At 40.8% G+C, this 144,179-nt stretch overlaps 2 protein-coding genes and 1 pseudogene across 4 annotated transcripts; 2 read left to right on the top strand and 1 right to left on the bottom strand.

Annotated features, from left to right (window-relative positions):
* Positions 1 to 384: 384 nt before the first annotated feature.
* KCNS2 (potassium voltage-gated channel modifier subfamily S member 2) lies at positions 385 to 2,069 on the top strand. Its single transcript, XM_035125977.2, has one exon. It carries the CDS (start codon positions 385 to 387, stop codon positions 1,816 to 1,818), a length of 1,434 nt encoding a protein of 477 aa, XP_034981868.1. The 3' UTR covers positions 1,819 to 2,069.
* Positions 2,070 to 28,105: 26,036 nt separating this feature from the next.
* Positions 28,106 to 143,683, bottom strand: STK3 (serine/threonine kinase 3). 3 transcript variants are annotated; one of them, XM_035126143.2, is made up of 11 exons: positions 143,484 to 143,680; positions 136,704 to 136,784; positions 134,786 to 134,914; positions 131,176 to 131,290; positions 126,577 to 126,741; positions 125,443 to 125,610; positions 97,683 to 97,820; positions 94,377 to 94,502; positions 85,567 to 85,765; positions 74,635 to 74,810; positions 28,106 to 31,123 (listed from the first exon to the last, which is right to left on the bottom strand). In XM_035126143.2, exons 1-11 carry the CDS (start codon positions 143,504 to 143,506, stop codon positions 30,965 to 30,967), a joined length of 1,479 nt encoding a protein of 492 aa, XP_034982034.1. In that variant the 5' UTR covers positions 143,507 to 143,680; the 3' UTR covers positions 28,106 to 30,964. The 3 variants fall into 3 exon arrangements, with proteins under 3 accessions (XP_034982034.1, XP_034982033.2, XP_060133675.1); XM_035126142.2 differs by lacking the exon at positions 28,106 to 31,123 and adding an exon at positions 67,005 to 71,458 and having other exon boundaries at positions 143,484 to 143,683; XM_060277692.1 differs by lacking the exons at positions 28,106 to 31,123; positions 131,176 to 131,290; positions 134,786 to 134,914; positions 136,704 to 136,784; positions 143,484 to 143,680 and adding exons at positions 67,005 to 71,458; positions 129,465 to 129,649.
* On the top strand, positions 54,952 to 55,024 carry LOC118090572 (U2 spliceosomal RNA; annotated as a pseudogene).
* Positions 143,684 to 144,179: the final 496 nt, after the last annotated feature.

The following is a 144,179-nucleotide window of genomic DNA, read 5'->3' as shown; positions in this document are numbered from 1 at the left end:
CTCTTGCTAAAGGAGGGGCTGTGGCAGTCAAGGGCTATGCATGGTATTGTGCCAGTTACAGCATTGCCAGAGGATGTGCACAGAAAGAAAAAGAGGGGAAAGGGCCAAGGAAGCACATTTGTGGATTTAGCACACATTAAGCGATCCCCTCATCGGTAGTGAAGAACAAAAGCTACACTTTAAAGAACGGAGCCTCTTTGTGGTAATCTGTTAATATGTGTGGGGTGCTTTGGGTGTAAGTCTATTATGACCCAAATTAAGCACAAAAGAGTGGGGGTGGGAAGAATTAAGAACCCACTCACTACTGGATAACACTGAATGCCTCCTTTAATTATTCCATAGGTCTTCTCTCCCTGCCCCATATAGATTTGGAAGACACTCACTATGACAGGGCTGAGTCTGAGGGATTTATCAGAGGCTGATTTTGAAGACAGTGAAATCAGCATCAATGTCGGAGGCTTTAAGAAAAAGATGAGATCCAACACATTGTTGAGATTCCCTGAAACAAGGCTGGGTAAACTGCTGAGCTGCAATTCAAAGGAGTCGATTCTAGAGCTTTGTGATGATTACGACGACACTAAGAATGAGTTCTACTTTGACAGGAACCCTGAACTTTTCCCTTATGTGTTGCATTTTTATAACACTGGAAAGCTGCATGTGATGGGTGAGCTCTGCGTGTTTTCCTTCAGTCAGGAAATCGAATATTGGGGAATCAATGAATTCTTTATTGATTCTTGCTGCAGTTACAGCTACCATGGGAGGAAAATGGAACCAGACCAAGAAAAATGGGACGATCACAGTGATCAGGAAAGCACCACATCTTCCTTTGATGAGATCTTGGCCTTCTACAATGATGCTGCTAAGTTTGACAAGCAACCCTTTGGGAAAGTCAGGCGGCAGCTGTGGTTAGCTTTAGACAACCCTGGCTACTCTGTCTTGAGCCGAATATTCAGTGTTCTCTCCATCGTGGTTGTTCTTGGATCCATAGTAACCATGTGCCTCAACAGCCTCTCAGACTTTCAGATTGTTAAGAGCAATGGGAACTCTGAGGAAGACCCTCGATTTGAAATTGTGGAACATTTCGGTATTGCGTGGTTCACTTTTGAGCTGGTGGCAAGGTTTGCCGTGGCCCCAGACTTCTTGAAGTTTTTTAAGCATGCACTCAATCTAATTGACCTAATGTCCATCCTTCCATTTTATATCACTTTAATTGTTAACTTGGTGGTGGAAAGTAGCCCTGCTTTAGCTAATTTGGGTAGAGTAGCCCAAGTCCTGAGACTGATGAGGATATTCCGTATCTTAAAACTTGCACGGCACTCAACAGGCCTTAGATCTCTTGGAGCCACCCTCAAGTATAGTTACAAGGAGGTAGGGCTTCTCCTGCTGTACCTGTCTGTTGGAATCTCTATATTCTCTGTAGTGGCTTACACAATTGAAAAAGAGGAAAACAGGGCCCTGGAGACCATCCCTGCTTGCTGGTGGTGGGCTACAGTTAGCATGACCACAGTTGGTTATGGAGATGTTGTCCCAGTGACCATGGCAGGCAGGCTGACAGCTTCTGCATGCATCCTAGCTGGCATCTTGGTAGTGGTCCTTCCTATCACACTCATCTTCAACAAGTTCTCCCACTTTTACAGGCGCCAAAAGCAGCTAGAAAGTGCCATGAGGAGTTGTGATTTTGGGGATGGGATGACAGTTGTCCCTTCTGTCAACTTAAGGGACTACTATGCCTACAAAGTTAAATCTCTTATGGCCAGTCTCACAAACATGAGCAGGAGCACCCCAAGTGAACTAAGTCTGAATGATTCACTGCATTAGTCTCTGGTTCTAAGACCAGTTTGCATGATGGAAAACCAAGAGCTGTATTTATGTGTGTTGTTTTTCCTCACCCCAGCATCTAATATCATCAATTAAGCACCATGGGCAAGTCTACATAACCATTCTCCCTCCACCACCATCCTTTTTTGGCAGTAATCTTTCAGTAGCAATTCATATGCACTTCAGTCTTGTGAATGGTTCACCATACATTCGGATTTAGAGACAACATGCATTTTGAAGTTTGTTTAGCTTGCAATTGGAAGTGTGTTGAATCCATCAGAAAGCCATGGTGCTCATAAATACCAACACATGCAAAGGGCCTCCTAATGGGAAAAATGGTTGTGGGAATCCACTTACTTTGGCAATTGTGAAGAATATAAAGTTCACTTACAAAACGATATGTCTAGCTACATAGAAACAGCCTCCTGGTTTTTCTATGCAGCTGTATTTGTCTCCATGACATTTAGTGCTGGTGATGTTGAGCTTCTTTGTCATATGCATATTTTGCTTTGGAAGTCCTTGTGAGAGAACCGAAAAGAATATCTCCAGGAAGACTACAGAAACAAATCACCTGCAAAGCTGGAAATGTGGCTATCCCAGTTCCATGCACGCTTGTGATACATCAAAAAGGCCACATAGTTAAATCACTCCTTTGTTTAAGACCACTATAAAGCTGCTATAACACCCAGATTGCATTTCCTAAACCACTTGCCGCCATCATACTTTGCTAGTTAATTGAGAATTCACTTGGGGAATCACTGCCCGTTTATGAGAAGTAAAGCTGTTGTAACCATAATTGTGCAGCTTCAATTGAGTTTGATTATTCTGAAGAAATGGGAAGCAATTGTCAGCAACTCCTACCCTAAATTGTGAGAGAATATTGGGAGAGAGTGACAGAATGTTGGGGATCGATCAATAAATAGACAGAATGATTTCCAAGACCATCCAGTAAGTGCATATTTTTATTTCTTCCGAGTGTCATTGATAAGACTCTCGTTCACAGGAACTGATCTGTGATGACAGATTTCAGAAAGTTATCTCCCATCAGCTCCTGCTCCTGAAACATGCATTAGGCCACCCTCTCAAAAAGAGCCTTAAAAAGAAAGAAAGAAAATACCCACTTTTGTGCTGAAGGAAAGATTTAAGGCCTAATCTTCCTAGACATCAGAAACTGATATCAACTCTTAATCTTTAATGCTCAGAATATACATCTCTCTCTCTCTCTCTCTCTCTCTCTCTCTCTCACACACACACACACACACACACACACACACTGTCTGAGCTAAGGGATCAATGTAGACACATTAGAAGATATTCTTACAGCTGACTAGTAAAGAGAAATACAGAAAATCCAGTGGTAAAGGCAGCAATGTAATATGCAAGCTGACAACTTGACTGGCTTTAAAATAGATTAGACAAATTCATGGAGGATAATGTTATCAGTGGCTACTAGCTATACCCTGCTTCCACAGTGTATTGTGGACACAATTCTCTGCTTTCACAGTGGGGAGTATATACTTCTGAATACCAGTTCCTAGAAACCACAGAAGCAGAGAGTGCTCTTGAACTTAGGTCCTTCTTGTTGGTTTCCCACAGGCGTTTGGTGGTCAACCATTGTGAGAACAGGATGCTGGACTAGATGGGCAATTGGCCTGATTAAGCAGGCTGTTCTTATGCTCTTTGTTTCTGAGGGGGAGCCACAGGTTCCAATGAGAAGGATGGAGAGGACACATTATGTTTTAACATTTGAATGGGAGGCCATTTCCTTTGTTGTTGTTGTTGCTTAGTCGTGTCTGACTCTTTGTGACGCCATGCACAAGGGCACGCCAGGCACTCCTGTCTTCCACTGCCTCCCGTTTGGTCAGACTCATGTTGGCAGCTTCGAGAACACTGTCCAACCATCCTGTCCTCTGTCCTTGTGCCCTACATCTTTCCCAACATCAGGGTCTTTTCCAGGGAGTCTTCTCTTCTCATGAGGTCGCCAAAGTATTGGAGCCTCAGCTTCAGGATCTGTCCTTCCAGGGAGCACTCAGGGCTGATTTCCTTAAGAATGGATAGGTTTTATCTTCTTGAAGTCCATGGGACTCTCAAGAGTCTCCTCCAGCACCATAATTCAAAAGCATCAATTCTTCGGCAATCAGCCTTCTTTATGGTCCAGCTCTCACTTCCATACATCACTACTGGAAAAACCATAGCTTTAACTATACGGACCTTTGTCGGCAAGGTGATGCCTCTGCTTTTTAAGATGCTGTCTAGGTTTGTCATTGCTTTTCTCCCAAGAAGCAGGTGTCTTTTAATTTCGTGACTGCTGTCACCATCTGCAGTGATCATGGAACCCAAGAAAGTAAAATCTCTCACTGCCTCCATTTCTTCCCCTTCTATTTGCCAGGAGGTGATGGGACCAGTGGCCATGATCTTGGTATTTTTGATGTTGAGCTTCAGACCACATTTTGAGCTCTCCTCTTTCACCTTTATTAAAAGGTTCTTTAATTCCTCCTCACTTTCTGCCATCAAGGTTGTGTCATCAGCATATCTGAGGTTGTTGATATTTCTTCCGGCAATCTTAATTCCGGTTTGGGATTCATCCAGTCCAGCCTTTCGCATGATGAATTCTGCATATAAGTTAAATAAGCAGGGAGATAATATACAGCCTTGTCGTACTCCTTTTCCAATTTTGAACCAATCAGTTATTCCATATCCAGTTCTTAGGCCATTTCCTAAGGCGACCTAAATTCACGTTCAGGAGGCTTACTATGAAACAAATAAACCATACCCATAAAGAGAGCACAGTTCTTTACATCTCTACTCATATGTAACAGCCACTGAGTTCAATGGGGCTTGTTTCCAGGTAAGTGGTTATAGGACTGTAGCCTCAAACAATTATCTCAAGCAAGGGTTCCCAAACTGTTGTCTATGGACCACCACTGGTCCACAAAGTGCATTCAGGTGACCCACAGTAAAAATACAATAAAAAAATCATACAGCATCTAACACAGAACATTACAATTTCTACAACTGGCAGAAAAACAATTGACTGGTCATCCAAGACCAGGCGTCTGCAACCTTTTCTTCCTGTGGGCCAGAGGATTCCCACGGACTATCATCCCTGGGCCAGACATGGGCCGTACAGGCACAGAAGCCATTTCCGGTGGCACTGCGGACATTTTGGAAATGGGCAGCGCAGCACCAGAAATCGCTTCTGTGCATGTCCGCGGCTGCGCAGAAGCAATTTCCGGTGCTGGCTGCCCATTCCCAAAATCTCCGCAGTGGCAGAAATCGCTTCTGTGGGTGCGCAGAAGCGATTCCGGGAACTGCTTGACGAGTCCCCGCACCGTGCTGCGCCAGTTTACCGTAGTGCGCGGGGGACTTCCCGAGCAGGCGGCTTGGTACACTGGCCCATGGGTCGGAGGTTGCTGATGCCTGTCCAAGACCCTCAGCATTTTACAAGTGGTCCAGGGGGCAGGGGGGAATTGGGAAAACCACTGATCTAAAAATTCTGGTTGAAGGAACCTAACTGATCCCTTAGGGGAGGCGGTTCCACACTACAGTTTCATAATATATATGTGGGCCAGTCCTACCATTAGACAAAGTGAGTCAAATACCTCAGGTGGCAGGTGCTCCCAGCCATTTTCCTCTGCTAGAGGTCAAAGCAGCATGTGCTCCATGGTTTGTCTTGCCGCTGCCACCAGCCTCTTAGAGGATATGGAGGATGCTATAAGCTTACCGATGATGAAACAAAATTCAAGCACCTGTTGAGCCAGCTTTTGTAGAAGGAAAGGAGAGGGGAAACCATCTTGTCCTTTACCTCAGGCAGTAAAATACTTTGGGCCAGCCCTGCACATACACAAGGCTAAAGAGACGTTGGCACTACCCTTTGAGTCCATGCTTTCACCAACCCAGAAGTTCATTTCCAAGTTGAAAAATGCTGTGGCCTTCTCAACTGGTGGCCCTCTCTCAGTTTGCGACAGCATTCAAACCATATTAGATCAGCATTCAACTAGATTGAAAGTTGTTTGTATTGTATCCTGGAGTCTGGGTCGTCTCAGAGAATGTTGAATGCTAAATCTCTAACTCTATACATGGAAATAAGTCTCACTGATTTCAGCAAGACTTATTTCTACATCATGCACACATCCCCAATCTGGGGGATAAATTCTACTGCACACATACACACTTCCAAAATATCCCCCAACTCTGAAGTGACTCTTACCAACATGTGTAATTCTGGGTACTTATCCGGATCCTTGCAGAGCTTTGGATCATGGTGCAAGATTAGGCAGCTCTCATATTTAAGAACTTGTGTGAAAAGGACTTGGTCACTACTCCTGGTTACTCCTATTTCTGATCAGGTACAGAAGTGTGGTGTGATTTACCCTCCTATGTGGCAGGGCCATAGAGTCTGCCAGTTTACCAAATGGTTTTCATGAACATTATGGTGAGGCTACTACTTGTTAAATGATTGTGTGTATTCATGCAAATGAATGGTCCTACTTGTGATTTATTGGATTTAGTGTTTTGATAGGTAGCACATAGAGAGCTGCCTTGGACCACGTCAAACCACATGCCCTTCCAGCTCAGTATTTGTCTACTCTGACTGGCAGTGGTTCTCCAGGGTCTCAGGGAAAGGTATTTCCATCAGGTGCTGCCTGGTTCTTTTAAAAATGGAAATGCCAGAGATTGAACCTGGGACTCTCTGCATGCCAATCGTGTGCTCTAAGGATCTCTCCTTATTTATGCCTCTGTATTAAAAGTCAATACGTTCATCAAACTAGAAAGACTTGCATTATTTACAAATTTAAATCTTTCTCAAGCCATGTCCTCAGAAGAAAAATGTGAGTGAGAGATCTGGGTGAAATAATTGAGGGTGTCAGGAATTATCCTGAGGCAGCTGGAGGTTAAATGAGAAGGTTGTGTTTCTGATTTGATTTTTTTTTAAAGAAATCCTAATCCCATTTTACCACTGCTGAAGGGTTGAATTCAAAGTGGAAATAAATAGTACAGAAGGTAGAGTTTTAGTACAGTATATATGGGTTATATACTGACCAAGCTATCCCAGTATATAACCCATATATACTGGAATAACTTGGTCAGTAGTGTATGAGACTCTTATATAATAATTATTTATTATTTATTATTTATTATTTATTATTTACACCCCAGCTCACAACAAAATATTAAAAACATAATACAACATCAAATATTAAAAACTACTACTACTTATTTATACCCCGCCCATCTGGCTGGGTTTCCCCAGCTACTCTGAGCGAAACATGATAAAACATCAAACATTAAAAACTTCCCTAAACAGGGCTGCCTTCAGATGTCTTCTAAAAGTCAGGTAGTTGTTTATTTCCTTGACATCTGCGGGGACAGCATTCCACAGGGCAGGCACCACTACCAAGAAGGCCCTCTGCCTGGTTCCCTATAACTTCACTTCTCGCAGTGAGGGAACCGCCAGAAGGCCCTTGGAGCTGGACCTTAGTGTCTGGGCTGAACAATGGTGGTGGATACGCTCCTCTTAATCTCAGGGTCATGGGTTTGGGCCCCACATAGGGCAAAAGATTCCTACATTGCAGGGGGTTGGGCTAGATAACCCTCAGGGTCCCTTCCAACTCCATAGTTCTATGATTCTAGATGATATGTACTTGGATTATCTGACCTGGGCCTCATCTAGATGTGTGGAAATTGCCAAAATCCTTGTGGCAAAAATAAGGACCACTTATCGGCTTGAACCCAGGAGCAGCAACTGTGATGCGGTTCAGCAGTCAGGAGTTGGGGGTGGTTCCCTGGTCTTCCCACACGATTGATGGATGATGTCAAATGCAAGCCTCATTCCAAAGGCAGTTTAATTTTTTTTTTAAAAAAAAAACCTTAGATTTTTCCTCACTGCTCTTTTGGCCAATGGCAAGGATTAATTTCTTTGGTATCAAAACAAAAAAAAACTCCCTGGATTCTTAAACCCTTTTAACTTCTAGCCCAAAGGAGTTGCACGTTCCCTCCAGCTCACAGATTCTTCCAGCTTTAGTCAGGAACACAGGGAAGCTGCCATCTGCTGAGTCAGACCATTGCTCCACCTAGCTCTACATTTTTGGAATGGGTTGGCAGATGCTTCATGGGCATCTGTAGGAATTTTTACGGGGTGCGGGTGTGACTAAAACACTGAAAGTTTCTCATTTCTAAAAACCCGAGAATACTGGCTGTATATTTTCCTCGTATCTCAGGTTCCACAAGTGCTAGAAACTTACTCTTTTAAATAAATGAAAGCTTGAACTATTGAGATTATGGTTCATCAAGAAGGAGGATGACAACTGCCCCCCCCCCCTTCTGCAGACACCCATAAGTGGCTCTCCAGAGTTTCAGGCAGGATTGACCCTTGGGCACACAGGACACATGCCCTGATGCTGAGATATGACTATTCCTCATTAGTCACATAAATTAGTTTCAGATTATTCCCCGTTATAGTTTGATATGGCTAGGCTTCGGTGAAACTGCAGAAATGGGTTGAAACATTCCCAACGTTGCATTTTACTACGAGAAATGAATGGCTCAACAGAGACACTGTTTTTATTGCATTGCTTGGAAGAAATTTTCATTAATGCTTTTAAATGCATTCAAGTGCTTTGATTAATACGGGCTTAACAAATAAAACATGTTGCAGTTTGGCATGAAGTCACTGTCCCCAGTTCAATAGAATAACAATGCTACAGTGAAACTTCTCACACCATGAGTTTAGAAAATGATGACTCATTAAGGCTTTATTTTGCCAGTGAAACTGTTGGATTGAAATATGGAAACTATTTTAAAAGAACGAGCCAAGCACACATTTATCAAAACTGTAGCAAACTGGACACACAGAATGCAAAATTCCCCAAACCTGGAGAATGACAGAAGAAAATAAACCACAGGCCAGTCTATGGCTTACATTGTTTTCTGAGAAGACCAAAGTGAAGACTTGGCCAAGTAAACGATCCCATTCGTTTACAAGTAGTGACTGATGAAGCATAAAAATAACCGGGGGGGGGGGGCTAGATACCTGGGTTACATCCATCCCATATATTTAAAGAACATTTATACCACCTTAACAGTCATAAAGGTAAAGGTAAAGGGACCCCTGACCGTTAGGTCCAGTTCTGGATGACCCTGGGGTTGCACGCTCATCTCACTCTATAGGCTGAGGGAGCCGGCGTTGTCCGCAGACAGCTTCCTGGTCATGTGGCCAGCATGACTAAGCCGCTTCTGGTAAACCAGAGCAGTGCATGGAAATGCCATTTACCTTCCCACCTATTTACCTTCCCACCTATTTATCTACTTGCACTTGACATGATTTCAAACTGCTAGGTGGGCAGGAGCTGGGACTGAACATCAGGAGCTCACCCTGTCGCAGGGATTTAAAGCACCGACCTTCTGATCGGCAAGCCCTAGGCTCGGTGGTTTAGACCACAGCGCCACCCGTGTCCCGATCTTAACAGTCATGGCTTCCCCCAAATAATCATGGGAACAGTAGTCCCCAGGTTTTAGTCCAACAATCTATCCGCTAGAGCAAGCTGGGTCTAGCATCAGATGCAACCCAGAGGATCTGTAAGTTGACAGAGGGGGAGAAAAGAAAGGCAAAGGAGGATTCCCATTTCTACCATTTTAGCCAGTCCAGTGTGAGGCATCATTTCCATGCACCAACCGTTGACAGGGTCAAACTATCCTATGTATAAATAGGAATCCTTCTCGTGCTCGTTGGACATTGCTGGGGGCGGCAATCGCTGATCTGCTCATTGGTGTGTGCTTGCTTGCTCACTCTCTCTGTGTGCCATTTAAAGGACACATATCTGGCCTCAGTGGATAACACTGAGCACATGTGACTATGGCTGTATCTGTATAGAAACGGGATCTTTAGCATTTAAGTGTATTCAGATTAAGGCATTTCCAGCTGAGCAACTTACTTTGCTAAAAGGATTACAATTTGTTGTGGAACTGAGGTTTCTAATATAAAGTCAACGTGCCACTGGGGGGGGGGGACATATCATACATCCCTTTTGACAGCCTAGGAATTATTTTAGAGTTTGCACTGAAGTAATGAATACTTGCTCAGGTTTAGTGAGAGTCAACATTAATTATATTAGCTGCTAATTGTACCTTTCAGCAGACTTAAGGATTTTTTTTTGTAATGGCTTAACAATGCGTTTTCACTGATTAATTGATAAAGCGATTTGCAAATTCAATTCTATACTACCTTAATGCACTTCCTGGAAGTCCTGGTAGTTTCAAATATCAAGAAATTGATCACAGATTAACCCCCATACAATGTCTCCTGAATCCAATTACATGAGTCTGTAAAGGTAAAGGGACCCCTGACCATTAGGTCCAGTCGCGGACGACTCTGGGGTTTCGGCACTCATCTCGCATTATTGGCTGAGGGAGCCAGCATACAGCTTCCAGGTCATGTGGCCAGCATGACTAAGCTGCTTCTGGCAAACCAGAGCAGCGCACGGAAACGCCGTTTACCTTCCCGCTGGAGCGGTACCTATTTATCTACTTGCACTTTGACGTGCTTTCGAACTGCTAGGTTGGCAGGAGCTGGGACCAAGCAACGGGAGCTCGCCCTGTCACGGGGATTCGAACTGCCAATCTTCTGATCAGCAAGCCCTAGGCTCTGTGGTTTAACCCAGAGTGCCAGGTACTAAATGGGTGCTTTCCTCTGGAAAAAGCAGGAGTTAAATCAGTTGTGACTCATGATTCTTTATTTATTATTGCACTTATTATTTGCAGTTTCACTACAAAATGCAACCCAAAGCAACTTACTCAATGCATTCTTACCTCATTCTTCAGTGGAAAAGGCTCTCAGAGTCACTTACAGAAGATCAGTAACTAACAAGACAGCCCTTGCAGGCCTACAATCTAAAAGACATAACACAAAAGGAAAAGAGGAAGAAGAAGAGAAACAAGCAACCTCAGGCAACAGTTCTTAAAGTTACAAGGTTCTTATATCAGCCAGCGGAAATGGTAATAGTTCAGGGAGAGGAGAGCTGGTCTCTCAACACAGCCAATAGAATGCCTCTCATTTCCATCGCTCCTTTTGATGGCTGATCCTACCTAGATGATCACTGAGAGAGATGTTACATGCCTTAAAACTGGCCTTTGGAGCTAGTTTGCTAGCAGATTGGTTGGGAGGCAAGTCTGAGTTATAGCAGAGGTGGACAAATTGTGGCCTCCCAGATGTTGCTGCACTACAGCTGCTCCCATCCCTCCCTATTGGCCAAGCAGGTAGGAGCTCATGGGAAATTGAGTCCAACAACATTGTTTTGTGTGTGTTACTATGTTGTGTGTTCTTTCCCAGCCAGCCAGATGGGCGGGGTAGAAATAAATTATTATTATTATTTCTGTTTCTATTGTAAAATGCCTTGGATGAAGGGCAGCACCTCAAGGACCAACATCTGCCCACCCCTGAGCTTCATGGAGCTTTGTGTCTTTGTATACATGCAAGTTTGGTTTATTTCCTTATTTAAGGGACCTGGGCCTGGCACTGAATAAAAGCAACAAACTCCTTCATACTTGCAGGAAGCTGCTGCAATGGAGCAAACACTAGAAATGTGTTCTCCTTGCGCAGGGAGGGAGACACTCGTTATTCAAAGTATGCGAAAAATAAGAGGTTCCTAGAACCTAAGATACCAAAATGGACGTCTCCTTTAGAAGCGCTTGCAGTAAAAAAGAAAAACATGAAAAGAGGCTGGGCAACATATAATACTCTACTGACAGAAATTGAGGGCCAAACGAAAATTAAAAAATATGAGGAAGTGAAAACCCACTTTACAACTTGGTTAGAATACCACCAAACATACGATCTGTACAAAAAAGATAAGGAAATAGGATTTGAAAAAAAAAACCATCAAGACTGGAAAGCGAATTGATTAACAACAAGATAAAAACAATATCAAAAATGTACAGGCTTCTGTTAGAATTCGGAGTAATGGACGAAGCAACCAAAGTTAATATGATAAGATGGGCCTATGATATTGGTTGACCCATACTGATGGAAGAATGGGAACATCTGTGGAAAGTTGAAATAAATTTTACCGCGAGTTATGCCATCAGAGAAAACATGTTAAAGATGCAACACCGATGGTACCTTACTCCCTCCAGACTCTCCAAGATTTATAAGAACTTATCAAGTTTGTGCTGGAGGTGGGGGGGGAGTAGGGGCAACCTGTACCACATGTGGTGGACATGTGAGAAAATAAAAAGATTCTGGGACTTCCGGTTCACCGCGCTGGAAAGAGGGCGCAGAAGCTGCGAGCTCCGCGGCTTCTGGCTGTTGCGGAGGGGGGGAATTCTGCGGGGGCACGCGGATCCCCGTTAGACCCTGGGTTGAGCTTCCCAGGGGCTTTTTTGCCCAGCGTCGCTCCATAACGCGACTCCTCCGCTGCCCGGGGAGCTCGGCAGAGCCCCCGAGAGTTTAGCGGGGTGGAAGACGCGGGAGCCATTTTGGGCACTGTCATCACCTCCTGCAAGCGAAGCCCTGAGCCTTCACCCAGTTAGCGGTGGATTCCTTCCAAAAAATTGCACGATTTGGACAAGATCTCCACGTGAGTGAAAATTCTGATTGATATTGCTGATTAATTGGACGTGGTGGGAGACTTTAAAATTCGGAAGTCGGTCTCCTGCTTTGGTTTGTAACGACGCAGTAACCTGATCCCTAACAGGAGAATTGAGAGGAAACATTTAATTTGTCAGAAATTGGACTTCAAAAACCCTCCAGGAGACTGGATCTCGGATCCTGGAGCGATCAGCGAATGGATATATAATTTTTGCAGAAATTATGATTGGACTATGTTATTTACATGAATCAACGACTTAGCCAGAACTGGACTTAAAATGGCTTGCATTATGGAATTTGACTCCTGCCACATCCGGTCTTCCTATCTTCGGCTTTCCCACGGAGTCTGAGAGGCAAGGACAATGGCAGTCTCAACACCAACACAAGACTGTTATTACCAACAGATTTACTCGGTACTCGTGAATATTAAAGATAGGTTGGACAAGAACAATACGCAATTGAGACAAATAAATAAAAGACTAGAGGACTTAAACGACAATAAAAACAATGAGGAGGAAAGAAAAGAGTCCAGCTCCGAGGATCTAGAGGAAGAATTACAAGCGCAAGACAATAAGGACGATTTTGAAAAATCTCAAAAATACAAAGAAGAGGAGAAAGGGGGAGGGCAAAATGCTCCACAAGTGAGAGATGTGGGGCAAATCCAGGACTTGATAAAAGAACTCCTCAATGGTGAACCAGAGGGCTTTTCTGCACACCCAGTGAGAGAGGGTGGGCAGGGAAATCACTGGGAAAAAAGAATGGAAGAAGGGTGTGGGGAAGTAATAAGAGGCGGGGGGAAACAAGTGGGTTTTTAAAAATATGAATGGAAGCTTGCGGAAAGGGTAGGGGTGGGATAAAAGTCATAATATTGTGTTTATAGGCTGGATTGTATGGGAGAGTCCGACGCTGGCATGAATTATGGAATTTGCTGAAACTTCTGGGTAATCTGGGTCCAGGGGAAGGGGGGGGGGAGAATAATTTTTTTTTCTTTTTTTAAGGGGAATTTCATTTCTGACAAAAATTTAAGTTGGGGAATTATTAATTAGAAATGTATGTATATTAAAATTGAGTTATTAGTTATTAAAATCTAAAGAGGATAATTAGAAAGGAAATTCTAATAAATGAATTGATATGTTGCGAAAACTGTTTTGTAAAGAATTGAAACAAGAAACCAATGAGGGGAGAATCGGGGGAGTCCAAATGAATTGATGAGGATCTAAGACATAGATTATGAATATTATTTTTTTGTTTTGTTTTGTTTTTTGTTGTTGCTTGTTCGCTTTCTGGGTTTTTTTTGTGCCTGGCATTTTTCTTTTTGCTTTTTGTATTTTGTATTTTATCTATAAAATGAATAAAGATGATTTAAAAAAAAAAGAAAATAAAAAGATTCTGGGGACTAATATACGAAGAAATAAAGAAAATGCTAGGAATAACATTCCAAAAAAGACCGGAGACGCTATTATTAAGCATAATAGGGAAAGACATACCAAACCCAACAAAGGAATTATTTCTATACGCAACTGCGGCGGCCAGGATTCTGGTCGCCAAAAGTTGGAAAGAAACAGAGATCCCTACAATTTGGGATTGGCAGGGCAAGCTACAAGAACTGGCGGAGATGGCCATTCTAACTAATAATATACGAGGCAAATCAAAACAAAACTTTGCTGCAAAGTGGGAAAAAATACAAGATATACATGGAAAAATACTGTAAAGGAATATTACCTGTATTAATATCGGATTGAAATTTAAGAGTGGCGGGATGGTAGAAATTTTGATAGTAAAATATTGGTGCACTAAGAAATAAGAACGCATTTGATATTCGATATAGACAAGTGTACTGTTTTACGTACGTTCAAAGTTAAGACGAATAAATGCATCGGGGAAGGACAGGAAGTTCGAGGAATGAAACAAAATCAAATATAAGAGGTAGTTATTAGGCCCACCTCCTTATCCCACTCCTTAATTAACAATGCTACAGAGAAAGAAAAGAATAAAAATCTTAATAATAAATAATAACAAAACGATTTGATTAAATGATGATTTTATTAACGTGAGTGACATTCAAATTGCAAAGACTATTGAGTAACGGGAATGACACGGAAATATGGATGAACTAGGTGAGGGAGGGAATGGTGGACGGGTAGGGATGGGGGAGGGATAGGGAGGGGTGGGGGTAATGATTATTTTTCATTTACTCGATGTATCAAAAACGTTTTGGATATATTTTGGATCTTGATTGTGAGTTTCTTTATTTTTCTTTCTTCTTCTTTCTCCTTTCTCCTTTTTCTTTTCCCCCTTTTTTATTCTTTTTATCCTTCGGTTTTTTGTAATTGCTGTATTTTTTTATTAATGTTGTACCTTTATTGAAAACACATATGTATATATAAAATAAAATAAAATAGAAATGTGTTCTCTATAATCAGTTATGGTGGACCGTGGGCTCCACAGTCGCAGAATAATTGCAATATTGGAAATATAAAAATTTTGAATGGGCCAATAAACCTGGCAAATTATTAATTTGGCAAATAAAAAAAAGAAAAAATGAAAAAATAATAAATAGAATTAAATCAGAAGGAAATTATATATATAAAACCGAAGAAATTTTAAAAATCTTTCAAAAATATTATGAAATATTATGAAATTTTATATCAAAAAGAAGAAAACTCCCCCCAACAAATTGACGATTTTTTAAAGAAATATAAATTACCAAAGATCTCAAAAGAAAAATTAAGTCAATTAAACAATGAAATAACAATCTCGGAAATAACAAATGTAATTAAAGATATGAAAAAAGGGAAAACCCCAGGCCCGGATGGGCTCCCAATAGAATTTTATAAGGAGCTACAAGAAGCATTATTAAATCCGTTAAAAGATTTAATGAATTTGATTCTCCAGAGAGGTAGCATACCTCAATCATGGAAAGAAGCCCAGATAACATTAATACCGAAGCCACAAGCAGATTTGGACATCCCAGGCAACTACAGACCAATTTCACTCCTAAATAGTGATTATAAAATTTTTACTAAAATAATAGCGAAAAGATTAAATAATATTCTTGAAGAAATTATTCATAAAGATCAGGTAGGGTTCATAAAGGGAAGATATGCCAAAGATAATATCAGAACAGTGGTAAATATCCTGGAATGTTTAGAGGACAGAAGAGATAAAAAAGCAGCCCTTCTTTCCATTGATGCGGAAAAAGCCTTCGACAGGGTCTCATGGCTTTTTATGACAAAAATATTAGATAGTTTAAATTTAGGAAAGAAAATGGATAATGCAATCAAAGCAATATATAAAATGCAAGAAGCCAGAATATCTATAAATGGCAAATTAACAGATAAATTTAATATTATGAGGGGCACCAGACAGGGATGCCCCCTATCTCCAATTCTTTTTATAATTACTTTAGAAATTCTATTAAAAAATATAAGAGAAGAAGAGAAAATTAAAGGAATTGTAATTGGAAGGAAAAAATTTAAAGTAAAAGCGTTTGCCGACGATGTAATAGTAATTACTGAAGACCCTGTCGAGGGCATCCCCGCAGCAATGGAAAATATAAGAGAATTTGGAGATCTAGCCGGCTTTAAAATAAATCTTGAAAAATCAAAACTCTTAGTGAAAAATTTGGAGGGGAAAGAAAAAATAGAACTTCAAGAAAAAACTGGATTAAAAATAGTAAAAAAAATAAAATACCTGGGCATTCAAACAACTGTAAAAGGAATCGATTTAATACAAGAAAATTATAAGGAGATTTGGAAAACAATCAAACAAAAGCTAGAGGTATGGAATAAGTTGAAGTTGTCTATATTGGGGAGAATATCAGTAATTAAAATGTTTGTGACCTCAAAGATGAATTATTTGTTTCAAAATTTACCTATATTAGGGGATCAGAAAAAAATATTCAAAGACTGGAAAAAGGACATCGCTAAATTTGTTTGGAACGGAAAGAAACCTAGAGTAAGATATAAAATTATGATAGATTCTAGACAGAGAGGGGGGTATGGTTTACCAGATTTAGAAAGTTACCATGACGCGGCAGCGATATGGTGGATTAAAGAATGGATTCAACTTAAAGATACTGACCTATTAGACCTGGAGGGACAAGGGCTGGGATTCGGCTGGCATCATTATATGTTAAAGGAAAAAATAGTTAAAAGGAATACTTTCATGTATAACATCATTCGAAAATCGCTATACTTAACATGGCAGAAATATAGAAGATATTTCGAGCCCAATACACCCTGGTGGATTTCACCATTAGAGGTAGTCGCGGTGAGGAGAAGGAACATGGAATCAAACTGGCCGACATACAAAGAGCTATTAATTCAAAAAGACGGGAATTGGCAGTTAAAAGAATATTCGGAAATAAAGGGATTATTAAACACTTGGCTAGAATATTTTCAAATAAATCAAAGGCTACAAATTGACAAAAAAATAGGATTTAATAAAGAACCATCCAAATTAGAAGAAATATTATTGGTGAATAAAGATAAATTTATATCAAATTTATATCAAATCATTTTAAAATGGAAAACAGAGGAGGAAATGACCAAAGATTATATGATAAAATGGAGCCAAGACATAGGACAACCAATAACAATGAAGGACTGGGAAAGTCTTTGGAAAAGAGATCTTTATTTCACACCAAATTACGATTTGAGAGAAAATATATTAAAAATGCAAAGCAGATGGTATATTACACCAATTAAAATGGCCAGATTCTACCCGGGGTCAAGCAACATCTGTTGGAAATGCAACCAAGAAGTAGGAACTAACATACATATGTGGTGGAATTGTAAGATAATCAGGGTGTATTGGGATTCGATTTATAGGGAATTAAAGAAAATGTTGAAGTACTCATTTAAGAAATGCCCGAAACTATTCCTTTTGGGGATGATGCCCAATGATATCAAGCCCAGTGATAGATGCTGTGTCAGTTATGCGGTAGCCGCTGCGAGAACACTAATTGCAAAAAACTGGAAAACCACAAGCGCCCCCAGCAAAGAAGAATGGCAAGGAAAACTTCTTAACTATTATAATTTGGCGATAAAATACGATGAAATCAGTAGTAAAAAAAACAAAGAATCAAAAAGTAATTGGAAACCATTTCTAAATTATTTGCAAAAAAAGTTAGAAATTCCACAATTTTTTTTGGATATTTAAAGGGCTCTTTAATAAATAAAGCTAGCAAACAAGGATATAAAGAAAATTTAAAAGAAATTATGTAACATCATAAAACCGTAAAGTAAGGTATGCAGAACAACCAAAAGGAATAGTGGGATGAGTTTAGAAACGGTTGTGAAGTCAACGGGTGGGTTAGGGGGGGGGAGGGATTTGAGGGGATATAATCGGGTGAGAACGGAATAAGAACAATGTAACTATTAGAGATGCATTACTCATTTTATTGTATTGACTGTATATAATAAAGTTTTCTATAATAAAAATTTAAAAAAAATTAAAAAAAAAGTCTTACCCAGCCCAGAGATAGCCACAAGGGGCAGACAGTAAGCATACTTTCCTATCCAAAGAATCTGCTATTGTCTAGAGAGTGAAGTAGTTGGATAATGGTTCAGAGGAGACGAATTCACAGTTTCCTATCCAAAGAATCTGCTATTGTCTAGATAGTGAAGTAGTTGGATAATGGTTCAGAGGAGACGAATTCATGGTGAAACACAATGCTACTGAAAGTAACATGTAGCAACCCAAAATTGTGATAGATACCAAAATAAATATAATTATCACCACCCACCCCTCACTTGCACATCCCAGGACAGGTTAAAACAATTTAAAATTCAGTATTAAAACAGTTAAAAAAGATTACATTAACGGGAATAGGGTGGGTCCTGAACATACTAGTATACTAACATATACTAATGTTCAATGAACATGCTAATTTGCCAGGATGTGGACGGGGGGAACCAACACTGGGGGGGGGCAAGTTTTATACATGGGTGTAGCCAGGATTGGGGGGGGGGGGCAGAACCAATTTGTCTGTGGTGCAGTTGGCCAGTTAGTTAAGCTGGCATTTCCATTTATTTACTTGATTGGGAGGGGGGCAGCTACGCCAATCAGCTTGTGGACTTTCCATAGGCATTTGGTCAACCAATGACCAATGTGAGAACAGAATGCTAGACTCATTTACTGACAACAGCAAAGCTCTCCAGCAGAATCTTAACAAAATTGTCTTTCTAGAGGGGGGTTGTATTTTATTAAGCTGAGTATTAATGAAAAGCAGTCCCTTCTGTTCCACCCCCCCCCCCCTTGCTAGTAAACAGAAGGCACAGAGTTCTCATTTTCTCTTTGGTAGATTGGGGACTCGGCAAAGCAGCAATAACACTCAGAGGTGCTAAATCAATATGACATGACCTTTCGGCTCTTGCACAACAAGTCCTCTGCCCCCCAGGCCCAGCTGTGCAACTGTTCCTAGTGACGTGCTTCTCAAACTCACTGTCCTTTACTGTATCGGTTATTTACTTTCATTCACAACAGGCTTTGTGGTTGTTGTTGTTTTAAGTTTCCTAACTTTGTCTAACGGCACTTGGATAGCATTCATCTCGCTGTCACCATTTCTGTTCCTTGGAAAGCTCTCACACCACAGCTCTTCCTTTGGTTAGCTTGCCTGACTTTAACCTGGGGCGAATTTGGCCCAGTGTTTCCACTTTCCAGCTGTGTGCAAGGAGGCAGGGATGTAATGACATCCCCTCCAGGCTTTTTAGAAGTATCTTAAACTAAATGTATCCTAAAGAGAGAACAAGTATTTTCCATCAGAGAATAATAAGGTACTGTATTAAGAACAGAGACAGCACATAAAGAATTATATAGAACTAATGGCTGGCTTCTTTTCTATCTAAGAGTCTCCCCTAAGCATTCTATTGTTTTGTTTTAAACACTGGATTCTGTGTTGGTCCAGAAGAAACTTTTCATAATCCACAGACAGGCAAGACCAACCAAAATATCACAAAAATAGTGAGCCAGCTTTTGAGTTCTCTGTGAACTTCATGTTAAGCAAAATGGGGGAGGTGTTGGGTTGATGTTGAAACCACAAAGTCTTCACTTAGTGCAAGGTTGAAGGTGGCATATGAGAGGAGATTGTATATTTAGGGTGCAGTCCTACATCCACTAGCCTAGGAGTAAACCCCATGAAACTCCATAGGACTTACTGCTAGGCAGGCACCAAAGGATCTGCTCTGTTAATTGAACTACAGTGGAACCTCGGTTGTCGAAGGTAATCCATTCTGGAAGACTGTTCGACTTCCAAAACGTTCAACAACCGAGGCGCAAAGGGCTGTCGGCAATTTCCATTGAGAAAATTGAGAAACAAGCCTCGGAAGCCGTTCGACTTCCGAGGCGCGTTCAAAAACGGAAGCAATTACTTCTGGATTTTCAGCGTTCAGGTTCCGAAACGTTCGGCTTTCGAGATGCTCGAAAACTGAGGTTCCACTGTAGTTTCTACTATAAGGATGGGGAAGCTGTGGTGTTCTGGAAGCTGTTGGGCATTGACCATGGTCATATGGAATCAAATTCTATTTCAGCCAGGAAGCTCACACAGGAGTATGGGTGAAACAGCCACTCAGCACAAACTTTTGCACCACATTGAGGTGCCTCTTTGGAGCTCCATGTTGTCTGGCTTTCAATTTCATCTGGATATTTTTTTTAAAAAAAAATGTTTCCTGAATATATTTACAAACAGAAGCATTCTGCTGGGCAACAACTTGTAATAAAGTCCTTGTGACCTGGATGAGATATATATCAACTAACCTACATGTATACTCAAACCCCTCAAACCCCTAAATAGTTCAGTTATAAATTGTGCAGTTTTAAAGAGGAATAATACCCTCTATATCTATTACACAAACACTCATATACACATTCCTGTTAACATTCCTGATTATTTCCCCTCCACATTTGACCATGGAACACCTGACAGCTTTGGGTATATAAACAGAGCTGATCATTTCATTTACCAGTTGAACAAGGTTTAGGTTCAGCAAATCCTTGCACAGAACAATTGAGTAGCTACCAGTAACTTAAGGAATATTGCATTATGGAAGATAAACAAACCTGGATGCCATCAGCTTTCCCTTAAAGTAGAGCAATCAAGTCTTCAATATCCTTGACTAATAGAAGGGACCACTACGAAAACAGCCTATGGTTACATTCAATCAACAATTTGTATCATATGTGCACAACCACAATCATCACACTTAAAACTTTTCTCCTGTTCAGAAGGATTTTCTACCAACAGGGCAGACATTTCTCATGCCCAAGGACAAATGAAAGCTTATAGTCAAAGCAAGATATTCAATTTTAATTGTTTACTAATTAATTTTGACTATTGATTTTTATTTGCTAAACAGCTTAGCAAGCATTGCATGAGAAAGTTGGGCAATGCAATGGACCATACTTTACCCCTCCTGTTACCCTTCACACTAGCATAAAGGCAGGTATCTGAAAAAATTACCACCAAATGACATTAAGTTGTTTCAACTTTATAAACGTATCCTGAGAAGTATATGGTGCACAGTGGCTCCTTCCCATCTCTTCATACTGTTGTAGAAATGCTCAGCCCAGCATTCCTTGCTGAGCTAGGAAATGGGAAACAGTTTAAGGCAGGCACCCCCAAAATCAGCCCTCCAGATGTTTTGGACTACAATTCCCATCATCCCTGACCACTGGTCCTGTTAGCTAGGGATCATGGGAGTTGTAGGCCAAAACATCTGGAGGGCCGCAGTTTGGGGATGCCTGGTTTAAGGAAATCCAAGAAGCACTGCAAGTATGTGCTAGGAATCTACAAAAAGCCATACAAAAGAATGGTACCCTTTAGCTGTATCATTTTATACCCCTTGAGTGTTTAAAATAACAAACAGCAGGCTGTAGATACAGTGCAACAATAGTGTACAGTCGTACCTTGGAAGTTGAACGGAATCTATTCCAGAAGTCAATGTATGTGGTGGACATGTGGGGAATGGCTCCATTTTGAGGGGAAATATTTGTTGAAATGAAAATAAGTACCAGACAAAACCCTTTTACATGTGCAGATATGGCTCTGCTCAACCTTTTTATGGGAGATAACACTAACTTCCAGTTCAAACCCCCTCTTTCACTAGCGGCCAGGCTTGTACTAATGAGATATTGGGAGGGTGCTTCTTTGACAAATTGGTGTAATAAAGGACGGCAAATAGCACTTGTGGGGAAAATGGACTAATAAAATAAAATTAGCAGAAGGTTTGAAGCATAAAGACTTGAACTAGATTAGAACAGCTTTAATACGTTCGTGGCTAAAAATGGAGGACTCCCCATTATAAAACATTTTGTTTAGCATAAACTGTATATTACCTGCTCTACAAATGGTTGCCTGGGATAGGAACTAACTACCTTACTTGGGTGTCATTTTTGGCGTATTGCCGAAACTTCATCTTCTGCATCAGTGTGGGGTCTTTTATTGTATGTTTGTACAATGTTGTAATATGATGTCATAATTTAACAACAACATTTATATATGTAAAAAGAAAAAGACACTATTTCAGGGATGATCGAATTGTAGGGCAAGAATGTTTGGAAGGCCACAGACTCCCCACCCCCCAACCTATTGTTGACTAAAGTGAAAATGGGCCAGATTTTTGAGAGCACTTCAGAAAAGGAACATTTTGTTCCCTGTTTTACTTCAATTTTTTTTTAAAAAAAAAAGATGTTCCAAATTACCATTTGCCTGCTTTTATGTTTAGCCGTTAACTGGTATACAAATAAGCACTGGCAATTCTGTTTTGTACTAGGAAAAGAAGAAAAAAGGTAACACAAATTATCACTGAAGGAAAAATGTAGGCTCTCAAACTTCCAACATGTATACTGTTAAAATGTCACAGTATTCTCGGTGGTAGATTGCATTTTTAATACAGGTAGTCATGTGCAAAAAGGTATAATAGTTATCTGAAGGGAACAGGCACACCAAATAAACTGTAAAACATCCACCTGCTTCTACATGTTGCAATGTAATTTTACCACTAAAATCGTCATAAAAACTTGATCAGACAATGTAAGCTCAGTTTCTTTCACTTTGCAGAACAGGTTTTTGGAATAGGTGCTTCTGACTTGATTTTGCTTCAAATTCAGGATAGAAAATTTGTTATACCTTCTAATGAGCTTCAATAGTTGTTGTTGGGTGTGTGTTTTTTTGTTTAGTCGTTTAGTCGTGTCCGACTCTTCGTGACCCCATGGACCATAGCACGCCAGGCACTCCTGTCTTGCACTGCCTCCCGTAGTTTGGTCAAACTCATGTTCGTAGCTTCGAGAACACTGTCCAACCATCTCGTCCTCTGTCGTCCCCTTCTCCTAGTGCCCTCAATCTTTCCCAACATCAGAGTCTTTTCCAAGGATTCTTCTCTTCTCATGAGGTGGCCACACAAATTCCCCGTGCAGTTACACCTAAGGGAATTATTCTCAAACAATACTTGAAAAACAAGGCAGTAACCCAAATTCATAAGCTTTAATAGTAATTGAGTGAGATCCAACAGAGCATAAGGTGGTCTCCACTCATCCTTACTCTCTGCTCCCACCCACCCACCTGCAGCTCCCTGCCTGCCCCAAAGGAGTGGGGCTAGAGGATTTCCTTTTGATGTCACCCATTGCTGTGTGATAGAACTCATGATCACACCTGAACTCCACTATCAATTTCCCTCCTCCTCAAGTTATATCAAAGCTGATTGGAATTGACTTTCTCACCAGTATGCTTTCCAAATCATGTTTTGGTTTTGTATTACCTAGCATCTCCCTTTTGTAAGGTGGGCAAACTAAGAATAGAGGAAATGTGTTATTTTTCTGACCATTATAGTCTCACTTTTTGCATAGATCTATTTAAGGGAATTAACCATGGTAGCAGAACATTCCTAGCCAGAGAGAAAGTAAATACAGTATTTCTAATTTTCCAACTGCTATGTACAAATTACAAGGGATGGTTCTACTGGGCACTGTCTGTAGGGTCTGATCTGAAGGCACAGTATACTACCTTGCGTTCTACTGAAGAAAAGGGTAACACATAGATATGAGCTTCCCAGGAACATTTCATTGGCTGTGGCAGATGTTGGAATAAATGTTGGAATAGATGTTTGATCTGATCCACCAGAGCCATTCCTATGTTCTTAGGCTGGGACATCCCCTTGCCTGCACTTCCAGAGTTGTGTTATGAATTCAGAACCAAAATCAACTACCCAGTGACTGTCCATCTTTCTGACTTGTCCAATGTGTCTGACAACGTCAGATAAACAAGGTTTTATTACAGAATACACAAAACAATGAGTACATCATTTTAAGCATTTTTCAAAAGAAAGTGCTTATGTCCAGTGCTGTTTTTAAGACTTCATGCAAACTATTCAAGGTCCTTGTGACTGAAAATTATAACAGGGTGGGGCGGTTTTGTTCACAACACTAGGCTGGATTCCTCTGTTCAGCAGACATTTCCCTGACGAGTGGTTAGATAAATTACTGTGGAAGAAGTTTTAAATGGCTACAACACATTTTGTAAGATAATCCATCATGCCATATTGTGTTAGCAGCCTATAATTATGTTTTCCATTGTTAATCAAGTCAGTCTTATTCTGGGATCTGTTTTCATCAGCTTAATAAATAATCATGTTATTGAAACTAGTATGTGTAAGAATAAAACTGCATTGTTGTACAATGTAGTTAGTTGGCAGGCAAGATATATGTCTGGAAATGCAGTAGTTTCTTGTTCTTCTAAATGACTTGCCAATGTTGAACAACAAATGGGGACATACGCAGCTGCCATATGCTGAGTCAGACCAATGGATCCATCTAGTTGACTATTGTGTAAATCAACAGTAGCCAACATGCCACTCTCCAGCTGTTGTTGGTATACAACTCCTATACAATCTTTCCACAAGGGCCAACATTGATGCCGAAATCCAGCATCGCCTGAGCTCTGCGAGTGCAGCTTTCTCCCAATTGAAGCACAGAGTGTTTGCAGACCAGGACATTCACAGGGAAAACAAAACACTTGTTTGCAAAGCTATTGTATTTACCAACCTTACTGTATGCTTGTGAAACATGGGCCACTTATAAACACCATCTCCAACTCTTTGAAAGATTCCATCAATGGCGTCTCTGAAATTTTTTACGTATCACTTGGGAAGACAGGCAAACTGATGCCAGTGTACTGGAAGAAGCAAAGATCAGTGTCAAAGCAATGATTCTTCAACATCAACTTCATTGGACTGGTCATGTTGTTCAGATGCCTGATGATCATCGTCCAGAGCAACTACGCTATTCCAAACTTAAAAATGGATTGCATAATGCTGGTGGGCAACAAAAGAGGTCTAAAGACTCTCTCAAGGCAAATCTTTAAAAATGTAGTTTAAACATCGACAATTGGGAAACACTGGCCCGTGAGTGTTCCAATTGGAGATCAGCCTTTACCATAGGTGTCATGGACTTTGAAGACGATCAAACTCAGGACGAAAGGGAGAAATGTGCTAAGAGGAAGGCACGCTTGGCAAATCCTCATCATGATCAACTCCTGCCTGGAAACCTATGTCCCCACTGTGGAAGGACGTGTGGATCCAGAATTGGCCTCCACAGTCACTTATGGACCCACTTATAAGACCGTTTTCATGAAAGACAATCTTACTCAGCTACGAGTAATCACCAAAGAAGATGACGATGACCACCACCATTATTCCTGATCATTGGCTGCAGCAGATGGGACTTGGGAGTTCAACAACATCTAGAGATTACTGCATAAGCTACTCCTGGCTATACTGGCTGGTAGCAGTTTTTCAAGGATTCTGGCAAGAAACTCAGCCCTGCCTGGAGATTATGGTGACTGAACCAGCAAATTTTTGCATGGGGAGATGCGCTCTACCTCTTTCCCTTGAACATGCTTATTGTGCCCATTCACTGTGTAATTTCCCTCTTGCAACATTTTATTGTGTGAAGGGGTCTTTCGGTTCATGTATCTTTCCTACACAACCACATCGCTTGTGAGAAACATTAGAAGGCAAAGAAATTCTTCAAAAATGTTGTGAAGTGTGTCCAAGAAGTATCACAGCCTACTAAATGGCCAAAGGAGAATTTCTGGAAGCCTCAGGTGGACATCTACCTCCAGGCTGATCTGTCCGGTACTTGGTATGGGATAAATCAGGAGCAGGCAACCTCAGGCCCATGGGCCGGATGCGGCCCAATCGCCTTCTAAATCCAGCCCGCAGACGGTCCGGGAATCAGCGTGTTTTTATATGAGTAGAATCTGTCCTTTTATTTAAAATGCATCTCTGGGTTATTTGTGGGGCATAGGAATTCATTCATTGTTTTCCTTCAAAATATAGTCCGGCCCACTGCATGGTCTGAGGGACGGTGGACCGGCCCATGGCTGAAAAAGGCTGCTGACCCCTGGGATAAATGGACACCATAAGAGCAATTTCTGGGGTCAGGCAGTACAGTCACTAGGCTACTAAAAAATAAGCCCTACTCCGATTAATCTGGAAGAGAGTTCTTAATCTGATTTTCAGAATAGCAGCTAAACAGGCCTTCCATTGATGTCTATTAGAGAAAACTTTAATTCAAGACTCAACAGTCAAGCAAATAAAGAAAACCGAGACAATATAGGCAAGCCTGCGTGTTAATTCTAAGACACACACACACACACACACACACACACACACACACACACACACACACACAGTGGAAGACTGCTGAAGACTGTAGCCACAATCCTAAACATAGTTACTTAAAAGTAAACCCCCTTCAAGTTCAGTAGGACATAAGTGAGTTTAGAAATGCAGCCTAGCAAAGGTAGAATGAATAGTATGACAAATTGAGGCATAGATGGAAAATAACTTTTATTCAAAATGTTTGATAACAAACAATTGTTTTTTCCAGAGTTTGGGGCAATTGTACTTTAAAACTTTTATATACAAGACAGGAAACAAACCATAAACCAAGCTGGGTTAAAATTTCACTAAGGTTAATAATAATCAACTCTACTAGATTTATTGCAAGTTTTAGTAAAATAAATACTTTACCAAATATGTATGTCTTCAGTGGAAATAAAAGTTAAGGACATTAATAGTATATGATTCAGTAAACATTAATAAATATGAACTAATAAAAGGCCAATTGCATATAAATTCTAATTTGTAGCACATAGCTTGTTGTTTGATCCAATAAACAACTTTTCAAAATTGCTATAATCATTTCTGTACATATAGAATTCCAATGGCATGTTTCGTGTGCCACTTTGCAGTCTGATTTAAAGGTGTATTAACTGTAGTTTAACAAAATAAAATAAAACTGAGAGATTTAATTCAGTTCCATCTTTTTGGAGGAAAAGGCTATTGTGAAACTGAGTGGTTGAGTGTGGACATATATATCCTCGCTTCATAAACTGTGATATATACTCAAGCCCTATGCTTGCATATTCCATCTTCACATCTCCCATTCCTTCTTTGGTACACCATGATTAACCTGAGAAGTCTTCCATGAAACTTAGTCCCATTATTTCCAAACTGAGAATCTATAGTTAACTGGTTTGGAACAAGTCATGATCTGAAACCAGAGTATGTAGTTTATTTAACATACTGGCTTGTTCCAAGCCTGGAAATCGTATGTTCTCAAACTGGACAGAGCAAGAAACTATGGTTAACTTCCTGGATTAATCAAGGAATGCTGAAAAGCGAGGAATAAAGGGGCAATATAAGGCAGGAGTATGTTTGTTTATTATGCCAATCTTTGTACATTCAAAATGGGCCAGTATGTGAACATAGATTTTTCCAGATTCTTTGCATGTGTACTGACCTGTTCACTGGTTCTTTAATACTGTATTTCCAGGTTACAATGTGCAACAGTAATCAAAGCAACATCAAGCGAGGAAGTCAGAGAATGTCTGATTGGTCAAAGTCAATTATGCATAAGGCACACCAGTGGAAGAAAAGGATGGTGCCCACACTGATCTTTTTAGTAATTCACTTTGCTTAATTGAAAAGGGAGTGACTTATAAATTCATTAGAAACTTAAGACTTTGGTGCTGCTCTGAAAAACTGATGGGGGTCTCTCTTGACACCCCTTGTTATAATGAAGCGGAGTAACAGAGGCACTCACCTTTTTAGTAAACCCAGTGGAGGACAACTGACTCCTTGCTGTTAGTGGCGGGGGTTCTCACTGAACTAAAGCAGAAGCAATAAATAGTGCTGCTATTTCAGTACGGAAAAGCCTTTCTCAGGGCAGAAGCACAATTGGACCCATACATTCCATTCCCAATGCCCACAGCCTCCTAGCTTTTGTGCGGCCATGCCCTGGCTAGGAGCTGCGTCAAGGAATTATTCTTACTGTAAATATATCTGTGCAGCTCTGCACTGTTCATCTCATACAGGATGTTGCAAACACATGCTAGCTGCTATAGTGGAGGATGATCATACTGCCATTGAGGCAGTGTGCATGATTCTTCTGTACTGTAGATTATTATAAAGCATATAAACAGAATGGTTCCATAAGCCACGCCATAATTACCTATAATTAACAACAAATGTGTATTTTATTTAACAAAAGGTTTTAGAACTCTGATTTACAACTAAATGACCAACTATACTTTCACAGTAAAATAAAAAAATTCCTTCAGTAGCACCTTAAAGACCAACTAAGTTTTTATTTTGGTATGAGCTTTCGTGTGCATGCACACTTCTTCAGATACCAATGTGTACTTTCACAGTACATCACAACAACTCTGATGTGATGAAAAATAGTGGCATACCGGGAGCACACAATTCCAATCAAGGTATCTATTCCAATCAAGGTTTGCAACCACAACTTTCCCCGCCTCTTTCACAAAAGCAATTCAGGGTTTGCAAGAGCATTTCAGGAAAATATAAATTATGTTATTTTAAGGACAGGTACACAGAGCATGTGCTAAGATCATACTCAGCTGAAACTTAAAGATATGGTCTTTCTCTCTCTCTGCTGATCATTTCTTTTGACTGTTTAAAGGCTTTTCGGAATGTGTGCTGTATGGTTTGCCTGTCTGCAATGCACAGTACAAATGGAGTACCTGCTGTAAAGCCCAGAAATATTTGCAGAATAATATCTACATAGTGGTCACTATTAAAATCTTTACCAGCACCGTGTACAAGTCATTGTCAATTATAGCAAATGTTCCGGGAGGTATAGAAACACCACAGCTGCATCTATTGTTAGTCGGGGGGAAAGTCAAGATGAAATAAACCTGTGGTCAATGTGAAAGTAATTGTACAATGACTTATGAAATGGATTGCACAGTCGTACAGAAGGAGCTTACTATACTGATTGCAATAGGATACTTCTCCCCTACCATATATAAGCACAAATCGAGGACTGAAAAAAGTAATAGCAGCTTATGAGGAGGGAAACGGCCTGGTTTCCTGGCTGGCTAAGGGAAGCTCCTGCGAAACTCTAGCTGCCATGGGACCTCACACATGTGGGTTACACGAGAAGCGCTTCTTCACACAGCCCATGGTTAAACTATGGAATTCCCCAGCTACGAGATGCGGTGATGCTACCACCTTAGATGGCTTTAAAAGGAGCTTTGACAAACTGATGGAAGGATAGGTGCTGTCTCCAGGATCAGAGGAGGAGGAGCCAGTTGCAGCTGACCTCGCGTCCTGCTTGTGGGTGTCTAATGGGCATCTGGTTGGCCACTGAGATAAAGCAGGATGTTGGGCTAGGTGGACCTTTGGTCCAATCCATCAGGGCTCTCCTTACATGAAGCAAAACCCATTGAGGTTGCAACTGTTCCAAGAAAACCCCAGACAACAGGGCTGCTGTACCTGTGCTGGTAGCAAAAGCCAGATTGCCTAACAGTTAACGGGGATTTTGCTGTGCTTTTTATTGTCACACGCACACTGTTATGCAAGGCTACCTGTCTCTTAGGATATTGTCTTTTTCTCGCAGCGGTACTTCCCTACAGAAAATGTATTTCCTATAAGAAAATACAACTGCAAATATGCAGTTAGGATATTTTAAAAGTACTGATATGCTCTGTCTCCTTAGGGGGATTATTAAATTAGGATTCCCATTTATTGCTCACGATGCAGCAAGGTAATTAAGGCCACAACCCTACGACAACTTACATGGGAATAAGACCCATTGAACTCAATGGGACTTACTTCTGAGTAGACATGGATAGGATTGTGCTGTAAGACACATATTTGCCTGGGAGTTTTCCCACAGCTATTTCCTTTGCTTGAACAGCAAAATGCAAAATGCATTTTAAACTCAGCAGTTTTTTGTTTTTGTTTTTTAATGGCTTTGGCATTTGTCGTGAAAAGCTGCCAAAAAGGAGAAATACTAAGGGGGGGAAGCAGCCTGTGCATGCTTGTAGCTATGGACCAGAATAATTTTCTTTGGCTTTTCAATTAGTGTTTCTTAGCATATGTTAATAATAAAAATATTTCCAATACAAGGAGGAAAAAATGGGGGAGGGTATTGAAAAAAATAAGCAAGAGTTAAAAATGGCCCATGTAGTGTAACAGTATTATTTTTTTAAACTGTGGAACCAAGCAGGATATTAAAATAAAGAGTGTATAAATGAAAAGCAATGGCAGGCAAAAATGTGAAACAAGAATGAGTGACCTAAATTTCTCCTGCATAATGCAGGGGGGAGGGGGGAGAGGGAAAAAAAACATAGGCACTTGTCCCTTATTTTGTAAGATCCTTTTTAACAAAAAGCAAAAGTGGCAAACTTAGGGGGAAACCTGCTGGGGACATTTCCTATTCAAATCTTTGAGCGATGAATGGAAGTTGTTTAAGAGTGCATAACCCCCATTCATATCCCAAAAAAAAAATTGCACAGGAAAACCTTTTAGTGGGTTGTGCCCTATGTCCCTACGTGACCATTTTCTCTAGCATTGCAAGTGTTTTCACTAGCCCCCCCCCCAAAAAAATCACCACAGTGCTTAAAACGCATGAACTTCAAGCTCAAAAAAAGAAGACACAAAAACAAAACTATGAATCCCAAGTGTGCACTTACACGCCAAGTAGAGCTAACACTCGAAACCTGAGCCAGATCTTAATATATAGTTGTAACTTTTGTTTAGAGTGTGGCCACACACTTACATTTTACTTACTTTATCACGGCTTCCACTATTAGTATCTGCAATCACTCTTTATAGCTAAGAAGCATCAAGCGTAAAAATAAATAAGATCACCTAAGCGTATTCAATAAATATGCTTTTAAATGAAGGAAAATATATTGCAACTTAAGGCCCTGCATTATTGTGCAATTAGGAGATAGTTTTAGGTCTTACCTGGAACTAGACACTACTCCTTATTGTACAACACACATCACTACTGCAACATAGCCAAATAAAATATCAGGAAGTGGAATGTGGAATTTCTATTGTATTAAAACATAAAAATAGGACAAGGTTTTCACTCAGGCTGCCAAACATACAATGTGCCTTCTTTAAGGACTTCAGCTTAAGTTGTTGTGAAGCTCAAAGTCGCAAGTTTTCAAGACTTGTAGTTATGTACAGTTTTCACCAGTGTCCACTTCGCTTTGCTGCATTCTCTTGCAATGTAGGAAGATCAGAAGTTCTGTTGCCTTCGTTTTTTTGCATCCATAGCATCCAGAATCGGCTGCCTCTTGGCTGTGTATCTTTGACGAAGTTCTTCAATTTCTCGTTCCATCATTGGATCCAAAGCTTTCAACCTCATCTGCAGCTCTTCCAAACTCAGGTTTTTCAGCTATCCAGATAGGAAAACAAAAACAAAAGACATAAAGCTTATTTAAAATAAGAATAACTTAAGGCTGAGCAATAGCTGTGCACAATGCAGCAAAATGTATAACAATAACAACCTAAAACTTGACAACATATGAGCATATGAGTTTCCCCTGTATCTTAGCTTGTTTTTATCTCCAGTTTTCATATAGTTCATGGGTATCAAACCATGAGTTAACTACAACTTGTCCTACAGAAGATCAAACAAACCATTGCTTTTTCTCCATTTGGTTTGCCTTGCAATTTCTCTCACCTCGTGCCTTTGTAGTTTCATGAGTATATGGCAGGGACGCCCAACTCCCAAGAGACTGAGAACTACTCCGGGGGGGGGGGGAGGGATGGCAGTGATCTACCCATGGGGGGGGGAAGCAGGTCAAAGTTGTGAGCTTTTTTTAAGGGGGCATGTCGAAGTTATTTACCTTTTGGGGGGCGACGAATTTGCAGTCGTAATTCGATAACGGGAACACCGAATAACACTCACCAAAAAAAGACCAGGGAGCAATAACTCCAGCTTCCATTTTTGCAATCCTGCACAAATGAACGACACAGCAAGGGGGCAGGTACGGAAATGAGCAAGCAGTTGACCGCGATCGACCAATATCACCCAGGGATCAACCTGTCGATCGCAGTTGACCAGTTGCACATCCCTGGTATATGGGATGGGGTGCTCAAACAAAGCATGGTTAAGTAAGGGTTTTGCGTTTACATGTAATGCTAAATCACATGTTGTTAACCAACAACAAACCATGGTTTCATACTGTGGTTTGTTGATAGTGTACAAACCACAGTTCAGCTTCTGGGCTAGGTTCACATGCTATCTAAAAATTTGGGAGCTTGTCATGCCTAGTTTGGCCCTAAAGCAGCTCCGTATGTTAGGAGGCAGGAACTTATTGTGACGCAGAAAGCAACTATTTACTCTTGCCTTACTCCTAATTTGTTTCCTATTACAGTGGTACCTCGTGTTACAAACGCCTCAGGTTACAAATGCTTCAGGTTACAAACTCTGCTACTTGGAAGAGTTACCTCGAGTTGAGAACTTTACCCAGGATGAGAACGGAAATTGTGTGCCGGCGGCGCGGCAGCAGCAAGAGGCCCCATTAGCCAAAGCACACCTCTAGTTAAGAACAGTTTCAGGTTAAGAACGGACCTCCAGAACGAATTAAGTTGGTAACTAGAGATACCACTGTATCTTTGCTAGCAGTGAATGGCCTACTCACTGCTACACAGAAACAACAAGCTATTTTCAACATGCTCATATGGGCCTTCTGACAAAAATTCAGATCCTTCTCTGGGTCACTGTTGCACCTACTCAAGGCAAGTTGCCTTGGATGATCAACACTGCCTAAAAACAATGATGGTCTGGATTCAGAAAAAGGAGACTGTTAAAATCAACTTCCTTCCTCTCAGGGCAGTAGTACATTAGCATTTTTGCAAAAGGAGTGCTTGATTAATTTCTCAGGAGCTATCCAAACATTAATAATAATGAGGGCTATTTACAAAGAAAATGGCTCATTTGCATGCCGGCTAGCTGCAGTGAACGATGAAGCTGGATTCTTGCCAGCAAGTGGGGGGGGTGCTTTTAGTGGGGGCTCCTCCACCTGTACTTGCAGGAAATAGTACAGCTTCAAAACGGGAAATGAACCCTGGGGTTCATATTTATTACATCATCCGTCAGAGCTGCTGCTGTGTGTACAGGCATACCAATCAGGTTTCACTGGTGGTAAAATTTTGCCTATTTTAGGGGAAACAAACCATCTAAAAGAATCAAGACAAAATCATACCCTTATATAGGGGAAAAACAAGTTTGATTTTGCTGTAAATTCCCTGACATTTTGAACACATGGGCCTAAGAAAGAAGCAAATGAATAAAAGCATGATATCTGAATTGACCTGGTTGTGAATCAATACTGAATTCAGTGTATTTTTCCATCATCAAAGTCGGACCTCTTTCTGTTGAGAATATAAATATTATCTCCAACCTTTACTTCTATTGTCATCTGCAGCATACAGATTCGCAAGAACCATGAGTGTTGGGCAAGCAAAATACCATGTGATCCTGTAGTACAACAATGTACAATAGAGTGCTTTAGGATTGGGTACAAGTACTCTACCCAGTAGATCCCGGAAATTTGCCACTGGCAGGCATGCTATTTCCTGGCACATTTCCAGAGATTCACCAGTCTTTCGCAAAGGGCCAAAACGAGCCATGTCAGGGACATGTCAAGAGAGGAGCGGTAGCAACATGACAAGAACAACTGTAGTACACAATGATTAAAATATTTTAAAACAGAACAGCTAAAATAATAACATTATACAGAGGTTCGACAATAATGCTAGCTAAGACCCAGGGCAAAACTCATGTCCCCAAAGTCAGGGTGAACAAAAATGTTTTCAGTTGACATCTTAAACTTAGCAGCATGTAGAATGATCACCCTTCCCCGGCGATTGCAGTGCTGTTTTTGACCTCTGAGAAGGTCCTGTCTTTAGTCACCACATCATGGGCCACTCCTGTTGGTAGGAGCACATGTGGGATCTCCCCAGTCAATCACAAAGCACAGGCTGGGAAGGTGATCATTCAAGTTCTTGGATCCTGAGTCATGAAGGGCGTTGTGTACTAATACCTACACCACGAACACCGATCATAGACTGGGAGCTAGTGCAGTCTTTTAAGGATCAGTGTTATATGACCCCATTTAGCTGCTTTACTTAATAGTCAATAAGCGGCATTCGGCATAAGCTGCAGCTCCTAGATATTCTTCAAGGGTTGCCCAACATAGAGGGCATTGCAGGAACTGAGCATAGGCATTCCTCACCACCAAGGACAGTTGTGTTTCCTTTTAAGAACCCCCAAGCTATGTATAACCTGTTCCTTCAGGGGAAGTAAAACCCCACCCAGGATAGGCCATCTCCCTAATTCCTGGACTTGAGAACCATCCACCCACAACACTGGGTAGAAAGAAATAAAAAATAGCTAATGTTCATGCTGTCAACCATGATTTGTGCATACCTCGTTTCAAAGGGGCCAGTCAAAATATGTGCTTTGCCTCAATAGAATGTTTTTTGGCTTGATGTGCACATGTGTGTGAGCGTACATGTGTGTGTGCACCTGAAACAATGTTATTGTTAACAGGCACTCTCAGAAACTACAACCTTCCATGAATAAAGGATTGAGCAGAATGCATGAACAAATCAACTTTACTAAAGGTTCTCATGCAGAAAATGTACAAACATTTATTAAAACATTCAAGCTCATTCTCTTCCACTTTCCGTTTGCTATTAATTAAGTAAAAGCTACAAATAAAAACCCATAAAACCCTCAGTTCAGCTTGGGAAGAGTAGGCTAAAGCTATTGATTTGATTATTTTCGTCATGATTACTTAGGAAGGATTAAACAGAAACTCTGTTTCCTGCTGAACAAAACTCTCTGGCATCGAATACGCCATTGCTTCATCAGATAAAAACAATTTCCTGGTGAAGCTACTCTGTAGTCCAAAAATATCCTTTGTCTACAAAATTGAAAACACATATCATACTTTAATTATGTTGTTACACTAGAAAACAATTCTGGAATGCCAAAAAGTCCTTTGTTTTTGTAAAATATCAATTGAAACAATGAAATTGCTGTTGAGAATCTCCTAGGGCAATCAACTTCTGCTATAAGAAGAGTGTGTGGAAGCATTCTCTTCCTGTAAAGGCCGCGGGAAATAGAAAAGTTCTTTAAATGACATTTTTATAGCTTTAAAAAAAACACCTGACTAACCACAACAACTCACACAGACCCATGTATCTTTCTTAAATCAGACAACAGCACTTGGTGCTACCTATCCCAGCTATGGAACCATCTACCCTTTCAATATTTTTCAGGACTGAAAGTCCACAATCCAATAATCCAGTGGTTGGGCAATGTAAACTACTGGCCAATGTGGAGGAAACAGCAAACACAGCACAGAGCAATGTTCAGTACTATTCTGTAAGAAGACATGTAAATCTTGCACGTAGGCCTGCAAGGCTTTTTTCTACCTCCCATCAAAACTTTTTTCGGTCTTATCTGCAGACAGCACACTAAATTTAGGCAGTGGTCTTTCCCCACATGTATGTTCTTTGGGTTACAGCAATCAAGTCAACCTAGTTAAGGTTCATCTCATCTTGCCTTCAATGGCAGTCCCTAGAAGATCATTATATTACATGCTTATTTGCTCCCCTTTTTCAAAATCTGCAGAAGAACAGACATTACTATTTTCCGATTAAAATGGTCCGGGGTCTAAATAAGTAACTTTCCTTGATATAGCTGATGGCCGTTTCTGGTCTCTCTCCTGCTGCTTTTATAAAACAGATGCTTTCCTTTGCTTTAAAGTACTATATATATATATGTGTGTGTGTGTGTGTGTGTGTGTGTGTGTGTGTGTGTGTGTGAAATGAAGCACTTCAGAAGGGCAACTACTGTTTTTCCTTCTTCTGCATTAAAGGGTAGAGAAAGGGGAAATTGCACACACATTCATTTGTCATTTGTTTCTGGAAGCTAACTAGCGTAGTTCATAATATTAATGCCACACGTTTTGAAAGTAAATGCTAGCCTGGAAGAGACAGAATTGTGGAAATGAGTCATTTTCCTATTTGGAATCAGCAATATGTGTGTTTTTTTTTTAAAAAAAACCTCCAAAGCAACGCTTGTAGTATTCAAGTGCCAGGGAGGTGGGCAGAACCAAAATACAAGGGAAGCCAACATTTGAGTGAAAAGTGGCACAATGTGATGCACACAGATAGACTGTTTTGTTAACAGCAGCAATGGATTTATGAAATTAAACATGGAGCTCCATAGCCAAGAGCAGATTGTTAAAAATGACATTTAAAAAATGTTAGATTCCAAGTAGAGCAATAAAACCCAACTCATCCTGACATGGTTTGAAAATTTCCCAAGATACTGCTCATGAAAAATTTACCCAAACCCGGTAATGCATTTTTTCCTTGTGATAACGAGCACAGGATTCTAACATTTAAAATAAACATAATTATCCACAGTTGAGAGCTTGGCAGAATATTGTATTTAAGAATAGCACTGTGATCCCCATCTATTTTGCATCTTGCAACAATCCTGCCTTCTGTATGCTGCCCCTTCCAGCACAATGAGACGGAAGACAATTAATTACTTATATGAAATAAATGAGTTATGAATTAAAATATTGCATCTTATATGCAAACTATTTAAAGAAATTTCTATGCCTGGAACCCCAATGGAAGAGTTGAATAATATTAAAAGTACAATATACTTAACAGTAATAACCTTTGCTTAAAAGCAGAAATCTCTTCATTATCTAAATGATCCAATTTGCCCTGCCTTCAAGAGCTAACTTGTTCCTTCTGCAAAACACTATTAGGAAAGTGATACCAACTAGCATCTCCCTGGTAGCCTCTTGCAGAGAAAGCATGTGAAGTAACATCAACACATTCTTACTTTATCTGCCACCTGCAAGCAACAGCCTATGAATTGGGAAGATGGTAGGGAAATGCTGAAACATAATGATGTTTTTGTCATGATTTTATGTTAATAGACATTACTAGGTAGATGTGGGGTTTGGTAGCAGTCATGGCTAGCGTAACATCCCATCAGGCCTTCATTTCATCCTCAAAATAATAATAATAATAATAATAATAATAATAATAATAATAATAATAATAATAATTTATTATTTATATCCCGCCCATCTGGCTGGGTTTCCCCAGCCACTCTGGGCAGCTTACAACAAAATATTAAAATACAATAATCTATTAAACATTAAAAGCTTCCCTAAACAGGGCTGCCTTCAGATGTCTCAAAACTATCCTGAAAGTTTTGAGACATCTGAAGACACTAAGAGAGTTTCATGGCTGAACAGGGATTGGACCCCACATTTCCCTTGTTCAGCACATAATGGTTGCCAAAGCTTCCATGTCAGAAAAACATTCAAAAACTTGAGCAAATTATTCAAGTTTAGGACATTTGTCTAGGTATTTATAAAATGTGACAGTTGTATACCATCTCAGCATATCAGAATAGTTTTCTACGTACCACACGTAGCCAAGCAAAGCTGAAGTCATCCAGAATTCAGCTAGGATTGTGTTTTAAAGTTTTATGTACAAGGTGGTTAGCATGGTCTCATAAAAGGGGGGGGGCTGTAATAACTAGTCAGTGATAAATTAAGTAGACTCTGGTTGGAGTTGTATACTATTTGCCTCTATTCATCAATTTTACAGCAAATTTCCAGAGAAAGAAAAGGGAAAGAAAGAAAAAATAAATAAATACTGAGTTAGAGAGGCAGTTTACTCTTCCAGAAATTAGTAAACTGTACTGAAGAAAAAATGGTGCAATTCATATTTTTGGATCTGCTTGGATCAGATCAGGAAATAAAATGTCCACAGAGCTACTAGTTTTATCTATATATTTTAAACCCACTTATGAATGTTCTGTTAAAGAAAGTTTTTTAACTCTAGGGTTACACTTCTTTCTGGTCAGTTAGGCAGAAGGTCAGGTATTCACCCTTCCCAGCATGCAAACAAGTATTGAGGTCTTTTGCACTGCGTCTTATCAAAAATAAGTCCACACTTTTAGCCTATATTTTAGACTATTACAAATTTTTTCTTAAAATCTGAGTATGTCATACTTTTACTTCAAAGGAAGGAAGGTATTTTCTATGATACAAAATACCATTTGATTAGATGTGGCTAGTTATCAAGCAAGAAATCAGATCAATTTTGAGTTAAGACAGCTATGAATCAAGGCAAAGCAATTGTCATCCCCAGTAACAAAAATATTGGTTAATTCTTGTCAATCCTACAACTTTTTGATTTGATTTATTCAATCCCACCGACATAAAGATACTGGGAGGCCGAGCACAGAAATTGTTTGAACCTCTTTGTTTGCAGTCTTGAAATACACTTACTTGGAAGTAAGCCCCAGTGAATCCAGTGGGATTGATCTCTGAGTAACCATGCACAGGATCACACTGGCAATCAATACACCAATTGTCACTGAGGAATTTCAAGAAGCTTATAAATCTCCAATTAGTTTTTAAAATGTTGCTCACTTATTGTTTAAAACAACAATGGCAGGAATGCACAGAAGCTCCAGTCGATTTCAGCAACATTCACAAATAATCGATGTTCTGATTTTAGATTAGATACTGTTATTAAATGGAAGACATGGAAGTCATCAGTTAACATTTCCAAAATAACTGGGGTTTAAATTTTTAAACAAAACAGACATTCACTAAGAAACAAATTATATAGACAGTGTTTTGTTTGCTTCAAACACAATTTCTTCCTAGCAACTGTTTAAATGAATCTCACAGATGCTACAGGCTTTATTAGAGGCCTTTGATTTAAAAAATATGGATAGCTAATACTGTATTTCTGAGTCATCTATTTCCCCATCTGCTAGTAATTCCAACAATGTGAACTATCAACATAACGACTAACAATAATTTTCTATGGCAATTGCAATGGTGGGTTGCCTGTAGCACTTTCTAAGATTTAACTAGTGCATGCCTCAGATTGTTTTGAGTTGTTAATAGATTCAAGTAACAGGCACCCTTTTCGTTCTTTCCAAATCTCCATTCTAGTCCATTCCTTTGCTGCTTGTAAGAAGAATATGGTTTTATTTTATGGAGTTTAGTCCATCAAGGAGCTCATTTTATTAAAAACTGTGCTTGAAACAAGAAAAAGCAAGTTAAAGGTCAAGCAGTTTATTTCTTGATCTGAGGTCAAAAGCCTACGGCCACAACCTGCTTATTTATAATGCCATTAGTCTCATCCAGCCAAAGACATTTCTACAAGAGTTCACACGATAACAGCTGACTGTGGCTGAGGTGACAGGAATAATGATGTAAATAAAAGCATGGCACTATTAGATCTTTTAAAAAGCAATATGTTCTAAAAATATTTACTGACAATAGGGAAGCACAGTACTAGCATTCACTGCAGCTTCAACCCAGAAATACAGGCACCCCTCAAAGAAGCCGCCCACACAAGTCTGCCGGAATGTGTCCAAGTACACCTATTCACCGGTGGCGGTGTGGTTAAACCACTGAGCCTAGGGCTTGCTGATCAGAAGGTCGGCGGTTCGAATCCCTGTGACGGGGTGAGCTCCCGTTGCTTGGTCCCAGCTCCTGCCAACCTAGCAGTTCGAAAGCATGTCAAAATGCAAGTAGATATATAGGAACCGCTACAGCGGGAAGGTAAACGGCGTTTCCATGTGCTGCTCTGGTTTGCCAGAAGCGGCTTTGTCATGCTGGCCACATGACCTGGAAGCTATACGCCAGCTCCCTCGGCCAATAATGCGAGATGAGCACCGCAACCCCAGAGTCGGTCACGACTGGACCTAATGGTCAGGGGTCCCTTTACCTTTACCTATCTGCATTGATAACAACTATTTCCTGTTAGGAACTGGCGGAATGCTGACCTCTGTCAACGGTGCACAGTAGGGGCAAGGGATAAATTTAGTTAATCCTCATATACAAAGATTTACACCAGGCATCCCCAAACTGTGGCCCTCCAGATGTTTTGACCTACAACTCCCATGATCCCTAGCTAACAGGACCAGTGGTCGGGGGAGATGGGAATTGTAGTCGAAAACATCTAGAGGGCCAAAGTTTGGGGATGCCTGATTTACACTGATCTGTTTCTTTCCTCGGTATATTGTGCATGGTTCCTAATCTGCTATCAGGAACTCCATCCAGCCTCAAGTGCTGGTTACAGATCTGGTATTGCAAACCTTGCACATTAAGTTTTGGATCATGCATAGGGCACATCTTCCATGAGTTCTAATATGTAAAATGGCTTTAACTGCTACCAGGAATGAAGCTGCAACTATGGCAGGAAAAGCATGTGAATTTTGGAGGAGTCCAGTAAATTGGTGAGAAAGAGGGATGGAAAGCAAAGGCATTAGACTTCAAAGACAAAACCCAAGATGAATTAGTAGAGCAAGTTGCTGCAATGAAAATATTTCCATTAGCAAATTGAGCACATTAATCTGCAAGCTAAATCAACATGAGTCTCTGTGATGGCCTTATTACAAAGGCTACCAATCCCAAAATCACATTATAATAGACATTGCTCTTTCTAAATCCTTCCCGCCTTCAATAAATATACTGAGTAGTGTAAGATATTCAACTGGATTATACTGAAATATAAATGAAGGCTAAGCTTTCACTCCAAATCTATAGCAAAAAGAAGAGAGACTTGCCTAAGGCCACTTAATAAAGAGAGATTCAAACCAGTGACTTCCAGATTCACAGCTCGGTTAGCACACACGTAGGAGATTAATGGTTAGAAATAACTAAGTAAGCAAGCCTTGCATTACGGAGACTGTATTTCAATAGATCATCAAGTTAGCTTGCAGCTTGGCTCGGCATAAAGTTGTCACTGTATAATTTTCAAAATTATAGTTTACTACTATACTGTTATTTCTCCAAGTAGAAATTCAAGATTTGTTAAGTTTCTCAAACATAAATGGAGGGATGTCAATAATATTACAGATCAACAGAGAAATAGGAATGCTTACGGAACAGAGTATTCTGAAATAGGTGGCTAAAATTCCTGTTCTGTGTTGCATTTCTTAATACTGTTAAAGTTTGTTTGAAATTCCAGCCCAGTTGCTACCTCAGCATACAGCTGTCAACACCCGATGATGAGCTGAAAGCAAATTAGATATGTCTCAGATATGTTCAAAAATGTCCAATAAGGCTTTCTTCAAAAGAAAGCTTTAGGGCAGGGATGGGTCACCTTTTGCAGTCCAAGAGCATCATTCCCTCCTGGGCAACCTTCCAAGAGCCATGTGCCATGTGGTGGGCAGGGCCAGAGAAATAAAATAGGCAGAGAAACATGTAAATTTTGCTTTTGTCAGCAGGCTAGTTTCTTCACACACTCACACAGTCCTCTCTATCCTCCATCCAGGAGTCCAGCAGAGACACATGCCCAAATGGCATGTTCTCTCCCTCCTGGTCTTTTGCTCAAGAGATTCAAAATCTTTCTCCAGCCCAATCATCACAGTGACTGATACCAAGAGGCATCAGCACACTTCAGGATCAGCAGAGTATAGGCAGTCAGCATTCAGACTCAGTAGCGCAGCTTTTTCACTAAACTGTGTTTATTTACATATACACACTTGGAGCATCGTAACTCAGCTCCTTCCTCTTCAGCATCAGACAGCAAATAGAAGAACAAAGGACAAGAATCCTACATCATGGAAACACAGTAATAAAAACATCCTGTCTCTGTCACTTCCCACAATGTGGAATGAAAACATACACCAGGCATCCCCAAACTGCGGCCCTCCAGATGTTTTGGCCTACAACTCCCATGATCCCTAGCTATCAGGACCAGTGGTCGGGGAGGATGGGAATTGTAGTCCAAAACATCTGGAGGGCCGAAGTTTGGGGATGCCTGACATACACCGTCATGTGATATAAATAATCCCATGACTGCAACACAGGGAATGAATCCTAACATCCTCCCCCGATTCGTGTACCGTGTTGTAGTCATCAGTGTAACTGCAACAAACATACAGATGTCATACACATAGTATACCCCTGTATCACCCGTTCCACCCTTGGAACTACCTGCAACTGGACTAGCCTTGGGCCTTACCATCTTGCACATCTGATTACCCTTCTTCCATGGGACTAGAGCTCTAGCTCTGTTCCTCTCTGGGGAAACAGTGTCTACCCTTACAGCCTTTGGGCGTGGTTTTCCATCCTTTGAGGACAAACCTTGTACCCCTTTCTAGACTTCGGGTTCCAAGACCTGTGTCAAGCTACTAGCTACAGCTAAATCTGCACCAACTGTGTCAGTGGAACTCACCTTGATATCAGGCATCAGTACTCTGTACAAGCCTTTTCCATACCCCAGGAAGATACTATACTTCCTGCCTTGTGACATCTCCACCCACGTCAGACCCATCCGTTGGTCGCTTGGCACTGTCCCTATCAGAACCTTCGTCCGATACTGAATCTGTTTCAGATTCATCATCACCAACAGGGTGCCTTTGTAAGATACCCATATTGCTTTCCCCTTTTGCTTTGTCCTGAACACCTTTGGTACAGCCAACCACCTTCGTGTCAGACATCAGCAATCTGGAAGACCCATGCATACACCTTACATGAAAAAAATGGTTATCAGACATAGCATAACATGTCTCTCCAACCTTTCCACCATCCCCTATGTTAACATCACAACACAGCAAGAACAAGGCATTTATACAATCAGCATGTAAAATGTCGCTTTCGTTCTTCTGGATGGTCGCATGCTGATTGTTGACATAAACAGAACAGCCACGCTGCATCAGCTGGGATTCCCTCAGCCTGCTGCGTTTTTGACCTGGAATGAAAAATAACGTTAGACAACATAACGTTACAGCTTTTCAGTTCCACGGTCCCGATGCTTTGCACCTCCAAGGAGTCTCCACCTGACTGGTGGATCGGACCCTTCTGTGGTGTAAACGTTGTGAACCAGTTCCATCTTCCACAAAGGTGTGTCTTCGCCTCAGAATCTAGCCCAAAATATTCTTGCACCTCTGCACTGGAACAGCCTGTCACCAAATCTGTGCTCTGCGCAAACACCTCCTGTGCTGGAGATTTCTATGGCAATTGCACACACTGCCTGTTGGCATCAGACACATCCTGTGTCTCAAACTGCCTTTGCAGCTTTGGGAACATAACAACTCCCCCATTCCCCTTTCTTTTCTCAGAGAATAAGGCTACATGGTGTCTGTTGTGGGGGAGGAGGGGAAAGGAGATTGTTAGCCGCTTTGAGACTCCTTCGGGTAGTGATAAAGCGGGATATCAAATCCAAACTCTTCTTCTTCTTCTACATTCTTGGCAAAGTCTTGCCATCCCATTCCCTCTATGTAACACAGGGGCTGGGATCCAGTCCTGCTCAATCTCCATTCCAGAGATTACTCTGAGCCAGGAAAACACAGAAGCATCATAAATCAAAAAAGCTTCTTCTGTGCATGAGCCGCTGGCATCGGCACAAAAATAGTCCAGCCCATTCACTTTCGTTTTTAGGCTCTCGCATCTCCAATTACAGCTGTACTCCACGCTGCAGCTGCTGGTTGCCAGAGGCTTCAAAAACAGCTCCCGGTCCTTTCTGCTGGCACCGAGCCTGCTGTCCTCTGTGGCCACCATCCCTGGGCCCATAACCATTGTCAGGAGGTCCTACACACGAGTAGGAGTCCAGCAGAGACACATGCCCGACTGGCATGTTCTCTCCCTCCTGGTTGTTCATTCAGGAGATTCAAAATCTTTCTCCAGCCCAAAACATCACAGCGACTGATACCAAGAGGCATCAGCACACTTCAGGATCAGCAGAGTATAGGCAGTCAGCATTCAGACTCAGTTGCACAGCTTTTTCACTAAACTACGTTTTTCACTAAACCATCTTTTGAGTGTTTCTCAACTTACCTCTCAGGGTTTTAGAGTGATTTTCACTAGGTCTCGATGTGAAATACTTTGAGTCAACAAACTTATTCTGTATGCCAAATGTATTAATGGTCTGTTTCTATTGCCTTATGTTACAGGTACAGCTGCTGAAGCAACTGACAAGACATGTTGCAATATTTCTGTAGGCAAGAATGAGAAACTACATGACCAATGCATACATGCATATTATCATTTATTTGGTCATCTACATTTTCAGGCAGTAGCCAAAATGCCAAGCATGGTTGAGGGCATCATACTGCAGAAATGTCCTTATCATATTTAATGTATTTCATGTGCAGAGAACAAAGTTAAGCAAGCTTCCAAAGGTGTAAAATCTGGGAGAGAAGCCAAGAAAACTAAACTATGGTTTTGAATTAAGAATTAAAACTGTTGTTATAAAATAACCCCTCAACCAGTTTATACAATCATTTCCATGGGACAAGGTAAGAATGCACTGCTTGCAACTGTTGCTAAATGAAAACAATAGTATTTAACATTTTAGCACAATTATTTCATTAAAATATAATATATGTTGGGATAGCCATTTACATATAGGGTTGTGGGGGAAGGGTTCCAAATCCAGAATTATAATACCATTATTATCCGTTATAATTGTCTCTGACTTAATTCTAAATAAAGCATCACAATTACCAGCTGATGAGAGCTTGTTAATGGATTGCTCATTTGGGTTTAATTCTTTGAACGCGGCATATTCTATCTGACAACTTATTCAATGTAGTACAAAATAACATTACTTTATTTGATTAGCTCCTTTAGATTAAATTCTGTAGATACATTAGTTACTTGGAAGGATGGGGGCAGGAATAATACTCAGCTGAAACAAATGTAATACAGTGGTACCTCGGGTTACGTACTCAATTCGTTCCGGGGTGCCATTCACACCCCGAAAAGTCCATTTTGCGCATGCGTGAAAGTGCAATATCGCGCTTCTGTACAAGTGTGACCTGCGCAGAACGCTTCTGCGCATGCGCAGACCACACGCGTGGCAAAAAATACTTCCAGGTTTGCGGAGTACGAAACCCGAAAGTACGTAACCCGAGGTATGACTGTACAGGTAAAGCCAGTTTTTGTTTTTCTACATAAAAGCATGAATCATAAGAATATAAAAATGAAGATAACATAAATATCTTCATTTTCCTGTAGCATTATTGCTCATGAACTGATACATATCAAACTGATAAAGTAATAAATGTGGACACAGCTCAGTGGATGACAAGAGGACAGTTTGTGGTTCCATCTCAGGCATCTCAAGTCAAAAGGCTCTCAGGTAGCAGGCAATGAAAGGTTTGCCTGAGACCTTGAGAAGCCATTTCTAGTTGGCCATTGCCAAATAGTCTGACTTGTTATTACGCATTCATATGGCCCTCAGTGATTACCCTGCTAGCAAATGCCTTAGTTGGAGGTATTTAAGCAAAGGCTGGGGGGGTCATCTGAATGAGATGCTACAGTTCCAAGATTTCTAGACTGAGCAGAGGGTTGGACTAGATCACTTCCATTATCCCCTTTGAACTCTAGCACTGTATGATAATGTTCTCAAGTAGGGATTGTAGGAAAAAGCTGGGAACAAGGATCATGTCACAGCAGGGACTTAAACTTGGATCTCTCCTGTTCAACATTTTCAATACTATACTGTTGTTGTTGTTGTTGTTGTTTCGTCGTGTCCAACTCTTCGTGACCCCATGGACCATAGCACGCCAGGCACTCCTGTCTTCCACTGCCTCCCGTAATTTGGTCAAACTCATGTTCATAGCTTCGAGAACACTGTCCAACCATCTCATCCTCTGTCGTCCCCTTCTCTTAGTGCCCTCAATCTTTCCAAGCATCAGGGTCTTTTCCAGGGAGTCTTCTCTTCTCATGAGGTGGCCAAAGTATTGGAGCCTCAGCTTCACAATCTGTCCTTCCAGTGAGCACTCAGGGCTGATTTCCTTCAGAATGGATAGGTTTGATCTTCTTTCGGTCCATGGGACTCTCAAGAGTCTCCTCCAGCACCATAATTCAAAAGCATCAATTCTTCGGCGATCAGCCTTCTTTATGGTCCAGCTCTCACTTCCATACATCGCTACTGGGAAAACCATAGCTTTAACTATACGGACCTTTGTCGGCAAGGTGATGTCTCTGCTTTTTAAGATGCTGTCTAGGTTTGTCGTTGCTTTTCTCCCAAGAAGCAGGCGTCTTTTAATTTCATGACTGCTGTCACCATCTGCAATGATCAAGAAGCCCAAGAAAGTAAAATCTCTCACTGCCTCCATTTCTTCCCCTTCTATTTGCCAGGAGGTGATGGGACCAGTGGCCATGATCTTGGTATTTTTGATGTTGAGCTTCAGACCACATTTTGAGCTCTCCTCTTTCACCCTCATTAAAAGGTTCTTTAATTCCTCCTCACTTTCTGCCATCAAGGTTGTGTCATCTGCATATCTGAGGTTGTTGATATTTCTTCCGGCAATCTTAATTCTCGTTTGGGATTCATCTAGTCCAGCCTTTCGCATGATGAATTCTGCATATAAGTTAAATAAGCAGGGAGACAATATACAACCTTGTCGTACTCCTTTCCCAATTTTGAACCAATCTGTTGTTCCATATCCAGTTCTAACTGTAGCTTCTTGTCCCACATAGAGATTTCTCAGGAGACAGATGAGGTGATCAGGCACTCCCATTTATTTAAGAACTTGGCATAGTTTGCTGTGGTCGACACAGTCAAAGGCTTTTGCATAGTTAATGAAGCAGAAGTAGACGTTTTTCTGGAACTCTCTAGCTTTCTCCATAATCCAATACTATACTACAGATGAGCAACACTGGGGGGGGACGGACCCAATTCTCCTCTTCAAGAAATTGTATTTCTCTTTTTAAAACTTTAATCTGGCAAAACTCAACTTAACAGTTTCATGCCCCCACCCCAGGGCATGAAATGCGCAGAAAACAACTTATGTCTACCATTTGGAGAAATAGGTCCATAGCTTTCAGAACTGACAAACAAAAGGAAAAGGAAAGGAAAGAAGCTCTGCTTCTACACTAAGAATTACCTTTGCCTCTATTTTTAGCTTTCAAGCACCTGATTAAGGATGACTCATCTTTCACCTTCCTAAAACAGCCATAGAGAACCTCAAGCTCAAAAACAAAAAGCAAACCCTCTTCACCTTTTCATCCAGAGGGACCACTGTATTCATCTTCATCACAAACTCAGGCTATCTATGTCTTTGGTATTTCACAGTATCAAACACTTCCTTGGGCAAAATACAGCTCATGTTCAAGCGCCATTGCATCAAGTCACCAAACTGTGCCTACCACCTGGGAAAACTTCAAACAGCTGTCTGGGGGAAACGGAGGCATCTTCTGAGATGTACATGCTTGGAAAAAGGCAAGTATGCACCCACTCCTCTGGTTTTTTGCTTTAATTATTCAACTCTACAGTGTGTGAGGCAAACTGAGCATCATTCACCAGTCTGAAAATGATATTAGAACCTGAGGAGTGATTTAGCCTATTTACAGTTGCTATAGAAACAAAAAGGCAGCTATCTGTCTATGGCAATAAAGCAGCAAAAGGAGCTTGACACAGCAGTTAAAATGACAGGAACAGAACAGGTTGAACCAGGAGGCTCTTCAGTTCTGCATCAAAATGTTGTGTAGAAATACATCATGAATTACAGATCTTACAACAGCTGCATATATTAAACCAAGAGTGTTGCTTATGTGTCTTTCTGTCTGCGCTGGAGGATATCGACACTGGGAGCACATAGAAAACTGCACCAAGGAACAGCTTCCAAGCACATTCTTATTCTTCAGTTCTAGACCTTGTTTAATCTAGATGTCCCAAGGGTAGAATACTGGCACAATCCAAGTAGTCAGAAGTTGGATGGTATGAAGGAGGAGAAGCTGCAATGTGCATGACTCCTATAACAACAAGGCCAGGTCTACACAAACCCAGAAACAAGCAAATTCCTTCCTCACCAGTCATCCCCAATATGGGTGATGGCAGCAGAACAGTCATGAACTGGTGTCATTGGAGATGAGGAAAGAAAACAAATCAAATATAAAATGCATAAATTGGAAAACACAAGGAAAGAATGCTGTGAGAACAGGGCCTTTGGCAGAATACTATGTACTATCTTCCCCTGTTGAATGCCAATGTAAACAAAAACGGCTTACTCAGCCTAGTTCACAGTCCATCTTGGTAAATCTTGTTTCCTATAAACTCTTAAGAGAGCTGTTCTTTGGAATCCATTTCTCCTCAACTTAATTTGTTCATCTGCTTTTCTGAGGCTGTGCCTGTACATTTAGTTAAGACATCAAGTGATCTGCTTACGCCTGGCTCAGAGATTCAGAAGTCCCTGCTGACCTGCGCATATCCTACTGCTGTGTTTTTCAAATGACAATGATCATATGTACAAATTACCGTTGAATGTGAACCAACATAGTTTCACCCCAAAGTAAGAGCTGGGATGAGTGTCAAGGTTGTATAGTTCTTTCACACCTCTGCGTATTGTGTATAGAAAGTAACAGTTAAAGAGAGAGAGATCCCACATTTATTTGAATGCGGAATTTTACTTGCAATATAGAACCTTCTAATAAGGTAGATACTGAGATCTGACGGCTGGTATGTTTTCTATGTGCTATCGTACTCTGCCCTCATACGGCTTGTTCCTCCCTCTGCATCTTTAAACTGCTATACCGAGGAGTGTACGGCTGCCCTTACCTCAGGCGAGCAGTTAAAGGAGCCCACAGATTGGTGCTGGCTCCCATGAGCCGGTGGCGGGATGGGGGCTCCATGAAACTGCTAAGCTGAGGGGAATGCGGTTGGCACTCCCCGCAGCGGGCAGTTAAAGGAGCCCCGATGCTCTGCCCATGAGCGGGTGGAGCACTGGGGCTGTCTCAGCTGAGGAGGGGGAACCTTCTTGATCCCCAACTGAGCTGCGCAAACAAGCTGCGTTGTCCCAGCTCATGAGTGTGTGGATGAAACTGCCTCAGTTCCCGAGGTGAGAGCTGGGGAAGTTTCACCAGGTGCAGAGGCCAATGCAGCTTGTTTTTCAACATTGTGGTACTGTATATCACCAAACTGTGATGTTTAGCTGGCGATGCACTGTGATGTTGAAAAACTGATATTGCCCAGCCCTAGCAAGTGGCGGCCATGGAGGTGTGTGCAGCTCCAGCATTGTGACCCTCTACAAGAAAAATGGTGACTGCCATGGCTAGAACAACTTCCATGGAATGCCAAGAGCAGAAATGCTTGGACATTGGACATTGCCTTCATAGACCTGACAAAAGCCTTTGACCTCGTCAGCCAAAAAACAGCCTAACTGTAACAGAAATACTATTATTAGAAATCAATTTGTTGTTGTTTAGTCGTTTAGTCATGTCCGACTCTTCGTGACCCCATGGACCATAGCATGCCAGGCACTCCTGTCTTGCACTGCCTCCCGCAGTTTGGTCAAACTCATGTTCGTAGCTTCGAGAACACTGTCCAACCATCTCGTCCTCTGTCGTCCCCTTCTCCTAGTGCCCTCAATCTTTCCCAACATCAGGGTCTTTTCCAGGGAGTCTTCTCTTCTCATGAGGTGGCCAAAGTATTGGAGCCTCAGCTTCACGATCTGAAATCAATTTAGCTGCATGCAAAACAAATTAAGATACACCCTAATAATCTTTCTCTGGGTTCTTTTGTTAGAGCAAACTCTCTCAAACACTCTGAAGACTAAAATGCAGGTCTCGACACTTGGGGTGGCTCAATGATACAGCACATGATTAACATACAGAAAGTCCAAATTTTAACTGCTGGCATCTCCACTTTAAAGGATAAACAGCAGCTGATAGGAAAGACTTTGGCCCAATACCCTTCAAAGCTCATACAAGCTGCTAATAGCCTAGGTGGACAATTAGTCATAAGGCAGCTTCCTAAGCTCCACATTATGCATTCATCATCTTTTTTATAATCACCTCGCTTGATTCATATGTGACATGTTGTTGCTGAGTCTTTCTTAGCTCTCTTTCATAGGCTAATTCCATAACTGCAAAGGACAACTGCTCCACATGGCTAACCATTTATGTTCATGTTGCCATACTGTTGCTGTTAAGCCGAGGTGCCAGCTTGTGAAGATGATGGGGTGTGGGGGAAGAAAGACAACATGCTCGGGACATTGGGAGGAGCCAGAGTCAGAACTGAGCATGGTGGCTGTGCGGCTCAATGGCCAGCAGCTCCTCCTCTATCTCCTATTGGCGCCACCACTGATGGGAGGCTGCTTCAAACGTCCTTCCCCTCCACAGCAGGAGGAGGAGAAGGAGCCGGGCCCTGGAAGCACGCCACACTCTGCTTCGCCCTTTGGCTCCATGCTTTTGGGGCATGGGGAGCCCAGCCCCTACCACAAAAATATAGGGGGGGGGCAAAAGGGCATGGACCCTAGGAGCCAGAGCCCTGCTGCAAAGGATTCCTCTAGATACGGTAGTTATGCAATAAGTATGGAGACCCAGGTGGCGTTGTGGGTTAAACCACAGAGTCTAGGGCTTGCTGATCAGAAGGTCGGCGGTTCGGATCCCTGCAATGGGGTGAGCTCCCGTTGCTCGGTCCCAGCTCCTGCCCACCTAGCAGTTCGAAAGCACATCCAAGTGCAAGTAGATAAATAGGGACCGCTCCGGCGGGAAGGTAAACAGCATTTCCGTGCACTGCTCTGGTTCGCCAGAAGCAGCTTTGTCATGCTGGCCACATGACCCGGAAGCTGTCTGTGGACAAACGCCAGCTCTCTCGGCCTATAGAGTGAGATGAGCGCCGCAACCCCAGAGTCGGACACAACTGGACCTGATGGTCAGGGGCCCCTTTACCTTTTTTATGGAGAAATTACAGACTGAGGTGTGGCAAAACTGCCATGTGGAATTAATGCAAAGCAGCCTCCATGCTGATTGTTGTTTGTGTGAAATGAGACTCGCCCTATGAAATCATAAGTTTCTCCTTGTGTTTCACCTTCACTTTCCGTCTGAGACTTCACAAACATCCTTCCATGTGAGTGCTAGCAAACTGACAAATGCAGCTAGAGAGCTTCATTCAGCTAATCAAGATTATGAATGGCAAAGATCGCCAGTTAGTTGTTATTTGAAACAACTGTAGCAAAACAGGAAACTTCTCTGAATAAATGGTGCTACAGAATGATTCTATAACAGAAAATTATTTCTTATGATCCTTAAACTTGCTTGCAACAGCATAAAATGGGAGCTAGTCAACCATTGCTGAAGAAAGCAGAATTGTGATACAGCAAGCCATGGAAATCCCAGGCAAGAATCAGCCTCTGAACTTACTTTTTCCTAAAAAACAAAAACCCATTGTATTTTGTCTTCAGCAACATCATTCTTGCTGGAGAATGGCATTCAAAAACACACTAAAGGAATAAAATGCTGACAGTTCACATGGTTTTCTACAATTCCCTCCAGCTGAATGAACCAACAAGTGGCTTAGGAAGTTATGAGGAAATCCAAATGAAGTGATTTTTCCAGGTTGCCCAACTACTACACTGTATAATAAATGTAAACATGAAGAGCGATATCATTTCATCTCTGCTGTTCACCTTTCCAATGACCTTTAAGAAAATACCCTGCAGCCAAATTTGGAAGGGAAAAAAGCATACGAATCATGCAGGCGGGATAATATTACATCCTTACCTACCAGCGAAACACCTTTAATACATTAATCTCTCCTGAAATAAAAATAAATATAGTAATGTGTGAAAGATGGAACTAAAACAGAACTTGTGCATGCAAGCATTTTGAATTCTATTTATTTAAGCATCGTTGCTGAGGCAATTATAATCTACTAGAAGGTTTCTTTTTAATTTCATTGCATTTATCAGCAGCTAGCGATGGGTAGAACATTCTGAAAAAATGGTGAAATCAAAACTAAATGGGTAGCATCCGCCACTCTGAAGATAAGCAATTGTAATTAAAATATAAGCAATTGTAGCTACAAAAAAATAGGACTGATAATCCAAGAGGCTAAACAAACTAGTACTATGGAAACAAAGAAAGACATGCTTTGCCAGTATCAAGCAAGAGAAGCAAACTATATCAGAGAGATACTACAGCTTTGGATCCTACCCCACATTTAGACATCCTCTCCAAAATTAGTGCTGTTATGTAGCTGAAAAACAGTCTACAAAGATATTTGCATATTATTCATAGCAGAAGTGACAGCTAAGAAGGTACAGAGCAGCAGACCACTCACCTATAACCACAGTTTGCGGGGAAATAATTCATAATTTTATAAAGCAAAACGTTTTCTAAAGGTGCTGCCTACTATCCTGACATAACTGTTTCTTATTTCTGAATTTTACTTTTGGCAAAATTGGTCACAAAATTGTCTTATCTTATCACCCACTTATGGGACGCGGGTGGCTCTGTGGTTTAGACCACAGTGCTTGCCGATCAGAAGGTTGGCAGTTCGAATCCCTGCAACGGGGTGAGCTCCCATTTTTCGGTCCCAGCTCCTGCCAACCTAGCAGTTCGAAAGCATGTCAAAGTGATTATCACGTCAAAGATAAATAGGTACTGCTCCAGCGGGAAGGTAAACAGTGTTTCCGTGTACTGCTCTGGTTCGTCAGAAGCGGCTTTGTCATGCCGGCCACATGACCTGGAAGCTGTATGCCGGCTCTCTCGGCCAATAATGTGAGATGAGCGCTGCAACCCCAGAGTCGGTCACGACTGGACCTAATGGTCAGGGGTCCCTTTACCTTTAACCTTACCCATTGGTTTCCAGATGTGAAATATTTTGGCATTATTTTCAGCTCTCCCACCCCACTAAAGTACCTGCTAATAGAACAAGTCACAAGTGGGAGCTCTCCAAGGTCCTGCAGGTACTTTGGGTGCCAGGAACACTCAATGGGACACAGCTGAGCTTCTGCTGTAAGCCCATAGAGCAGGGGGGTAGCAGATGTTCTTGCACAAACTTGTGCAGTTTCCTCATTTGTCAAGGTCAGACTTTCGTATCTATCAGTCATAAAAAATTGTTTTGTTATTGTCTCCTTTCCAAACCGGAGTCCACCTGGCACTGTGCTACCACTCATCCTTGTCTCTGATCGCACTCACATACGACTTTGTTTGAAATAAAATATTGTCAATCTTTGTTTACACATAAACCTATATTCATACATTTAAAAAGCATGTGATACCCCTTCTAGAACAAATTCTCAGAGCGCTATATACTATTGAAGTTATTATCATTTTGCTAAAGATGAAATCTAAAAAACTGTTAGGCCAAAGCATGGTTGTGGAAGCTAGCCAATGACAAAAATCTGACAAGTTAATCAACTCACATTACCCCAATGTATACACACCATGGCTGCTTTTATGTCAGATGACTTTTGCCACTATTTGTCCTCTTAACGGACAAGCCACAATTGACAAATATTTATAGCTTCAAAAGGAATATGGTTTCACTAGAAGGGAGTTAACAAGTCTGTTTCTTACTTTGTAGACTTGTTACACTTTTTCAAATTCATTTTATTATTTTCAAATGGCACACATATGTCTTGATTAAAATTTTAATAAATTGCGACACACTCTGATATTATATACATTTAATGAGCCAGCCAACAAGATGATGTGCCGAAAGTTTTATCTGTTACAGATTTGCTATTTGTGGCCTGAAACTAATTGAGCTTTTAGAACTGAACTGTCAATTTTTGAACTTTAACTGGGTTGTTCTTGTGCTGCACTCATTTTAGAAGCACCCTTAAAACTAAACCAGCCTTATGCACAGCATTACTGCATTCGGGGTACCCCACAAGAAATGACGCAGGACTAGGGCTGGGCATGCAGCCTGGTGCTCAACATGAACATCAACTAGACTCTTCAAGCATTTGTGCTGAACTGTCAAAAATCCTCCAGAGGAGTGAGCATTCCATAGGAAAAAGGAAGGAGCTATTTAATACAGCTACCCCTTCCCTCTTCCACAGAAGGAAAAAGCTTTGATTTGGAAAAGAGGGGAGGTGTAGCAGCTGGTGGACAGTTTCACAAAACGAGAGTCCCAATGGGCATCTCCTTAAAAAAGGTGATGCTTACAATGTCTTTTGCACTACAAAAAAAAACCCCTATGATTTCAAGTTGGAAGTGACAATGTAACTTCCCACTACGGGTCATAGAAGGGTGTACAGTGATACCTTGGTTTACAACCATAATCCGTTCTGGAGGTCCGGTTGTAAAACAAAACAGGTTGTAACCCAAGGCGCACTTTCGCCAATGGGGCCTAAAAAAAAAATATGGTTGTAATTCCCCCCCCCCAAAAAAAAATGGGTTGCAATCCAAAAAGAGGGACACACATTTCAGGGTTTGGCATGGTTATAATCCAAAACGGTTGCAAACCAAGGTACCACTGTATAGCTCAAGCCCATGATCTCTGGAGACAAAATGTCACTGTGGGCAGCACTTTCCTGAAGAAGACACCCATTGGGACTCTCGTACGTTTGGCAAAGCCTCCACCACCTGCCACCCCATTCTTCTTCCCCAAAATGAGTTTCTTTGTATCTGTGAGATGGAGTAGCAGCTGACATACCGGTAGTTTAGGGCTATGGGCAGAATCAAGCCTATGCCCTCAATTCTGCTTACCACAATTTAAGCTGGGTATCTTATACGGTTATGTGAGCAAGCATGTATGTGCATGTTTTAAATGAAGATTTTAAAGTCCTCACACTTGTATTTTGCCTTACACTGAACAGCTCAGGGTAGCATGTCTATGGCTGTGCCATTTTCTGCTCAGAGGAAAAAAACCTAGTAGGTGAGGTGGATTGCTAGCAAGTTACTCAAGATCAACAGCAGCTAAGTGGTATTCCCAGTCCAGCATTTTAACCTCGATTTTGCATATGCATTATAGGGATGCCGCTAGGATAACAGTAACAGTTAAAAACATTTTGAGCTATTTAAAAACTATGTACATTTATAGAAGCCAATACAGAACTTGGTTGAAATAGTATGCTTTAAACCTGCATACTGCTTTACTACTTTAAACCTCCATACTGCTTTACTACTTTAAACCTGCAAACCTGACATGTAAAGCTCTACATTTACAGCCTTAAGCAATTACAGTGAAATACTAAGTACTATTAAGTTATCCAGACACATTTCTAGGAAACAATGCCCTAAAAGAGAGCTGGAGAAAGGTTGTAACAAATTCCAGGTGGTACCCTTCCCAATGTAAAGGAGATGAAGACAAAGAGTGTCTACTGTCAATGGCAAAACTCTGGTTGAAAAAATAGATAAAAATTTAACATTCAAGAAGTCACACGAGAAGAACAAGAGCTTAAGACAAAGTTCATAACTATTCAGAATGTGAATGAATGAACTTTATTACGGTCACATCGCTTCTAGGCCTTTTGGCTAAGATCAAGTGTAGTATCTATTCAGATTGTATGCATGCCAAGTTACCTTCCCAGGCCAATGGGATTCATATCTGGAGAATGAACTGAAGAAGCAAACACTAAAGTAATAAATCTGAGAAGTTATTAATATAGCAACATATAACAGAGGCCATATTCTCAAATAATGTGCTAGAACTAAATTATTTGGGGTGAACTTACTGCACTGTCATTTCCATGTCAAAGTTATACTCAATTATATCAATTTAAACATTGCTTTAACTTAGTTCATTCATCTAACTTGAAGGAACTAAAATTTCAAAGATATTAGCTGAAGGCAGAGGGTGGGAATTACAGCATATTATCTGAAAGAATGTTTTAATGCAATACAAGTGCATGTTTTAGTAAACTGCTATTATGATTATAACCCATTTAGGTATATGGCTGAAAACTACATGGTCTCCAGCTTATATTCAGGCAGAGATACAAGAACATCATTTTTACAGGTATGCTTATAAAAATCTGTGAGTAGTTTAATTTGGAAGTCCTGGACAGCAACTCCAAGCAATCCTTGACCATGTAAAATGTATTATAAATAGTTCCATGTGCAACATTCATTTGGAAGCTCACTGGAGACGAATAATGACCTTGTATTTTGTTCTCATTTACTCTGAATTAGCCAAACCTCCTGTTTCCAATACACCTGGCATGGTTTAATTACAGCAAACAAAACATCATTTAAACAAAAGGTGACCTTGAACATAATCTATCAAAACACTAGTTAGCTTTAAAAGTTTGCAGTTTTTTACAAACTGCCAAGACATGCAAGAGCAATTTTCTATATAAGTTCATACATCTTTTAAAGCAACAGATTTACCACATTTAAGAAACATCTGTATATGCTTTTTAAAACTGCAAGGGTTTCTTCTTTATTAATTCAAACCCTTAGATTTCAATAGCCATATAAAATACAACTTTTGTGTAAATATTAAGGTCATACTAAATACAGTTCAAAATGTTGTAGAGTGATGGTTTGTTAACTTTGGTAACCCCTTAAATAGCTTTAGGGTGTTTTGGTTTTTTTTAAAATGGCAGTCATGCCCCTTACCCACATACTGGAATCCCTGTTCTCCAATGAGACACTGAAACTTAAAGGAGGAGGTAACCAACATTATTTCGGGAATATATCTACTTTGGCTCAATGCATAAGCAACAAACAGTGATGTTAACAATGTATCAGCCCTTAACAAAAAGTAAACAAAACAGATCCCTGCTGAAAGTTTGTATATGGAACCTAGACAAGGAAAACACAACAGAGGGGAATGGGGGTCAGGGAAGCAAAGGGAAATTTGCACAGGGTTATGGCAATGCAGTTGTACCACCTGAAGGTAAGTTTACAGTGAACAAAGATCAGTACTTCTGTAATAGCTACCTCACTTCAGTACTGCGTACATGTTCTAAATTACATCAATAATATCATGGCAATCCATGGTGAGCCATTTATTTGCATGGTGGCCTATTTATTTGCATCTCACAATGGGAAACTACTCGTGCGTGTCTACACCTTAATTCTGCATGTTCTGACAGATGCACATAGGATTTGTCCATATATGGCCAGTTTAAATCAGTGGGAAGTGCAGCAGCCAATCTGAATTATTATTATTATTATTATTATTATTATTATTATTATTATTATTATTATTTATACCCTGCCCATCTGGCTGGGTTTCCCTAGCCACTCTGGGCGGCTTCCAACAGAAAGATAAAATAATCCATTAAACATTAAAAGCATCCCTGAACAGGGCTGCCTTCAGATGTCTTCTAAAAATCTGGTAGCTGTTTTTCTCTTTGTCATCTGATGGAAGGGCGTTCCACAGGATGGGCACCACTACCAAGAAGGCCCTCTGCCTGGTTCCCTGCAACTTGGCTTCTCACAACGAGGGAACCGCCAGAAGGCCCTCGGTACTGGACCTCAGTGTCCGGGGAGAACGATGGGGGTGGAGACGCTCCTTCAGGTATACTGGACCGAGGCCATTTAGGGCTTTAAAGGTCAGCACCAACACTTTGAATTGTGCTCGGAAACGTACTGGGAGCCAATATAGATCTTTCAAGATCGGTGTTATGTGGTCTTGCCGGCTGCTCCCAATCACCAATCCAGCTGCCACATTCTGGATTAGTTGCAGTTTCCAGGTCACCTTCAAAGGTAGCCCCACGTAAAGCGCATTGCAGTAGTCCAAGCAGTAGATAAATGGAGCATGCACCACTCTGGCAAGACAGTCTACAGGCAGGTAGGGTCTCAGCCTGCGTACCAGATGGAGCTGATAGACAGCTGCCCTGGACACAGAACTGGCCTGCGCCTCCATGGACAGCTGTGAGTCCAAAATGACTCCCAGGCTGCGCACCTGGTCCTTCAGGGGCACAGTTACCACATTCAAGACCAGGGAGTCCTCCACACCTGCCCGCCTCCTGCCCCCACAAACAGTACTTCTGTCTTATCAGGATTCCACCTCAATCTGTTAGCCGCCATCCATCCTCCAACCGCCTCCAGACACTCACACACCTTCACTGGTTCTGATTTGAAGGAGAGGTAGAGCTGGGTATCATCCACATACTGATGAACACCCAGCCCACACCCCCTGATGATCTCTCCCAGCAGCTGCATGTAGATGTTAAGAAGCATGGGGGAGAGGACGGAACCCTGAGGCACCCCACAAGTGAGAGCCCAGGGATCTGAACACTCATCCCCCACCACCACTTTTTGAACACAGCCCAGGAGGAAGGAGTGGAACCACTGTATGACAGTCCCCCCCAGCTCCCAACCCCTCTAGGCGGTCCAGAAGGATGTTATGGTCGATGGTGTCAAAAGCTGCTGAGAGATCCAGCAGAACTAGGAAACAGCTCTCACCTTTTTCCCTAGCCCACCGGAGATCATCAACCAGTGCGACCAAGGCAGTTTCAGTCCCATGATGAGGCCTGAATGTACATATTAAGGCAATTTAAGGGCATTTTTTAATCACTGGTCATGCTCCTGGAGTGTGCGATGGCTGTAGGCAGATCTTCGCCCATATTATGTACAGTGGTACCTCGGTTTATGAACACAATTGGTTCCGGAAGTCTGTTCATAAACTGAAGCGTTCATAAACTGAAGCGAACTTTCCCATTGAAAGTAATGGAAAGTTAATTAATCTGTTCCAGATGGGTCCGCGGCGTTCGTAAACCGAAAATTCGTAAACCGAGGTGTTCATAAACCGAGGTTCCACTGTACTGTATGTCTGAACTTTGTAGGTAAAATGGGTCACATTCACTTCCAATGTAAATGGCTCATTAACCGTAAATCCTAGGCAGGAGATGGCCATGGCCTCCAGCAGTCCGATTTCCTTGGCTGAGCTTTTGTCATTGCTTAAGGATGCAGACGAAGGCCCTTAGGATTTTATCAACTACCTGTGCACTTGATGCTTACCTTTTGTGGTGGGTTCATGCTAGGACAGGAAGATTGCCTGAGATGGTACACAGGTAAACACCTCTCCAAGATCAAAGGAATGGCAATACAGCTACTGAAAAAGTCATTATTAAACTCTGAGCCAAAATAACTATCAGAAAATTTCCAACCTACTTTTTTAAAGCAAGGTAATGAAGTTTTCAGTCAATCCTTCTCCTCTCCTCCCTCCACATCATAATTGTTCACAGCACTTTAACTATGTGGTCTTTATTACTGCTACATGGAAACCATTGGTGCTGGCATAGACTAGTTGGTTTATTCTGCACATATATTTGTCTCCAAGTTTGGCTCAAAGTATTACTTGGAGCTGCAATGACTAAAATTCAAGCTAAATTATGAGAGACAGTTTCAAGGCAGCTCTTATATTCTGCTATTCCAGGCACCGCCAGCAGCTGCCAATCTCAAACAGTTCCCAGGAGCAGTTGGAGGGGGGCTTTCTGTCCACTGAAGTCCTGGGACGGTTGCTGTTTACATGCTATTGGGCTCTCATGATTACGGTTAATTAGTACAGCAGATTTGAAGCATTAAAGCTTCTAAACAACTAAGAGTATGTTTCCATGGGAAATCTACCCATATGCCATGTGAAATGCAGGGATCAGGTAGACATCTAATCCTCACACATGACATGGTGCCCATTTCCTAGCCATGGTAGAGCCAATATGGATAGTAGAGAGATCATGGAACTTTGTCAGGCACAGCAACCTCCTCCTCTACCTGGAGTGCTTAAACATGCAAGAAAAGTACTCTACACATGCTAAGCATCAATATACCACCTTTGCTTCTGCCTTTCCAATAAATGGGACTTCTACCGCATTTCCTGTGGAGTACTGGAGTGTAACCTGGGAACCCACAATTTTTCTATGTAGATGCTCTTTAGAAATGCAACAAAGCCACATGCCCCACAGCAGGAAGCTGTGAAGGGGGTTCAAGATTGCAGCAACATGGCAGAAGGGCTAAGAGCTGTTATTCAGTTCCTCGCTCTCCCCACCCTACACCCCCCCTCCCAAAAAAAGCAGGCATCAACTTGAATAGTTTCCAACTTCTAACAGTTAAATGTCATGAAAATAATTCTGAGCTGGAATCATTAGAAAATATGATAGAGCAAGATTTGGACTGGGCATTACTCAGACAGGACATTATTATCTCACTATAGAAAAACTAATTGCCCCACTGTAGGTGCTCTCTACTTTCTATCTAACTGCTCTAATCTGTCACCAGTAATCACCAGTTGGAGAAGGAAAGTAAGCCACGCCCACTCCAAGTGAGTGGCCAAACAAATCATAGTTTTAAAGCAAAACTGCTGGGTTCAGACATAATGCCAACCCATAGTTCATAAGCCTAACAACAAACCATGTCTTCACATCATGGTTTTGTTTCCAGAAAACAAACTATGGCTTAGCATTATGTGTAAACTAGACCAATATAGGCTACACAAATTCATGAGCTTAAGAAGAAGAGAGGGGGAAATTTAACAGGCTCACAAAAGGATATTCACATATGGATTCATCTCCTCTCTGGAAATGCTAACACATTTTATAAAATGCAACTCATTGCTTACCTAATAAATTAAAATGTGACAGAAAAGGTAGGTCAGTGATATTTTAATTAATGTTTTGAATACCATTTCATTAGCTTCCTCTTCAAACAGTAATCAGCCTGGCAGGTTTGAAAGTGATATTTTGGACAAGTGATTATACAACACTAATAGAAGACAGTTACCTGTCACAGAACAGAGTACCTGGGTGCTGTCGAGAAGTACCTGCAAACCTTCAGGTACACTTAAGATTAAGGAACTTGTGGTCTTTGAACATACTAGCAGAAAACGTAGCTCAGTGCTATCAAAACTTTGTTTCCATTGAAGAATTGAGAATCCTTGGGGAAGTCATTTAATTAGAAATACCGAAAACAGTTTTCAGCCAATGGCTTATTAGCAAGATACCTGAGCCTGGATTAGAAAGCAAAGATCCTTCTAGTGGAACTTGTTAAAATAGTTTTCTTACTCTCAAGCATGAAAGCAAGGGAGCCAATTTAAAATTTTATTTATTATAGCATTTATATCATACAGCATGCCCTTATACCTTATTGTCAGTAAGCCAAAGTACATGTAATTGAAATAATTGTATATTCTTCTCCTGCCTACCCATTCCTCCATTTCCCCCTTTCTCTGTTTTGTTTCCTTTTAGCTATTTTAAACTGTAGACCCCTTGGGACAGAGGCCTGTCATAACTGTTATTTGTAAAGCACCAGGCACATGGGTGGCCCTGAATAAATAAATAAATGCAATTTTCAATCATTCCCTGACTTAAGAAAAAAAAGCTAAATTTGACAAGTAATTTAAACAAAGACAAGGTCTAAGAAAGGATCCACATTGCAGTCTTTATTTCAGGTTCAATGCTACAATTTCTTTTTGTTCAGTACAACAGATGGATAATGTAATTAGTTCTCTCAATCATTGCAGATTATCACTGCAAATCATTGCAGTGGTTAGTAATTTTTGCCCAATCAGCACCTGCAGCAATCACACCAAAATTCACTGTTTCATGAAGTGGCCTGTATTAGGGCTTGCTTACACCCCCATTTTCAAATCACCTGCCATTTGCAATTCAGGACAAGTAGATTGCTCTTCAAGGTTCTTACTATACTGGACCTTTTTCTTTAAATTCTTAATATAGTGTGAGAAGCTTTACTCCAGAGGCGGGTAACCTCCACTGCAGGCCTATTAGGCTCTGATCCCAAAGGCCATTTTCCCCCAAACCACACCTACTTTTTCCTCACCAGGTGTCACATGGGAAATCGAATGTGGACCAGGTAAGCTCGTGACTCTGAAGGATAAATCAGGAGCTTAAAGTAAGCTCCCAATTGTTCATTTGCAAGTGGCAATCTCAGACAGCCAACAATGAGCTCCACTGGGATTGGCTGCAGAAGGAAACTCCCTGCCCTCTGGGCCAATTATTCAGCTGGTGCTGACTGTGTGCCTTCAAAGAGGCCCCTTCAAAGTTGTCACCTGATTGTTGTCCCTGGGGAGTTGGAGGAAAGGATCCTGCCCGCCCACCCACTGGATCCTGTTCCCCTCCCTGCTTCACTCATTGGGCTTCTGCACAGGAAGAGTGAAAACCAATATAGCTCAGCCCAAAACAAACAACTGAGCTTGCCTGCAACGTGGCTCTAAACTGCAATGCCACATATTCCTTGACATGGCTGGGAAGTGGATATATACAACCAGTGTCCAAAAATAGATAAACGGAAACAAAGCATTCTTTGTTTTTTACTAGAATTTTAATAAAAAAATTCCTTCAGTAGCACCTTAAAGACCAACTAAGTTTTTATTTTGGTATGAGCTTTCGTGTGCATGCACACTTCTTCAGATACGAAAGCTAATACCAATATAAAAACTTAGTTGGTCTTTAAGGTGCTACTGAAGGAATTTTTTTATTTTACTTCGATCCAGACCAACACGGCTACCTACCTGTAACTAGAATTTTACTATGGCAAGCAGATAGGCTGACAGAGCTACTGAATATTGTGTTTCAGATATTCTGCTAAGCAAGAATTAAACTGAATCAGGGACAAAATATTGGTAAAGGGAACTAGAAAGAAAACAGCCTAGCAGTGGGCACCACTTCAAAATCAACTCCCTTCTTATCTCTGCTAACCAAGAAGATGAGTCCAGAAACTTCATTCTCTTTGCTTTGCTGGAAATGGAAGATAGAAAACCCTGTTAAATTCTGCTAAATTTTAAAACGGCAAGCTCACTCTTAATCTCTGTACTCAACAAGAGCACAGATAGAAAAATGTGTCCTGCCTCCCCCTGGGTCAGGCACACCAGCCCAGGTGCTGTTTGTTTCCAGAAGCTTTAATGCTCAATCAGTACCAGATATATGCAAATCACCAGTCAAAGGCACAGCAGGCCATACACATCTCTACTTAAAGGCATAGGTATACAAGGCCACAAGCAAAGAAGTTGATCCAACAACACATCCCTTGCTTTCCTGTTATAGGGGCAGGCACAACTTAGCACAGCAATTTAGCACTGCCCCTTGAAAGCTGTTCTGTTCATGTCTGCACTAGTGTCTCCAGGAACTGGGTGATGGGGGAGTTGTTCCCACCTCCAGAGAGGCGGAGGGGTCAAGCACAGCATCCCCCTCTGGAGAGACAGGGGCAGACCCTGTATCTGACTCCAAAGGTAGGGTGGTCGGGACAATAGGCACAGTAAGAGCTTCAGAACAGGACTCTTGAAAACCGTGGAGCTCGCAACTCTTCACTCCGACTGACAGGGCATGACAGCAAGTTGAGAGAAATCTCCCCCCCCCACTTGGGGCCTCCCTAGGATCCTCAGCATCGAGCTCCTCTGGGTCAGAACACAACCTCCCAAGCCCACTGGAGCCTTCCCCGGGGTCCATAGCAAACCACCCCTTTGCGATATCCGGACTTGACCAACCTGTGATGTCTTATGTTCTGTTTGGTGAAAAGACTTTCACAAATTGCTCCTGGGCTACCACTCAGTGGTATAAGATTCTACAAAAATAAACCCCAAAGCACCCAAAATACTTGGTGTTCCTTTTAAAAAAAGAAGTTTGTGTGCTTTTCTCTTCTTAAGAAACCCAAAACTTGATAAGGGTCATAAGCATGATGAGATATGTATATATAAAGTACAGTGACTGTGATGGAGTCTGCAAAACAAACATTTTTGCTAGCTCTCCAGTTTAGAAATGAATTTAAACAGAATTTTAAATAGATTTTGAGCTATTCTTCTTTGAAATGCCTCAAGCACAAAAGCAGCTCTAGGTGTATTTGGCCACTTGTATGGATTTGAGATAAAACAGTTTCGAAAATTCCTGGCAACGGCAAAAATATATGTACAAGGAAGTTTTATCCTTATAACACCCCCAACTTTTGAAAATAATACATTTTAAGTGCTTGGTCCTATTTTAATAAGAAAGCTGTTCACCTACACTATTGTAGAATTCAGGAAGCCATACCGTAGTAATCAGCATTTCCCCTCTCTCTCTGACAGGAGTGACTGAGGAAATAAGACTACTGTTGTGCACAAATTCTAAAGGAGGGAGAGGTTGAAACAGTTACTTGGGTGCAGGACCAATTATTTTTGCTAATCAGGGATTCCAGGCAAAAAAGGAAGGTGCTGAGAAAGTGACCAAGAAAATACTTGTATACCACAATTTCATAACAATATCAAAGCAGTTTACAACGATCATATATACACAATAAAACCACATAAAGATCTTACAGGGCTGGATATTTCTTCCCTTCCTTTGATGGTAGCTCCTTCGGCTTGTTTACAGAAATTCAAAGGATGCACTGCAGCTAGTAAAAGAGCTTTTCTTAAGTAAATGTCCACTGTGCTTTACATCCTAGCCAGAAGTAAGCCCCAGAGTTCAAAAGAGCTTACTCCCATGGAAATATGCATAGGATAGCAGTCTTAGAGGAATATGGTGAAATTTGTAAACCATCAGTACTATCATGGGAATGCAGCAACTTTCTCCACTCTTCAAAAACAGGCCTTTCATCATTTTAATTGAATTTTTGGCGTATTCTAAAAACCCTAATGAACCCTAAATGAAGGATTTTACATGCCAAAGGGTTCATCATAAATTCTGGTTTTTAAAAAAGTCTAGAACAGCTTTTACAAGCACTGTATAAGCAGAGTTTCACAGTGATCTAACTTTAAAAGTTGCAACTAACAGCATAGCCTGTGAAAATTCATGACACAGGAGTTTTTCTTTAAGGTGTCGCAGGACTTTCACTTCTTCAAAAACTCATCACTAACTGGTCCAGCTAATTATTATTAACGGGGACAGGGCAGTTATACATTGGGAATATTATGCCTGAGTTTTGTCAGCTACTCCAGCTCTTGGTCCATCTCCTGGTTCAATTTAAAATGTTGGTTTTAACTTTAAGAGCCCTAAATGGCTTGGGATTTAGTTACCAGAAGGGCACATACTCAGTCCTGATCATCATCTTTTCAAACACAGCTCTGAATGTCACCATCAAATGATTTTTGGTAGCGGCACTCTGCTTCCCGGAATGGTTGCCTGGCACCATCTTTGTGGTCTTCCGAGCCTTTTAAATAACATGCATCTCATTGTCTGGCTTCATTTAAAAACATGTTTTTTGTTGTTGTTGTTGTTGTTTACTTTTAATAAAGTTTATTGTTTTATGTTGTATTTTTATTGTTGTATCTGTTTTGTGAGCCACCTATAAAACGTATTTAAATATAAGACATAAATATTTGAGCCTAATATAATATATTTGCAAAAGCAAAAAAAGCCATAAAAATGGAAATAACACAGTTAAAAGCTTAAAAAATGAATCATGGTTTCAAAGTTTTTAGAAAGCCATATGCTCATTAACATAGATAAAGCCGACATTATTAATATATCCATACAGTCAGAAGAAACTGGAATCTATTCTGAAAATGCATATAAATGTTTTGGCAGTGTCATGGTGGAATTGGACATCATAGATAATAAACGTTGACTACCAGGGGCAGCCAGTATTTTCTGGAATGCTGTAGATGTAGCTATATAAATGCTGTGCATTGTTTCTCTTGATACACATGATTAGGACAGTCAAGCGAAAATTCAAAATAAATCTCTACTTGCAGTGCCAATTAATGTGTGGCAACTCCCCTATGACTCTGCAAAGCCTGTGAAAACTTAAAACTAGCATTCTGTTCTCTTCCGGCTGCTGTTCCCATGACAACAGCTCTCTAAATCACAGAAAACAGGTCAGGTTTTTAAAACTACCCCCAGTTTCCCCCGCTAGTTTTATACTAACCAACCTGTTTAAGATCATCAGAGGACTTGTTGCCATAGCAGCTGCGGGAGACAGTGGAAAAAAGAAGAAGACCATTATGTTTTCAGAGGGACAACAGAGAGGCAGCTGCCTATATACTTGCAACTTCCCGCCTCATCATCTCTTCCCCCGTCCTATTTTTAAATCTCATCTGTAAATCTCTCTAAGGTGTGTGTATCCTCATTACTTTTCAATTTTAAATCCAGTATCCAAACACTCCGAGGAAAGGTGTAGACTCCCATGCCCTAAATTTAGCCTGGAGATGAAGATCCCAGTGCTATTAAAACAAATTTACAAGCCATGGTCCCTCACGAATCATTTTTGTACATATATACTGAAGAATGCTAAATATAAGTTACTTTCCATACTGTTTGCACTAGAGCTGGTCTACTTTCTCACTGTCAGTTGGTTTTGGAACCCTAAAATGGGAGAAGGAGGCCAGCAAAATGTGATTTCTTCCATTTCATTTCGGGAGCAGGGGGTGGGTGGGAAGGAAAGCTTCTTAATTTACTTCATTTTATATCTGCAGGTTGTGCAGCAAAGCAGTAGATAAGCTCTGGTCCACCACAGTCACAGTCTTTCCTTCTCAGGGTGTCACATAATGATATATAAATTATTTTAAAGATTAAATAAATAAAGTGTTGTTCCTTTAGCATCTTTCCCAGAGGCACCCGAGGAAGACAAGATGGCAAGCAGTTTTAACTGCTACTGCCATAGTACCAAAGTTGCCAGTATAGTGACACCTTTTACTTAAAGACAGAGAGAAATATAAGCATCCTCCCCACGCCTTGAAACTATTTTAAGCTCGATTTACAGTTAACTACCTTTAAGTAAGAGTGGCAAAGGGGGGGGGCAACCATTTTGATCCATCCAAAATACTTCAACACAGAAAATGGGATTCGCCTCTCACCTGCATAACTTTAAAAAGATCTGGAGCCATAATATTTTACATTTGGTGCCAGAGTATGGTCTGAAGGTACATGAGGCTACCACCTTGATGAAGCTAAGCAGGTCAAAGTCTGGATAGTTCTACTTTGGGTTCCATGACAGAAGAATGGCAAGATATTAATGTAATACAATACAAATAAATGCATCAAGTGGGGACTACTAGTTTCTGGGAGCCAAGAGGAGGGAAGCAAATTCTGGCAAATACTGAGGGCCTTCTCGGTAGTGGCGCCTACTCTGTGGAATGGCCTCCCATCAGATGTCAAGGAAATAAACAACTACCTGACTTTTAGAAAACATCTGAAGACAGCCCTGTTTAGGGAAGCTTTTAAAGTTTGATGTTTTATCGTGTTTCGCTCAGAGTGGCTGGGGAAACCCAGCCAGATGGGCGGGGTATAAATAATAATAAGTAGTTGTTGTTGTTGTTGTTGTTGGTTTGCGAAGCTACATTAAAGAATGGTTAGAGAATAATGTTCCCTCCAAGCTCCCAATGCATTCTTATGGGAGACGTGGTGATTCTGATCCAAGCCTTTAACAGTGTAAGCACTATGTATTAACAACCACTTAACTGGTACTATCCCAGTATAGTAATTCATATTACCGTATTATAAACCTTTTAAACTGGGGTGGTATTGTTTTTGTTACTATGTATTAATATTTTCATGTTTTTATATTGTAAACCACCCTGTGATCCTTGGATGAAGGGTGGTAAATGAATGAATGAATGAATGAATGATTGGGCTACAGATTCTATGTTATGTGGATTCATAATATGTTTTTAAATGTATATATCCAACACACACACAGCAACAATTAATAAAAGCAAAACTAATTCAGCTAGAACACACCCAATGTTGTACATAATTAAATTTAAAAAGCACAAGTTCATTTAAAATGTAAATTATCTTAGAACTAGGCTCATGCTAGTCAAATTGCCTGAAGTCCAAAACCCAAATCACACTGATGCGTAGGGGGTGGGGGTGGGGAGCTATGAAATATCTGGTCTGGTCTAGTTACAAACATTTCAAAGCTGTCCCTGAACTCAGAAGGCTACTGAGCTATGTGCATGAGATGTATTAATATGAACAATTAGTTACCAAGGCAACAAAGACAAATATAACTGCTGCTTCATCACACTATTCTCACCATTTTATTTTATTCATTAGAGTCCTCAAACTATTCATGAATTATGAACCTGTTATGCAACTAAACAGATGTTAACAGAGCTGGCCAGCAACCTTCACAACCTACCGATTCTCCTAAGAGTCAATTCACTCCAAAAACCGTTCTAGCTTGTCTTATGCGCCCAAGGCCTTGTTTTCATTTAATCTTGATGTTCTAGGAAAGATAGCATTCCTGAACTTGGGGTTGAATCTTAAAAGAAGCAGGAAAGGACTGTGAAATTTGTTGCAGGGAAACCTGCCTTATCTCATAAGTGAGCAAGGAAACACATGAGATGGAGTGAAAAGGGAATCCAAAGTTTATTTCTGCACAATAGTTTGGTCCAGCGGGATCACACTTCAAAGACTGGACCCCAAACACACCTACAAGCAATCTTTTATAAACATCCCATTCCCTAACGCGCAATCAGAGCCCATGAGTCCTGTCTTTCCCTTATATGGTAAGCAAGCTTAGGCTATGCTGTTGGCCTGTGATTGGTTCCCTTTTGCCGCACAGCAGAGCGTGCGCACTGAGTCGTGGCCTCTATGTCTACATATCAAATGCCTAGCTTCCTGTACTGTCTCATTCCCCCCCCCCTTTCAAGCTATGGTGCAAACAAATCATCACCTATAGCTTGATCCTCAGTAGGCAAGCTTTTATACATCAAATGCGATTTTCTAGATGTTGTAGCTTCTACAGTAGATTCTATCATGCGCCTAAGGGCCTGTAGAAACAAAGGTATAATACATGGCAGAATCAACAAAAAAAACATAACCAATAATCCTCCTATCAAGGTTTTCAGGGCTCCCATCCAGGGAAGCCATGAAGACAACCAATCCAGATTCCAGCCTTCCCAAGTCTGTACTGGAACATGGGCTACTGCTTCCATATGATCAGCTAGATCACCATTATCAGATATGTTGAAACAACAAACATCTTTTGTTAAATTCAGTGCGTTACACATCCCGCCCTGTTTGACCAGGACATAATTCAGGCCCATTTTGAGTTGCAGAATGGCAGTTCATCTAATTGTGGAGCCACCACCCGCAGAGCCTGATAGTGTTGGTGACTATTTCCACTACAGCCTGCAGCCTAATGATGCGGTTCAGATTATAAACAGGCTCCTGGAGCCCCACTACCAATTCATGAGGGTTCTGGAGGCCAACCATTAGTCCCATACCAACTTTGAGCCGAGCCTCCAGCTACCGTCTCTATGACCCCTGCCGCATTCTGGATAGTTCTCCTCCTTCGGTGGGTCAGATAAAGGAGAACCCACATGGGGGGAAGAAGGGTGGCTAGATAACAAGCCCCATGCCAACTGGGGGGAACTTCCTTATATGTTCACTGTCTGCACACCCACCACAGAAAAGAGGCATTCCCTCGGAAGGTAACTCTGGCTTCAAATATGACCTTGTGGGTGACTCTGCCTCTTGGGCAAGTCCTGGTAGTGCTATTGATATCTCCACTACGATTCCAACAGATTTTCCAAACGTGGCTCAATAATTTTGGACATCTATAATAATCAAATGTTTTGGGTGTGGTTCCCACATGTCCAGTTGTTAACATCATGGCGCCAACAACTGTGGGTGCATGACAAAACTCCCCCCTCCCAGTGCTGTTTTGAGTCTTCTTCTGGCGCACACACAGCCCACCTTTTAAAGGCTCCACTCTAATTCTTTGCCGTTATACATTGGGGGCCATTCTTTGATGTTCCCTTTGGTGAATCCCACATCCAATACTAATCCAGTGGCGTTTTTCTCCTGTTGGTTGCTACCTCTTCTGCTATTTCTGCCCATTTATTATCTTTTGCCAACTTTCCCCACTGCTCATTTTCTCCACCTCCTTCCACCTTATAGAGAAGAATAAAACTACAATACAGAGTAAAATGAAAATGAGGAGACAAGCATCTTGCTTCCATTCTTCCCCTGTGCGTTGATAGCTAGCGTCCGGAGTGACTACTGCAGAAGGTCATCGCTCTCACGGTGCCCGTGACCCAGTCAGCTCCCGGTGTGACTAGGTACAAGGGGTTTCCTTGTCAAGATTACCTTTAAATCAGTTTCTGGATGTTGGGCACATGACCATGTGCCTTCAGCTCTCTTGATATGTGTGTGGTGGATCCAGGGCGCAATCCCCTCTACCCTTACTGCTGTTGGTGAGGTCAATAAGACAACACATGAGCCAGACCAGCGTGGTTCAAGCGGGTTTTCTCTCCACTCTTTGACCCACATTCGTCACCGGGCTGGAATGGGTGCACAGGCTAATGGGGGTGCACTCAATGGTCCACCTGTGGAGAAAATACATGACACTGGAGAGAGACTACACTTGCTTCTTTAGCACATGGTCACTCCATTCCATTAATCCATAATATAAGGGCTGAATAACAGGTGGCGGACTGCCATTGTTGTTGTTGTTTAGTCGTTTAGTCGTGTCCGACTCTTCGTGACCCCATGGACCATAGCACGCCAGGCACTCCTGTCTTGGACTGCCTCCCGCAGTTTGGTCAAACTCATGTTCGTAGCTTCGAGAACACTGTCCAACCATCTTGTCCTCTGTCGTCCCCTTTTCCTAGTGCCCTCAATCTTACCCAACATCAGGGTCTTTTCCAAGGATTCTTCTCTTCTCATGAGGTGGCCAAAGTATTGGAGCCTCAGCTTCACGATCTGTGCATACATCAATTCAAAAGGCGAGACCTTTAATTTTCCCTTAGGGGCACACCTAATGCGGAATAGGGCAAAGGGCAACACTTTAAATGAGTTTCATCGCACAGTTAGGCTAGTTGAGTCTTTATAGTCTGATTCATGCGTTCGCTTTTTCTCGAACTCTGGGACCTCCAGGTCAATCACATCTCCCAGTGGGGTCCCATCCACCTTCTCTCTAGTTGCTTGGTGTCCAACCTCCACGCCACTGGCCTCGTCCTCTTCCTCTCACTATAATTCTTCTATCTCTCACTGAGCCACGTCCTCCTCTTCCTCCGCGTTCCCCTCTCGGGCATTCATTCTTCCAGTGTCCTTCTTCTCAGCATATAGCGCATTGGTTCGGGCCTAAGCCCCCCCTTTGCCAACCTCCTTTTGCTCCCCAGCCTCCTTGGTATGTGGGAAGTCTGGCTATTATGGCCGTTGCCAATAAATCCATTTCCCTTTTCATCTTTCTTGCTGCTTCCCTTTTCTCTTCCAAATCTCTGTTCATATATACTTTCCAAGCTACTGCCACCAACTGTTCTGTATTCATTCCAGCGAATCCTTCTAGCTTCTGAAGCTTCCTTCTAATGTCTGGTGCACTTTGCTTCACAAAACTCATATTCACCATTATGCGGTTTTCAGGAGCCTCTGGGTCTAATGGTGTATAGGTCCTATAGGCTTCATAAAGTCTCTCCAGGAAGGTGCCCGGAGACTCATCTGTTCTCTGTATGATTTCCCCCACCTTGTTAATATTCTGTGCTCCAGCTTTCAAGACTTCTATTATGGCCTGGCGGTGTCGATCAAGCCTCCTTCTTTCCCCCCCTTCATTGGGATCCCAATGGGGGTCTTGATTTGGATAATTCTCCGCCACCCAGGCCTGTGTGTTGGCCACCCCATGCCTCTCTGCTTCTCGCTTGAGCCATTCCTGTGCTTGTTGATCGACTCTTTGCGTTTCCTCAGTACTAAGAAAGGTCATCAGTAATTGCCTGCAGACCGCCCAAGTGGGATAATATATTTCCATAATTGAACTAATCAAATCCGTTGTGGCTTTTCAGAATAGGGTGGGATATGTGTTTTCCAGTTCAATAGATCCATGTATGAGAATGGGGTTGTTGGATTAGGCACTTCCTTTAAGAGGAAGATTCTTGCCCCTGGGATCTTGTTGCATGGACTGCCCAAGGGTTCCAGTGCCGCCGCACTCGGTTTGGGATCCAAGCGGAGACCATATTCTGAATTTTCTCGTCGCCCTTCCTTTTCAGTTTGCTCTGCCGCCCCTGTAGTCCCAGCCTCTTTTTGTTCGTTATCACCCGATCCTTCCTTTCCTTTAAGTAGTTTTGGATAAATGGGGGCATAGGGAGGGAGTTGCTCCCAATGTTCCTGGTCAGGGTCAGCTAGGATAGCAGGGGCTGTAGGCTGTAAGAAGGATTAAGGATTAAACACATAGCAGGTAACTTCAGAAATGTGTGTTGCTAAACAGCCATCAAACCCTGTACAGCTTACTTCTGAATATATCTGCCTAGGACTGGGAATATGGCCCCACAAAGGAAGGCAACTATCAACAGAAACAGTTGCCCACCTCTTGTATAGTGTTATGTGTGTAAGCCTATATATGCCCTGGATCTGCGCGCGCACACACACACACACAGTGCAACATGGCTATAAGATCAGAAGCTTTTGCTTCTGCTTTTAAACTAAATTTATCTACCACAGGTTTTTTTAAAAGTTGTGCAGAAACGTGTTTACAGAAATCATTGCATTTTTAAATTCATTAGGGTAATGGAAGCTAAGATTAATACAGTAAGACTCTAATAAAATACCAATTTACATTGTTTCTGAGATTTCTATCTAAATGCTGTATATTATCCTTAATCATTTTAATGATTAAATCATGTTATTCTATTACCTAATCAGCTGTCACATTTAACGTTTGTAGTGCTAATTAAATACTTGCTATTTGCAATGTCATCGTTTTGCAGTGATTGTTATGTTTTAATGTATTTGTTGTTCTAAGAATACATTAAAGAATCATGCCTTTTAGTAACAGATGGCTTTTTTATAAAAAAAAATGCTCAAGGCATCAAAAGTGTACTTAAACAACAGTGTAATGCCGACACATGATATGCACGTTCTGTGTTTAATGTTAAACAATCTGGATACCAGACCTGTTTGGTAGTAAGTTTAGCAAAGGCAGGAATCTTTCCTTTGGCACTGATATAAAATGCATTTGCCTTCTCTATTTGAATTATTCTACGCAGAGAGAAAAACAGGCACTTCACTTAACATGCAGATGCAGTTAAGATAATTGATTCAATCATCACTGATGAGGCTTTTAACAGTTATCTTTCTAAATTAAATCAATTCCTAATACTAATGCCTGCGTTTTGAGCCATTACAAAAACTTATCTCTTTTGGGGAATGTAGACTCTCATTCATCTGTTAGAAAAATAATGCAAAATTTAGTAACTTTAATTAAAGATTGTGCTTTTTAAATAATACCATACTAATTTATGATCTAGCTAGCACGATGACTGTTTTATTTTTCAGCAGCTTTTAGAGTATAGATTAGGTGGTATTCCTTTATCATTTTAAAGCAGTAAGCAGATGGGGAGACAATCTCTGCTCGACAAATACAATCCTAAAAGGCAGGCAAAAGAACATCAAGATACTTGCAATTAAGTTTTCTTTCAACCCCCATACTGCTATCACCGATGTCCAATCCTCTGAACTGACTCCTATGCTTGCACTCAGAGGTGCCAGCTTCTCTGGATGATTGAGGGGGCCCAATGCAATGTCCTGACGTCACATGCACGACATCATGTGACATTGCAAGGACCCAGGGGGGAGAGCCCAACACCCTCTGAACACTGAAGGGGCCCAGCACCCTAAAGAAATAATAATAATGATGTCCCCAAGTGTCTCAACCGTCAGGAGCTGGTGCCTATTCTTTCACTTAGGTGATCCCGGGTTAAACTCAATCCTTCATTTTTAGAAAGAATGAGGATATTGACCCCTGTAATGGTCCGACAAGAATTAAACTTGTATCTTGCTAAGAGCAGCTACGTTGTCCTAAAATAACACTGGATGCTGATTCATTTTTTACATTTTGGAATTTAAACTGCTACCCTATTCTTTTAGAACACACAAAATTAGTCATTCCTGATTGCATTCACTGATAAAATCCTTAACTAGGTCCCATTAAGGCAAAATCCAACAGAGATAGAACAGAGTTCCTTAGAACTAAAAGTTATCCATTATTTATAATTTTCATGAATTACTTAAAGACTGTATGTCAGCAATCTAAAAAATTGATGTCAATTTTAGAAAAGCATGAAATGCATGCTCCACAATAAGTTATCCTTTAACAAGCGTCAGTACCTATAGCCAATAATATGAATAACATTTCCCAAAGCAAACAACTGGAGAGAATAATTGAATTTTCCACATAGTGTACTACTCAGAACACCTACAACGATAATTACAATCTGTCGGATCAGACAAAGAGCTACAAAGTGTGATGGTTAAAATAACTGATAACAAAATCTATATACTTCATGCATGACTATTGCTATCACACAAAAATAGATAATACTTCTTACACCGGTTTAACTCAATTTTCTAATGGGTGGCCTTAATGTATACTCCCATACAGTTAAGGTGGACAATACAAGTAAAATATTGATCAATTAAGTTAGCTTAAAGATGCAGATACAACAAACATTTGCCTGGTTAACACACTGAAAAGTATGTGTTTGTTTTTACACTAAAAAGTGTGTACAGAAAACATTCAGCAGGATAGAAGAGACAGTCCTATGATTGAGTGCAAGTGAAACTGAAACAGGGTCTAATAAGCAGCTAATCATAGGATGTTCACAAACATCCTAAATGGCTGAGAATGAAGAGTCAGATTCATTAGTTATTTCAGTGGTGACAAAGAGAGAAAAACTGCTGGATCACAAAGGTTTCACATACCAAATAAAGAATTTTATCAAAAAGCTGCAGTTTGCTATTCAGAGAAGATGGGAGGTGCTGTCAGAGACAAGAAACCAAAAAGATAAACTAGGCGACTTCTACATTGCTGGTTCAAGTTCATTTTACAATATGTAATTTTGCATGCACATTGGGAGAATGCACACAGTGGCCAAGACAAGTCTCTAATAGTACAGAAAATGATAAAGGGAAGGACCACTAAACTGCAGAACATGGAATTCACAGTCTGAAAAACCCTACAATGCATCCTGGATCAGTGTTTGAAACTCCCATTGTTCTAGGCACATTTTGCAACAGGGAATTTCATTAGGGCGAGCAGTTTCTGAGCTCTGGGCATAGTACTGCAACTAAGATTTCAGATTAAAACAGCAGAGTGGAAGGAAAGGTGGACTTTTTTCTGCCTCCCCACTTCCAGCTACTCTCTGAAGACTGGAGAAGAGACCCTCTAACACTGTCCTGGTTTGTGCTATGTAGGTGGCCATATTCCTAAGAGATTGCTACACTGCTAAGAATTCTGTACAGTGTTCATGTTTGCAGACCACAGTTAGAATTACTACACCATGCAAAGATACCAGGAAAGCAAACTGTACAGCGGTACTTACAAAATCAAAATCACCATCTTGAGGAACCTTCCAGTTATCAGGAAAGACATTCTTCGATATATGGTAAGATTCATGCATATTCTGGTTGCAGTTTTCATGGCTTTTATTCTTGGAATCCTGTTTATCAAAGTAGTCCATAAAAGAAGGTCGCTGAGCCTGTGGTGATGTTGCATTTCCTAGTATGAAAATTAGAAGGCTGTGGTTAAAATTTAAAAGAGAAAAGCAGTAAGTTCCAAGTAAATTGTGTTTATAACAGAGCTGCACAAAAGATACCAATAGGCAGGGTTAATGTTTGTTTCCTAGCGATCACAGGATAGGGTGATGGTTAAAATAACTGATAGGGTGACAGGGCAAACAAGAAAGAGGTATGTATTCAGAGTGACAGAAACCTAATAAAATACCACTGTGATGCAAATGAGTGCAAAAAAGTGGCTTACGGCTCAGTTAACTCAGGATACATCTACAGAATTAAACATTGAAGACTGGCTGATAATCATCCAATACGGTGGGATTCAGGGATGGATTTTTCCATGGTGGTCTTATAACTGCCTGCTTTAGGCATGCTGGCACCCTGCCTTGTTGTAAGGAGAGGCATTGACCTTCTCCCTTCACCCACTCAGCCAGTCCCCTGCTGACTCTTTCGATGAGCCAGAAAGGGCAAGGATCAAGCACACATGTGGTAGCTCTCACATTTCCAAGGTTCCTGTCCACATCCTCAGGTTGTACAAATTGAAAAGTATCCATTAACACCAGACTAAGGTTGTATCCAACAGCATGTGGGGGAAGTTCCATTCCTCTCCTCTGCTTCATATGTCCCCCCAAATCTGCTCTAGAGGGGCTCCCAATCCCCCAGAGCAGATTTTGAGGGCATGCCCGGAGCAGGGAGAGTGGAGAGGGCTTTCACGTCCTTTCCAGAAGTATGTTGCATTAGCAGAGCTGCAACATGGGATACAACCCCAATATCCCCTCTTACAAGTGGGACAATTCAATGAGAACATTCTAAAAAATGCAGAGATGCAGATCAATCACATTACAACTATGCTAAAAATTTACAATTCAGTCTTTGTAAATAACTGCATTGCCAGGATTTTTGCTTCTTATAGTTAAGTTTATGGCTTTACAAGCCATATTCACGGGACAAAAAAAAATGTCTACTTTACCTAAAGAAAAAGAACCAACTAAGAATATCAAATTTGTGTATCAAACTGTATAGCAAAGTCAAGAGGACCATAGAGAGCAGGAGCCAATAGCAGCATCCTCCATATGTTGTGAACTACAACTTCCATAATTCCTGATCTTTGACTGTGTTGCCAGAGCCTGATGGGAGTTGATAGCCCACAACAGCTGTTGGGCACTACACTGGCTACCCTTCCATAGAGTAAGGGCAATTATCTCTTAAGGAAAGGGAATCCTAGGCGCATGAGGAAACTGTAATAAATTGGTCTGACACATGTTATAAGGTAATCTTACAAACTATTTAAGTGATCGTTTGGAATACAGCTTTGGTAGGAACAGCTAAACATTGCTGCAGGAAAGGAAAGTCATGCCTCACTAACTTCTTGATATTCATTCCTATTACTACAATAATCCACAAGAGAATTGCACTGACATCACTTGATTAGATGCTCAGAAAATGCAGAAGTTCCACATTAAAGGATAATCTCTAACTTGCAGAGTTTCACAATCATTTGCAGAATTGGCTGATTACGATCTTAAGCATAGCTTGGGAGAAAGATTAAGCATTTTCAACTCCAAAGACGCTTCCAGATACAAAGTAAAGAAAGAAAGAAAGAAAGAAAGAAAGAAAAGAAAGAAAACCAACATTTATAGAGTCCCTACCTGCACCTTGAAACTGTATTGCTAATTTCCCCAAAATGTGTTAAAATGTTGCTACACTTTGCTAGATATAATGGAGAAGGGTTATAGTTTAGGTTCTCTCTCTCTAGCACAGGGTTGTCAACCTGGTCCTTACCACCCACTAGTGGGCGTTTTAGGATTCCAGGTGAGTGTTGGGGGGTTCTACGGCACAAGCTGAATCCTCCTTCTATCGAGCACTGGTGGGCGGTAGGGAAGTTTTACCATCAAGAAAGATGCATTAGTGGGTGGTAGGTATAAAAAGCTTGACTACCCCTGCTCTAGCATTTCCATTTAAAAGGACTGCAGACTGCAGGGATGGGAAAGATCACCACTGGAGACCTTAGAGAGCCACTCAAGGTCAGAATAGTTTGTACTGTGCTAGATGGGCAAATGGATGGACTCAAAATAAAAAAATGTGAAATCAAATAACACAATTCTTGTTGCCAGAGATGTCACCTTGACATGATCTTAATCCTATGCCCTTGAAGAAGGCCATCATCAACTGAAAACACATTGGATATTTTATCAAGATTATATTAATTTTATAAAGGTTTGCCTTTTAGTGCTGTTGTGAGATTTCCCCTCACATTTTTCTCTGGCACACAAAAGCAGCCACTTTGGGGGGAGCTGGGGGGAAACACAAAAAGACTCTAACCCTAAAAGGTGGGAGAATGAAAATCATTGTGGAGAAATGCCTTATGAAAACAGAAAATTGTATGAGAACTAGCAAGCATATTTAGTAAGGATGTGGGCTTTCCAAATTAAAGCCAGATGAAACTGTAGAAAAGCAAGGGCAGGTCAGTCAAACTGTACCACCATAGAAGGACTCTTGTGCCCACTTGATTTTCCAGACTTCCAGGTTCTGTTTTCGTGTATTGATATAGTGCATCCCTTTCTCACCAACAGCTGATTTCTTGGCTTTAGTGTTTACCCACACAAGCCCCTACTCCTGAAAAAATATAAGGCCAGAAAACACAATGCTATTTATTGCTAGGCTGTGTATTAAAATGTTAGGTTAGAATGTCAAGCTTTGTTTTGTTCCAGATCTCAGCTTTATTTGGGCACAAGTCCCTATTTGTTGGGGGGAAATATGTTTTTACTTATTTTTTTGTCATAGCGCCCAGGGGCCTCCAAGCATGGGCGCCTATAAATAAAAAACTTATTATTGTTACTTATTTTGTCCTTGAGCAGGAAAATAGAAAGATGAGGGAAATATATATACAAAATCTAACGTTAGCAAAGTTTTAAAAGATGTCGGGTAGTTTTGCATTGCTAGGAGAAGAAGAAAATTCCCCCTCTGTCTAAACACATTTATTTCTGCAGTTGTGTGGCTTGCTGCAAAAAAAACCATCTTAGAATGTGTCACCCAAAAATCTACACATTTTAAGCAATCTCAAAGGGAGATCTGGCCCAAACTAAATCCCAGTATGTATGGGGCTACTCCTCCCTTAGTAACATTGGAAACCATTGTTGTAAAGCTCTCTGATTTTTTTATGATAGAGCAGTATACAAAGACCACCAGATCATAGGTCCCTCCAAATGCATCATCTATAAGTCGCCTTTTGCTTCTCCTAGAATACAATTAATTCCAACATGAGGAATAAAAATGCTTTCCCCCACTCATTTCTGAACCCACCCTATTCCTGTGACTGTGATTTGTTTTAACTTTTTAATGTTGCATTTTTTTATTATTGCAACATGCCCAGGGACCTGCTGGTGAAGGGTGGATAATTGGTTTAACAACAACAACACCACCACAGTACTGGGCTGAGAAAAATCAATCCTGCATTACTAGTGGAGTAGAATGAATGTTTTTAAGGAATATTTAGGGTTAGCAACTCTGCAGATTTATCAGTCACAGCGTTTCACATCTTCATTGCATCCTATAAGAGCTACATTAAGAGACAGAAAACAAACAGATACAGAGGGCTGCCAGTGAATAATAATATAATCAGGATGGATAAAAATCAATGATTTAAAAAAAAATCAAAAAAATCAGATTTTTTTTTATTTAAATCAATTCTTTTGATTTAAATCAGATTTTTTTAAATAAAATGCTTTTTGAGGAAAATATATTACTATCCAAAGGTTATTCCTTCATGAAATAAAGATTAGTTTTTTAATTATGTAGAATAAGGTTGTATATGTTTAATTTTTGGGGTAAATAAATTCCATTAATCCATTCACAATGTCATGCTCTTCCAGAGGTTTTTGTTAAGATTATTGGGCAGTTTCTCTGCCTACAAGATATTATCACAGATGCTTGGTTTACTTTTGCAGTTCTCAAAACTGAATTTGACTCAACAGAGATCACATGCCTCTTCTTCACAGCAAAAATGTTATAACATGAACAGAGTTGAGAAAAAGACCTTAATCCTATTGTTCAACAAACCTATGAATACAGAAACAACCCCTTCAGTGCTAAATTTCAAGAAGTTCAGTGAATAGAATAGAAACAATATTTTTCTGATTGTTTGGAATGGACAGTATTTATGTTTTTCATGTGTAAGATGGGCTGACAGTCTAAATTTCTTAAAATATATATATTTTGTTTTTGTTTAGCCAAATTAGTTAACAAGCATGGATGTTTGTTTAAGCAAATAACATATGCTGTAATGTTATTGTTTCAGTTGAATAAATCTGTTTAAATCGTTATTATTAAGGTAATGATTATTTTTCTCCTTCCTAAGTACAACAGTAAAGTTGTCCAAATATGAATGATTAACCTATTAAACTGGGGATAAAAAACTAATATGAAAAGTTGTTATTCTAAAAATCTTCATCTACTTGCATATTAAAGTCATACCAGCAAGAATTAGTCTTTATGTAGAAAACTATTATTTAAATCAAGCCTTATTGACTAGTGATTTAAATCGTGATTTAAATCGTGATTTAAATCAGTTTGATTTAAATCAAATCCACCCTGAATATAATAATTTATTATTTATACCCCGCCCATCTGGCTGGGTTTCCCCAGCCACTCTGGGCAGCTTCCAACAAAACATTAAAATACAATAATCTATTAAACATTAAAAGCTTCCCTAAACAGATGTCTCCTAAAAGTCTGGTAGTTGTTTTTCTCTTTGACATCTGGTGGGAGGGTGTTCCACAGGGCAGGTGCCACTACCGAGAAGGCCCTCTCCGTTCCCTGTAACTTGGCTTCTTGCAGCGAGGGAACCGCCAGAAGGCCCTTGGCACTGGACCTCAGTGTCCGGGCAGAATGATGGGGGTGGAGACGCTCCTTCAGGTATACTGGACCGAGGGACCACAGCAACTTTGCTCCTACCCGGTCATTTTTCACCTCAAGCCAGACCTCATGGCTTTGTTCTCTCCAAACTAACTATGAGCCATAGCCAATAACAAACCTTGGTTACAACATGATTAGTCTGGAGAGAGCTAAACCATGAGCCCGGTTCAGAGGACATGGTGAGCCAAGCAAACTATGAGGGAGAAGTGAAGAGGTTGCATGAAACAGGCCAATGAAATAATCTAAAAACATCCTGGGGTTCTCATCTCGTGCTCCGATTTCCAGAAAGTGAATAGTCTTTCAGCTTACGGTGGGCAGACACACTGTGGGAAGAGACAGGAAAGTTCCTTCCTCCTAACATGCACAAGACCAAACAGATCACATGTTAAGAGAATGTACGAATTCTTCTCTCAAGCTCAATTCACACATAACCCATGATCCATGCTTACCACCAAGACCCAAACTGCATTAATACAGGAAGCAATGCCCACATGTGCTGGTATAATTTTTAACATATTTGAGAGAACCATCTGAAAATAAGTGATTTCACAGTCGTTTAAAAACTGACTGATAAATATGTTAAATAAATAAATAAATAAATAAGCTCCAATATAGCACAAGTTAAAATGTGGTGGCTATAGGGCTTCAAAACAGAACAAATGTCAAAAGACACATCAATAATTTGTGAAGTTGAAGTAATATCCACATTCCTTGGACACAATTTGTTATTAGGGGCAGATCATTTCTTCCCAGAGCAATGACATAGTTTAATGATTAACACAGAAACCAAGTATAGTGCTGAAATAGCACAAAGCTATTAAAGAATTTCACATATGACCACACTGCATTATGTGGAAGAAATTTATCACATACTGGGAAGAGATAAAAGGGAAACACTAGCTGAGGACACACCAAAATCACAACGATGACTCATTCCAGTTTTTCTACACAGAACAGAGTCCTCTCTTCATTCAAATAGGCAGAACAAAATCTTATTTCCAAAAGCTGGAGAACTACCTCACCAAGCTTCATTATTGAAGCTAAGCAGTTTTGAGCCTGGTCAATACCTGACTAGGAGAATGTCTAGCAACAAGATGTAGTAGCTTTAAGTTCAGTGTAGGAAGTGAAAGATGCATATGTAAATAGTAGGAAAATTAAATAATTCCTTATACTATATAATAGTGAAATTAAGCATTTTATGACAAAGCTGCATGATCAGTCCAGTTCACTACTTTTTATACTTTCAACAGACTCTGGTGTCACCTCTTCACTGAGGCAATAGGTGTCAACCATACCTATCTACCTTTGGCTTAGGCAGGGATGGTATGTTGGGTTATGGCAGGAAGTAGGAGGATGCTCCCATGATGCTCTAGTTTGCAGACTCGCCAAACTTGATACAAGAATCATGAGCCCATGAACTTAAAGAGAAACTTAGAAAAGCAAGCAGCAGAAAATAAACAGTAGTGGAAAGCCTGATTCCAGCAAAATAGCTTAACAGATCAGTGGATGTACTGTATGGTCCCTATAAAAATACATGCAGTCAAATATGACAGGGTGCAGCCATACCATCCATGCTGAAGCGAAGGAAATCTACTGTTCAGGTAGGTACCAATCACGCTATTTATCTTCAGCTATCAGGGATGGTATGTTGGGGTACACCAAAGCTAATCTTCTTTGACGATCAATCATAGTCGAGTAAAATTGTCTTACATGAAAAATAGGGCGGGTCCCTGGCCTGCATCCAACTGTGCAATATTCTATGGAAGGACCTGCTGAAGGACCATCCTTTCAAAAGCAGCCTAAATTTGTAATGGCATATGAAATTATTTGGAGAAGCCCATGCAGCCACTTCACAAACATCAGGAAGAGGCCTATTAGCAGAAGAAGAAGAAGAAGAAGAAGAAGAAGAAGAAGAAGAAGAAGAAGAAGAAGAAGAAGAAGAAGAAGAAGAAGAAGAAGAAGAAGAAGAAGAAGAAGAAGAAGAAGAAGAAGAAGACTTCATGGAATGAATGGTCAGTCTCAAAGGCACTAGTATCTTTAACACCTCATAAGCCATCCATTTAGACAAAGTGGGCACACAAACCTTTCTACGCAGAGGTGCTGGATGGAAAGACACAAAAAGAGAATCTGCTTGTATGAACAATTTGGTTCTGGCTATGTACATTTTCCGTACATCCATGAGATGTACCATGATCCATTAAATCCATTAGATCCTTAAATATCTAATGAGGAAGGAGAGGAAAAACACTCAAGATGAAAGTCTGAATACAAGGCAGAAGAAAGATCAATAGCAACTAGCCTGAGAAGATTACACAGGTGTCAACAGCGATCACAACTGAATTCATCATAACAAAGGCAGGAAATGAACTAGAGCATCATAGGAGCCTCAGTCTGCTTCCAAAACCTTCATTCCTGTCCTGAGGCGTAATCCAACATACAACCCCTGCTATTTGGAGGGAACTTTTCCAGCCTAAATAATATAAACAGAGTACAGATTAAAGACGGGCTTGGTGTTCAGTGATAGGATAACTAGTAAGTGACACTCAGTGCAAAAGGAGGACTGTTTTTAAGCCTGTTTCAACAAAATGTAAGTGTGGGCAGGTTTGAGGCATCCAAGTGGCAGGCTCTGTTCCTTACTTCATTAAAACATTTACAGAAAGCATCCACTTACACTGTTATATGTGCAGAGTCTTCTATCTAGGGCAGAAGTCACTAGCATGGTACCCATAGGGGCACCTACACCTATAGAGACCTTTCCTGGCGCCCACAGGATCCTCTCCCCCAATGAAATTCAGCATGAAATAAACATTCTATTGTAGCAAATAAAATAGGTTGTAGTATCCAATATCTACACATGGGTCCAAAGGACTGCTGAACCCTGGTCTATGCTATCAGGAACACTGCTTTTCAGTTATGCCCAAAGAGAACCCTAAGACTTCCTAAGATGTACAGCTACATGCATGGCAGCATTCTACAGAAATCTCATGAATGTGCAGAAGTTCAGGGGTAGAACCTGCCACCACAATACCATACACACACACGTACATATGTTCATTGAACACATGAACAAGTCTGTAAAAGGTTATGATGGACCACAAACCCATGGAGTTGTGTATTTCCAAAAAATGAGAGTATATATGGGAAACTTAACATTAAAAGAGGGTCTCATTCTGCAATTAAAAGAAATGTTTTCTTAGAAGAGTTGCACAGCGTATCTTTCACATATAAGGTAAAGGTAAAAGGTAAAGAACCCCTGGACTGTTAAGTCCAGTCAAAGGGGACTATGGGGTGCGGCGCTCATCTCGTTTCAGGCCAAGGGAGCTGGTGTTTGTCCACAGACAGCTTTGCGGGTCATGTGGCCAACATGACTAAACCGCTATTGGTGCATGGAAGACCATGATGAGTGCCAGAGAGCACAGAAACAGTGTTTACCTTCCCCTTGCAGCAAGAACTATTTATCTACTTGCACTGGTATGCTTTCAAACTGCTAGGTTGGCAGAAGTTGGGACACAGCAACGGGAGCTCACCCCGCCATGCGGATTCAAACCGACAACCTTCTCTTTCACATATATCTCTTTGTGCCTATCTCTTTGTGAATATATTTCCATCCAGAATAATTCATCCATTATTCTTCTTGGAACTCTTACATTTGCTTTACATAACATTATCTTCATGATGTTTTATAATACCCTTCTACCATATGTTAAATATTAGTTCAAGATTTTGATAATAAATCTCCCCATTATCCACAGAAGTTTATAAAGCAAATACCTATTTCAGCATCATACACAAATTAAAACATGTATTAAGTGTTTTATGGATTGAATCATTCTACTCAAGAGTCATCACTCATCAACAGAACTGTTTATTATCTTTTAGCTGGAGATAAAAATCCCTGGTCTACTGTACATAAGCACTACAAAATCTTAAATTGCCAGCTCCACTTCTACAAGTCACAACAAGCATGTTTCTAACATTCAAATAAGTTTAAATCTGTTCAGACTTTAATAAGACACATAAAACTGCTTCAGTTCATCCTAGCAATAGATTATATTAGGCTAATTTTGTCACATGTGTATTTGCCAGACATATGGCAAGATAGCCATCAGATGGGCAACTGATGTTTCTTCTGCATTTCTGGAGAGAAAATATTAGACACTTTACATTGTCAGGAGTTATGACTGAACAGTCATACCACCAATGTTTTCACTAACTTCCAGCAGAGCTTTTGCAAAACTTAATTCATTCAGTTGAATGTGTTGGGAGAGATGAAATGCTTTTGGAAACCTCAGTTAATATTTGAAGGCACTGGGCAAAAGGCAAGCAGTCATAATAGCAAAAGACAGAAAGTTTCTGACAAGGAGTTAGATTAATGCCAACACTGTACATTTACCTTTTGAACAGATAGTGAACCAGTTCTCACTACACATTAAGCCATAAACTATAATAAAATGAGGTTTTTTTCACCAACTACCAGCATGCTAATGCATACTGCTCCATTGTGCCTCTTTTGCTCCTCGTTTTCCTCAGCCAGACTCCATTCCCTTACTTCTTCTCAGGTCCTCGTACCTACAGGACCGCCTCTCCTGGTATGCCCCACGGAGGACCTTAAGGTCCACAAATAACATCATTTTGGAGATCCCGAGCCATAAGGTGGTTAGATTGGTCTCAACTAGGGCCAGGGCCTTTTCAGTACTGGCCCCAACTTGGTGGAACGCTCTCTCACAGGAGACCAGGGCCTGCAAGATGGAGCTGTTCCGCCTGGCCTTTGGGCTGGACTCAGTCTGACCCCTATGTTTTCCTCCCTTATGGTTTTGATTTGGGCTACTTTAAAATGAGGCTGCATTTTAAAATTTTAAAATTTAAACTGTGTTTTACAGTAATTAATTGTTTTTCTTTCTTTTACGTCTTATTGTAATTTTACTGGTGTCAGCCGCCCTGAGCCCGGTTTTGACTGGGGAGGGCGGGGTATAAATAAAATTTTATTCATCTTTTTTTTTTTATTACAAGACAACCAGCACTTGTGGTTTGTTTCTCTTCAAACAAATCACAAGTGGAAACCAAAGTAGCCAAGCCAACATCCTGGTTTGTTTCCTCCCGACTGCAGAAAAGGAGGGAAAGGGGAGGATTGAAGCGAGCATGATTAAGCAGTGTGCACCAGCACACTTTTTTGCTTGCGGTAAACCATAGTTTATTTTTAACCATGGCATAACTAGATGTGTGAACCAGGCCAATGCTTTATGACATCATTTTTTAAAAATATACCCTTTACACTGTTCAACCATTAACTCCTGACTATAAATCTATATGACTATCATAGAACTGGCTCCAAATGGCTCTGGGTCTGACTGGTGTGACCTTAATGAAAAGTGTTCTATAGTTCTAAAATATATTTTAATTTTTCCAGTTATCCTACATGAAATGTTATGTGAATGACTTCAATAAAAATGAAATCACATTTAAAACTTATATTTAGTTCCATAACATAGCATGAAGTAAGCAAAGTATTTATAACTAATATTACTAATAAAGGCAATCTAGAGGTCGTGAGCCATCTTGCTGAAGAGATCTGTGAGTTCATGGAATTTTCGGCCCAAGGGCAGACGTGTTGTCAGGGAAAACTAGCTCAAGTACACATGTGAATCTCATCTGCACAAACCACAAGAATGTAGCCAATATCTATATGGACAGCTTCCTTTCCCAAGGTTTTAACTCCAACATTCTTTTGTAGAATCCATAACATTTTAAGTGCATATTTATTGATAACAATTTACATATCTAGAGGGAAAATATTACATGCTTTAAACAGAAAGGAAAATTAAACATACTTTTCATAGTTCCATCTTCATCTTCATCATCATCATCATCACTGTTTATCACCATGGTCCCCAAATCGGATTCAAGCATGGTGCTATTATGTTCAATCATTGTCTGAGCACTGTCACTCATAGTACTTGTGGCTCTCATTGTGCCAGCACTTTCTGAATTTGTCTTCACCATGGTATGGGAGTCCAGCTCATCCTCATCCTGTAAAAATGTTTAAATAGAAGTTACTTCCAAACACATACTGATCTTGAGGACAAAATAACTTCTAATCACACATTCTGAATCCCTTAGTTCTTTCTTCACATCATGGCTTGTCACATTTAAATTCTGGGTGATACCCAACTAAGTCCTGCTTGGATAGACTCACGGAAATCAATAGACTTGTGCTCTATAACACTGAGAAACACTGTAACATTTCTTGTTTCTCATATTGAATTTTGGGGCATGTCAGATTTAAGATTTATGGTCATTTTCATGGTTAGGAGAAGGGCTGTAGCTCAGTGGTAAAGCATCTGCTTTGCATGCAGAAGGTCCCAGGTTCAATCCCCAGCATCTCCAGGAAAGACAAGGAGAGAATGCCGTCTAGAATCCTAGAGAAATATTGCCTATAATTGTAGACAGTGCTGAGCTAGATGGACCAGTGCTTTGACTTGCTATATGGCGGATTCCAATGTTCATCATGAGAAGAGAAGACTTGGTTAAATGTTACACAGAGAGAACTAACATGGTAGTTGGGGACAATGAGCAACATTAAGGAAAAGTTTAGCCCTTTCCCCAGTTTTGTAATAGCTACCCGAAATATATCCTACAAGGTATTTTAAAAAATATGTTATGTTTTCCATTGTATTTTATTGTCCTATCTACCTAGATAATTCTTCAAAACTTTCCCTAGTAAGCACCAATGCACACTTGGTTATGCCCCACACTGCCCTGCAGCTCCCAGTTCATCCTCAAAATGGGGAACCCCCAGGAGCAGATCAGGGGGAGTACTTGATACAACCCACAGTTTTTACACAGCACTAGCAACAAGATGAAAACAACTGGAAAGCATTCTGTGAAAGAAGAATCTCAAAAACAGAAATAGGATATTTGCACCCCCCTTATTGTTACTTCACATGATTTGCCCACCTTGCCTGTTGCTTACTGTCACTAATACTACCTCTTCAATGCCTCAGGCAGCAGCCTTTCCCAGTCCTGTTACCCAATGTATTTTTAACAGAAATTTAACAAGAACTTAGAAAGCTGCCTTATAGAGTCAGACGTTGCCCCATCTAGCTCAGCACTGCCTTCACTGAGTGGTGGCAGCTCTGCAGGATTTCAGACAGGGGTCTGCCCCACTCCTACCTGAAGATGCCAGGGACTGAACTGCAGCCTTCTGCATGATAAGCAGATGCCTAAGGACATGTATTAAAAAACCTCATTAGAAATGAGTCCCGGAGATCAAAAGGGCATTGCATATCATGTAAAAAAATTTTTTTAAAAAAAATAAAATCTCAATGGGCAAAGGCAATTCCTTTCATTTGTATGTTCTTAAAGGGTTTGTTAAGCTATGATAAAAGGAGGAAGAAGAAAACCCGTGGATACTTTGTAGAGAAGTATCTGCTGAGCAGATGCTTCGGGACCGTGGAACAGAGTTAATTCCAGCAAAGGATACAAAAGCATTTCCAATCAGTGGCAGTAATGTGCCAGGAATGTAAAACAGAGAACTGATGATAATCCAGTTCATGAATCATAAAACCCATATGGAATAGAAGTATTTGAAAACATTATTAGGAAATCCTACTCTCTTTCTGAAGTCAGATTTAGAGGATGTGCACAATATCCCAGCTATTTAAGGACTAACATGCTGTTCTATGCCTCAAGTCCTGTTACAAGGGCACATTCTACAACCCACAAAAAAACATCAGAATGCAAAAAAGCTGCTTGTTGATTGTATAAAAGCTTCCAATTAAGTGTTTAATTTTAGGTGACTCAATAAAAAGCGAATTCTTTGATTTGTAGCCCTTTTTGAGGGCCAAATAAAACCAGCCAAATAGGCTTCGAAAGTCTATCCTAACATCAAGTTTACAAAATAGCTCTACGGATTTCAATGGCTAATGAAAAAGCCACGTACCACTAATCAGTGCCATCATGAAGAAAATGATCCTGCTGTCCTGGGGAGAGTAAACTTATGAAGCACTGACTGTGACTGATGACACAGACTAAAACTACAAAAATCAGGGTTGCTGGCATTGTTGTTTTGTGTTTTTTTAAGTTGCAAATAGTAAGATAAATTCAGCTTAAAGTGTACTGTCTTTCAGGAATAGTTATTTTTCTCTAGCCTATTTACAGAAAGATAGAAATAATATTTTCATATGCAAAAGATATATGTGGAGTGTAATTCAAATGCCTAAATGTGTGTTCTACTGATTTATAAATCAATAAAATCACCACCTTGTTTCCAAGGGAGGGGAACCCTAAATACCACATTGTTAACAGAGTTTCTTTTAAAATAAGTGATTAAGTGAGCCACAGTTTCAGAGATAAGTCTCAGTTTATTAGCCATAATGAAAATCAGCAATTAACAACAGCACCACAAGAAGAAATTCATGGTAACAATTTGCTACTATTCACAATTCCCTGCTGAGTTTGTCTTGTAAATCAAATTTCTACCATTTCCTTTTTCCCCTTGAAGTACATGTCAGTCCTCTAACATGAGATCTCTTTCAAATGTCTCCTTCCACACTTTTTAACATCTCTACCTCTATTTCTTCAGATTCAAATACCTTCAGGAGTTGTATACTCTCCTTTTTCTAAACAATAATCAGTCTTCTATTTCACATCCATGGAATAGCACTAATGAAATTTGTCGTTTAAATTTGGATCTAAATCCATAAATTCAAGCAAATTTATTTACAGGTAATTAAAAAGAACAATTCAGGACTATTGTAACCAATTGTGATCCCTAAATTTCTCTCATTTCATGTTTCATCATGAATGGAAGGGGCTTCTGTTCAGTGCAGAATCACTCAGAAAGGGGGCCTTCCATGAATGCAACTCTCCTTCAGTTCAATGAGTGAAAGCTGTATTTTCTGAACTATGCTAAATTATATTAATCTTGCCTATACTCTCCAAAAGAAACATGAAATCAACAAGAAATATTGGTTGAGTGAGCAAGAAAGCAACGGGTTCTACGGCCCTCCTTGCTGATGGATGATTTCTGTTGAGTGCTCCAAAAAGAAAACTTTTTGTTTCCAATTTGTTCCTACTCAAAATAAATACGTTCACAAGCCTATCTGTCTGTGCTCTTCCCAAGGGCAAGTCTGCAAGACTGGCAAGCCAGAAAATTACATGGAACCATGCACACTCCATAATGCACTGTTAATCGCACAGTGAAATCCATGCCTTGTCAACCAGAATACCTACATTTCAGACGAAGTGAAGAAGATAAGAAGGACAACAACACACCTGCTGAAATCATTTAAGTCTCCCATTTATCCTAATGTAGCTCCTCATTACAGGATCAACATACTGCACCCCTTAGTATTCGAATTCCTTCCATTTTAAGCAGGAAACGTATAGAATTTCTAAAAGAAAATTCAGTTGTTTCAGATGTTTTGGAGAAGCCTTGTCTTTTTGTCCAGGCTTCCCCTGAACCATAAGGTTGGTACATGTTTGAGTCCTCCAAATTTCTGTTTTATTTGCTTTCATCTACTTTTATGTGTTTTTATACTGTTGCTCTATTGGTTTTAGGTTGTGTTTTTGTTTTAATAATACAGTGTCCGTTTTTTTAGACTGTACATACCATAGCTTATAGATTTTTGAACTACCGATATGTAGCAGCCTATAAATGCTTTCAAATGAATTACGGTAATGAATCAATATGGAACTCTTTACATACTAATAAACAGAATATCATGTCATAAAAAAAACAAGTTCGGTCATTCCCTCAAGACATGTTTAATGCCTCAGTACTACACTGGGTAAAGGTAAAAGGGACCCCTGACCATTAGGTCCAGTCGTGACCGACTCTGGGGTTGCAGCGCTCATCTCGTGTTATTGGCCGAGGAGCTGGCGTACAGCTTCCAGGTCATGTGGCCAGCATGACAAACCCGCTTCTGGGGAACCAGAGCAGTGCACGGAAACACCGTTTACCTTTCCGCTGTAGCAGTACCTATTTATCTACTTGCACTTTGACGTGCTTTCGAACTGCTAGGTTGGCAGGAGCTCACCCCGTCGTGGGGATTCGAACCACCGACCTTCTGATCGGCAAGTCCTAGGCTCAGTGGTTTAACCCACAGTGCCACCTGGGTCCCTACTACACCAGGTAGGGCCACTATATGCCTAATACAAGGAATGTATATGCACTCCTCCTGATGGGAAAAAAATTAAAAATATAATTGTAAGTTCTCTCATTTATAAATTATTTCTAAAATTATTTCTGTTCTAGCATGTTAGAGACAATTATTTGGTTGGGTTTTTTTTTAAGCAGTATGCCCACCACATCTACAGCAGTCACATTAAATTTAATATTAATTATATGTGACAATCTTTTCCAATTAATTTTCATATTAATTCTATATAAAAAAATCTTTTACCATTCAGACACCATGTCTTTTATGTTGTACAGCTGGGAGAAAGTTTGCTGATTTTTAGGTTTTCTGGAATTTGTCTCTCTTTATTTCTCATCTAGAGTATTCAAAATTCTCTATAAAAGCAATGACAGCATCTGCCAAGGAATTTGGAAATGCTTTTCTAGATCACTGGGCCAAAAGGGCAACATAATTTGAGTGCCTTGATGTAAAGTGGGAATCTTGTTAAAGAAACAGCACAGAAAAAAAGTGAAAAAAAGATGCTAGAATTAATTACTCTACCCAATACAGTTGTAAGCAGTCATTATGGCCGATATCTGCAGTGCAACTCACAGAATTGTAGAGTCAGGGGGGACCACAAGGGTCATCTAGTCCAGTGTTTCTCAACCAGTGTGCCTCCAGATGTTTTGGGACTACAACTCCCATCATCCCTAGCTAGCAAGACCAGTGGTCAGGAATGATGGGAGTTGTAGTCCCAAAACTGAGCTAGATTGGCCAATGGTGAAACTCTGTACAAGGCAGCTTCCTATGTTCTTCCTGTAACAACTGTGTTCTGTAACTTAAAGTAATTAACAGTTAATGGACTGGATGAACTTGTGCTTTTTAAAAACACACACATACACAGACATGTATTCTAGGAGAGATTTCAATAAATTTGTATTGTGTTCATTATTAGGGTCTGGCATATTTTCCAGTCAGGAAAATTTTGAATAGGTTAGCTTGGCTACCGACAGCCTTTATCTTCCCCTACAGTATGTTCATTATATTAGTTCAACAGGCATAACCTTGCTTTGTAAATACCTGAAGATTCTTGGAAGATATAATGCACAGCACAATTTAACAAAATGTATCGCAACACCCCACCCCACCCTATCGCTAGTAAAGAGAAAAGAAATCCCTCTTGGATCTCAGGATCAATTTAAACTAATCTCTGTCTTATATACACAAGATCACTAGAGGGCAGCAAAGACAAGTAGAGTGTAATGCACAACTTTGCGTTAAAATAACTTTAGTTAAAATAACTAAATTTAATACTCTATACAATAAACACCTCATCACTGCTTTGGGGTGGGGGAAAATGTGAATATAATCACAGTTTGCTTTTGTAAAAATTACTAGAGTAGCCTATGAACACATAAAAGATGAGGAAATTCAGGAGCTCTAAAAACTGAGCATTTGAGCAAGTACACCTCTTTTCAACAAATATGACGACCTGTACAAATACTGTAAAGTGAAAGAGAACTATATATCAGATTCACTACTTTTGCGGGTTAATCATTATTGTCTATTAGCACATAAAACGTTATTGTGCCATATTACAAGCTATCCCAATAATGGGCACACTTCAGTGCTAGCTAAAATCGTATTGATTTCTCTCTCTTCTTCAAGAAGTCATAGGGATCCAATTATTTGATTAACATTTAGAAAAGCTTAAATGAATGGTGTCATAAAATGTATATGACATTACAGTAAAGGTGTGGAGGAGGGGGACAACTGCTCTTTATTAAAAATAAAAATTAATTCCTGGCCATAAGAAAATATTTCATAAGAAAAGGTTGCCTTAAACAACAACTGGACAGCATATTTACCCGCATCTTTTGAAAGGCACACACAATTCAAAGAATCCTGGCCTGTCTTAAAAATAAGCAAGTTTCCAGCTATAATAGTTTCAGAAACATGATGGCAAAACAAGAAGACTGGAAACAAGAAGATGATTTAGCTTTTTTAAACTTCCCTGATTTCTAACTCCCTCAAGAGTTAATATCAAGTAATTAGATATATAAGGAAGTTGAACTGTAGGAATTAGTAACATGGAAGCAAGCATACTATACCAATAAAGCTACGGTAACTGTTTTTTTGTTCTTAGTTATTACTATAAAAAGCACGTCATTTTATTTTTGTCATTAGGAAGTGTTTTCAAACAATCTTGTGATAATGTAGATATTGAAATGTGAAGCAAAAAGATACAGCAAGAGTTGACTATTAGTTCATTTCTTTAAAGATCCTTTGAAATAAATATTTGGACATGTTTCTTGGGGGCTGCCAGGCAACGAGTTGCTTTACGTTTCCATAATACAGCTGCCTGACATCAGAATCAAATTTGCATCACACTTCAAAAATGCATAAAAGAGCTAGATCATGTTTAGTAATGCTTAAACCAACATTTAAACTTTGATATTGGGATTAACCTTCTGTAGAGTACTCAGCTTGGACTTTTTACTTAATTAAAAAAATCTGTAAAGTTACCTCAACACCTATCAAAACATGTCAGTTTGTCAGAATACATTCTCATCAGACAAGCTATTCTTGTAACATGCCTAAACTCAACTTCATGAGCTCTATTATTGACTATATTCCACATAGCTTTCAAAGAAGGTAGACATTGCTACTTGTTTATAAAAGTCGCCCAGACTACAGGTGTGCCAGCTGAACTTTTGAGGATATATGATATACTGAAAACAACAGGCTTGTGGCACTAACAAATGAAGTGTTATCTGACGAAGTGGATTGCAGTCCCAGAAATAATATGCCATAATGAATGCGTTACTCTGTAAGGTCTGCAAGACTGTTGTTTTTGCTGCAAGAAACTAATGCAGCTACCCCTCTGGATAAATAATTACCACGGGTTATTTTTTCCTCTAATAAAATTCTAAAGGGCAATAGATCATTTCATTTTATTTATGAAACCTGACATCAAGCAGCTCAAAATTTTGCAGCCTTTTCTTCAACCAAAGTACTAGTTTTAAGTAACTTTACAGCTGGTTTGTCATAACTGTTTCTTTAAAGGTATCTAATAAGAGAGGCACCACAAGATAACCTTTCATAAAAAAAAGATAACCTTTCATAAAGTCCGGTATCTCAATAGCAATTATCTCTCAGTATTGCATGAATGGAAATGCTAAGAAAGATTAAGCGTGTCTGATAGATGAAGAAATGGTTCTAAACTATGCCCTCAAGGAAAAGATGTCCAGCAGAGGAAAAAATGACCACTGATCATGCTACTTGAATTTCTCTAGATAAAATGACAACTGGTGAGAATGCTGTGTGTCACAATAAATGCTCTCGCCTATATAAACAGTACAATAATGCAGTGCAGCTTGCCAAGCAGGATATAAGAGCAGGTAAGCAAATCCCTTTTACTTGACAAATTGAAGAATACGCACATTTTAAATTTTATGCAGAAGTCTCTGTCAAGCCAAAAGGGAAAGCAGATGTCACTTAGTAAAGCAGATAGCAGGACAAAACTATTTACTAATGTAAATGCTTTGAGTCACCTCTGATAAGATTAGTCACCTAGTCACAAAAGACACAGCACAAAACACTGATAGACAGACATTCATAGACTGCTGCTATACTCCCATTAGCCCTTAGATATCTACTCAAATTGTTGCTTGAATTTGCAAGGTTATAAATTTAATTCTCTAACATGTTCTTTAAAGGTTGTATGGCCAATTATTATTAAAACAAGAGCCAGAACAGGTAAGCTGGTCATACTAGAGTTACTAAATGTCCACACACACATGCCTTTGTTTATAGTAGTTTTTCTATGAGAAAGGATATATTTGCAATCTCAAGCACATTTATGTTTTGGCCATGAGAAACTGAGCAATCACTTTTCCCCCATACTCTTGATTTTATCTGTTCCCGAATGCAGGTAAAATATCAAGATTGCATTCCCACTAAAATGGAGGGAGCCAGACTGCTTTTGAGCCAACTGCCCACCCCCTTCTAATAATTAAAAACTTACAACAAACCTACAAACTGCTTCTGCAATCTGGGGGTTTATGTGGCACTTGCCAGGAATAAAACTCAGAAAAACCCAGGGGCAACTCTCTTGATCACAACTGATCGTTTAAATATGTAGATACTGGCTGGTTCATATGCAACACTAAACCATGGTTTAGCGTGGCATGACCAACCTCAGCAAGCCTGAGCAAGCATCAGCTTGTGTATTCCTCCCTCCTGAACAGTCGGGAAGAGTGCTGGTGAGATTATTTTCAGTTTGGAAGAAAAAACTGAAATGGTTCATAAACCATGGCTTGAAGATGGCTCATTTAGCAACCATTGGCTTGTTTTAAAGCAGGATTCCCAATGCTAAGCCACAAGGAGGGAAAGCAAGGGGGGAGAGCACGATGCTTCGCTCAGGCTAATCTGTATAGCATTAAACCATGGTTTAGTACTACGTGCAAACTAGCTCCATGTAACTGGCCACACAAAAAAATAATTAAATTCTCACACACCGAGTTTTCATCTTCTTCTTCAAGTTCCCTCTGCTGTTCTTCATGCCTTTTCGCCTTAATTTCCATAGCTTCAGTAATCAGGTCTCTCAGGATTGAAACTGGTTTTGCATTCTTAATAAAAGGATGCTAGAAAAGAAAACCATATAGTTACACAAAACGGAGCCTACAGACACTGTACATATAGTATAAATATGGTGTAACATGTTAAAACAACATGTCAATCAACTTCACAGACCAGTGCATGAAAGAACATTTCCCTTTGGACAGCAATTAAAATTTGGAATAAAAGAACATATGATCTGTTTAACCGCTTTGCAGCTAAATAGGATTTTCCATTTTGTTTGTTTAGGTAAACAGCAACCATGAGAAGAATGTTACTACAAATCACAACTGCTTTACAGTTAAGGATATAATTGTCCAAAGGAAATGCGAATTAGGTGGTAAATAAACAAAGAGAAGATAGCCTGACATAGAAAAATAAACTTTTAAATGCATTCGGTTACAGTATTTAATTCATCTTAACAAGCTGACAATGCAAGTTAGTGGCCATAAGCAGAGCAGGCAATATAATGATCCACATAAAGTGAATCATTGAGCCATTGAACTGGTTCACACGTAATGCTAAACCAAACCATGGCTTAATGCAAATGAGCAAACATGAAAGTTCTTGATCACGTCCAGAGTAATCTTCCAAGCCCCACCCTACCCCTGCTGCTGCTGCTACACTACCCAAGGCTAAGCCATGGTTTGGCTTAGCATTCCATCAAAACCCATGCTAGTGGCTTGTCTTGCTTCAGGCAAACCATAAGCTGTAACCAAAGTTTGTTCCTGGTTTACCACCTGTGATTCGTCTGGGGAAAACAAACTACAAGTCAAGGTTAAGTCTTGACACTACGCCAAACCGTGGTTAGCCATGGGTAGCAGAACTGGAGGGAAAGTGCTACAGCCACAATGTGCAGTCTGTACAATGTACAATGATGAATTAAAAAAGAAGTAAAATTAAAACCCTCAGGCTGGCCAGATGATATTGAAGAAATCAAGAAAACCCACCTATTTTAATATAATTTACACTCCTGGTTTAAGAACTGGCATGTGTTCTATCATTAATGTGAATATGGCTGTTTATAGATCACCTGCTTTCCTATTCTTGCTATTAACATTTGTACATTAAAATTCCAAGTGGAATTTTAAACCAATTTATCTATTGAAAACCCAGGAGAGAAATTCAATGTTGCCTTATGTCAATTATTCCACCCATCAGGGCAAGCATGTCACCTTGCAAGATTGAATGGTCCCCCTCTCCTACCCCTGCACACTGTTCTGGGGTTTTTTGCTGACCCCCAAGAGCCAATTTCAGGAGAGAGAAGATGGAGGAAGTCCCCTTGTGCTAGTTTCCACTGATGGGACTTTATTAGTTGACTCCTGCCCCATAGGGTGTTTTGTTTTGTTGTTTTGTTTTGTTTTTGGTGTTTTCTTTTAAAGGAGAAAGCTCATAAATTGTGCTCTTGACTCTTGATATGTCCTAATGGTCCTTGATATGTCCTAATAGGCTGTGCTCTCAAAAATATATTTTGCTTTGCTATTAAAAGTTGCTAAAAATTTGCTGATTTTTTTTCTTACAAAAGTCAGAGCAAACTCTTTTTGTAACTTCAGCACAGGAACTTCCCACACAATCACATTTTAGTAATGTAATTATCCATTTTCTGCACAAAGCCTGGATGTCTCTCCTCAAGGTTGTGTTTTTATTGCACAGATATCACCTTATTCCCAGCATCAGATTTGTAAACGATAAAATGAAGTTCTTCCCCCCATATCCCATGCCATATGGAACATGGTTGCAGGACTATTGTGGTCACAGGGTGGTAATAAGAGAGATGACCTTTTTCAGTGGTGGCATCTCTCCTCTTTTCCCAGGCATTATTCAACTGCTGGTTTTTATTGCTGTGGTTGAAGGGGGGGTGAAGTTTAGCTGAATAATTTATAGCAAGCATGTCTGTGTCCTTGGGAAGAGGATTTTAATCTATTTTAGTATTTTAACCTTTGTTTTAAAGTATTGTAGTTTTTTCTTGATTATATTGTTTTATCTTTTTGTAAACCACTTTAATGCTTTTTTACAATCAAGCAGTGCATAATTTTTTTGAAATAAATAAGTTTCTAGTGGATTGTTGTAATTGTGTTTTTAATCTTTTATATGTAATTTTTTGTGTTTATTTTATTATCTCTCTCACTGTAAATCAACTTGAGACTTCTTGTAAAAGGCAATCAATAACCAAAATAGTAATAATATGTTACCTAACTGTTACAGAGTTTTTTTATGTTTTATGTTTTTTATGTTCCCTGCTGCTTTTCCACTATGTGCTGTTTACTTTTACTACTACTACTACTACTACTACTACTATGGCTTTCCTCTTGTTTTAGCTTTTTATGATTTTACTGTCTGTTGTTGTTGTTGTTGTCGTCCACCACTGTGATACTATTTTTATGATACAGTTGTATATAAATATTTTTACAAATAAGTATAAATAAAAAGAGAAAACAGTACAGGAATATTAATTCAGTTCCATCTAGAATAAAAAGAGTTACAGCGCTATCCTAACCATATCCTAACCATAAGCAGGGGTTGGATGGCCATCTGTCATGGGTGCTTTAGCTGAGATTGCTGCAATGTAGGGGGTTGGACCTTGAGGTCCCTTCCAAACCTACGATTCTATGATATCTACCCAGAACTGAATTTAATGAAGCTTACTCCCAGGTAAGCATGGTTACAATTACAGTCTTGATATCCATCTACAAAGCTGCATGAGGACAGGACAGTGTGCTGGCTACCAATGCAGAAGCACAGTACTAAAACGAAGTTGGGCCACACTTGGATTTGCATTTTTCGCCCACTGTCACAAAAGAAAAGAACTAAAACCCAAAATTATACTGCAACAAAAGTCTTCAAGAATGACAAAGGTAAGTAGGAAAATAAGGAAAGATGGAAAGCAGAGGGTTGGAGAGGACAAGGAGGGAGAAAGAGTTCAAATCAAGCAGACTCAGATTTGCTAGCTGATAGAAATGGTTTGGGGAGTTCCAGAATGAGGGCAGGAAGAATGAAGGAGGCAGCAACATGCAAAATTCAACTGTGACTAAAACCAATACCAAATATTTTAAGTTTTTAAGAAAGCTGGGTAAGTGGGAAAGGTTTCCCAGAACTGTCTGTCTGGGTCTGGGAATAGCCAATATGGTGCCATCCAAACTCTGTTGGATTACATCTGCTGGGGGCATAAATCCAAGCTTCCCTAGGGAACACAGTTGAATACTGACCTGCAAAAGTTGGGTTGCAGTTGCTCTCTGCTCAGGATTCTTCACCAAACATTTTTTCACGAAATCAGTGAATTCATCAGACCAGAGCTCTGGCTTCCGGAATGTTGGAGGGGGGTTCGTAGGAATCATAAAAATTGCCTATTTTTTTAAGGGTGGAAGAAAAGGTAAGTCTATCAGTATTTCAGCAAATTAAAACAACTTTGTTCCTTTTATCTTTATTTTTCAAGTTGAAACCTGGAAGGGGATGAGGGGAGTTTAGCTAGTCTTGAATTTCCAATATCACCAAGATAAAGGAAGCAAATCCATCTGCTACCAATGTAGCTACTTCCCATTACAATTTCCTCTATTTAAACTGTACCTCATTGTGCACATCATTCTTTACTTTATCTATTATTGCTAATCAGTCTCAAGAGAAGATTTTGAATTTCACAGTCTTTTGGCTGAGAAGCAAAAACACTTCCTGGTTAAGCACATAAAATATGATCTAGCAGCTATTATATGCCACTTTTATACATACAAAACAGTAAACTGGGTAAATCAAATGGGTAATATTTTAGAGCACTTAACAAATTGATTAGGTTTCTATTAATCTGCCAATGCAATACAAACCTTGCTACATAAAAATAGATAAAGAATGAGAGGTTAATTGTAAAAGCAGGTAAGCTTGGAACCAAACTACATATTAATCAGAATGAAGTGGTATGCCAAGTCCCTCTGTCTTATATTATATTGTGGGAGCTTTTGCATGACTCCTTCAGAGGCTAAAAAAGAAGGTAGCACAGGGCCATTTCCCCCATAAGACTTGTCTTTCCTTGAAACAGAAATAACAGTCGGAGGGGAGAAGCCACAACCTGGATTCCTCCAAGATGTCTAGGGCTCCTCAGTTTATTCCACAGGCAAAGGAAGGAATTGTACTAATACTGCAGCTTCCACATCACCACCATACTGGGTGTGGGGGAATGGGGGAATGAGGCAATAATAAAATGACTGTAATATGCAAAATTCAGGGTGTGTGCTTTTACTACTTCCCAATGTAAGAATCTCCCAGAAGCTGCCAAACTTTCCTAGAGATAAAGATGTAGCAAAGCACTCTGCCTAAAGTGCTAGTTTATTGAATTTATATGTGGGCATGCATAGAAAACACACATGCACTGCAAAAAAACGAAAAAAGAGAGTACTTATTTGTGTAGTGCACAGTCATGGGACTTTCTCCCATAGTAGGCAGTGACGGTCACCAACTCAAATGACTTTAAAAGAGGACTGGATAAATTCATGGTGGAGAACAGTACTGAAAGCTACTAGTCATTATGGCTACTGCTCTGACCCCACAGCTGGAGGCAGTAATGCTTCCTTCCATATACCAGCTGCTGGAAACCACAGGAGAAGAGAGGGCTCTTGAGCTTCGATTCCACTTGCAGGTTTCCCACAGGCATAAGGACTGCCTCTTGCCATATGAACTGACCCGGACTCTGAGGCCCTTCTTCATGTGCCACCACCACAAGAGGTCCAGAGGGTGGCAACATCAGAAGAGGCCTTTTCTGCAGTGGCTCCCCATTTGTGGAATACTCTCCCCAGGAAGACTTGCCTGGAACCTTCATTACGTATCTTTAGGTGCCAGGTGAAAACATTTCTCTTTAAGCCAGGCTTTTGGCTGATTAACATTCTATTGCCTTTTAAATGTGTTTGTGGGAGGCGGTTACTGGGTTGTTCTTGTTTCTATTATGTATTTTGTGTTCGCATTTTGTATTTTTATCTTGTGAACCACCCTGTGATCTTCGGAGGAAGGGCTGTATACAAATTTAATTAATATAATCATCATCGTCGTTGTCATCTGGTTGGACACTGTGAGAATAGGATGCTGGCCTAGATGCATAGCTGCCAAGTTTTCCCTTTTCTCGCGAGGAAGCCTATTCAGCATAAGGGAAAATCCCTGTAAAAAAGGGATAACTTGGCAGCTATGTAGATGGGTGACTGGCCTGATCTGGCAGGTTCTTCTTGTGTTCTGATGTTACACCCAAAATGTACATACATTGTGCAGTGTGCACAGTATGTAGTGCAACCCTGAGCCTTAACAACTGTGAAAAGGTCTCAGAAAAATTGCGACTATTATAACAGTCACAAGATTTTCATAAATGGGGAAAGCTGCCATCAACATAAAATGTAATATTCTTTCCCAAACTCCATTCAAGTATTTATTTTTCATGAATAATTCAGATAAACTATTAACTTGAGAGAAATCTGGCAACAAGCCAAGGTGTCCATCTGGTGTAACATAATTAACCCCTTCTACAATGATTTTATCATGTTTAATGAAGATACTCTAATTTAAGGCATAGCAATGATCAACAGATTCGTCTTAGAAAGTGCAAATCCAAACTAATTGTTTAGCAGCATACTTTAATTTAAAATTAAGGACATGCCAAGATAAAGTATTTGCTTGTGACCTTGACAGTAACCAACATTTGAACCTGGAAAGTTGGAAAGTTGTCACATAATGTTCAAGTTAGAATGGCAGTTTTGCAGTAGCTTAAAAAAAAAACCTAAAGGGGGGAAATGGTCTAACTACTGTTTCTTTAGTATCATCATCATCACAGAGTCAGCTGAAGTTCCATATAATAATTAACAGTGACCTATGACACAACGACTCACTATAAAACATTATATAAACCACTTTATACAGGATAATTAGAGTATATTCCAACCCTTCAGAGTTTATTTCACTTTACAAGGTTGTTTGAGAATCAGCTCCAAAGCAGCTCAGAACCACACTACAAAATTGCTTTGGCCATGTGAAGGAAACAAACATTCATTACAGTTAAATGCTCAATATACATTGCTCAGTTTACTACAGAAGATAGCTGAGTTACTAAGCTTGCACATAAAAGTTGATAAAAACAAATCCCGTTGCTAGACTGGAAGCGGAGTTGGGGCCAAAGCTTTCCTCTCGTAAATAACCAATGTGGGGCAAGAAGGAATGCAGCAAACTCAAAGGATTAAAAAGCCCACCTCTCTCCACACCAGTGATGATCCCACTTATCCCACAGCCCACATAAAGTGTGTGTGTGTGTGAGAGAGAGAGAGAGAGAGAGAGAGAGAGACAGACAGACAGACAGACAGACAGACAGACAGACAGACAGACAGACAGACAGACAGACAGACAGACAGACAGACAGACAGACATATATACACACGCTATATGATGAGGGGCTGTAGCTCTGCAGGCAAAATGTCCCAAAATAAATTCCTAGCAATTCAATTCAAGGGGGGGAATCCTTGTATGAAAACATGGGAAAGCTGCTGCCAGTCATTGTAGACCAGAGAAAGCTAACGTTGTGCCTCCAAATGTTGCTTAACTCCCCCTCCCATCAGCCCGTCAGCATACCCAATTATCAGGGATGATGGGAGTTGTAATCTACCAGCATAGAGGTGGGTAACGTATTGGCTACCTATGCTGCAGACAGTACTGAGGCAAGAGGCATTGTCTCTCAGTATGGCTCACAACAAGGCAGCTTCCTTGTACATCTCTTTTGACCCTTAGCAACCTGGCCATCCCAACAAGTGTGGAACAGGTATTATGTGGCACCTGTAACAGTGAGAGTTCTGCCAATCAAAGTGGTTGAAAGGGCTTATATAGGGTAAGTAAGGCGATCTCATAGGTAAACTGGTCCCAAGTTGTTATGGGCTTTATATACTAATAGTAACACCTTGAACTTGGCCCGGTAGCAAATCAGCAACCACTGCAGATCTCTGAGAACAGGTGTTATATGCTGACAAGGCCTCACTCCTATCATTGCACCAGTAGTTTAGCTGTCCATAATTTGTACCCATAAACGGCAAATACTCTTAAAATTATGACCTTTGGATATTATTTAATGCAAACTATGATAGGATGGTACAGCAGAAAATGTCACAGGAGGAGGAAAAGATAAGGGAACAATTGTCACATGATTAAGAGCAAAGATTACCAAAGGATAGGCGGCATTTTATCTTGAACTACAAGATTATTCTGCAGTTCTGCACATGCTATGATTCAAGAGGTCAAATGTGTAAAAGTAGCTTTCTAGCACTTTTCAAGCACGATACTTTCAAAGAAGCTCAATTTGATTAACTTCAGTTATACATGCTAGCCACAATAGATATGTTCTACCTCTGTGTGCCAATTGCTGGTAATTACCTGAGACCTCCAGGTATAGGGCAGTATATAAATTCTAATTACAACAACAACAACAACAACAACAACAACAACAACAACAATAGGTGGGAAGCGTGTACACTCAGGTACATATTACATATAGATACCTGGTTGGCCACTATGAGAACAGGGTGCTGGACTAGATGGGCCTCTGGTGTGAGTCAGAAAGGCTTTTTTAAAGTTTACACTAAGGAAGCTGTCTAGAGATGGGTTTGAATCAAACTCTATGTGAAGGCAAAAGAACCATTCTTTGAAAATGGATTTGCCCTGATCATATGTAAAGCAGAGGGTAAGAGTGCAGAAAGGGCCCACAGGTTGAGGTTGTTGAATATTTGCCACTTTTTCTTACCTGGCTCACTCACCTGCCCAACCCCTGGGACATCTATTCTGCAACTAGACTCCAATACCAGAAATGAGTCTGCAATAAAGGAAGTGCTATGGGGAAGAACAGTGTGTGGGGTCTGTTACAATCACACATTGTCTGGCCCACAGTTTCTACATTATTTCTTGCATATCAAGAACAACAGTTTTCTTCTCTCTCTCTTTTATTCTTAACTGAATGATCTAGTTTCCATAATAACTGCAAATAGAAATCTAAGCACCTGTGTGAAATATTTCCCCATGTGATCTTTAATAACACCTAAACAAGCCTGCCACATGTTGGCTACAACAGACAAAAGAACATATGAAATCTCACTGATCTCCGTAGGGATCAGTGTACTTAACTTTCTGTGGATTGTACAATTGCTATTAGTAGGTTTCAAATAATTACAGAATTACAACATTCTGTTCTGGATCTCTGCAGAGATTCCCTGCACCAGTGACTGGTGAGACTTCATATAACCAGAACTACAGAACCAAAAAGCCAGAAAAAGACACTGTTTCTCTCTCTCTTCTGCCCCTACCTTCTTCTGGCAAAGTCAATATAAACTGTACATGATGATAAAATATGCCACTTGTATTTGTACTAGTCTTCTTAAAACTACCTACAGTATTCATGTGGCTCTGGTTTAATTTATCTCTCAAACTGACCATTCCTTGATCACCTGCCTATCGCTCCTAGGGGGGCACTGCTTAGGACTGAGCCTCTTGCATACGTAACAGACCCCTCTTGCAGGTGTTTGCCACTCTCTAACCTACAAGTCCAGGTCATGGTGGGGCCTTACATGGGAATTTTAAAAAGGATTAAATTGGCAAAAAGAGAAATATATCACTAAAATAACCTTATACTGATGTGAGACAGTCAAATAAGTTTGAGGGAGGAAATGTTATTTTCGAATAGTAAAGAATAAAAAGTAAAAATTTAATATTTTAAAGAGTCCAAAACAGGTAAAACCTGTTTCATATCTCAGATTTTATTTATCAAACAGGGAATTTTTTCCAACTTTCTCCTTTCCTGTATGAGACCCAAACTATGTGATATTTTGTTTTTGTTACAATTATACTAATTCAATGCAGGTCATTTGCTTTTTACTGAGTCCAGATGACATTTAGTAAACTAAACATGGAACAATTAGCTTTGAAAAAGTAAGGATTGCAATTGCCTTTGGGTAGGTCATACAGTGGCTACAGAACACTATTGCCTTGGATAACACCAAAACAGAAGAATTAAGAGCAACTAATATTTCTACATTGTTTTCCTGTTTCTCATCTTCAAACTGACATTTAAACTGAAATTGCTTAATTGCTTGACAGGCAAAAACAGTAGCTTTATACAACATTTTCTGTTATATATCTTGGCTTAAACATGGATTGCTGGTACCTCTAGGACACGAATAATGTAATTTGCACTTCTGTTTAAATGTCAGGTGACTACCTAATTTTCAAGCCTGTTGATGTGAAGCTACTCTTAAGGGGGCCGTAGAGTGCAGATTCAGTGACCATTAAGAACAACAATAGTCTAAAGCTTGCGCCCTGCTTTCCCAATAACATTTGTACTTTTAAGTCAACCTAAACGACTGTATTAAATAATTAGGAATCTAGTCAGTTTTACGGACATCAAGGGCTATCAACGTGGGAGGGTGATATTTATGCTTATAAGCTTTGAATGAAATGATGTAAGTAGCCTGGAAGTTGAAACTTGAAATAATGCTAGCAAAGGACAGCACGCTAGCTTAGGAGGAGGAGGCACAGAGAAGGTTAGGTGGTACACACAGTTCTGTCTGCTGCCATTCTTCCCACGTCTGCTGTCTGAGGCAGCTGCCTCACTTTACCTAAGGGAAGCCTTGAACAGAAAGCAAAAACAATGAGATTGTAAAGTAAGGCATCTTGGGGCAGCAGCAGTAATCATAATTTTACATATAATCTGAAATAACTCTTGGTCATTCAAATAAAAATTGGTCATCTGTGAAGGAAGACAGTCACAGCGTATTTTTACACTTAACGAATACACAAATCAACTTTCAGGTTGTGCTACAATTACATATATAATCTTGCAGGAAAACATCAACACAGAGAGCAACAATTTGGAAACAATTAAGAAGCATGTTCTTTGACCAAGAAGCTTCCTGCTGACCAACACCTTTACATACCAACTTAAGATCCAGGTAAAGAGCTATCTACTCTAAACAAGTTTAGCAAAAATCATCCAGTTTCCATTACTTTCCAAATATACCTTCAACCAGTAAAAAGTCTCTTCCATTCTGGGGGAAAGAAGTTAGGAAAACCACTCTTATCTTTATAATCAAACACAATAGGAAAGAGTGTGTTTTATATAAACACCAATTTCTTAAGAACAACTGTTTCTGCATCCTGCAAATCTTGTGCCAGCTTCTGAATAAGGTTTAAGCCATCCAAGTTCAGAAATAACAGACTGTCACAGTGGCCGGAGTGGACTACTTCAGAGTAACGACGCTACGCAGCTCTGCATTTTATTCTTTTATTGGTGCTGCGTATTTACAGTGCTCAAGTCATTGCTATTTACACGGAGCGATGTTGTCAGTCGGTTTCAGAACCTCCTAATGGCTTTTGGCGCGTCTTTCTCCAACACAAAAGCTTTGGCAGACCCATCCTCTTGCCCCTCCTCTTCCTGCGTAATTCTGGAGTTGGGGGGATGGGTCTTCCCCCCTTACTTGCCCCTTCCTGTCCCACCTGGGACCCTGGCTCCTCTACCTTGCCTGAGCCTCGGACACGACTTCCTGCTTCCCCACTGGAATCGGAACTCTCCCTGCTTTCCCCTTTGCTCGGGGACGGGCTTGAACTCAGGAGGGGAGGGACTTCGCGATATCCCCTGTCCCTCACATCCACCCCCCTCCCAAGCTCTCCTTCACCCCTCCCCAGGCCCCCCCCATGTGTCGGTGACGACTGGAAGCCTAAAAACTCGGTGCTCTCCGAGCCCGTTGGTGTGAACACCTCCCCCCAGTCCTGCGAGCCCCCCCCTTCCGCCTGGGAGGACGGGAATCCCAAAAAGTCCGTGGCGTCAGAGCTGGTGGGGGTAAAAATGTTTTGCCAATCTGCTCCTTCCTCTGACTGGGTGGATCTTGGCGACACCCATACCTCATCCTCTGGTTCCTCAAACTCCGCTTCCCAGCGCCATGGTGAGCTGTTCTCCCGTGCCTCCTCCTCCTCCCCCTCCCTTTCCATGTGCCAGGGCTTGGGTCTGTGGGGAAAGAGGGCGTGAAATTCTTCCACCAAGAATTCCTCCTGTATCTGAGTGGCGGGAACCCATTCATTCTGGGACGGTGGAGCATCCTCCCATGCCATGAGGTACTCCAGGCCCCCCACCCCCCACCTTGAATCCAGGATGGCCGTGGCCTCATTGAGTTGCTCCCTGCTTTCCCTCTCCCCCCCTCCCTCGGGGGTTTGTTCGCTGTCTCTGAGCCTGCTGCTTTCCCTGTACGGCGACAGCAGCGATCTATGAAACACTGGATGCACCCTCATGTCCTCTGGCAGTGCCAGCCTGTATGCCACCGGGTTGACCTGTTGCGTGACCGTGAAGGGGCCCAGCCATTTGGGTGCCAGCTTTTTGCACCTCCCTCTGGTGGGAAGGCCCTCCGAGGACAACCACACCTTGTCCCCCACCCTGATGACCTCCCCTTGTCGCCTGTGGCGATCTGCCCCCTTTTTGTACGCTTCCTTGGCCCTCTCCAAGTGTTCTCTGAGCTGCTGGTGCACCGTCTCCAGTTCCTCTGCCCAATCCTCAGCCTGTGGGCCCTCCTCCTCCTCCTCCCTCTCCCTCTCTGGGAAAGATCTGAGGTCGCGCCCGTAATTGGCCTTAAAGGGCGACACCCCTGTGGAGACGTGCACTGCATTGTTGTAGGCAAATTCTGCTAGTGGCAAGCGATCCACCCAGTCCGTTTGCCGCTGGCTGACGTAGCATCTCAGGTACTGCTGCAGAATGGCGTTGACCCTCTCCGCTTGTCCGTTGGTCTGCGGGTGTCTAGCCGTCGACAAGCTGACCTCCACCTGCAGGAGGTTCATGAGCCGCCGCCAGAACCTGGAAACAAATTGGCGGCCACGATCCGAAATAACCCTTAAAGGTAATCCATGCAGTCTGAAAATGTGATCAACAAACAGTTTGGCTGTCTCTTCTGCCGAGACTGCCCTGGCACACGGTATAAAGTGACACATTTTGGACATGAGGTCCACCACCACCAACACTGCAGTCTTACCCCTGGACGAAGGCAGATCTGTGATGAAGTCCATGGACACCACTTCCCACGGCCTGTGTGGTGTGGCTAAGGGCTCCAGCAACCCTGGTGGCGCTGCTCTGACCACCTTCGCCCGCTGGCAGGTGGTACAGCCCCTTACATAGTCTCGAACATCTTCCCTCACCCCTGGCCACCAGAAGTGTCTCATGACTAGGTGAGTGGTCTTGTCCCTTCCAAAATGCCCCGCTGTAGGGTTGTCGTGCATCTGCTTGAGGACCGTACGTCGAAGCTGGGTGGTGGGTAGGTACAGCGCACCCTTGTAGAAAAGCAGCCCTCTGCGTTCTGCAAAGTCTTTTGCCTGCTCCCTCCCCCCTCTCAGTTCTCTGAAGATGCGGTTGGCAAATTCATCCGCTGCCGTCAGTGCTGTGAGTTCTGCCTCGCTCACCACTGCTGCTCCGCAGGACCATGCCGACGGGGGGAAAATGTGCCTTGGGGCTGGTGGCGCCTCCTCCTCCATGTACTCTGGCTTGCGGGAGAGGGCATCCGCCCTGACATTCTGCTCTCCTGGGATGTAGTGTATGGAGAAGTTGAAGTTCGAGAAGAACTCCGCCCACCGTATCTGCCGCTGGTTGAGCACCCTGGCAGTTCTCCAGAACTCCAGGTTCTTGTGGTCTGTGCACACCTGGATGGGGTGCTTGGCGCCCACCAGGAAGTGTCTCCAGTGCTGGAACGCCGCGTGGATCGCAAGAAGTTCCCGATCAAAAACTGTGTAGTTTCGCTCGGGCTGGGTCAACTTCCTGGAGAAGAAGGCACAGGGTCTCCACTCTCTGTTGGCGTCCAGTTGCAACAAAATGGCGCCCACAGCCTTATCAGAAGCATCTGTTTCAATGCGTAGGGGCGCGTCCTGAACCACGTGGAACAGGTTCTGGTCTGAGGCGAACACCCTCTTGAGGCTTTCGAACGCTGCTTGCGCCTCTGGTGTCCACCTGAACTTCTGCTTGCCTCTCAGGCAGTCAGTGATGGGAGCCGTAACTCGAGAGAAGTTCTTGATGAACTTCCTGTAGAAGTTGGCAAAGCCTAGTAGGCGTTGGGCATCTTTGCGCGTCCTGGGGCTGTGCCAGTCCAGGATGGTCTGCACCTTGTCCTTGTCCATTGCCAGCCCCTTGTCTGACAGCTTGTAGCCCAGGAAGTCCACCTCCTTGGTGTGAAACTTGCACTTCTCCAGCTTCACATACAGGTGGTTCTCCTTCAGGCGCTGTAACACCTCCCTGACGTCCTTCACGTGCTGCACTGGGTCGTTGGAGTAAATAAGGATGTCATCCAGAAAGACCAAGCATTTCCTGAAGAGTAGGGACCCCAGGACGTGGTGCATGAAGGCCTGGAAGCATGCTGAGCCCCCTTGCAACCCGAAGGGCATCACCAGATATTCAAAAGAGCCCAGAGGCGTGAACATCGTGGTTTTCCACTCATCGCCTTCCCGGATCCTGATCAAGTTGTACGCCCCCCTCAGGTCTAGCTTGGTGAAAATCTTGCCTCTGCGTGCCGCTGTCAGGAGATCATCCACTCTGGGCATGGGGAAAGCCACTGGCTCTGTCACCGAATTCAGCCGTCTAAAATCCACCACAAGACGGCGCTGTTGCGTGTCTTTCTTGTCCACCCAGAAGACCGGGCTGCCCCCTGCTGCCTTGCTTTCTCTGATGAACCCCCGCTTGAGGTTCTTGTCGATAAAAGCGCGCAGATCCTCCAGTTCCTGGTCTGACATGGCGTACAGCTTGGCTGGGGGTATAGTTGCCCCAGGCACCAGGTTGATCTGGCAGTCAAAAGGCCTGTGTGGGGGCAGGTGGTCGGACTCCGCTTCACTGAAGACCTCCTGCAGGTCCCAGTATGGTTTGGGTATCGCCTCACCCCCTTTGACGTGCATGGTGGCCACCGTGGCTATCGGAGGCCCCTCCCCTGGTTGGTGCTGCATGCAATGTTCCAGGCAAAAGTCCGATCCAAAAGTGATGCATCTCTGATGCCAACTTATGGAGGGGTCGTGGCGCGCCAGCCAGCTCATGCCCAAAACGATTGGGGGGTCTGAGATGGTGGTGACGTTGAATGCCAGTGTCTCTGAGTGCCTTCCAACCGTCATTCTCATGGGGGGGGTTGATGAGTGATGGCCCCTCCCAGCAGCTCTCTGCCGTCAATGGTTGCCACGTGCAGAGGAAAATCCAGCTGCAGAAGCTGGATCTGGTGCTCTTCTGCAAAGTTTCTCGAGAAGAAGTTGGCTGAGGCACCACTGTCAATTAGGGCGAGGACCGTCAATGGATAGCCATTTGGGAGCGTGAGCGTCACTTCGAGAACCACTCCTGCTCTGGGAGGGGTGGGCTGGCTCTGCTCCTCTCTGTGCGGGTGGGTGGGCTGGGGCTGTTGTCTGCTGACTGTGCCTGGCTGCCGCCCCTTGTCTCCTGCAGCCAGGCTTTCCCGTTTCCCTGCTGTGGTGCTGCGTCAGTGGGGGAGGGCACAACCGTTCCCGCCTTTCCTTGCCACTCCCTGCGATGTGGGCAGTCTCTGACGAGATGCTGGGGGGAGTTGCAGAGAAAGCAATTCCCACCCCTTCCCTCCTTGCGTCTTGGCGCCGCTGGGGTTTGAAAAGCCCGCGCGCGCGCGCGCTATCAATCTGCATGGGTTCCTGGTCCTGACTGGCCCCAGGCGTGGCTTGAAAGGGTTGTTGAGGGAGTGGCTTCTCCTGCGACCGTGGGAACCAAGCCCGCTTTGCGCGCGTTGCTTGCTTGTCGCTCCATCTGGATTCCTGCCTCACCCCCACCGCCAGAGCCGCTTTGCTCAGTTGATCCATATTACTGGGCTTTGGACCTCTCGAGAGCTCATCCTTCACCTCCTCATGCAACCCCAAGTAAAACGCCGCTTGCATTGGGGCAGACTCCAGATCCCACCCCAATCTGTGCACCAGCATGGTGAATTTCGCCCAATACGCGCGAACTGTCATATTTCCTTGGCGTAAATTATGAAGTTCCTCCTTAGTCTGGTCCATATGACTATCGGACGAATACATCGTTTTCAAACCTTCTAGAAATAGTTTGACATTCTTCATGCAAGGATTCCTTGTTGCAATTAACGGTCTTAGCCACTCCCTGGCCGCCCCTGTAAGGTGCTCCACAATAAACGCTACTCTGTGCTCATCATCAGGGAACTCATCGTGGTGCAGCTCAAGAGCATACACAATCTCAGTCTCAAAGCCCTGAAACTCCTTCGGGTCTCCATTGAACTTGCTTACTAGGGTCCCGGCTCTCCTTCCTGGCAGCACTTGGACTTGGGGTGCCCCTCCCGCCTTGTTTTTCTCTGCATCCAGCTTGTTTTGGAGGTCTACCGCCACCGCCCTTAAATGCTGCTCTTTTTCCTGGAGCTCTCTCACCTGTTCCGCAAGTTGTAGCCGGTCGTCCTGGACCTTCTTAGTCTCCTCTTTAGCTGCCTTCAATTCTCCCTGCGCCTGCAGCGACAGCTGTTGCAGTTCTAGCTGGGCTTGCTCAGCGATCTGCCGCCACTTCTCCGCCTCTGACACGCTCATCCCGGCAACTCCAAAGTAGCCCAAAAATGATTAGGAGGTTGCTGTCACAGTGGCCGGAGTGGACTACTTCAGAGTAACGACGCTACGCAGCTCTGCATTTTATTCTTTTATTGGTGCTGCGTATTTACAGTGCTCAAGTCATTGCTATTTACACGGAGCGATGTTGTCAGTCGGTTTCAGAACCTCCTAATGGCTTTTGGCGCGTCTTTCTCCAACACAAAAGCTTTGGCAGACCCATCCTCTTGCCCCTCCTCTTCCTGCGTAATTCTGGAGTTGGGGGGATGGGTCTTCCCCCCTTACTTGCCCCTTCCTGTCCCACCTGGGACCCTGGCTCCTCTACCTTGCCTGAGCCTCGGACACGACTTCCTGCTTCCCCACTGGAATCGGAACTCTCCCTGCTTTCCCCTTTGCTCGGGGACGGGCTTGAACTCAGGAGGGGAGGGACTTCGCGATATCCCCTGTCCCTCACACAGACTTTCACTATCAAACAATATTTGCAGTATAGCAAAGAATTATAAATCTAGAGGCACCCATCATATGCAGTTATTAAAAATGTGTTTAAATACAAATCTGTATCATGGAAATAAGATTTCAAAATGCGTTTAACTGAACTACCTCAGCAAAGTTGCATTAAATTATAAATTGAATAAAATTATATTTAACCTTAATGCTAAATTCAAGGAGCACTCATTTTACAATTCTGCTGGTTATATTTCAGTATGTCTTACTGGCAGATCTCTGCCATTTGGACTTAATAACATCTCATAAATGATCCTCAAAAAAGGAAGGAAAATACATCTTTAGTTGACTGTCATTGAAATGGTTATTTAAACCTAAGCAATCACACAGTTCTTTCAAATTCTTATCATATTACCAAAATTTCATCAGAAGCATATGTTAGCAGCACAATTTAGCTAGAATTATTGAACAACTTTTCTTTCACTTTCATAACAAATTAGGCAGTGCATAGTTGATGCATCTGAAAAAAGTTATAGAATCGCAGCCGTAAGGCAAAGCACTGGGTGTCATAATCTAAACCATCTCTGGCTAAAATTCAAAGGGAAAGAAAATCAACATATTACTTCGTACACTAAATTACTTTTATTGATTATCTTCTTTATTTGCTAATCCCCAATGAGAAACCATAGGCTGCCGTTGAAGCATTAAAAGCTTAAAGGAATTCTGAATATCTAACGCAAGACTCAGTAAGATTCATAAGCAAAGGGGAAACCAGAATCTACATAGCAGCTCAGTTTACACACAATGTTAACCCAAACCGTGGGTGAATGTGTCAATGTACAGGTACTCCCAGTTTTTTTTTAAAAAAAAATCACAGCCACTTCACTCTTCTCTGCTGCTGTTCTACCACCCAGAATTAAGCCATGGCTCCATGGCTTGGCCTAGTGTCGCAAGAACACTGAGTATGTTGTTATTCCATTAAATTTCAAAACAAAGCTTATGGGTCAACCAAGAAATTCCAACACTCATCATATGACACCTTGTATACACACAAATAAATGCATTGCCTGACCAGACCAGAGACAAAATGAATACAAGTTTTGATTTAGATGCCTGAACACCACTTTACCACCTCAGCAATGGAATTTTGTAACAGATGCTAAGCTTTGAAGAGGCTTGCAGCACTCTTAACAACTCATATAATTAACCCAAAGTAGAAGCAGATAAGGTACTATATTTATGTTGCAATGAGATGCTGATCAGTTTGAAACAAGTGGGTATACTTTTCAAGTTAAGGCATCCTATAGAACAGTGTTTCTCAACCTTTTTTGGGCCAAGGCACACTTGTTCCATGAAAAAAATCACGAGGCACACCACCATTAAAAAAGTTAAAAAATTTAACTCTGTGCCGCCCTATATTGACTATATAATTATGACTGTAAGAAACACTTGCCAATTGCTGTGTTGGTTGCAATCTCCTGTAATAAGGCTTCACAAGCCACTGGTTTCTCTGCCAGCACAATCCTTTGCTCAGCAAGTTTCAGGTTGAGCTCATCCAGCCAGCTTCTTTAAGTTTGTCTAAAACCACCCTCCCGTGGTGGTGGCTGTTGAGAGCTGCGCTCGCCCCGCGTCGTGACCCGGCCGGCTTCCTTTCCGGCGGGTCAGTGTTGGTTGTTGGCGGCCGCCAGGCACGTGACAATGCAAATCGCCCTTCTCGTCGGCGCATGTCACGGCACACCAGCCAGCGTCTCGCGGCACACTAGTGTGCCGCGGAACAGCGGTTGAGAAAAGCTGCTATAGAAAACATAACTTCCTGTCAGACTACAAGAGCATTCTCTCATACTATGTAGTTTTAAAACTACATAGTATCAAATTTATGTTTTGAGAATGTGATTATGCTTCAAGGTAGGTGCAACATTGCCCATAGAAAACCTTGTTATGTGTGTCCAGTGCAATAATTGTGGGCAATTGGTATTGCTACTGCTAAAACCCTGCTTTTAAAAGCAAAAGCCTTACAGCCAAGATTACAATACAAATAAAATAAATGCAGACTACTACAAACTAAGAGCAAATGTTGGCTGGATGGCACACAATATGAGATCTAGTTGGAGAAACTATTTGAATTGTTTTGCTTGTTTCCAACAGATAAAAATAGATATATAATAGAATTAGGTGGGCCTGGCTATCAATGCATTCATTTACCATTTAATATTTCTAAACTTTCTCCTTGGCAAAGGAAAACGAATGCTACAAAATGTAACAGCATCAGATAGAATGTGACATACTATACCAGTATTTTATTTAATGCAAGAATAACCTGCTGGGATTTTTTTAGACACTGATGCAGCACAAACTCTGCCCCAAGTACTGTACTACACGTCAGAAATAGACCATTAGGATATCAGCAGAATTCAGAAAGATGGTCAAACCACTCTTTGTGACATAGGATCTTTTTATTCAGAGTTAGGGCTAGCAACTGGAAAAACAACTCCGTGGCAGTATCTTCCTTCGTCTCGAAATTAGAAAATGGGTAGAAAAAAATTGGAAAACACTGGCTGCCAGTTTACTACCGTGCTGAGTTCAATGTGGCGTTATTGAATTAGGACCAGCTTACTTAAGGGATCACCTTACGCCAACATGCTGACTCGATCACTTAAATCTGCAGAACCCACACTTCTATAAGCGCCACACACTGTCCATCCTGCAATTTGGAACTCTTTACCTATTTACATTAGGCAGGCACCATAACTGTATTCCTTTGTAGTTCTTTATTGATCTTTCTATGAATACTTTTTGCTGATTTTATTCTTCTGTGTTATATACTGCCTTGATATGGTTTTTTTATCAAAGTGTGGATTATAAATATGCAAATAAATAAAACAGATGCCTGCTGAAAACTTTTACTGTTTTGCTGAGGGTATATCAGTCTTTAAACTCGCATCAGGTGTTTTATTGTTTTTAACAGTTTTTAAATGTTCTAAGTACGGTATGTACTTAGGGGTTATTCTTAATTGTATTTTTATCACCAAAGTACTTACTGCCCTGGGCTCCCTTAGGACGGAGGGCAGGATATGAATTAAATAAATAAATTATGTAGCCAAGCAAGACCATATGCACTATGCCTTCAATATGCAGGTTGTAGGGGCTGGATCGTGCCCAAAATTCCACTGGGCCAGGCTTTCCCAACATGGTGCCTTCCAGTTGTTTTAGACTGTAACTCTCATCAGCCCCATCTGGCATGACCAAGGGTCAGGAATTGTAATAGGTAACATCTGGAGTGCACCAGGATAGGCAAGGCTGTTCTGGGCCAAGTAATGCCTGAAAATGCTTGCTCCTTAATATAACTGGGTAGCCTGGAACAAAACTGGAGAGCAAAAATGGTCCTGAGCCAGGCGCGGTAAGTGTTTTACACATGATGGAATCAGAGCAGATCTGCTCCAGACCAAGCAAGGGAGTAGCTAACTTGGCTGATTTGGGAAAGTAGCAAGAGCAAATTACATTAGCAGAGAACTATTCTTCCCAAAGGGAAGAAAAAAACCCAACACATACTATACAAGAGATCAGTTCACCCATGACTGCTATTTTTTAAGGGACAATTCTGGTGTCATATAATACTGCAGAAGAGTAATTATTATTTTTAAAATGAATAACCCCCTGTCCAATTTCCCTTTGGCCACCAGCATACACAATTCACTTAGATACCATTTTTAAGGAGGGGAAGCATGTGCTACACAAAATCCGTGTGGCCTTTAAGACAGCATGGCATTTTCCATTTTACTAGTTTATTACCATCGTTGCAAAGAGAATTTTTCAACAACAACAAAAAATGGTACCTGGAATGGCAGCCAAGGTTTTCCAGGTTTTATTGTCCTTCCCTGCCCCTGCCTTTTCTAACATACCACCCAAAAAACAAAGCTAGGGACTCATAATGCTTAAAATTCCATACACATCTTTAAACATTTTAACCAATGCTCATAGTCAATGTAAACTTACTGACACTGTCAAAAAGGCACAAGAGCAAAACTCTGGAGGTAACATTTGTGTTGGCTCTCTCTCTTTCCCATGGGAACCTCAATAATGAAAACTAAATCACATCTGGAAGCAACCTTGGATTCATACAATGTTAAAAATAGACCATGCAAGCTAAAAATATGAACTTTTAGGTCTATTTCTCAGGACAAGAGCTGCTTGTTGCTTTAAAACACACATTCTTACTTCTTGCCTTGTAAAATGTAAATCATAGTTTAATTCTCTTTTCATTTAGAGTGCTAAACATGAAGACAATTTTAAGATTAATCTGTGTTTAAAAAAATTGCAAATTATGCACCACAAAGTCTTGCTCTACAGCTATGTCACAAACTATAACAGATGTGTTATACCTCTGTTTAAATATTTAGTCAGCAAACTAAAGGAATAAAAAGAAAAGACCAGAGTGATTTCATCCTTTGCTTAAACCAGGGTGGTCTGCTGGTAACTTTTGGTACCAGTGGTGTTGCTGGGGGAACAAAAATGAAACCAGGTGCCATCAAATTCAAATTAAAGATTTTGTGTTCTTTTAAACAATCCTAAACCAAGTTTCCATAAACTCCTTAACTGATACTACTACAAAATTTGACTATTTTATAACAAGAAAGGAATGATAAGTTATCCTTAGACCATCAAATTCTAGCTACAACAAATTTAGATTGATTGGCACCTCTTTTTAAATAAGACTCTTACGTTTAATATGCATCATATCCAACAAAACATAACTTGGAATTATGTTGTCTTTGAATAAGCACAGACATTACATGTGTACAGATTTTAAATACGGTAGATTTTTCCCCAGTCTTATATTTTAACCAACTTCCAGTCCAAATAACCTTAACATTTCGGCAAAGTCAATTATTATATTAAGTTTCGTAAAGAAAATGCAGGATGGAAGCTTTAGATATTCTTTTGACTATAGTTTTTTCTCCTTTGCAATTAAAAAAATTGACAATCGTAGGGGGTAAATAAGTGTACTGCTACATTTTAAAAGCATAGTGCTTTGAATGTGGATGTTTGCTAGTCGTCTCTGCACTTTGCTTTCCCAAATAATCAGTTACTCTGACAGAAGTTCTTAAAATGCATAATGAAAACACTGAAGAATCTCACTTTTGATCTATGTTTTCTATGATATTGACCACAGAAATCTCGGCACTCTGTTTCCTAAGAATGAAATGCCATATTGTTCAATTAAGTTCATATAACAAGAGCAGCTAGGCAATTGTGAATTAATGAAAGGTTATTAACAAAACACATATATAAAAGGTTACAGTGAGTAAATACACATAAACACTAGCTGGGAGAGCAATCTTATAAACAAGAAGATGGCACAGAGCAAGCCACGGTAAGCTGGCATAAAGTTACAATGGATCCAAACCAAATTCAGCAGGATAGAGGGAAAACAAGCCTTTAAAAATAGTGTTCTGCACTGTATTGCCAGGTGACATAATCAAGCTTAGCATTCAACCTCTTTGGTCCCCCCCATGCCACACCTCTGGAATGCCCCTTTTGCTGGCTGAGCAAGTTGTGCCAGCGTATCATTGGCTGAGCCACAGTTAAAGAGACTTAACACCAGCTGAGTCAGGAATCATCTGGCTAAGCTGGAGATCAGCTGCATTCTAAGCTGCTCGTCCTGGTGAATCTTGCCATAGGATTTCACAGTCTACCGTATCACAGAACAGTCTACTCCAGAACAATAGGCAGCAGAGTCCTCAATTGTAAGTTGAAAGAGGGGCAAACAGCTGATTCACACATGTATATATATGCGCCTGTCGTTTCTTAATGATCTTCAAAGAAGTTCCATGTTGGTCCCTTTTCATGAAAATAATAAAAGATCTTGTGCCACCTTAAAGACTAACACATTTATTAGAGCGTAAGTGTTTTGTGGACTCAAGCCCACTTTGTCAGATGAATGAAGTGAAACCTTAGCTGGCATGTATGTAAAGGAGAAACTTGTAAAGGTGCAAGTATAATGGCAGTGAGATGCAAAAACTGAAGTCAGTGATTATTACAGCTGAAACGTATGTTAAATATCACATCTTTTATGATATCAGATTCACAATACTGTAATTTATTCAGCTGATTAAAATGCCATGTTGCAATGAGCGAAGTGTGCTTGAGTCCACAAATGCTTACGCCATTATAAGTATTTTAGTCTTTAAGGTGCCACAATGGCTAAATGTTTCAGCCAGCAGGGGTGATATAGAAGCTTTATCTGTAGTGTTTTGTTTGCAATGACTATTTCACAATTGCAAGTAATAATAGGATAGGGAGGCATGATAGGGAGGGGTCTCTAATGACTACTGAAGGAAGCAGAATGAACTACATCTGTGTTCCAGAAATTAAGGAAAGCAACCCACCTTTCAATCATCTTAAAGGCGTGCCAATCACACCAGAAGAAGAAGAAACTGAAATGCAAGTTAATGGGACTCCCTATCAGTACTGCAGGATGAGCAATGGACTGTTTGCTTTCTTCCTTTTCCAGTTGGCCTCCAACCCCCAGCCCAGTCAGATTTTCTGCACCGTCAGGAGTTCCCAAGATTACAGAATTTACATTTTACCTTGAAGGCGTAAGTAAGCAGGCAAGGACATCTGCTATAGCCTTACCAATCCATGAGATCAAAAAGTTATACCTTGGAAATGACCAAGCTGAAGAGCACAATGTGGCAGAAGATCCTGGTTACAAGCAGCTGTGGCCCATTTTGACCTTCATGTTACAAAAGAGTTGTGTCTTACACTTTGATCCATAGGAAGACTTAACTCTCTCTCATTACAAGCAATCATGCTCTGTAGCAGTTTTAAATTCTTTCAGCTTGTTCAGAGTTTTATTTATAACTTTTCTCTTGGGAAAAGGAAACTAGTGCATTACCATACAATAATAATTCACAATGAGCAAGATTTGTTGAATACTTTAACCACAATGACTGTTCCATCAAATATATCTTCAACAAAGCTTAAAAGTTGTAGGTCCTGATCCAATGTGTATAGAAGACCAAAGAAGACATCTATCAACATCAATGGAGGTTGAATAAGCTCTTAACTATTGCTACAGTGCCTTTGAAATTAATATTCCCATCTCAAACAATTTCCTATTAAAACATCCTGAAAATAAATGAATAGAACCATGGAACTGCTCTTTTTCCAGATTAGCACTTGTAAGTATTTGAATTATGTAACAAAAATATACAGCATCACATGAAACTAACCAACATCATACTTCCTTTACAGTTATTTTAGTTAAGGTTTCAAGTTAACTCACTGGCGTGTAATTATGAAATTATTGTTCTGATCCTCTGCTTACTTTGAAAGTGATTAATCAAAGTCAGAGAAAGCCAACCATCAAGTCAAGTATGTTTCAAATTTCCTATTCAAGGATAAAACTAAAAAGATGAGCTAATTTTACTTTAATTAAATCCTCATTTAGATGTCTGAAATAAATGTTTTCTATTTAAGTTTCAATTAGACTCAAGCTGTAGTCCAAATTTCATATATTCTTTCCTTCTGCTACTTTATTACACATTCCCAATTAAGTTTTCCTACTTATGCACTCAACGACATCAAAGGTTTAAAATATTTTTACTTGACTTTGTAACAATACAGAAACACATTTTGGAGACCTATAATAAGGTCTTTTTTCTATTTTACTCACTACCTGTGGATGTTTGCATAAGGTCTTCTCTAAAAGGAATTCACTGGGAAACTCCTGCCCATAGTTTGTCATACCCTAGTTCAGCCAAGCATGCTCTTCCCCACTATGGACAGGAAATGGGGAGGGGAGCATACCGGTAGTAGTGAATGGAACTTCAAACAAAACAAGAGTGACAGATTCAGGAGAGAAAATGGTCACTTGTAGGTAAGTCTGATTTGCTCAGAACAATCTTCCTTGAAAATATTACAGTTTATACATAATACACTAGAGAAAGTCTACTCTAAAGCAGGCATCCCCAAACTACGGCCCTCCAGATGTTTTGGCCTACAACTCCCATGATCCCTAGCTAACAGAACCAGTGGTCGGGGAAGATGGGAATTGTAGTCCAAAACATCTGGAGGGCCGAAGTTTGGGGGTGCCTGCTCTAAAGAATGGAATTATTTCATCCTTTTTCCAATGTCATTTGTTTTGTGGTTTTTTTTAAAAAAAAACCATTCTGCATGGAATCGAAAGACCATGGGTGGGGGGAAAACATAATCTCATGTTAAACAATTTCTGCAAAACTGTAGAAAAATAAATGTTGGAACATTAATATGGGAATGTTCACTATACTTACTCGACTACAAGCACAAACTGTATGTCTGTGTTGGCCCACTTGGCTGATTGTATGCCATAGATAAAAACAGTGATTTAATGTGAAGGAAAAGTTTTTGCTCTACTATTCTCCCACTTCTGCTGCTGCTGCGCTGCCAGGAAACAAGCCAGCGTGTGGCTTGCTGTGATGTTCAAACCCAGGCTTGTGATTTGTTTCTCTCCAAACAAACCATGAACAGCAAGCCAAGAGCAAACCTTGGTTTCTCCTCATAATTTGTTGGGGTTTATTTTTCAGTGCCATGGCAACTGCCTGTGTTGCACCTTCTTGTAAGCTGTCTACTTACATATATCAGGCACCTACTCTTTGGAATTTTTTTCCTTTAAAAATCAAACAGGTGTTTTTCTGTTCTTTTTGTCACCTACTGAAGGCCTTTATCTTCCATCAATCTTTCCCAGTCAGAAGTGAGATATTTAATTAATGAATAGAATAGAATAGAATAGAATGTTGAATTTTGTAACACGGTAGTAACTGTTCCTAATCAATTCAGCAACACTTACATCTCACACCAGCTCATGGGCACTGCTTAACATCAAGTCCAGGGTTGCTGCCCCTCTGGTTGGTTCCATGCCCAGCTCTTCGTGGGCACAGTCATTTAGGGTTTCCAGACATGTTACCTCTTTGTCACAGTTGGAAGATATACCCAACCAGCCTATGTGAGGGTAACTGAAGGCACTCATAACTAAGAAACTTTCTCCTTTGGGTGCCCACTTTATTTTGTTCTTCATCTCAAGAAGACCCTGGATGTTTTGGCCAGAGGGGCAATAGTGTATCACCAATACAAAATTACTTTTGGGACCTGGTATTGCCACTAACAGTGTTTCCGTGGAGGAGTATGCCCTGTTTGGGATTTCTAGCTCCTTTAGCTGTGCACTCTATAATGTAGAGTTGCACACCACTTCCAGAGTACACTCTTTTCTATATTTCCTATAGAGTTTGCATCCAGAGATAAGTGTGTCCAACTTAATTTCTCCATTCCACCAGGTTTCCATTATGCTCACTATATATCTGCACTCTAGCTCACCCATCTTGGTATGAAAGCTTCTAGTGTTAGTTTATCAACAGCCTCTAATCAAGGGAATGTGGCCTTGACAGAAGAACATTTGTCCACCCTTGTTTTAGGCAATAATGTAACAGACATGATCCAAAACCACCTTGGGGATGTTGAAGTATATTTAGTTGCCAGGTGCTGTCTTGCTTGTTGAAAAAAGGAAAGGGCAACGTTCAATAGCTAATAATGTTCAAAGTAAAATAAAAAGTTAACTTTTCAGTTTATACAGACACTGATCCCCAGCAGAATGCCCAAATCTAGACTAAGGCTATATGGCAATATAAACAGCATCAAGAGTTCTGTGGCAAAAGGCAGCTGCTTGTAAGATACATTGGAAAGAAACTGATCACAAGCAGATTAGTCCATGGTGGCAGTGACACAAGCTAAGCAGGAGGTATGGATAATCTGGGTAAGTGCCATGGAAAAATAAATATCATGATTGGACTTAAGGCAAATGGAAACATTTCAAATTGGCTTCCTACGGTATTTTGTGGAACATATGATGTCCACATGTCCATTACCAACAACTTCAGCATAGAAAACAATAAAGGCAAATGCTGGATATGTTTTCAAGATCTTACATTACTAGCCTCTCCCAAGACAAAACAGCATAAATTAGAGGGGGGGGGCAAATTTGCAATGCTAGATTGCTTATACAAAAGGTTGGCAATGTTTTCTTGGAGTGCCACCAGGGCTGAAGCCTTCTTGGAAAGCTTATGTGGGTGTATTCTAAAGGATAAAGGAAGGAAAAGGAAAGTAAGCCCAGGGTTAGGTTCCAGCTGGGCTTCAGAGGCCTCCACGGTGTTCCTCACTTTCCAAAAGATTTGCTGGGTGACACTAGGTAAAGCACAAATGCCATTCTCTAGACAATATATGTGAAGTACCTACTTCAGAGTGTTAGATATACTGAAATAATTATATTGGGAGCTATATACATAGAACCACCAAGGCTTCAAAAGAGGATTTGGAGATCATGTTTTATATTTTTATTGCAAATTTGTCTATCATATCTAATCCCCCAAACCATGAAAAGCAAGTACTCATCATGAAAAGGCATAAACTATATTGTAAGAAAAGTGAGAACTAAGCAAAATACTAAGGAAGCTGTTCTGGGGGTAGAAACATAGAACCGGCTGAAGCACAGAATGAAGAAGAGTAGGAAAGGGGTTCAATTTTAAAAGCAAAATGTGGGTACTGCAGAAAGAGTGAACTGACTGTTGAAATGTTGAACTTTTTTTGCTCTATCAGAAGTTTTGACACACTAGACATTTCCACATATAGCAGATGCTCGGGTTGCAAACGTGATCCGTGCAGGAGGCACGTTCGCAACCTGCAGCGTTTGCAACCCGCAGCGCCATTCAGCACTTCTGCGCATGCTCACAGTGTGTTTTAGTGCTTCTGCGCATGCGCAAGCACCGAAACCTGGAAGTAACCCATTCCGGTACTTCCGGGTTCGGAGCAGGACGCAACTTGAACAGACGTAGGTAACCTGAAGCGGACGCAACATGAGGTACAGTATGACTGTACTACAAGTCAGAGAACCATAAATTGGAGGGAGGCATTGGAGGCCACCCAACAGCCTGCTTGATACTAGAAATTCAGAGCTAGAGAGCATCCCCAACAGAAGGCTGTCTAACTTCAGCCTGAAGACCTCCAGTGAAGGATAGCCCAACAGTCCTTTGGTAATTGGTTACACTGTTGAAGTGATATACAGTAACTACAAAGAAGTTCTCCCAATATTCATTCATTCATTCATTCATTCATTCATTCTGCCCTTCCTCTCAAAGGAGCCCAGTGTGGAAAACACACCAATATATATTTAAGTATTCTAAAAAGAGTTTAAAACATTATCTCAATCAGTGATCCCATGTTTGCCAGGAACAGTGTATTTCAGACATCAAGTGCCTAGGGTAAACAGGAATGTTTTTTTTTTAATTTCTCTTGAAAGTAAATGAAGAGAAATTCATAGAATATAAAGCTGTCAACAGCTACTAGCTACAACGGTTATGTTCTCCCCTCCACTGTCAGAAGAAGCTGTATATGTCTAAATACCAATTTCTCAGAATAACAGAGAGAGTCCTGTGGCACTTAGGTCCTGCTTGTTGGCTTCTCATAAGCATCTGGTTGGCCAATGTGAGAGCAGAATGCTGTACTAAATGGCCCTTTGACCTGATCCAACAGGCTCTTCTTATGAAACATACCATCTTATAACTGAAGTCTTGATAGATCTAGTTTTGCCCTATAAGGCAGCAGAGAATGAGACTTTGCCCTCTTCTGTGCAAGAGGCCTTCAGATATATGAAAATAACTGTCTTCTCCAGGCTAAACAGATCCTTCAGTCTTTCCTCACAGAGTTTGTTTTCCATACTGTAGACCATCTTCATTGTCCTACTCTGACCCATTCCTATTAGTCTATAATTTTATTAAAGTGCAGGGACCAGAACTCATAACACTATCTAAAATTTATTTAATAGCACAAATTTACCCTGCCCTATTTCATTGGCTGTCATTTGTGGGAGACGGGGAAATTGCAGTCTGGTGATGTCAAGCTGTATGTTTGGTCATACTAAACCATGGTGATGATCCTGTGAGGCTCTCCAGATGCTGTTGAACTCCCAAACAGCATGGCCAATGGACAAGGATGATGTAAACCATAGTCCAGCCATATCTGGAAGGCTGCAGGTTCCCTACCCCTGTACAAGAGATGCTGGTTTTTGGTGGCAGGCCACCACATAGAGTTGTCACAATACTGGAACAGAAACATTTCTACAATGTCCCCATTATAGCAACTCTGATATATGAACAGGAACTCTGAAGCACTTCCACTAGAGATTGCAATCTACTACTTACACCAAGTAAATCTTTTCCCCTTTGAGACTTCCTGCCACAAAAAGTTGATACTTAAAAGGTTTTAAACATCTAAAAAGAACATTCACTGATGCCAACGAAGCAGGTGGCCCTTACATCTGAAATTCCTAAAACTACTAGTAACATTAGATCAAGTGTGGAAAGTAGCCCCAGGCACACTGCACATATTTTAAAATAAATTAAATAGCCTACTGCATTGGCTGATTGTCACCACCTTTCCAACCGCAGCAAGAATGGGTTGGTTTTTGACAAAGATCTGATATATATATTCCCAAATATTGAGCCCTAAAGTACTTTTATTGCCATCTTTCAACCTGAAATCCTTTCCTTACCTTCGCACTCTCACAAGATTTAGTACAACTCCTTGAGTAGCTAGTGTGTGGTTAGGGAAAGGAAGCTATGCTTATTTGCTTGGAATCTGCCATTTCCACCCCTGCCAAAACACTTGTTTAAAAAGTCATGTAATATCTCTATTAGATTGTAAATGCAATTGACAAGGAAATGGCCTACTGGCAATGCATTACCTTTGTGGCAGTGCCAACCAGCCTACAGCAAAATAGCATAAGGAATAACTTCAGCATGCATTCCCAAGTAACAAAACAGTGTTTTACATAAATACCACAGAATCTAAGCAAGATCCAGAAAAAGCAATGAAAATTTGCCCGAGCTTTCATGCTTGCCTATATCAATTGAATGTCTTAACGAAAACAAAAAAGAAAAGCATCTACATATGTCCAGGAATCTTGTGAAGTTGGATCATATAACACTGGGAAAACTATCACAACTGAAATCTGTGTATTTCTTCTCAACCACTGTAACAACTCTCTAATAAAAATTAAGAAGAACTGTAGGGTATCAAATATACAAAAGAGTATTAACTGCTTACAAGCCCTTAAAAACCAGAACACAAATTATTAACAAGAACATGTGCACCATGTAAGCCAGAATTGTTATTTTTAAAATGAATTTGCCCTTTTGATTTAATACGACTGATTACAAGGATTACAAATATGCACATTCTGTCACTAACACTAACCCTTAGTTTAAAAGCAACTATTATGCTTAGAAAATATTCTCCGATAATTTAAGCTCTTACCTTTCATTACCAAGTGCAACTACAAGCAATTATGTCAAAGTTATCCCAGATGTAATGAGGATGATATCATTAAATTTTAAGAAGCCATTGTAGTCAACACTAATCATTATGTCTCCAAGAATAAGGGCACATATTTCTTTAAGATTCAAAAAAATCATTAAAAATATGTTTCCTTTTCACCCTAAACGTAAGACCAAAATAGCTTCATTATATAAGAAAAACCAGCTGCTTCTGTAAGATAATTAATAGTTCAAGTTCCAAACTCAGTTCACCCACTGCAAAACACACACCATTACCCTTTAACAAGACACATGAGTGATGGAATCTCCTTTTTTACAGCTGATCCCTTGACAAGCCGGAATGAATAAGGATATCACCAAAAAGCCAGAAATACAGATTGCCTATGCATTTTCAGTGCCATCAAAAGTAGCAGCTGCACTGCCTTTTTCACATTCCATGCACACATAAATAATAACAACAGACAATAAATAAAGATTTACAATTAATTATATCATGCATAGTATGTCCATAGTTACAGCTTTGTTTGTTTCCTATTGGAACAAAAGAGGTGACATCACATAGATATAAGACCCATCACTTAAAAAAAAAAGCAAAGCATGTAGCCACTACAATATGAAAACATTAAACTACTCTCTATTTAGTTCTTATTCTAAACTCAATATGTTTCTGGACTCTAGCTCCCCCTATAGCACCATCCAGCATGGTCAATGGCCAGGAATAATGGGAGTTCTAATCCAACAATATCTGGAGAGAAACAGGTTCTCCACCCCTGTGCAAAAGTGATTAACACCTAAAATGCCTAAAACAGCAGAATCATGAGATAAGCAAACATCAAAATATCCTTGGTGACAGTAGCTGTCTTTTGGGGAGGAATCAAAGCAGCAGGTGTAATTAAACTTAAGATTTTAAACCATGTCATTAATAATAATAATAATAATAATAATTTATTTATACCCCACCCTCCCCAGCCAAGGCCGGGCTCAGAGCGGCTAACACCAAATATAAAACAACTAGTTAAAATACAATTCATTAAAATTAAAAATTAAAAATGCAGCCTCATAAAAGGGGGAAATTGTCTATTAAACGACGAAGTAAATGATCACTTTTGAACTACTGTACAGTGGTACCTCTACTTACGAATTTAATGTGTTCCGAACACACATTTGTAAGTCGAAAAAAATTGTAAGTCGAATCCCATAGGAATGCATTAGTAGAAAAAATTCGTAAGTCGAAGCAACCCTATCTAAAAATTCATAAGTAGAAAAAATCCTATCTAAACCGCATCCAAGATGGCGGACGGAGCTCCATTTGTAAGTAGAAAAATTCGTAAGTAAAGTTATTTGTAAGTAGAGGTACTACTGTATATTAAATGCTGTGTAGCATAGCTTATTTTAGTTCCTTCTATCACTGTAAGATTTACACTTTACTCGTAGCAGTTTAGTTTTAAATCTCAGATCGAAGTAGCAACTGGACATTCAGCTGTAGTTCCAATCACCTCAAGATGACCACAAGATAACCACTTGTTCCACTTTTCCAATGAGCAACATTATACAGAGTGTAATTAATAACAAAGTCACTGTGTATGATCCTTACCCGCATTGGGTGTATATCAGCATACGGAGGCTTTCCTTCTGCCATTTCTATTGAGGTAATGCCAAGGGACCAGATGTCTGCCACACAATTATAACCAATCTCTTGTATTACCTCTGGAGCCATCCAAAATGGAGTACCTATGACTGTGTTGCGTTTTGCCATTGTATCCTGTAATGACATTATTAAGAAGCTTAACATCTCTCAATGTATTTTCATCTCTCTCTCCCATTATCACAGTTATCCAATTACCCCATTATCACAGTTGAGTTACATGGGATCTGTGCAACTGAACTTAACACCGGTGCCTCAAGAAAGCTCAGCATTGCACTTTCTCCTAAAAGGCATGTTTCCAAGAAAAACAGTCTTATTTTAGATACGTACAAAAGAGTCTAATACAATGTTCTGGAGGCCATGTTTGTGCCTTCAATAATTAAACAATATTTGAAGCCGCAAACACATGCATAGAGTTTTTTCACACATTACACATTTTTATGTATATATATATATACACCCTCTGTGTGTAACTGCAATACGTGCTTACAGAAAATGTGCATCTAAACATAAAAATATTACAGTTATATGCACCAGGGCATTGGGACTGGCCACAGCTCTCTATCATATGTATGCAAATACATCTGCCACCATATAATGTGTGAAACACCCTAAATATCTGATTCCACATTCAACTTCTACAGTCCATAATCCAGTGTATTTTTCAGTACATGGTCTATTTGCAACTTGGATAAAGTATTGTCAGAGGTTAGGCCTCCATCTCTAAAGGCAAACCACCGAACTATTTTGTTCACATTACTTTCCCAGCCAAGTGACACATGCTGAACTGGTTCTGTGAATGGTTCAACACATGCTCTGAGCATAACAAAAAGTCTGGGCTCAACCCCCTGTTCAAAAGCTCTGCAGGACACTGTTTTGGACAAGATTCATAAGGCACACAAAAGAAAAGCTGACCTCAGTAAGCAAAGACTTCCAAATTAACCACACTTTTCAAATGGGAAAAAGCTCCATCTCTCCCTACAACAGACTGTAGGAAGTACAGTGGAAACTTCCTTATAGTGTGGGCTGCAAAGTCTTTTCTCATTTATAAAATATGACTCTACCCATACACTTTATACTTACAGTTAGCTGTCCAGCCACTCCAAAGTCAGCTAATTTAGCATGCCCTTCAGTGTTTAAGAGAATGTTTCCAGCCTTTATATCTCTATGTATTTTTCTCATGAAATGCAAATATTCAAGTCCTTTAAGCGTAGATTTAAGAATGGTTGCAATTTCATCTTCTGTAAGCTATGGAGAAACATAAATAACATTTTTTTCTTCTGTGTGTACATACACTGATTACACACTTACGTAAACAATTTGAAAGACTGAGAAACTATAACACAAAATTATGCAAACTGCCTTATAATTATTATTTATATGGCATGCATAAGGTTATGCAAAATGTTTTACAAATACAGAAAGCAAGACCCCCAATCAAGGTCCCACTCCTGCAATCCAATCCACATGGCTTGACCTCCTTGAACAGGAATTAGATCCCACAAAAATCAACAAGCATCAAACAGGAGCAGAGGTCCCACAAAAAAAAGACTGTGGACAGAGGACCTAAACAAACAGGACATGAAAAGTGAGTGTAAGAGTTTCTAATATACTGTGTTTTATTTTGTTATAGATACAATTCTCCCTGTCTTCCCAATTTATCAAAACAGGATTGTATTACAAACTTTTCTGACAATATGCCCTTTGGGTTGTGTATTTACTGACTGCAGTAGAGTTTGAATTGCTGGTTTTGATCTTTAAGGTCCTTTACTGCTTAGTGCTGGAGTACCTGAAGGATCAGCTTTCTCTATATACCTGCCTAAACTTTAGGATCTACTTAAGGTAGCTACTAGGAACCTTGAACACATTCGGCACTAAGCAAGTAATTTTTTATTCCCACCCACCCCAAAAAATTTAATATACTGCTGCTTTAAAATAAGTTTTATATGCCCCATGTTTTGTATGCATCTCTAATGTGTTTTGTTGATTTATTGTACATAGCTTTAATATTTTTATCTCTGTTGTAAACTGCCCTGAGAATATTATTATAGGGCAGCAAATGAATAGATAAAACAGTGCCCAAATACTACCCCAAATTCATGTGAGTCATTAAAATACAAGTAATGCCATTTTCATCAGTCTAGATTGTTGAACTACTCCATCTCTGGAGTCTAACTATGGTCTAACTATGACGGCCCACATTTTCAGGACATCATCCTTCAGCCTTAGAATGCTTCCACCAGACGTCAGACTGTGAAAATCAAAGTAAATGCTATGTTGCTGGGATTCTGACTAGCACATGGCCTCCAAGACACAGGGGCACAGGATTGAGCTCACAACCACACCGATTCTGGTGGCTGCACTTAGGAAACACTAGAGTGTGAGGACATATCCATGGACAGCTACATAGAAGAAATATGACTGGAAATGTGAGAAGAGGCTCAGCCCTTCCTAGTTATATGTATGCTGCAAGGCCAGTCTGACTTCTAAGCTCCAATTCCTTGTGATGGATATAATATATGTGCTTCTAAAAATGAAATCATAAACCAGCCAATCCATCGTTTTCTCTTTCTTCCCACAACACTCAAGCATGTCTCAAGTGGACTCTCCATCCTTATAGGTTTTTAAGCAGAGGGTGGGGGGGCATCTATCATGGATGCTTTAGTTGAAATTCCTGCATTGCAAGGGGTTGGACTAGATGACCCTCTGGGTCCCTTACAACTCTATGATTCTATGAAATTCTTGACTAAACTATAATTGTTGGCACTGAGTTTACTTCTACTAGTTACTTTCTAATAGTTTCATTATTTCCTTCATGGATAATTAGCAATAAGAAAGAAAAGAGGACAAACTGATTTTGTATTTTACCATATCAAATAATTTTAAAGAGAATAAAGAGATGAGAAAAAAGATCTGTTCTGAACCAGATACAGGTCTGGTTTATGTCTAACAATAAGCCATTGTTTTAAATAAACCATGGTTTAATGGTAGATAGCAGGTCCTGACAGAGGAACCCAGGCCCATGGTTTGTTTTTCGCCAAACTATTATTGGAAGTCAAGAACAAGCACTGGCATCCAAATGTAATGTGCATGTTTTTCCACTGAAGTTCACATTTAAAAACAAAGCTCTAAGATCCAAATGGCTTATGAACTACAGTCAGAATCTGTTCATTGAAAGTTTATGATCTTTAAACTTTTAAACTATCAGCTTGGCTATAAATATTAATGTTAATAATGAACATCAGCTTATAAACAGAACTGAATTTGCACCCTCGTCCTAGCAGCCAATTCTTGCAGCTCCTCACCAACAAAGGGTTTCCTCTCTTGCCATTCTGCCCCTTCCATGACCCTCCTGAGTTCAGGATCACAACCACTGACTGAGCATCAGCTTCTCAGACTCAAATTCCTACTTTATGCATCCCAGTTCACGTTCCTACCAGCCCACAAATATGGTTTTTTACTTTAATGTCCTCTGCAGCTTGAACACCACATAAAAGAGAGAGAATATATCATAGCTGCCAAGTTCTCTCTTTTTTTAAGGGAAATTCCCTTATGCTGAATAGGCTTCCTCGTGAGAAAAGGGAAAACTTGGCAGCTATGGAATATATTCTTCCTTATAAACAGCCATGAAGATTGGTTGGTGCAGGCCTGCTTCATATTCCAGCAACCCAAGAGACTCAGCCTTACTCCTCTGACATGTTGGTATATACTAGTAATATGATTTGCCAAGGTTAAGTCTGTGGTTCTCTGAAAAAACAGTGGATAAATCATATTTCCCTTTCATAAAATTCTTACATTTTTATTAGACATGGTCTGAAAAGATTATCAGACTCTGTGGCATGGCATGTTATTGTACTTTAAACAGCAGCAGGAGAATCACTATCACTAACAACTAATATAAAAGTAAACAGGGAAAGAATGGGGCCTTTATGAATGCTACCATTCGGTGGATTTGTAACTGGCTGACTGACCGAACCCAAAGGGTGCTCATCAATGGCTCCTCTTCATCCTGGAGAGTAGTGACTAGTGGGGTGCCACAGGGTTCTGTCTTGGGCCCAGTCTTATTCAACATCTTTATCAATGACTTGGATGATGGGCTTGAGGGCATCCTGAGCAAGTTTGCAGATGACACCAAATTAGGAGGGGTGGCTAATACCCCAGAGGACAGAATCACACTTCAAAATGACCTGAATAGATTAGACAACTGGGCCAAAGCAAACAAGATTAATTTTAACAAGGAGAAATGTAAAGTACTACACTTGGGCAAAAAAAATGAAAGGCACAAATACAGGATGGGAGACACCTGGCTTGAGAGCAGTACATGTGAAAAGGATCTAGGAGTCCTGGTAGACCACAAACTTGACATGAGTCAACAGTGTGATGCAGCAGCTAAAAAAGCCAATGCAATTCTGCGCTACATCAATAGGAGTATAGCATCTAGATCTAGGGAAGTAATAGTACCACTGTATTCTGCTCTGGTCAGACCTCACCTGGAGTACTGTGTCCAGTTCTGGGCACCACAGTTCAAGAAGGAAACTGACAAGCTGGAACGTGTCCAGAGGAGGGCAACCAAAATGGTCAAAGGCCTGGAAACAATGCCTTATGAGGAACGGCTTAGGGAGCTGGGTATGTTTAGCCTGGAGAAGAGAAGGTTAAGGGGTGATATGATAAAAAGGTAAAGGTAAAGGGACCCCTGACCATTAGGTCCAGTCGTGACCGACTCTGGGGTTGCGCGCTCATCTCGCATTATTGGCCGAGGGAGCCGGTGTATAGCTTCCAGGTCATGTGGCCAGCATGACAAAGCCGCTTCTGGCAAACCAGAGCAGCACATGGAAACGCCGTTTACCTTCCCGCTATAGCGGTTCCTATTTATCTACTTGCATTTTGACGTGCTTTCGAACTGCTAGGTTGGCAGGAGCTGGGACCAAGCAACGGGAGCTCACCCCGTCACAGGGATTCAAACCGCCGACCTTCTGATCAGCAAGCCCTAGGTTCAGTGGTTTAACCACAGCGCCACCTGGTAGCCATGTTCAAATATATAAAAGGATGTCATATAGAGGAGGTTACAGGTAGGTAGCCGTGTTGGTCTGGATCGAAGTAAAATAAAAAAATTCCTTCAGTAGCACCTTAAAGACCAACTAAGTTTTTATTTTGGTATGAGCTTTCGTGTGCATGCACACTTCTTCAGATACCAAGTATCTGAAGAAGTGTGCATGCACACGAAAGCTCATACCAAAATAAAAACTTAGTTGGTCTTTAAGGTGCTACTGAAGGAATTTTTTTATTTTATATAGAGGAGGGTGAAAGGTTGTTTTCTGCTGCTCCAGAAAAGCGGACACGGAGCAATGGATTCAAACTACAAGAAAGAAGATTCCACCTAAACATTAGGAAGAACTTCCTGACAGTAAGAGCTGTTCAACAGTGGAAATTGCTGCCAAGAAGTGTGGTGGAGTCTCCTTCTTTGGAGGTCTTTAAGCAGAGGCTTGACAGCCATATGTCAAGAATGCTTTGATGGTGTTTCCTGCTTGGCAGGGGGTTGGACTGGATGGCCCTTGTGGTCTCTTCCAATTCTATGATTCTATGATCCTCCTCAAGTAAATAACTCTTTGTTGGGAACACTTTTTTTTTATTCATACAAACAACTGCAAAGGTAATAATGTTTTATAAAAAATAAACACTTACCGTTTTATTACGTAATCTAATTATGTCCGAGACAGAACCAGCTCCACAGTACTCCATAACAATCCACAGGTCTGTGTTCTTAAAATAGCTGCCATAGTACTTGACAACATAAGGGCTGAACACAAAAACATGGGTTATCAACATAACAGATGTGAACCTTCAAGAATATTAAGAAGCAGTAGTGTCCAGGATAAATTTTGCTAGAATCAGAGCTTGGTATCATTTTTCCAAGCAGCTGCCTGAGTTTTATGATAGGATTTTATCAAAACTTCAGCAAGATAGAAAACAGAACTAAAGATGTTGGTGCACGTGCTAATAATTAAGAGTGCAGAATAGATAACCACTCGCCATTTTTGTATATGAAGGAAGAAGTCACACACACAGACCCAGAGGCCAAGGTAAAGTTCTTAACCCGAGGTACTACTTCCAGGTTAGCAGAGTCTGTAACCTGAAGCGTCTGTAACCCAAGGTACCACCGTACTCTCATTTTGACTCAAGAAAATCACCATTTTATAGTTCAAATCAGGAAAAATAAATACAGTAAATGGACAAAAGTACAAAGATTCAATAAATGTTTAGGGGTATGCGTACACCTGTGTACCCCCAGAAATTTAATAAACTCAAAGGCCAAATTACCCCCAGGTAATTTAATAAATTCAAAGGCCAAATGATATTAACCTGGGACATTCAAGTATAATAACCTTCTGACAGGTGATAAAAAAAATGACAAAGGGTGGAATCCAATTTGTGTTCCATACGCTAATGCTCCAGGGGAGGCATCCACTAACTGAAAAGTCACAAAAAGGGAGCAATTTTTTCTGGTTTCCCCAGCAGATCCCAGAAAAATCTGTTCTGGTTGGTCCCCCAACCCTTCATAACAAATTTTCAGGGACAATGGAGGCTACAAGGGGTGGGAGAAATTAGCAAAAATCACCTCCCAAGCCTCTTCCATCACTGGATCAAAAGCCCTTGAGCTCACAAAACACCAATGGTTAGAAACAAGCCAATATGTTCCTGCCCCCAATCTAAAAATCTACCGGTACAAATTACTGCTCATGCTTGCCAGCCAAACTTTTGGTTAAAAGCATGAGCATGGATAATGGCAACCATTTGCTTGGCGCTACATATTCATTCCCGGGGAACTTCATATGTAACCCCTCTTTTTTATTCATACTCCCAAGCAGCAAGCGATCCACTTACAGACACCTGCTTCTGCACTATATTAAATGTCACCTGATTAAGGTAACTGTATCCAAAAAGCCCCATAAAATATGTATTTGAACATACAAGACAATATTACAATCTCCATTAATAAGGAATTTTAAATACATAGTGCCACCACACTGTATTAGTCTCTTTGCTTAAGAGAGTTTAAGACTTCCTTTTCTCCCTAAGTCAAGGAGCTCTCGTTGCCTCTAAATTTTAGTGTTTAACTTTTATCTCTCACCACTACTGAGTTAAGCACAACTACTACTGCTACTACTACTACTACTGACATATCAGTGTCAACAGGACATCTCCATCTGAATCCGACCCGGAGATCTACCAAACTCTGAATAAATACATCATAAAATCCCATTTCATCCTTATCAGCAATATATGGCAGACTTTAAACCTTGCCCCTTACAATTGTGCTATTCCTAGGATACAATATTTTGGGACAATCTCCATAACAAATTCTGAAGACCTTACACTAAAGATTTACAAACTGCAATAAAAACAAATGATAAAAGCTTGCCGAAGTATATATGATATTTAAATATTTAGAGCTGAGCAACATTCTTGCAATCTTCTAATTCAGGTCAGTTAGTCTTACTTTAACTACTGTGTGTTTTGGGGCATTTGCAATTTGTCCATAAAGATCTTCACTGATATAAAAGCAAGCCTCTAAAGAAAGGGAGGTATTCTCCACACAAATATTTTACAAGGGAGTGATTCACAAATATTTTACTAAGGGCACACCCTTATCTACCTATCACTGCCAACCTTCTGCATGGATGGAAACCCCACTTAATCCCTCTTACTGCCTCATCTGAAGAACCAAGGCTCTCATCACCAGTTAATAACTGCAGTATAGTTTAAAGGAGTTCCAGCATCTTGATGCTTAGGCTCCTCTGACTTGGCCTTGCTAGCTAAATAGAATCCCCAAAGCAGCTGAAGAAAAATTAAAACACAGGAGCCTACACCAAGATATGACCTGCTCTCAATCCATGAGATAGGGCAGACTATAAACATTTATTTGAAGAATAATATCCTCTCTGCTCAAACAGACATATTTCCAGCTTTCAAGGAAATCTATTCAATGCCATCTCAAAAACAGAGACACCCAAGCACCACTACTAAGGAAAGACCACAAATGAGGCATAGTGGGACCCCACTATATCACTGATGAATGGAAAGGGAGATTGGGATTTTTTGTTGACCACCCTACATGCAAGTTTCCTAGACAGCATTTGCGGTATGTATTCCTAAATCACCATATTTGCTGTACTAAATAAACAGCATTCTTCAAGGAAACCTTTCTTTAAATAAAAATGAATTGGTCCACTACTCGTTTCATTCCAATATTTACCTTGCATCTAACCTGAACTGCAACTACCTGATGTCAACTTTGAGATGAACCTTGGAATTCCGTGCTTTTGTAAATAATAATAATAATAATAATAATAATTTATTATTTATACCCCGCCCATCTGGCCGGGTTCCCCCAGCCACTCTGGGCGGCTTCCAACAAAACACTAAAATACAGAAATCCATCAAACATTAAAAGCTTCCCTAAACAGGGCTGCCTTGAGATGCCTTCTAAAGGTCTGGTAATTGTTGTTCTCTTTGACCTCTAGTGGGAGGGCATTCCACAGGGTGGGTGCCACTACCGAGAAGGCCCTCTGCCTGGTTCCCTGTAACTTGGCTTCTCGTAGCGAGGGAACCGCCATAAGGCCCTCGGAGCTGGACCTCAGTGTCCGGGCAGAACGATGGGGGTGGAGACGCTCCTTCAGGTATACCAGACCGAGACCGTTTAGGGCTTTAAATTTGAATTGTGCTCGGAAACGTACTGGGAGCCAATGTAGGTCTTTCAGGACCGGTGTTATGTGGTCTCGGCGGCCACATATTAGACAGGGGTCCTCTGTGTTCAGCCTTAGAAGTCAGCTTAAAACATTTTTGTTTACACAATATTCCCCTACCCATGCAACTTTGTTCTATGTTCTTTCGATCTTTGCACTTTTGTGCATATAACCTTTGAGAATATTTTTCCTTCATTCAGCAATACAGTAATTTATGCATAAATAAATAATGAACATGAAACATGATCAAGCTTTGTCAGGGCACCAGAGTCAGTACCAAGGCATATAAATACTTCAAAGAAAGAAAAAAGGATGCATCAGTCCTCTTCCACTCACCCAACTGTATTAGCCAGTAGGTAGGAAAGGCTTGTAGCAAGATTAAAAACCCAATAAAACATCCACATTTCTCATAACTGAACTGTGAAGACTTTAAAGGAGACTTTGAATTTCAGCTTGAAATTCTCAACAGATTCAAACTTACACTATCAAATATTTTAGGCATTTAAAAAAAGACAGAAGAGCTCTCACAATAAGTATGTACTTCATACCTGTCACATTGTTGCATTATAGAAATTTCCTTAATAATTTCCTGCAGATCTGATTCAACAGGGACTTGCTTAATTGCCACTACTTGCCCAGATTCTTTATGAATGGCTTTAAATACACTCCCATAAGACCTAGAAAAGAAAATAGTTTCCAACTAATTTAAGCTCTGGATAACAAAAATACAGTTCATTCAAACCAATCTATAAATAGTTAATCCAAAAGCCACGTTTGTTCATTGTAAAGGCTTCATTTTCACATGCCTCTAAAACAGGATGCCCTGGCTTTAAATGTTGGTTGGTTGGTTGGTTTTCTTTACTGCCTTTCATCTGAGGATCACAGGGTGGCTTACAATATAAAAACACAAAAATGCACAGCATCGTAACAAACAAAAGCAATACCCCCCCCCCACACACACACACAGTATAAGAGGCCATAGATTGTTTAATTAGCCCAGTGGTTCCCAACAGGTGGTCCGGGGACCCCCAGGGGTCCGCGAGCTATGCCAGAGGGGTCCGCAAGATGCTATTAGAATAAAAAATATATTAAATATATTTCGTATGATAACAGATTTTTGTTTTGGCCGCTTCCTGCATGAGCAGAGTCTAGCGCAAAACTAGAATTTAGAGGCAGTAGTTCTGCTGTATGCCGTTAGGTGGCGCTTTACAAACACTACTGTTTTGCAAAGAGGCAGCGCGCACATTCTACTAACGCTCACCTCCCCAAGATGCTTTGCATGCGTCGGCTTCATTTGTGCGCTACTGCGCAGGTACCCCGTCTTCTCCATTCCCCTCCCTCCTCCCTGGCGCGCGCTGCCTCTTTGCAAAACAGTAGTGTTTGTAAACAAAGCAAGCATTTTCTTCCATGTGTTTCATGAAAAACAAATATAGCAATCGGCTCGACATGCGGTCGGATTTCAGAGTGAAAGTTTCAAGTTTGGAACCTAATATTTCAGAAATAATGGACTCAAAGGACAGATTTAACTCATCTCATTAAGAACTGAAAATTAAAACTAACTGCATACTGATGGAGTACTCTGTTGTAACTGTAAAAAACGTAGAAATATAAAATATAAAAAGACTCTTAATTTGGCTCTCACTTTTTAATTTTAGGATTAGGAATTAATGGGGGTCCTTGTCACAATAGCGGCTCGATGAGGGGTCCTCGAGAAAATTTTGTTGGGAACCCCTGAATTAGCCAAAGGCCTGGGAGAAGAGGCATGTTTTCGCCTGGCGCCTTAAGGCGAGCCTCCCTAGGGAGAGGATTCCACAAATGGGGAGCAACCACAGAAATATGCAATAAAAGTAATGAATAGAAAGATCTCAATGGTACTCCCTGATTTTAGGAAGTACGTCGTTTTCTTAAATGGAACTGACACCCACATAGCAGTGAAACAGGCCTCAGTCAATCCTTTTTCAGTAGAGTGTGAGCATTAACATATTCCCTTGCTCTGTGAGAAATGCTAGTTAACCTGGAAAAGGTCTTGATGATGTTTCAAAGAGAAAGGAGGACAGGGGAGTAACATAGTGACAGCGTCAGCTATGACAGCAACAGAAGTTGACTTAAGGGGCAAAACACCTGTTTAGAAGCATGCAAAGGAAAAGAGTTGTGGGGGTGGAGGAAGAAGAAATGCAATCTGGAACATAAGGAGAAAAGATAACTAGCCCCTTCACTCAAAATCACCAAATAATGTTTTCATTTTATTTATTTTTATTTTTAAATGCCTATCAGAGCATTGTTACATGGGTAATATGGAGCTTTCCCACAGCTCCAAAATATGTCTTGGCTGTGGGCACTAGTCCAAATAAAGAAGCTTTTCCAGCTCTAGGTCAGTCGTACTATTCTTGTCTGTGTTTGTGCAATGTTTTGTTTAGAGTCTTCCCAACCATCCCACCTCTCTGCCGCACATAAAGTAATACATACCCTTCACCGAGCTTCTCCAATACATCAAATACTTCTTCAGGCTGTTTAGTCAAGCTGTCTTCGCTTAGCTTTTTCAGTTTGCTATAAAAAAAAATTTAAATAAACAAAAATTAGTGATTTGCTATTTCTTATTGTAGATTCATTGGGTAGTATTCAACAAAGCACTGTGGAAATGTGCAGGGATTTTTCCTTGTGCAACAGAACATTTTCTCCTTCTCCTCCCCTGCACACCCCCTAGATCCATGGTTCCCAACATGGAGCACACAGTAATGGGTGAGTGGGTTGGGGGAAGTGTATAGGCTAGTGAGATGTTGGAACTTGCTTGCAATGCTGCTTAATGATTAGATTCCTATTGTTTAATTCTAAGTTCTTATCAGTACACCAATGCATGCCAGCCTCATGAGACTTTCATGTAAGACATGTGCTCCTGCTGATGACTAGGCAACAGTTAAGAACCACGATATCCCCTACAGAAAGGCATTACAGTGGTGCTTCGACTTACGAATTTAATCCGTTCCGAAGGCACCTTCGTAGGTCGAAAAATTTGTAAGTCGAAAAGCGCCATTGGAAACGCGATTTCCCATAGGAATGCATTGGAAACGGAAAAATTCGGAAGTCAAAGCAACGCTATCTAAAACCACCACAGTTTCTGTTTGGATGTCGAGAAATTCGTAAGCGTGCGGTCATTTGCCCCATTCGTAAGTCGAGAAATTCGGTTGTCGAGTCGTTCGTAAGTCGAGGTACCACTGTATACTGAGTCTGTCTAACCTCATACCCAGTAGTTCTAGAACCTCCTCTGCTTTTCAATTCTTACAAAAGATTCATGTTCTGGACACGCAGGACAAAACAGTTCAATCTCAATATTTTCCCCAGCCCTGTTCTGTGAGTATCTTAATGTTATACTTCCAGTCCCAGAAAAGTTGAGAGCCTATTTTGTAAAATGATTAAACTGAGCACTTGAAGCAGCTGCCAGGTGTGTCTTAGTTGCCACCAGAAATTCAAATTTAAATGTTTGGAGTGGGAAGACCCTCCCAATCCAAGATGAGGAAATTGTAGTCTGCTTTCATGCTTCATAAGGGGGGGGACGACAACAAAAAAAACTAGTACAACAATAGTACAGAGCTACAGAGTTGCACCACAACTTTGTTTACCGATGACGAGAAACTAGTTAGCTCTAAACTTGTATATCCAGTTAATCTTTTATGTTGGTTTTAAAATGAGAACTAGGGTTTTCAAGTGTTAAGGAGTTGAATGAGGGCCAAACATGGAAAGAGGAACTGTACAGTAGAAGCAACCCAGAAGGGGCCTTGGTTTGTGGCAGAAACATCTGTCCAAGGAAAAGGCAAAGACAGAAGAACAGTCATCCCACTGGTATCATTTCCCTTTCATGTACATGCACCACTAAGTCACCAACACATATATTTGCCTTCTGTATTGCAAGTTCCCTCATGAAATCAGGAAGCTAAGTTGATCAAAAACGAAGCTAACTGAAGAAATCAACCAATGAAAATTTTGCCTGAAATCCCCTTGCAAGTTGTATAAGATGTATGAACATTCAAAAAAAGTACGAAGAGCTGAGATGCTTCTTTTAGAATACCACCAAGTCCTGCCCACATAACAATGCAATCTTATCACAACATGATGCTTTGGTTTTTAAAAAGGAAAAGGATAGCAGATTATTGCCAGTGTGTTACCATTCGAAGCTGGCTACTGGCCAACCAAGCTGCAATTGTCCATTGATGCTCAGGCATTTCTACCGTAATATATAGCAATGTTTGTTTTCCCAGACTGCAAGAGTGTATGCTCTACTAATACAAAAGTCCATGGAACAGCACCAGAACATTTTATCCAACTATTCACAGTTCCTGTATCCAAACCTTTAAATGTATCATTTACTTTGCCATTTTATTTAAGGAACACTGTTTCCATTCATTCACATGTCTGATATGCAGTAATGGACAAAAAAATTAAAATAATTCATGAGAGCCTGTGTGGTCTAGTGGACATCAGATCAGGACCACTTCACAATTAAGTTGGTGATAAATGGAGCTCTTTACCAAAACACATGCTTTCCATGAAGTCAATCCCTGCCATTTCCAGCAGGTGATGGAAGGGAACTCTCTCCCAGACTCTGAAGAGTCACTACTATGCATAGTGCAAGGGCTATGTGGACAAATAAACTGGACATCATATAAGGCAGCTTCCTAAAAACCATGGTTGTACTCAGTTTTGTACTTATTTGGGGGCTGCAAAAACCAATCACAGCTCTTTAATCACTATGTCATATAACACATTTCACAAACAAATCTTTGCTATATTCATATATTAATATTCTATAAGTGTATGTAGAGGATTTTACATATAAAAAAGTAACATGATAGGGGCCCAAATCCCACATCTGGGTGCTTTATAATTGTTACTGAACTGAATTTCTGCATTCTTTAATAAATTTTATTGTGTTTTGTTGTTATATATATATATATATATATATATATATATATATATATATATATATATACTTAAATAGCTTAGGGACTTTTAAAATGTAAAATTATATACAGGTCTGGAAAAATCAACCTAACACTCACTATATTGACTTGAAGAAATACCTTTGTCACAGATTCAATTCCCCATCTCTTCAAAGAGAATAAAATATACTTATCTCTTACTGCAAAAGCACCACACATAAGGGACTATACAGCATTGTACCTATTTTAACAACCTACATTACGTATTTTACCAGTAGCAGAAGTGGTGGTTCTGAAACCTTGCACCTCTTGGGAAGCAGCAGATTCAAATTCGGACAAAAAAAATTCCAGCTGAGTTACAGTAGTGGCTGTATGGCTTAGTTGACGAACAAATCGGCTCCCGAACGCCACAAACCCAGAAGTAAGTGTTCCGGTTTGCGAATGTTTTTCGGAAGCTGAACATCCATTTTGGTTGTCGGCATTGTTTCTGGGGCCAATCAGCCAATGAGAAGCCGCGCCTTGGTTTTTGAATGTTTTGGAAGTCGAACGTACTTCCAGAACAAATTGAGTTCAAGAACCAAGGTACCACTGTACTATTCTCTGAAGTTGCAATATATTTGATGCAGCTCATACAGAACTGGGTCCAATGTAGCATTGATTTCCCCATTTTTCTGTCAGGCTTACGGAATGACTTGCCAGATGACTAGTGCCCAAGGAATCATTCTGGACGTCTTCTTACAACCCAGCTTCATTCCTCTTACTTGCTTGGGGGAATCATTTTGTATATATGATCCTTTGAATGTGCTTTGGCCAAACTGTGTTTTATACAGCACATGAAAGTATGCAAACCGGGATAAGTTTTTAACATAGCCTACATGCCAAAGTTAGTCTAAAATAAACTGCATTTAGTTTCTAAATGAAGCTGGGGAATTTCCATTAATTGCTGTGTTGTCTCTATGCTCACTACAAGGATCTGTTGCAGACATTTGTTGGCCCATGTTCCTTTTAAATTAAAAGTGGCATCTGACCCAAGAAATGGAGTTAAGAAAACTAGTCTACAGCAGAACAAATTGCTTATAAATACTTGAATATTTATAACCACATGTAAAAACAAACAGCTTCCTTAATTTAAAAACATAGGAAGAGAAGAGAATATATATGGAAATCATAGGCAGTTCTCATGTTTACAAAAGCCAGGAATGAATATTTTCTTCCTAAAGGTAAAAAAAAAAAAACCTTGAAGTTTATATAAGCTTATGGATGAAGAAAGGCATGAACTACAAAAAACCCTCTATATTAATAATTTAAGCATTGCAATTGTAAAATAACACAACACATTGAAAAGTAAAGACAATTTAAAGAGGTGCAATCTCAAAAAAAGTATATTATGTTTTGCCATTGTTAGAAATACTCAAATTCTACCCCAAATAAAATGAAAATACTTTATACTGCATATAATTCTAACCACATCTACCATTCCTATGTAAGCCAGTAACAAATCTTGGTTACAGTGCATGGTTTCTTTACAGAGAGACAAACCACAAGCCCAGGTTCAGGCATAATACTAAGCCTAGCCATGGCTTAGCGCAGGAGTGGAAGAGAAGCAGCTGTGATTTCTCCCCATGCACCAGCATGCTGCTCATTTACTTTTAAACCATAGCAAGCTTAACTGCCAAGAGGCTAGTAATATTCCAGGAAAGGGCTTTTCTTCTTTCATGGCTAGCACAGAAAGCAAATATGAAAAGGGAAGGGAAAACAAAGTGTTCCATCTCTGTCAGTCTGCTCCTTGTCTGCATAAAATTTCTAGTCACCAATGGCTAGCAAGCAAGTTGTTGCTAAATAAAAGGCTGCCTTCTCACAATAACAGCATCAATGCTGGCAGCCCTAGCATACCTTACTATGATTGCAAAGTGGGTTTGCTGTCCATGTGTGGATCACAGCACCAGCCATCACTAAAACTCTTTCTGCTGCAAGTTACTTTAAGCTTGCAGTGCAGGCTCAGGCCTGAGGCCTATGGCAGGAAGGCTTCTCAAGGATCACAGACGTAGTCGTTGGAGAAATAGAAAGTAAATTTATTGCGGACAGCAACAGGCACAGTGGAATAATTTCGCAAAGCCTGAGCATAGGGCATCAGTGCTCTGGATTTATATACCCTTTCCAGGCAGCATTATGCATTACATATTCATATACTGCAGCAAAATTAAGCCAATGCTTGGACACAACCCTTCCTTTGTCCTTATAAGATTACTTTTCCTTTTTCTTGCAAAAGCTTAGTATTTCCGTTATATATTCATATGAGACAGTTCCTAGGTGCTGTGGTATGAGTTAATAAAGCAAAAATCTCCTTTCTTATCAGACATCCTGCTGGACTACCGTCCAAATCGAACATCCTGACATCCTGTTGTACGAACATCTTATCTTCTCTTGTAACTATGATGCCCAGAACATTCCTTCTAACAAATTGCAAACTGCAAACACAGCTAAAATATATTGCAAACATCAGCACTAAAGCAGAGCAAGTAAGAGACACAGAGAAATGTGACTTTCTAATAAGGCACAATGGCAACAATTAGGCACATTAATGACAACCCCTATTGCCTGCTTGCCACAGCAGCTGTTACTTTAATGTTGGGGATAGCTCAATAGTAGAGCACATACTTTGCATGCAGAAGGTTCTAGTGCCAATCCCTGGCATTAAAGAGATCAGGAAGCAGGTGATGGGAAATACTATCTGTGGAGAGCAACCAGCCATCCAAGTAGCATCAGCATCTCCCCAACCCAAAAATACGAAAGAGGTTTATTATCTATCAATTACAGGAAAAAATATATAATCTGTTTTTATTCCTGGTCAACTTGAAGATTTAATACAACCTCAAAAAGTGTACATAACCGGGCATTCAGAACACCTACAGTCTGCTTCCTATGTAGATGCTGGAAAGGGAAGCTTGAGATCATTATCTACCCACCCCAACAGATTAGCACAGATACAATGAGGTAATATATACAGTAATATACCAATAAACATAGTTTTTAGGGTATGTATGTTTTTACCTCCTATAATCTTTAAAATATAAAATAAGTTGTGTGTATTACAAGATTCCCAAAAGTATTTTTTTAATAGATGCTGTCCCTTCAGGGATTTCATTTCTCACAATTTAGCACTCTCTCCTAAATCCATAACTTGAGTAAACGAAATCCAATAGCCTAAACTGAAGCATGTTCTTGACAGTGAGCCAGAACCTACTGTCATTGTCTACAGTAGTTTCATACATACACTTCCAGGAAGATTTGTAATAATGCAGACAGGCCGTAATTCCCCAAACCTCTATTCCCACACCCTTCACTAAGATACAGGTCAGATGTTTCAGCAGGCCTCTTCCAAGGGGACCAAAGGAAGGACATTCACGAAAATGCAACATTCTCTCTGTCCCATGGGAGGAACCGGCAGGGAGGTCTAAGTGGGTGGTGTACATGCAAGTATGAGAGAGAAATTAATTTCTGCCCCACTCCTACACAAACTACAGATGGGACCGTGTGGGGGGTCTTTATTGCTCTGTAGGGACTATGAAGACTATATACACCGAGGGGGCATGTCATCAGACTGACCCAGTGCAAACCAGTCATGTCTTAATGTCCTCTAACCAAACTGTCAAACCCACAAGCAGTAGAGTAAAAGAATGGTAAAGTGGGGAGATGCCACAATTCCTGCTATGAAGGCAAGCAGTACACATCCCACATTACTAATGCCTACCTGGAAACATTAACCCAAACCTGTGCCACTCTGAGGCACAGAGATGGGGGGAAGGCATGATCCAGGCCATCATGCCTCTTAGTGGGCAAGAGATAAGAGTGTGTGCTTTACAGGCATGATGGGGCATCCACAGCTTTCCCACATGGGGCATCGGCTTGGGGGAGAGGGAAATGTGCGCGTGTATTTACACGCATTCACACAGCAAAACTGTGCCAATTACCGGTATGGGGCGTCCATCGACGCTTAGCAAATGCTATAATAGATGTCTTTAAGAGGTGGGAGGGCGAAGTGTACATTTGAAACACACACACACTCAGGATCCCTCCTCAGAGGGAGGCCTGACAGCAGGGGGGTGCGGGGACGGACTGGTGGCCAGAGGAGACGGATCCACCGGGAAGCCTCCCCAGGAACCAGGAGCCGGAGCGCTCAAGGGAGGCGCCCGGAAGCTGCGCGGTGCGGCCTAGCCTGGCCTCCTTCTCCTCCTCCCTTGCGCCCAAAATAAACCTCACCCCCGCCCGCTCCCGCGGCCTCTCGGGAATCGGAGAAGCCCTTGGCCGTTACCTTTTGGGCGCTGCCTGCTCCATGGCTGCGGCCGGCGGCTCCTGGGATTATTTCCCCCCCTTCCCCACAGCCCACCAAAGGCGAGGTGCCGTTTATATACCCCTCTGACAGGACCTAACAGAAACTCTCCGCACAACTTTCCTTCCGCAACTGGCCCTTTAAAAGCGACCCTCCTCCCCTCGCGTCGCGTCCGCTGCCTGACTTCAGCGCTACGCCTTTGCTGCTTGGGACTGAACACCGCCCACCCAGCCTCTCTATTGGCTGAGGCATAGGAGATGCGAAGCGGGCATTGGCCTCCCTGAAAATCAATCGGAAAACCCAGAAGACGGAAGAGAAAGTTACACTTTTACGTCGGCTGGAAGCAAAGCGGGAGCGTTTGCTATAGTGGCACGCAAGGGGAGCGGGGGGGCGTGGCGAGCAGGGGGCGTCATGACGGAGCCACGCAAGAGGGGAATGTCCCCTTTGCGTCGCTAGGGTCCCTGCGTGAACCGGTGCATGTTGGGTTATGTAGTATTCTGGACCACATGGTGATATGTTGTTGTTTAGTATAGAACTAGATAATTTATTACGGTCGGAGACCAGCATATAAACACACCTGGGGGTACAATCCCAAAAGGAACACAAACATTTAAAACATTGAACAACAGTAAAATTAAATTTTATAAATGCGATAAGCGTATAGACACTAAAAACTTT

This window comes from Zootoca vivipara, chromosome 8 (assembly GCF_963506605.1).
Source record: "Zootoca vivipara chromosome 8, rZooViv1.1, whole genome shotgun sequence".
Classification (NCBI taxonomy): Eukaryota; Metazoa; Chordata; class Lepidosauria; order Squamata; family Lacertidae; genus Zootoca; species Zootoca vivipara.
This window is presented reverse-complemented; position numbering and strand designations above follow the sequence as displayed.

Bases quoted from the DNA above. Each gene is read 5' to 3' on its own strand.
- KCNS2 (XM_035125977.2), top strand. From the start codon at position 385: ATGACAGGGCTGAGTCTGAGGGATTTATCAGAGGCTGATTTTGAAGAC.
- STK3 (XM_035126142.2), bottom strand. From the start codon at position 143,506: ATGGAGCAGGCAGCGCCCAAAAG. The intron at 131,291-134,785 runs GTATGAAGTACA...TTTTGTGTTCAG, and splicing joins ATAATGCAACAATGTGACAG to CCCTTATGTTGTCAAGTACT. The intron at 85,766-94,376 runs GTGTGTGAGAAT...ACATTTTTACAG, and splicing joins AAGAAGAAGATGAAAACTCG to GATGAGGATGAGCTGGACTC.